Source organism: Budorcas taxicolor, chromosome 6 (genome assembly GCF_023091745.1).
Source record: "Budorcas taxicolor isolate Tak-1 chromosome 6, Takin1.1, whole genome shotgun sequence".
NCBI classification, from domain to species: Eukaryota; Metazoa; Chordata; class Mammalia; order Artiodactyla; family Bovidae; genus Budorcas; species Budorcas taxicolor.
Genome location: NC_068915.1, coordinates 30,942,821 through 31,086,999, shown reverse-complemented (window position 1 = coordinate 31,086,999; position 144,179 = coordinate 30,942,821). Strand labels below are relative to the sequence as shown.

The following is a 144,179-nucleotide window of genomic DNA, read 5'->3' as shown; positions in this document are numbered from 1 at the left end:
TTGCTTATTTTAATTACAAAATACTGCTGAATCATTCATCAAAGACTTAAAATTTTCTTCAGCGTGGACTCTAACCATTAACTTCAAAATGTCATTTGGAGAGATCATCTCTTTATTTCCTCAGGGCTTTTTACTACTACATCCTAGGGCTAAAACACGTTTCCAATCAACCTTATATTCTTTGTAACAGTCTCACGTTTTAATGCATTTATTCATTCATCAAATTTTTACTGAGCAGCTCTTATATGACAGGTGGTGAAAATATGCAACAGACACTACCTCTAGAAGGTAAGAGTCCAGGAAAAATGTATAACTTAATGAAGGCACTGTGGGAGCACATAGCAGGGAGACCTCAACAGAGAGAGGAGTCAGGCTAAGGCATTTTAAAGAAAGAGATCTCAAAGTTGAGGCTTGAATAATGAACAGAAATAGTGAAGCACTAAGTAGGGTAGTTCAAAGGAAAAAAGTGTATGAAAATGGTCAGAAATGAGGGATACCATCAAGCCTCTTAAAACCGAAAATTTCCAAAATCCTTATAATCATGATTCCTGCAAGCTTTAGCTATTATTTCCAAATTCTTGACATTTTTCTCTCTTGAAAAGTATCTATCTCAAAGCAATAATCAGATCTGTTATCTAGCAATCAGTATGCATGGGACTTCTCTTGGTCAAGAGCTTCTAGGTACAACTGGGTCAAGGCCAGAGGAGTAAGAGCAACACTTTTAAAAACTCATTTTGTGGGGAGTAGAGGCAAGCTGGTGGAGTACGGGAATGTAGAGCTTGTGTCTCCTTGCAGGTACATCAGGAGTACACAGGTGCAATTCTCTTAGAGTGCCTGTTGGACACTGGTGGAGGATCTCCAACACTCCAACACCTAGGGTGTATGGCAGGGATCCCTACAGAACCAGGCAGGATGTTGTGGGGAAAGGAAAGGGGGAAGGAGAGTGAAAGCAGGATAAAGCCAGCATCCCTGAGGGAGAGGTGGGGGAGGAGAAGTTCCCACACTTGGGGAGGGCAGGCCCACTCACAGTGAAGGTATCAACAGGGGCAGAGGGGAATCCTCAGAGGACCAGGGGATCAGAGGTGAGCACAGCAGCTGGTGTGTGAAGGGCAGAGTGGAGTGAGAGCTACATGCATGGTATGTGCCACAGCTTTGAGAGCCCCAGCCAGATTTGTGTGTTTCCTGGTGAGGAAGGAGGGTGGGTGCTGGAGAGTGGGGTTTGGAGGGTGGACCCAGGGAGGGAACAACTGTTATTGGTGGGGAAGGAGCCTGGGGCAGTGAGAAGGAGAGGCTCCACAGCTGGGAGGATTGGAGGGGGAGCCTGGGCCACCTTAGAGGCAAGGTCCATTGTCAAGTGGCAAGCAAGGGGCAGGGCCACCATTCCCCACTGGCCCAGCCTCCATGGGCAAAGGCAGGGGCACACCCCTAAGCAGGGTCAGCCGCCACTCAAACCAGGGTCTGCCTTACCTGCTCAGGCCCTAGGGAGCCTACTAGCATCCTGGGCCTGGGCCCGACTCCTGCCAAAGCCCCTTCTGACCACATGAGTCTCAGGCCTGAGCCCTGCCCCTGCCAGGGACTCCCAGGGCTGCACAGATCATGGTGGCCCACCTGCTGCCCCTGAGAGAGCCATGCCTCAGCCAAGGTCTCCTCTGCCCAGTGAACCCAAGCACTGACCCCTCCAAAGCCTCTTCCAATAAAGTCAGCTCCTGCAGACTTGCACATGGAAGCTTCTGCCCCAACTGGCCTGTGCAGTGACATGTGCTCTGGGGCAGCTTCAGCAACAGATGCTGGTGAAAGGAACACACTGCAGAAGCAGGGCTGACACAGGGTCCAGAACCAACCTCCAGGTCTTGGAAGGCCTCTTGAAGAGGTTGGAGTTGGGTGTAGCTCACTGTGGGGTCAAGGACATGGATAGTAAAGGTAACAAGGAATTTTGCTTTTATCTTTTATTTTTATTATTTATTCTTTTTTTAATTTTTGTGTTATTGCTGTTTCATTTTTATTTTTTCTATTATATTTTTAATTCTTTTTTAAATTTTTTAATTCTTGTTTGTTGTCTGTTTTTTTTTGTTGGTGGTGGTGGTGATGGTGGTGGTGACAGTTTACTCTTTTGATATTTTTGTGTTGTTTCTTTTTTTGCTTTTAATCTTTTTAAATTTTTTTAGTTTTGTTTTTATCATTTTTGTGTGCTTATCTTTTGTTCTCAGAGCTTGTCATTTAGATTGCTTTTTAGATTATGTTTTATTTTTTGTTTTCTGTTTTGGTTACATTTGTTTTTATTATTGGTTTTGGCATGCAGGCTCTCTTCTTTGGGTGGTGTCTTCTTTTTTTTTGTTTTGTTTTTCTTTCCTTGTTTGTTGCTTGTCTTTGCTTATTGGTTTATTTTTAGTGACTTGTACTTGTTTTTGCTATCTGTCCAGTTATATTTGTCTGGTTACATTTGTCTGTTGGTTTTCTTTTCTTTATTATGTGTTTGTTTTTGTTTGTGTAGCTTTATTTTTATTTGCCTTGGGCTTTGTTTGTCTCTTTTTAATTTTGCTTTTATTTTGTTTAAGAATTTTGTGGAAAATTCTTAAAGAGATGGTAATGCCAGACCACCTGAACTGCTTCCTGAGAAATCTGTATGCAGGTCAAGAAGAAACATCTAGAACTGGCCATGGAGCAACAGACTGGTTCCAAATAGGGAAAGGAGTACATCAAGGTTGTATATTTTCACCCTGCTTATTTAACTTATATGCAGAATACATTATGAGAAACGCTGCTGGAAGAAACACAAGCTGTAATCAAGATTTCCGGGAGAAATATCAGTAACCTCAGATGCACAGATGATACTGCCCTTATGGTAGAAAGTGAAGAGGAACTAAAGAGCCTCTTGATGAAAGTGAAAGAGGAGAATGAAAAAGCTGCTTAAAACTCAACATTCAGAAAACTAAGATCGTGGCATCTGGTCCCATCACTTCATGGCAAATAGAAGGGGAAACAGTGGAAACAGTGTCAGACTTTATTTTTTGGGGCTCCAAAATCACTGTAGATGGTGACTGCAGCCATGAAAAAGACACTTGCTCCTTGGAAGAAAAGCTATGACTAACCTAGATAGCATATTAAAAAGCAGAGATGTTAGTTTGCCAACAAAGGTCTAGTCAAAGTTATGGTTTTTCCAGTGGTCATGTATGGATGTGAGAGTTGGACTATAAAGAAAGCTGAGTGGCAAAGAATTGATGCTTTTGAACTGCAGTATTGGAGAAGACTCTTGAGAGTCCCTTGGACTGCAAAGCAATCAAGCCTGTCAATCCTAAAGGAAATCAGTCCTAAATATTCACTGGAAGGACTGATGTTGAAGCTGAAACTGCAATACTTTGGCCATCTGAAGCGAAGAACTGACTCATTTGAAAAGACCCTGATGCTGAGAAAGACTGAAGGCAGGAGAAGGGGATGACAGAAGATGATATGGTTGGATGGCATCACCAACTCGATGGACATGAGTTTCAGCAAGCTTCAGGAGTTGGTGATGGACAGGGAAGCCTGGTGTGCTGCAGTCCATGGGATCACAAAGAGCTGGACATGACTGAGTGACTGAACTGAACTGACTTTTGTTTTTGCCACACTAGGCAGCTTGCAAAGTCTTGGTTCCCAGGCCAGTGGCATGGCCTGAGCCGGTGGTGGGAGTGCCAAGTCCAAGACACCAGAGAACGTAAGGCCCCAAGGAATATCAATCAGTGTGAGTTCTGCCTGAGGTTCTCATCTCAGTACCAAAACCTAGCTCCATTCAACTGCCTGCAAGCTCCAGTGCTGGACACCTCTGGCCAAACAACCAGTAAGCCAGGAACAACAAAAATGAGATGACAGAAATATGTTGCAGGAGCAAGGTAAATATGTTAAAGGAGCAAGGTAAAAACCTATATGATCAAATAAATGGAGAGGAAGTAGGCAATGTACTTAAAAAGAATTCAGAGAAATTATAGTAAAGATGATCCAAAATCTTGAAACTAGAATGAATTGAGAAAATGCAAGAAATGTTTTAAAAGGATGTAGAACTAAAGAACAAGCAGTGATAACACCACAATAACTGAAAAGAAAAATTTACAAGGAGGAATTAATAGCAGAAAATCAAGGCAGAAGAATGAATAAGTGAGTTGGAAGATAGAATGGTGGAAATAACTGCCAAGGAGCAGAATAAAGAAAAAAGAATTAAAAGAAATGAGGACAGCTTCAGAGGCGTCTGAAAGTGAAAGTGGAAGTCACTCAGTTATGTCTGACTCTTTGCGACCCCATAGTCGCAATACAGTACATGGAATTCTCCAAACCAGAATACTGGAGTTGGTAGCCTTTCCCTTCTTCAGGGGATCTTCCCAACCCAGGAATCAAACTCAGGTCTCTCGCATTGCAGGCAGTTTCTTTACCAGCTGAGCCACAAGGGACGCCCCAAAGACAACATTAAATGCACCAACGTTTGAATTATAGGGGTCCTAGAAGAACAGAAAGAGAAAGGGTCTTGAGAAAACATTTGAAGAGATTACAGTTGCAAATTTCCCTAACATGGGAAACGAAATAGCCACCCAAGCCCAGGAAGTACAGAGTGTCCCATACAGGATAAATCCAAAGATAAACACACTGAGATACATATTCATCAAACTAACAATAACTAAATTCAAGGAAAAAATGTTAAAAGCAGCAAGGGAAAAGCACTAAAAAGCTCGGGAATCCCCATAAGGTTATTAAGTGATTTTTAAGCAGAAAGTACAGAGGCCAGAAGGGAGTGGCAGGGTATATTTAAAGTGATGAAAGAGAAAAACCTAAAACAAAGATTAATCTACCCAGCATGGATATCATTCAGATTCAATAGAGAAATCAGAAGATTTACACATAAACAAATGCTAAGACAATTCAACAGCACCAAAGCAGCTTTTTAACAAACGCTAAAGGGACTTTTGGGGACAAAAAGAAGAAAAAGACATACAAAAACAAATCCATATCAATTAAGAAAATGCTAATAGGAACGTATACGTCAATAATTACCTTGAATGTAAGTTAAATGCTCTAACCAAAAGACATAGACTAGTTAAACAGACACAAAAATAAGATCCATATGTATGCTGTTATTTAGGAGACCCACGTCAGACAGAGGAACACATGAAGATTAAAAATGCTGGGGTGGAAAAAGATATTCATGTAAATGGAAATCAAAAGAAAGCTAGAGTAGCAATACTCATATCAGATAAAATAAACTTAAAAATAAAGATTGTTACAAGAGACAAGGAAGTACACTACATAATGATCAAGAAATCAATCCAAGAAGATATGACATTATAAATACTATGTACCCAACATAGGAGCACCTCCTATACATAAATATAGGAGTACATAAGACATAATGTACATAAGACAAATGCTAACAGCCATAAAAGGGGAAATCAACAGTAACACAATAATAGTGGGAGACTTTAACATCCCACTTACACTAATAGACAGATCATTCAGACAGAAAATTAATAAGGAAACAAGAATTAAATGACACATTTGACTGGATAGACTTAATTGATGTTTATAGGACATTCCATCCAAAAGTAGCATAATACATTTTCTTCTCAATTTTACATGGAACATTCTCCAGGATAGATCACATCTTAGGTCACCAACCAAGCCTCAATAAATTTAAGAAGACTGAAATCTTATCAAGCTGCTTTTACAACCATAGCACTATGAGCTTAGAAATCAATCACATACCAAAAAAAAAAAAACCAAAAAAATCTGTAAAAAACACAAACACATGGAAACTAAACAATATGTTACTAAATAACCAAAAGATCACTGAAGAAATCAAAGAATACATAGAAACAAATGACAATGAAAATATGATGACCCCAAATCTATGTACAGCAAAAGCATTTCTAAAGGGAAAGTTATAGCAATACAATCCTACCTCAAGAGACAAGAAAAATCTCAAATAAGCAACCTAACCTTACACCTAAATCAACTGGAGAAAGAAGAACAAAACCTAAAGTTGGCAGAAGGAAATAAATCAGAAAAATCAGAGCAGAAATAAATGAAATAGAAATGAAGACACAATAGCTAAGGTCAATGAAACTAAAAGCTGATTCTTTCAGAAGATAAGCAAAATTGATAAAACTTTAGAGCAAGATTCATGAAGAAAAAAGGGAGAAGATTCAAACCAATAAAATTAGAAGTGAAAAAAGAGAATTTACAACTGACACTTCAGAAATATAGAGAATCATAAGAGACTACTACAAGCAAGTACATGCCAATTAAACGGACAATCTGGAAGAAATGGACACATTCCTAGAAAGGTACAACCTTCCACGACTGAACCAAGAAGAAATAGAAAATATGAGCAGACCAGTGACAAGTAATAAAATTGAAATTGTGATAAAAAATTTTTCAACAAACAAATTCAGAACCAGATGACTTCACAGGTAAATTCTATCAAACATTTAGAGAAGAGCTAACACTAAATCTTCTCAAACTCTTCCAAAAATTTGCAGAGGAAGGAACAAACCCAAGTCCATTCTACAAGGCCACCATCACCCTGACATCAAAACCAGATAAAGATATCACACACACAAAAAGAAAATTACAGACCAATATCATTGATGGACATACACACAAAAATCCTCAACAAAATACTAGCAAACAAAATCCAACAACACATTAAAAGGATCATACACCAAGATCAAGTGAAATATATCCCAGGGATGCAAAGACTCTTCAATATTTACAAATCAATCAATGCAATACACCATATTAACAAATTGAAGGGAAAAAAAATGTGATCATATCAATACATGCAGAAAAAGCTTTTGATAAAATTCAACACCCATTTATGATTAAAAACTCTAGAAAGTAGACATTGAGGGAACCTACTTTTTTTCACAGAATTATAACAAAAAATTTTACAGTTTGCATGGAAACACAAAAGACCACAAAGAGCCTCAACAATCTTGGGAATGAAAAATGGAGCTGGAAGGATCAAGCTGTCTGACTTCAGACTACATTATAAAGCTGCAGTAATCAAGACAATATGGTCCTGGTGCAAAAACAGAAATACAGATCAATGAAACAGGACAGAAAATCCAGAGATAAACCTATGCATCCCTGGACACCTAATCTATGACAAAGGAGGCAAAAATACATAGGGGAGAAAAGACAGTCTCTTCAATAAGTAGTGCTGGGAAAACTGGACTGCTGCTGCTGCTAAGTCACTTCAGTCGTGTCCAACTCTGTGCGACCCCATAGACGGCAGCCCATTAGGCTCCCCTGTCCCTGGGATTCTCCAGGCAAGAACACTGTAGTGGGTTGCCATTTCCTTCTCCAATACATGAAAGTGAAAAGTGAAAGTGAAGTTGCTCAGTCGTGTCTGACTCTTAGCGACCCCATGGACTGCAGCCTACCAGGCTCCTCTGCCCAAGGGATTTTCCAGGCAAGAGTACTGGAGTGGGGTCCCATTGCCTTCTCCGGAAAAACTGGACAGCTACATGCAAAAGAATAAAATTAGAACTCTCCCTCACACCATACACAAAAATAAACTCAAAATGGATTAAACATCTAAATGTAAGTCCAGACACTATACAACTCTTAGAGAAAAACGTAGGCAGAACACTCTGTGACATAAATCACAGCAAGATCTTTTCTGACCCAGCTCCCAGAGTGATGAAAATAAATACCAAAATATATAAATTGACTTAATTAAGCTTCAAAGCTTTTGCATAGCAAAGAGAACCATAAACAAGATGAAAAGACAAAAGAGAAAACAAGAATCGGAGAAAATATCTGCAAATAAAACAACTGACAAGGGATTCAACTCCAAAATGTACAAACAGCTCATGCAACTCCACCCTCGTCCAATCTAACATGTTTCCTAAATTACTGCAATGTCAGTAATGCACTGTAGGCCTCCTAAATGGTCTTCACGATTCTACCCTTCTGTTTATTCTCAATACTGCAGAGTGAGTGACACATATAAACACATAAGTCAGATCATATAACTTTTCTAACCAATTTCTCCTATACTTTTCCCTACAATTTCTCCCTATCAGACTCTTGTTTAAAAGCCAAAACTTTACAGTGGCCTACAAGGACATACATGACTTGATCTGGTTAGCTCTTTTAACTTTTCCAACTTTTTTTCTTGCCAACCATTCTGCTCCCATTACACTGGCCTCCTTACTCTTCCTTAAAAATATCAGTCATGTTTAAGGCTTTTCACTAGTTGTTCCCTCTACCTTTCCCTGATACTCTCATGATTTACCACTTTACCTTCATTTCTTTGATAAAATCTCATTTTAACAATCAGACCTTTATCCTAGCACTCCTTGTCCCCCTTAACTCCTCTATCTTATTTTCCATAAACTTATTGTCTTCTAATATGAAACAATTTATTTTTGTGTTTATTATTTTTTATATATTCCCACTAGAAGCCCCATGAGGACAGAGATCACTGTTTTGTTTATTGAAGCATCTCAAGTGCCTGGAACAGTGTCTTCCACATGAGAGGCATTAAATAAATATACCTACCAACCTATCCATCCATACATATATATGTCCAGCTTAAAAATAGTAAAAAAAGCAAATAACTACTAACCACTCAGGTCAAGAAACAGAGCATTATTTGCACTCCTGAAAATCCTTATGTGGCCGCCCAAACATGTCCTTCCCTGACATCACTCTTTTTTCCCACAATATAATTTTAATGCTTAGGATCTCTTAATAAAACATTGATGTATCTATAATCTTTAAAGCTTAGATAAATCATAGCTGAGAATTCACTTGGTCCAGGTGCCTTTTTTAATGTTAGAGTTTAAATCACCTTTCCAATCACCTTTATTGTTCTTTTAAGTGATTCCTGTATTTCAGCATGCTGTTAAAACACAGATTATGAGGCTTCCCTAGTGCTCCAGGGGTTAAGAATCTGCCTGCCAATGCAGGGGACACAGGTTCAATCCCTGGTCCAGGAAGATCCCACATGCTGTGGCAACTAAGCGCACGCACGACAACTACTGAAGCCCATGGTCTTGAACCCTTGCTCTGGAATGAAGGCTAGCACCCACTGTCTGCAACTAGAGAAAGCCTGCACACAGCAATGAAGACCTAGTGCAGCCAAAAATAAATAAATCCTAAACACACACACACACAGATTATGAAGTCTTATTTTCCGTTCAGTTCAGTCACTCAGTCGTGCTGACTCTCTGCAACCCCATGGACTGCAGCATGCCAGGCCTCCCCGTCCATTGCCAATTCCCAGAGTTTACTCAAACTCATGTCTATAGAGTTGGTGATGCCATCCATCCATCTCATCCTCTGTTGTCCCCTTCTCCTCCTGCCTTCAATCTTCCCCAGCATCAGGGTCTTTTCAAATGAGTCAGTTCTTTGCATCAGGTGGCCAAAGTATTGGAGTTTCAGCTTCAACATCAGTCCTTCCAATGAATATTCAGGGCTGACTTCCTTTAGGATGGACTGGTTGGATCTCCTTGCAGTCCAAGGGACTCTCAAGAGTCTTCTCCAACACCATGGTTCAAAAGCATCAGTTCTTCAGTGCTCAGCTTTCTTCACAGTCCAACTCTCACATCCATACATGCCTACTGGAAAAAACATAGCTTTGACTAGGCGGACCTTTTACTAGGCAAAATAATGTCTCTGCTTTTTAATATGCTACTCCCAGGGTTTCTGATTTAGGGCATCTAAGAATTTTACTTCTAACAAGTGTCTTAGTGATACTAATGCTGCTGAATGAAGAGTTATATTTTAGAACCACTGATCTCCATAAATAATCCATTTTTTTAACTTTTCAAATTTATAGTGATAAAGTTTCATGTAATGGTCTAATTTTTCCTTTTCTACCTCCTGATCTACAGCAATATCTCCTTTTCATGTCTAATTGTATATCTTTTCTTTTTTTCTTTTGCCATGGCCAAGATTTGTTTTCATGGCTCATCAAATAAAAGTTTGTGGGGTATTTTCCTATCAAATATGTTTTATTACTATTTAATATCAGCTTTTTATTTAATTTCTTTATAAAGTTTTTTCTAATAAGTTAATGATGAGTGTGTCAAAGTTGTGTTACAAACTTTCTGCAAGGGAAAAGCCAATTCTAACCTGGTCCCTTGGTAAAAAATGGCTAGAAGTAATTGCTTAAATAGTCCACCAAAAAAAATTTTTGGTATAAAGTCACTAGACTCAAAAGTGGCAGTCAGCTGAGTAGATTAAACTATTAACTATATTTAGAGAGAGAGAGAGAGAGAAAGAGAGAAAGAAAGAGAGAGAGAGAGATTGCGTGAGAGAGAGAGAGCTGACTCATTATGCTAAATGACTTGACTTTGTGTAGACCACAACCACAATTTTAAGAAGAGAAAATTCTTAAAGAGAAGGGAATACCAGACCAACTTGCCTGCCAAAGTGAAAGATGTATGCAGGTCAAGATGTAACAATTCGAACCAGACATGGAACAATGGACTGGTCCAAAATTGGAGAAGGAGTACATCAAGGCTGTATATTGTCACCTTGCTTATATAACTTATATGCAGAGTAACTCATGCAAAATGTCAGACTGGATAAAGCACAAGCTGGAATCAAGATTGTCAGGAGAAACATCAATAACCTCAAATATGCACATGATACCACTCTAATGGCAGAAAGGGGTGAGGAACTAAAGAGCCTTTTGATGAGGGTAAAAGAGGAGAATGAAAAAGCTGGCTTAAAACTCAACATTCAATAAAGGAAGATCATGACATCCAGTCCCATCACTTCACAGCAAATAGATGGGGAAACAAGGGAAACAGTGGCAGACTTGATTTTTTGGGCTCCAAAATTACTGTGGATGGTAACTGCAGCTATGAAATTAAAACACTTGCTTCCTGGAAGAAAAGTTATGACAAACCTAGACAGTGTATTAAAAACCTGAGACATTAACATTACTTTGCCTGCAAAGGTCTGTCTAGTCAAAGCTATGGTTTTTCCAGTAGTCATGTACAGGTGTGAGAGCTGGACAAAAAAACGGCTGAGCACTGAAGAATGTGGTACTGGAGAAGACTCTTGAGAGTCCCTTGAACTGCAAGGAGATCAAACAAGTCAATCCTAAAGGAAATCAGTCCTAAATATTCATTGGAAGGACTGATGCTGAAGCTGAAACTCCAATTCTTTGGCCACTTGATGCAAAGAGTCAACCCATTGGAAAAGACCTTGCTGATGGGAAAGATTGAAGGCAGGAGAAGAAGGGGACGACAGAGGACAATATGGTTAGATGGCATCACTGACTCAATGGGCAAGAGTTCAAGCAACCTTCGGGAGAGGATGAAGGACAGGAAGGCCAGGCATGTTGCGGTACATGGGGCCACAAAGAGTTGGACACAACTGAGTGACCCACTCACTCCTATGGATAGATCAACTAAACAGAAAATTAGCAAGGAAACACAAACTTTAAATGATACAATGGACCAGTTAGACATAATTGATATCTATAGGACATTTCACCCCAAATCAATGAATTTCATCTTTTTCTCATGTGCACATGGAAACTTCTCCAGGATAGATCACATCCTGGGCCATAAATCTAGCCTTGGTAAATTCAAAAAAAATTGAAATCATTTCAAGCATTTTTTCTGATCACAATGTAGTAAGATTAGATGTCAACTACAGGAAAAAAAAAACTATTAAAAATACAAACATATGGAGGCTAAACAACACACTTCTGAATAACCAGTAAATCACAGAAGAAATTTTAAAAATCAAAATATGCATAGAAACAAATGACAAAGAAAACACAATAACCCAAAACCTATGAGATTTAGTAAAAGCAGTGCTAAGGGCAAGATTCATAGCAATACAAGTTTACCTCAAGAAACAAGAGAAATATGAAATAAATAACCTAACTCTATACCTAAGACAGCTAGAAAAAGAAGAAGAACCCCAGGGTTAGTAGGAGGAAAGAAATCACAAAAATTAGAGCAGAAATAAATGCAAAAGAAACAAAGGAGACCATAGCAAAAATTAACAAAGCTAAAAGCTGGTTCTTTGAGAAGATAAATAAAATAGACAAACTATTAGCCAGACTCATAAAGAAAAAAAGGGAGAAGAATCAAATCAATAAAATTAGAAATGAAAATGAAGAAATCACAACAGACAGCACAGAAATACAAAGGATCATAAGAAACTACTATCAGCAATGATATGTCAATAAAATGGACAACTTGGAAGAAATGGACAAATTCTTAGAAAAGTACAACTTTACAAAACTGAACCAGGATGAAATAGAAAATCTTAATAGACCCATCACAAGCACAGAAATTGAAACTGTAATCAGAAATCTTCCAACAAACAAAAGCCCAGGACAGAATTCACAGCTGAATTCTACCAAAAATTTAGAGAAGAGCTAACCCCTATCCTACTCAAACTCTTCCAGAAAATTACAGAGGAAGGTAAACTTTCAAATTCATTCTATGAGGCCACCATCACCCTAATACCAAAACCAGACAAAGATGCCACAAAAAAAGAAAACTACAGGCCACTATCACTGATGAACATAGATGCAAAAATCCTTAACAAAATTCTAGCAATCAGAATCTAACAACATATTTAAAAGACCATACATCATGACAAGTGGGCTTTATTCCAGGGATGCAAGGATTCTTCAATATTCGCAAAACAATCAGTGTGATACACCACATTAACAAATTGAAAGATAAAAACCATATGATTATCTCAATAGATGCAGAGAAAGCCTTTGACAAAATTCAACATCCATTTGTGATAAAAACCCTCCAGAAAGCAGGCACAGAAGGAACATATCTCAACATAATAAAAGCCATATATGATAAACCCACAACAAACATTCTCCTCAATGGTGAAAAATTGAAAGCATTTCCCCTAAAGTCAGGAACAAGACAAGGGTGCCCACTCTCACCACTACTATTCAACATAGTTTTGGAAGTTTTGGCCACAGCAATTAGAGAAGAAAAATAAATAAAAGGAATCCAGATTGGAAAAGAAGTAAAACTCTCACTGTTTGCACTTGACATGATACTCTACATAGAAAACCCTAAAGACTCCACCAGAAAATTACTAGAGCTAATCAACGAATATAGTAAAGTTGCAGGATATAAAATTAATACACAGAAATCCCTTGCATTCCTATACACTAACAATGAGAAAATAGTAAGAGAAATTAAGGAAACAGTTCCATTCACCATTGCAATGAAAAGAATAAAATACTTAGGAATAAATCTACCTAAAGAAACAAAAGACCTATATATAGAAAACTGTAAAACACTGATGAAAGAAATCAAAGATGATACAAATAGATGGAGAAATATACCATGTTCATGGATCAGAAGAATCAATATAGTGAAAATAAGTATACTACCCAAAGCAATCTATAGATTCAATGCAATCCCTATCAAGCTACCAATGGTATTTTTCACAGAACTAGTACAAATAATTTCACAATTTGTATGGAAATACAAAAAACCTCGAATAGCCAAAGCAATTTTGCGAAAGAAGAATGGAACTGGAAGAATCAGCCTGCCTGACTTCAGGCTATACTACAAAGCTACAGTCAGCAAGACAGTACAGTACTGGGACAAAGACAGAAATATAGATCAATGGAAGAAAACAGAAGGCCCAGAGATAAATCCACGCACCTATGGACAACAAAGGAGGCAAGAATATACAATGGAGAAAAGACAATCTCTTTAACAAGTGGTGCTGGGAAAACTAGTCAACCACTTGTAAAGAATGAAACTAGAACACTTTCTAGCACCATACACAAGAAATAAACTAAAAATGGATTAGAGATCTAAATGTAAGACCAGAAACTATAAAACTCCTAGAGGAAAACATAGGCAAAACACTCTCTGACATAAATCACAGCAGGATCCTCTATGACCTACCTCCCAGAGTAATGGAAACAAAAGCAAAAATAAACAAATGGGACCTAATTAAACTTAAAAGCTTTTGCACAACAAAGGAAACTATAAGCAAGGTGAAAAGACAGCCTTCAGAATGGGAGACAATAATAGCAAACAAAGCAACTGATAAAGAATTAGTCTCAAAAATATACAAGCAGCTCCTGAAGCTCAATTCCAGAAAAATAAATGACCCAATCAAAAAATGGGCCAAAGAACTAAATAGACATTTCTCCAAAGAAGACATACAGATGGCTAACAAACACATGAAAAGATGCCTAATGTCACTCATTATCAGAGAAATGCAAATCAAAACCACAATGAGGTACTTTCTCATGCCGGTCAGAATGGCTGCTATCAAAAAGTCTACAAATAACAAATGCTGGAGAGGGTGTGGAGAAAAGGCAACCCTCTTACACTGTTGGTGGGAATGCAAACTAGTACAGCCACTATGGAGAACAGTGTGGAGATTCCTTAAAAAACTGGAAATAAAACAGCCATACAAATCAGTGTGTATACTGGGCATACACACCGAGGAAACCAGAATTGAAAGAGACACGTGTACCCCAATGTTCATCACAGCATTGTTTACAATAGCCAGGACATGGAAGCAACCTAGATGTCCATTGGTAGATGAATTGATAAGAAACCAGTGGTACATATATACAATGGAATATTACTCAGTTATTAAAAAGAATGCTTTTGAATCAGTTCTAATGAGGTGGATGAAACTGGAGCCTATTATACAGAGTGAAGTAAGTCAGAAAGAAAAACACTAATACAGTATATTAAAGCATATATATGGAATTTAGAAAGATGGTCACAATGACCCTATAAGCGAGACAGCAAAAGAGACACAGATGTAAAGAACAGACATTTGGACTTGGTGGGAGAAGGCAAGGGTGGGATGATTTGAGAGAATGGCATTGAAATATGTATGTTATCATATGTGAAATAGATCACCAGTCCAGATTCGATGCATGAGACAGGGCACTCAGGGCTGGTGTATTGGGATGACCCTGAGGGATGGGATGGGGAGGGAGGTGGGAGGGAGGTTCAGGATGGGGAACACATGTATACCCATGGCTGATTCATGTCAATGTATGACAAAAAACCACTACAATACTGTAAAGTAATAGCCTCTAATTAAAATAGTTAATTTAAAAAAAAAGAAGACCCTCCTCCAATCACCCCTGCCTCCTGGTTTTCATACCCTCAGTGTAAAAGGTTAGTCTGTGGGAGAAACAGAATACAGTAGAAGTGATGGCATGTCAGGAATGGTATAAGGTTATAAAAGACACTTCCATCATCCTCTTTTTAGATTACTTGCTCTGGCGGATGTTAACTCCCATGGTCAGGGTCATTAGTAAGTTCTTGAAGTCCCCAAATAACCACATTAGTGAGTTTGGAAGTGGATCCTCCAGTCTTACCTGAGTCATTCAATGACTGCAGCCCCAGATAGAAACCTGACTGCTATCTCATAACAAACACTGAGCCAGAATCATCGGCTAAAGTCACTTCCAGATTCCTGATCCTGAGAAACAATGTGAAAGGATAGATATTTGTTGTTTTAACCTACTATGTTTGGAGGATAATAGGTGCTATGTGGATAATAGTACAGATATTTAAATTATTGGAGTTTTTCTACCAAGGCTTTTGGAATGCATAAAAGTATAATTTGTACCAGGTAGAATAAATAGAAGAGGATGAAAAGTGGAAGATTATTAGAACATTAGAATATTTAGAACTATTGTACATTTTCCTTTGCTGGAATCTAGATACTTTTGCAAGCAAAGGAACAGTAAGATTGCTATAGAAATAACATATATCACCCTCTCTCAAGCCCTCTACTATAGATGGTTAAGCGGGTTTAAACATCTGAGGGCTTCTTTTTTTTTATTTCCTTCTTTCATTTTTTAAAAAAAATTATTATTCATGTAGAAACTCATCTGGGACTGACTTGGGTCTGGCGTACAATTTACAGAAATGCAGAACACTTACTTTTAATGATGTTCAACAATCTTTGGGGACAGGTCCTAACATATGTGCTACAAACGTTTCCAGGACAATAAAGATAACTATGTCAATTTCAAACAGGAATGTGTTAGAAGGAGGCTTTGTGCCAGTATTTGTTGAAAAACTTAAAACAATCATGAATCAATGACCAAAAATACAAGATTTAAGGAAAACTGGCCTGACAAAAAACTAGTATTTCATACATTTTTTTTCTTAATAAAGTCACTAAAATTTTTATTTTGAGTTTGTTTTAAACAAACCAGTGTATTTTAAAAATGAATTTGATAATCCCTACATTTTTAAGGTCATATTGTTTTAGAGAAATCACAAGGAAGACAAACACAAAAAACTCAAGCAACAAACAGATAAATAATAACTTTACAAAACCTCAGAAGTTCACAAAATCCTAAAATGGAACACAAATATTTTTCAAGCACTAGGAATCATTAGACCTAATGTTTTCATTTTCAGATAAGAACCAAAGTCATATTAATAGCTGGCAGGATTTTACTGAAGGCTCACACATGCCAGGGCTTCCCTTGTGGCTCAGCTGGTAAAGAATCCACCTGCAACGCGGGAGACCTGGGTTCAATCCCTGGGTTGGAAAGATCCCCTGGAGAAGGGAAAGGCTACCCACTCCAGTATTCTGGCCTTTCACTTTCACTTTCATATATGCCAAGCACAGTTAGTGAAAGTGTTAGTCGCTTAATCGTGTCCAACTCTTTGCGACCCCACGGACTGTAGCCTTGGAATTCAATAAAGTAGAAATAGATGTTTTTCTGGAACCCTCTTGCTTTTTCGATGATCCAGCAGATGTTGGCAATTTGATTTCTGGTTCCTCTGCCTTTTCTAAAACCAGCTTGAACATCTGGAAGTTCACGGTTCATGTATTGCTGAAGCCTGGCTTGGAGAATTTTGAGCATTACTTTACTAGCATGTGAGATGAGTGCAATTGTGTGGTAGCTTGAACATACTTTGGCATTGCCTTTCTTTGGGATTGGAATGAAAACTGACCTTTTCCAGTCCTGTGGCCACTGCTGAGTTTTCCAAATTTGCTGGCATACTGAGTGCAGCACTTTCACAGCATCATCTTTCAGGATTTGAAATAGCTCAACTGGAATTTCATCACCTCCACTAGCTTTGTTCATAGTGATGCTTCCTAAGGCCCACTTGACTTCACATTCCAGGATGTCTGGCTCTAGGCGAGTGTGAGTGATCACACCATTGTAATTATCTGGGTTGTGATTATCTTTTTTTACAGCTCTTCTGTGCACTTTTGCCACCTCTTCTTAATATCTTCTGCTTCTGTTATGTCCATACCATTTCTGTCCTTTATCAAGCCCATCTTTGCATGAAATGTCCCCTTGGTATCTCTAATTTTTCTTGAAGAGATCTCTAGTCTTTCCCATTCTATTGTTTTCCTCTATTTCTTTGCAGTGATTGCTGAGGAAGGCTTTCTTATCTCTCCTTGCTATTCTTTGGAACTCTGCATTCAGGTCCTTATATTTTTCCTTTTCTCCTTTGCTTTTTGCTTCTCTTCTTTTCATATATTTGTAAGGTCTCCTCAGACAGCCTTTTTGCTTTTTTGCATTTCTTTTTCTTGGGGATGGTCTTCATTCTTGTCTCCTGTACAATGTCACGAACCTCCGTCCATAGTTCATCAGTCATTCTGTCTATCAGATCTAGTCTCTTAAGTCTATTTGGCTTCCACTGTATAGTCATAAGGGATTTGATTTAGGTCATACCTGAATGGTCTAGTGGTTTTTCCCAACTTTTTTCATTGTTCCTTATCTTACAGGAAATATAAAATGTTTTAAACATGATTCTAAATTTTTTTATATTACTTAGAGCTTCTTTAGATATGAATACATATTGTGAATTAATCTGTTATTTTAACATATCTTTTATAAGCTGTGACTTTCCTAATTTATGGAAACGGATGAAACAAAATGTCCCTTGCAGAATCAGTTCTTTTATCTCAAAATGTTGTCACGTTCACAGTTAACTTCATGATTAGGAACTGGAATTCACATACAGTAAAGAACTGTTTAATTTGTGACTCACGCTATATAGATTTGGGGTGGCTTGGTGCCTCTGGCAGTTCAGACCTGTAATGACAAATCATTGCTGGAATAATGATTTTTCCGTTCACTTTTTAAATCCTTCATCAAATAAATAAGTACACTTAAATAGTTTCACTTAGGTAGGTTGAGTATGGCAAAAATAGATTTGGGATTATGCTGTTTAATATACCTTTCCCAGAATTTTTACTAAGAATTCACATTTAACCAATTACATTTTGATACCTATTTTCCCCCTATAATTTAATCACCAAACTCAACCATTAAATAATAAAGATGTTTGTATATCAAATTAAGAGTACATTTACATATTTTTAAATTATTTCTCATTTAACCCAGTTAAACTTCGTGAGTTTCAGCCTGAGCTCAAGTCCTTCATTCCTTTGTTCCCAAAATGTTTATAGAGCATCCATTTTGAAGAATGCTTCAATAGGCTCTGACATGCAGCTTATAATCTATGAACAGGGACAGAAAATTATATAAGCAATTATACTACAGTGTGATAATGACATCTGATAGGGAAACACTGTATAATTTAAGATCTGACAATGATTGCAGGAGGGCATCAAAGTCAGTTAGCTAAATAAAGTAGGTCAAGACATCACCAGAATGCAAGGAACAGTCTTTTAGGGTAAGAGAACCATTTGTGTAAAAACTGGAGGGAGAATGGTACACATGAGGAACTGAAAGTTCAGGATGACTACAATGAGGATAGGAGGGTCATGGCTAAAGATAAGTAGAGAGGAACTCAAAGGTCAAGGGGCAGAACACAGAACCTTGGAGTCATTGTTAAAGATGTGTACCTTTTTCCTGGAGCAATGGAGAGCCACATAAGTGTGTAAAACATTCCTATCTGCCCTTCCCCCCTTTCTTTGTCAGTTTCTACTACAAAGCTAGGACAACCAAGTTCTCATTTTCCAGGCTTCCCTTTTATCTAAAGGTAGATATGTGACCCAGTTCTGTTCAATGAACTGATAGGGGCAGTCTTCTGACTGGCTTTCTAATACGGAGATAAATGAAAAAAAGAGCTTATTGCTTCTCTTCTTGTGTTTAGAATTGTGCAGCCCTCTGACAACCAACCATAAGATGATAATATGTGGATGAAATGCTAGGAATGTTGAAGAAAAAGGAAATCTGGGTCCTTGATGAAATTTTGACCACTTCTGAGATCAACAGCCAGTAGCTTCTTGTAAGGAAAATAATAAAAGGGCTCACGATTGAAGCCATGTTAGTTTTTCTGCTTCTTACAACAAAAGCCTAACTTTTGAAACAGGAAATAAGTGTGTGGTGGGGAGGGGAACAGGACAGAATAAATTGGTTGTTACACAAAAGTGGTCTTTAGGCATGATTTTTATAGAAGCAAGAAAAGTTCTCCAACAAAAAAACTTGTCTCACATTCAAATATTTCAAATTCAATTAACCTCCTAACTGGTTTGCTGATGATTCAACCTCAAGTCTTTCACTAGGCAATGTAAAGTCAAATTTAAACTGCAACAATATATGGCAGAAATAACCACTGACAAAGTGTTTGTGATAGATTATTTCATTAATTGAGGGATCCAAGAAATGGATATGTAAAGTTGGGCTACAAATGCATGACAATTAGAATGCTGACCCTTACACATACCTTGACCAGATCTTTTTCAGCCACACTTATCTTCACGCCTTTGCGGAAGACACAGAAACATTCATAATTTAGTATATATCTGCAAATATTGTTTTCAGTCACAAAGTCTCATTCCATCTTCTTTGTTTGCCCTATTCAAACTCATCCTTTTAGGACCCAATTCAATCATCTAGCCCATAAAACCTAAAACTATTGAGGCAGAAATCAAGTCAGTGGCTGGCAAGGACTGGAGAAGGAGGATGAAGACTGATGACAGAAAGACAAGAAGGAACTTTTGCGGGGTGATGAAAATGTATATCTAAGTTTTGGTGCTGGTTATAGGACCACATATATTTGTCAAAACTCATCAAACAACACACCTAAAAGCGGTGAATTTTACCGGATGCAATTTATACCTCAATAAACATGCGCTTAAAAACACACACACACACACAGGAATAAGGGAGTGAAAATAAATGAATGACAAACAGGACACATTTACCTGAGACTTAATTTCTTTTCATGGAGTGCTTACTTTTTTAAAGAATCATCTTAAACCACAGCAATGATTAGCACAAATAAAACTTGAACGGTGGGCATTTCAGGTAAGTCAATGAACAAAGGTACTTCTGGGAATTCCTTAAGTTTTTTAATCTAATTTGCCTAAATAGAAAAGTGACTGGTCGATTCTATCATTCAGAAACAACTTTGACATGGATTCAAATGTAGTGCAAGTCATCTATAACTCATAAAAATGAAGTAATGCTTTCCAGTATACTAACTGAAAAGTGCTTTTCCAATCAGTCTCAGAGGTAACTTATATTAAGAGGAGAGACTAGGTGTGCTATACAAATTTCAAACGGAGTCAAACTCTGAACTTGTAAAACATGAAGTATTTGGTCTATACTGTATTTTACCACATTAGATTTCTGATCTTTTTATATGTGTTTTAGGATTAATTGTAATATCTAGGTAAAGAGTTATCATTAAATACCGTAAAATGGTGGTAATCTGGCAACAAATTAAACTGATTTTAAGTTACAGCTGTGATGGATTACTAACCTATCTTTCCCTCTCTAAAGACTTCAGTTTAAATGTGTCCTAGAACATAAATTTGAATGCTTATTACTTCCAATCACCACTGAACAAGGGTGTGTGTCTGTGCAAGGGTATATACACAGCACTTGTCTCACCTTTCATGAATTTCAGTCTCTGCTCAGAAAAGGCACAAGCCTAAAATTAAAAGCGAAACATTAAACCTGTGTAGAGTGTTACTCTACATCACCTGGGGCAATGTCTAAGATCATGTAAGATTCACAGTTTCATTTATTTTTGCTCAGATTTTTAACAGCATTTTCTACAGCACCTGTGGGGTAGTAGGAAACAGCCCGTTTTGTTTTTCAGTTTTAGTTCTGCCTCCTACCAGCAAAGACGGTCTAAGTCACTGACACTTAATCTTTCCCAGAGTCAATTTCTTCATTTACAACATGTAAAAATAACATCTTCATGAATATAGTCGATAAATGAATTGATTTATTTATAGACATAGTATAGTCTACAATCTTTATCCACAATTCTTGCTTTACAGCATGAAAAAAATCAATAACGTTATTGTAACTGGTCATAGCACAGGCTTGTCTACTGGTGGAATGAAGAGTGGAAAATTTCAGAGATGTATTCAACATATATTTATTAAATATTTATTATATACATGGCTATTATAGTATGCACCTGGGATACAGCACAATTTCTGTTTTCCTCAAGTTTATTATAACATGACCAAATCAGTGAGGAACTAAGGCTCAGAGAAAAAATATGCCAAATAATTATTTAATTGGTCTATGTGACAATTGCTACGTGTAATGATATGTGAGTGCCTTGCCCAGTTCTTGATTTGGAATCAGGAATTATGTAGTGAACTACATCAAAATGTCCTCTAGGGAAAAACGAGCGGCCTTTCAATCAATTCTACCTGATTGATGGTTGTCACTATCCAAAGTTGATGTCATCATTTCCCCCAAATGAGTTCTTCCTCCTCTTCCTTTTTTCCCTATTTCAGGGGGACCAACTTCTACATCATTGTTTATTCCAGAATTCTCCTCTCCACCCTCCTCCACCCTGCCAACAACCCCTACCACATCTCAAACTACCAGTTGCTGCTAAGTCACTTCAGCCGTGTCCAACTCTGTGCGACCCCATAGAGGGCAGCCCACCAGGCTGCCCCGTCCCTGGGATTCTCAAGGCAAGAACACTGGAGTGGGTTGCCATTTCCTTCTCCAGTGCATGAAAGTGAAAAGTCAAAGTGAAGTCACTCAGTCATGTCCGACTCTTAGCGACCCCATGGACTGCAGCCTACGAGGCTCCTCTGTCCATGGGATTTTCCAGGCAAGAGTACTGGAGTGGGGTGCCAGTCAATTCTACTTTATAATTTTGTTTCAAAATTCATCCTGTTTTCTCCATCTCTACTATTGCTGCCTGGTCTAGGGATCCACCCATATGACTTCATTTTAACTACTTTATAAGCCCCTATCTCCAAATACACAAATACCTGGATTTAAGATGTCAACCTATGAATTTCAGAGAGACGCAATTCAGCCCATGACAACTTCCTTTCGCATTACGTCAAGAGGCACATTGGAGAAGGCAATGGCACCCCACTCCAGCACTCTTGCCTGGAGAATCCCATAGACAGAGGAGCCTGGCAGGCTACAGTCCATGGGGTTTGAGCGATTATACCACCACCACCGAAGTAGTGGTTTAACAGTTTTATCATTCCTCTATATTTATTTGCTGTCATTATTTTTACAGAACTAGGCCTTCAGTTTTGCTGCACTCCAATTCAATGTTTATAAACACCAGAGTCAATTTTCTTAACTATAACTGTTTAAAACTTCCGATCTTTTCCTCTGCCCTGAGGATTAAGTACAACGACCTCTAAAGGACTTCAGCCTTTTCCCTCGTCACCACTTTATCTTCTTCACTGGTATATTTTTACTCACTTATTTGTAGCCATCCTTCAGGAATCTGCCATCACTTCTCCCCTAGTTATCTCCAACAAATCATAAGAGCCCCTCTAGTACCATATACTTTACTTTCACTATTATAGCATATTCGGTACTATTTTGCAATTTATGGTTAATTCCCTCACTGACAGAATTTAAGCTATCTGAAGAAATACAAGAATCACATCAGTCTTGTTCATTCTTATATTTCCCAGCACCTCTTATAGTTCTTTGGTACAGGGTAGTGGTTAATAATGATTAATTAAATAAAGTAATGGAAGTTATGTAATATATACAAATCTATATACATTATAATTTATGACTGACTTATATAATTTATATGGAGCAGGAAATGGCAACTCACTCCAGTGCTCTTGCCTGGAAAATTCCATGGACTGAGGAGCCTGGTAGGCTACAGTCCGTGGGGTCACAAAGAGTTGGGCATGACTGAGCGACTTTTTACTTTTACTGAATAGTAGAGTCCCTTGGACTGCAAGGAGATCCAACCAGTCCATTCTGAAGAAGATCAGCCCTGGGATTTCTTTGGAAGGAATGATGCTAAAGCTGAAGCTCCAGTACTTTGGCCACCTCATGCGAAGAGTTGACTCATTGGAAAAGACTCTGATGCTGGGAGGGATTGGGGGCAGGAGGAGAAGGGGACGACTGAGGATGAGATTGCTGGATGGCATCACGGACTCGATGGACGTGAGTCTGAGTGAACTCCAGGAGTTGGTGATGGACAGGGAGGCCTGGCGTGCTGCAGTTCATGGGGTCGCAAAGAGTCGGACACGACTGAGCGACTGAACTGAACTGAACTGTATCAGTGTGGAGAAGGAACTGGCAACCCACTCCACTATTCTTGCCTAGAGAATCCTGTGGATGGCTGAGCCTGGTGGGCTGCTGTCCATAGGGTCGCACAGAGTTGGACCCGACTGAAGTGACTTAGCGTGCGTATAGAATTTATAAGGATAATTTTAATTTAAAATGGTCTTTCACATAATTCGATTAATGAAAGCCTAAGCCATTGTGTAAGATGAATTCCACTCTAAAAATAATATTTACTTGACATTAACAATGGCCAAATCCTATCATAAGCATGAATTATTTTAAATTTAATCCATAGAAATCCTCTAGCATGAGTACTATTTTCTAGTATGGGTACTTATACAACATATATTTGAACACAAGTGTCTTTAGTTTCACAATGACTGTTAATTTTTATTACTTTCTTATGAAGAGTTCACCTTTCTCAATATAGCTGATTGTAAGTGTATAATCCATGACTATTTTTTGAAGTCATGTTTTTAGTTCAATAACACTTCTACTTTCAAGAATACAGACATGTGTAACAAAAGGCATTTGTAATATTATCAAATACCTAAGTAGGAACAGTCCACAGACAATATACAGTGCATAAAAATGTAAAATATTAACATGTAATCTATTCCTAGAATGATGTTTTGACTAAGATCTGGCGGTAAGAAGTCTCCTGAATTATGTTTAATGTTTATTTAATTTGAAACAGCTAAGGGAAAGAAGCCAATGGCACCCCACTCCCGTACTCTTGCCTGGAAAATCCCATGGACGGAGGAGCCTGGTGGTCTACAGTCCATGGGGTCGCTAAGAGTCGGACATGACTGAGTGACTTCACTTTGACTTTTCACTTTCATGCACTGGAGAAGGAAATGGCAACCCACTCCAGTGTTCTTGCCTTGAGAATCCCAGGGACGGGGCAGCCTGGTGGGCTGCCCTCTATGGGGTCGCACAGAGTCGGACACGACTGAAGCGACTTAGCAGCAGTAGCAGCAGCAAAGGAAAGAAATAATTTGTTTTCTTTTGATATCTCTTCATAAAGGCCAATTTAAGAAGAAAAAAATATATGTACAGGATTGATTACAATGATCCAGCCTGACTTAAATCTATTCTGAAGCATAACATCTGCAGAGTGTCAGATAAAAAGTACAACTTCAAGGTAAGAATCACTACAACAAAATGAGATACTGCAAGTACAAATATAGTAAAATGTGCACTCCGATGTACGATTTGAATGATTCAAAGTATCAAGCACCATTGTGCTTAATACTTTGCATTGTAGACAACAACAAACAGTGGTAACAAAGTGTTGTGAAGAAACTGAATTGCACCGGGACAGTGGCAGAAATAGCAAGGTCTTGTGTGTATAATATGAGTGAACTCGTTTCCGGCTGAAAGTATACTGACAATTGTAAGACATGAATAAATAGAGAAAAAAAAAAAATGGGAAAAAATTAGGTTGGAAATAAACAAGCAAGGAAAAGATACAACCTAAGATTTGCTCTTTAACAAGAAGTTACTAAAAACGTGCATTATTTAGAGTTCAAATCCTACCTTTTTCCAGAAAAGTAATTACAACAGTTAATAAAATATGGCAAGTAATCAACAAAAAGGTGAAAAATATTCATTATTTTTAATCCCTTAAATTGTTAACAGTAGTTAATAGAGGTTTCAAGTTCTAGAAGTCATATTCAAGGATAGTTTCCCCTGGATTTATCCAAAATTATTTGGATTGAGGATCTCTTTGTCAGAATTTCCTAATATGATATCCACAAAATACTTGGAGGTCCATGAACCTGAAATTATGTACAATCCATCATGTGCATATACAGTTTTCTGAAAGGCATTCCACAGCTTTTTAAAAATCAGGTTCTCAAAAGAGGTTCATTACCATCCCCTGCACTTCTCCAAATAAAGAATGATTAATCTGGGAAAATAAGTATTTGCTTACAAATTGATAATATTTGTCTGTTTCCTGTTACCAAGGAAGAAAAATCTATTCAGTTTTATGATTTGGCATCGTGTGTTTTCCATTTCATATTGTGTGTGGGAGGTAAGATTACACAAGTTTAAATTTCCATTACTAACCAGGTGTGGTTTACATTTTTAAGATATCAAGTTAAGGGATCCAAGTTTGCAAATCCCATTTTTAATCTCTGTTGCTCTTATTTTTACTTGGTTTCTTATTCAATTCAAATTTGGAAGGGTTTCTCCTTCCCCAAATTGCTTCATGGTTTTATTTTGGTGAATATAAGGCAAAAATAAATAAAAATTAACTTCCCACAAAGCCTTTCCTTCTATTTGATGAAGAAATTTGAAGATTCTAGCAAACATTTTCACTGAGACCATTTCAAAACTAACAAGTAATTAACAGGATTTTGGCAGCTATGGGTTCTATGGTGAAACAGAAACCATAGGATATATATGTGTACAGGAAGAGATTTACTATGAGGGATTGACTCATCTGATTTTTGAGGTTGAGTGGTCCCTCTGCAAGCTGGAGGTCCAGGAGAGTCAGTGGTGTTTTTCCAGTCCAAGACTCAAATTTGAAGACCTGAGAAGAGGTTTGAAGGAAAGAAACGATGGATGTACTAGTTGAAGCAGATTCAGCGAGTGGGACTTTCTTCCACCACTTTGTTCTATGCAGATCCTCAATGGACTGGGTGATACCCACCCATATTGGTCCAGGCAATCTTCATTAGTCAGTCTACCAATTCAAATGGTAAGTTCTTCCAGAAAGACCTTCACAGACACACCCAGAAATAATGTTTTACCAGCTATCTCAGCATCCTTAGCCCAGTGAAACTGATGCATAAAATTAACCATCACAACAGCACCCCTACATAAATATTTATTTTATTGTAAAAGGTGAATTCTATCTCCATAGGTACCCTTGATAGTAATTTATTTCTGACATCTTAGTCACTACATTTAAGTAATCCTACTGACGAAATTTTATTTTATGGCCTACATTTTAGACACTTTATCTTAACTACCATGTTGAATCATAAACAACACTTTAATACAAATTAGAAATGATAATGTCTTTCTGTGACTAACTGTATATTTCTAAAGAAGAGGTGCCTTAAACCTCCTTTACACTACTTAGAAAGAATCATATACACTATTGTGGAAAATAATTCTTCTGGCAAAGAAGGCAGAGAGAAAACATGACAACACATAAACAAAAGCTATCAAATGTTGACTTTTGGACTCAGTTACTCCAAACTTCAGGTGAACAGGAAATAAGCCTAAGATTTCTAGAGTTTCTGAACCTCAGTATTTTGCATGCTAAGTTGCTTCAGTCGTGTCCAATTCTTTGCAACCCTATGGACTGTAGCCAGCCAGGCTCCTGTCCATGGGGTTCTCCAGGCAAGAATACTGGAATGGGTTGCCATGCCCTCCTCCAGAGGCTCTTACTGGCCCAGGGATGGAAGCCATGTCTCTTAGGTCTCCTGCATTGGCAGGTGGATTCTTTACCACTAATGCCACCTGGAAAGCCCTCTCAGTATTTTAAGAAGGGAAAATAAGGACCATTTTAGTTACAACTGAGAGAATCAGTACATTTGGGACAAAAATGTTGGAAAAAGTTGGATATGTTCCAATTATCTATTTCTACATAACAAACCCACCCCCAAATTATTGGTTAGCCATTTTATTACAGATTACAATTTTGTAGGTCAGAAATTTGGGCCAGGTATACTCAGTAATTCAAATTTTATAACTTCTTTTGCATTTACTAGTTGAAACACTTTTATAAGTAGCCACTTCCCTTCATCCATTATTTGATTACTCAGTAGAGCCCGTTATAGACAAAGGGCAAGATAAAAGCGTGATTCTCTCCCCATAATTTTCACGGTAATTGTTTCCTTTCACTCTCTGAACAGTTGTTTTAACTATCAGAAAAAAACTCATATATTTAAACATATTTAATAGCTTTCAAATAACTGCAATTTTTAACCATATTGAAGTTCAAATTGTACCATCTTTGACCCTTGGTAAGAGCCTCTTCAAGTTGACTCGTGAAACTTTTTGACATGATGTTAGTGGTCTTTCATAATTTCTTTGCTTTTGCTTTATGAAATCATTCCAGGTTCATTCTGTACATTTCCTACGTTGACTGGAAAAAAGTCCTGGTTTTCTTTAGTGGTAAATGATATTTCAAGACCACAATCTTGGAGGTAGGGAATAATTTAAGCTTTTTTATGCCATTCCAGGGGACACAGATATTATATATTATGTATATCGAACCTCATAAGTTCCTGCAAATATTTTCAATTCAAATAAAGGACCATATCTACACTCTAGGATTTGCACTCTAAACTCCTCCTAACATGTCTACTTCTCCTTTCTTTAAAGTCTAAATTTTACTAGAATATGTCTTGGTGTTGGCCATCTGGGTTGATATTCTCAGGTAAATGATATATTCTTTCAATAAATAATTTCAAATCATTATGATTTTTAGGAAATGCTTTTTGAATTATAGCTATACTTACTTGTTCCACACCTTTGATTTGGTTTCCTTCTGTTCAGTTCAGTTCAGTTCAGTCGCTCAGTCGTGTCCGACTCTTTGCGACCCCATGAACTGCAGCACGCCAGGCCTCCCTGTCCATCACCAACTCCTGGAGTTCACTCAGACTCACGTCCATTAAGTCAGTGATGCATCCAGCCATTTCATCCTCTGTCGTCCCCTTCTCCTCCTGCCCCCAATCCCTCCCAGCATCAGAGTCTTTACCAATGAGTCAACTCTTTGCGTGAGGTGGCCAAAGTACTGGAGTTTCAGCTTCAGCATCATTCCTGCCAAAAAAATCCCAGGGCTGATCTCCTTCAGAATGGACTGGTTGGATCTCCTTGCAGTCCAAAGGACTCTCAAAGAGTCTTCTCCAACACCATGGTTCAAAAGCATCAATTCTTTGGCACTCAGCTTTCTGCACAGTCCAACTCTCACACCCATACATGACCACTGGAGAAACCATAGCCTTGACTAGACGGACCTTTGTTAGCAAAGTAACGTCTCTGCTTTTCAATATACTTATCTAGGTTGGTCATAACTTTTCTTCCAAGGAGTAAGCGTCTTTTAATTTCATGGCTGCAGTCACCATCTGCAGTGATTTTGGAGTCCCAAAAAATAAAGTCTGCCACTGTTTCCCCATCTATTTCCCATGAAGTGATGGAACCAGATGCCATGATCTTCGTTTTCTGAATGTTGAGCTTAAGCCAACTTTTCGCTCTCCTCTTTCACTTTCATCAAGAGGCTCTTCAGTTCTTCTTCACTTTCTGCCATAAGGGTGGTGTCATCTGCATATCTGAGGTGATTGATATTTCTCCCAGCAATCTTGATTCCAGCTTGTGCTTCTTCCAGTCCAGCGTTTCTCATGATGTACTCTGCATATAAGTTAAATAAGCAGGGTGACAATATACAGCCTTGATGTACTCCTTTTCCTATTTGGAAGCAGTCTGTTGTTCCATGTCCAGTTCTAACTGCCGCTTCCTGACCTTCATGTAGGTTTCTCAAGAGGCAGATCAGGTGGTCTGGTATTCCCATCTCTTTCAGAATTTTCCACAGTTTATTGTGATCCACAGTCAAAGGCTTTGGTATAGTCAACAAAGCAGAAATAGATGTTTTTCTGGAACTCTCTTGCTTTTTTGATGATCCAGCGGATGTTGGCAATTTGATCTCTGGTTCCTCTGCCTTTTCTAAAACCAGCTTGAACATCTGGAAGTTCACGATTCACATATTGCTGAAGCCTGGCTTGGAGAATTTTGAGCATTACTTTACTAGCGTGTGAGATGAGTGCAATTAAGTGACTTCAATTATAATTATGTTGGACCTTCTTTGCTTATCTTTAATATTTATTATTTTGTCTTGAAATATATTTAGCTTTATATTTTTAGTTTTCAAGTTTTAACATTCTTTTCCTCCTCTATTTCTCTTAAGGCATTATCTATTATGTTTGTTTACCTATGTTTTACGTCCAGTTTAATCCAAGATTTCTTTTTTCTTTTACTTCTCTTTCTTGAGGTGTGTCAACTCTTTCCTGAAATTTGTAAGCTCTGGTTTATGTTGTTCTTCCATAGCATGCATCATCTTGAAGATTCTCAGCTTATTCTAAAACTTATTTCTGTTTATCTATCTAATCTGAAATTTTGTCTTGTTATTACTACCATTCATTCACTCAACAAATATTGATGAGTATGTACATTGTGCAGACAGTCATTGTAATCTGAAGTTGACCTACACAAGACAAGCAAGCTTACTGTTTAATTCAACTAAAATTATATATTGATAATGCAACAAAAAGTTGACTAGTATGCCATATTTATAATTATTAAGATCTAACTGTGTTTAGTCTCAACAAAATACTTTTACACCATGAACTGGTCATTCTTGAAACCTTCATTTCTTTACTCCTGTAAGCTGGATTCATGTCTCTGGGAACATTTTAAAGAAGATGTATTCCCAAGATATAAAATTAAAAATTTTTTTTGCACAAATAAATAATATTGGGCTGTCCAAAATACTCATTTGGGTTTTTCTGTAAATTAATATCTTAACTTTTTGGCCAACCACACACACACACACACACACACACACACACAATCTAGAAAATTGCTGAGTCCCAATCCTTTCCTCCGCATTCCTCTAGATACTGCAGAAGTACCTTCAAGCATTTAGTTTAATGAACAAGTTTTTTACTTTTTTTTTTGTCCCTTTATAGGCTCTATAAAGGGGTTTTTTGGTGGGGGTTGGGAGGGAAGGCTTACAAGACTCTTTTTTTTGTAAATTCTTGAAATTAAAAAAAATTCTTTAGGATACTTTTAGGGGATAGTCTCCACATTATAAATCAACTATACTTCAATTATTTCTTTAAAAAAACTTAAAAGTAGAAAACAATAAAAAAAAAAATTAGTTGGTACCATAGTGAGAATGAGCCAAAAGTTTTAGCAAAATTTACAAATCTAATGAATATTTTATTCCTTAAAATAACCAAATAGGTTTGTTCAAATCATCAGGTGAGTTCTTGGAATAAGGTGGAATGCTTTTGAGGACTTGGTTCTCAAAATGCTCTGCTCACATGGCTCCAAAATGGCTAACAGTGACTTTTCCCCAGGTCTTTTCTGTTGAGGGCCAATTGTGTTTCTAGTATCTATACCCTTAGACCCAATGTGCAGCCAAAAAGTCCCTAGGTCAAAGAGGTGATAAAGTGGTAGGGTGAAAGTAACTTTGCCAAATACAATACAAGACACCATGTTAAATTTAAATTTCAGACGAACAACATATAACTGTTTAGTATGCACAAGTTCCAAATATTGCATAGGACATAATTATGCTAAAAAATACTCATTGCTTATCTAAAACTCAAACTTAACAGAGCATACTTTTTTAAAAATTATGCCAACTCCTAAGTAGTGTCAGACTTGGACATTTGAGGTGGGTGTCCATATGCATGAACACAAGCTGCTAATGTTAGCAAAGATGTCAATAGTATCATCAACCACAATTAAAAGATGAGGAAACTGAGATGTTATTTACAATATGACCAAAGTCATCAAGCTAATCAAATCCATTTTCAACGCTAGATCTTTCTGAATATAAAGCAAAGATTCATTTTTTCTATTACACATACAGCACAGTGACTACAGTTAATACTACTGTATTGCATATTTGAAAATTGCTAAGAGTAGATCTTAAAGCAAATATTTTTCATTAACAAAAAGAATTTACTATTTATAAGTTAATGCATAAATCTAGGGCATTTCATGGGATATCAAGGATAGGTACAATGGAAATCCCAATTGTTCAGTCATTGATCCTGAATCTTATGGACCCAGATAATTGACTACAAAATTAATTTTTGTAATTATGGGTTTACGTTACACAATTCAAATTGTGGGTTTATGTTACACAATTCAAAACACTGATTTAAAAATAGTGTTAATTTGTTTACAACGACCAATGTATTTGGCAGAAGAATGATTTACAGAAATTCTTCAAGGTAAATGCCAACCAGGGGATCAAATTACGATTCAAAAACTGTCTGTTTATTCTAATGTTGGAGTAAAGAGAGGAAATATTCTTCAGGTAATACTTCTATCAAGATACGTGAATTGTCATATTCCACTCTAGGAATAATTCCAACAACAGTGCAGAGGCAGTTAATACGCTTTTAAATTCAACATACCTCGATTTTCCCTCTTCACTACTTAACATCTGCAGGCCTCAGTTTCCTTTATAAAAACAGGCTTCTTAAAAGGGTTGCGATTATACGTAATGCCTTTAGAACAACGATGTTATACTGTTTATAGATTATATAAATGTATAGATTATGTCAGATATTATATTAAATATTCTTATTAGGCTATTTATTGTCATTGTGTTATTTATTATTGTTCTACTTAACAACTTTTCGGCTAACCTGGAGAAACAGGCCACAAGCGCGCTTCCAAGGGAAAGAGGCGGATACGGGTTACCATGACAACGGCGCGCGCCTAGACATTTTTCCCCTCGCACGTCGCTGGGGAAGAGAAAAGCCTAGGTTGCGTGTTGCGTCATCACTACGCGCTCATTGGGCTTCTCCGTGCTGTTTTAGAAGGTCCCGGCCCGGCTACCGTCGCTGCACGCCAAGAATTATTTTTGCTTTTCAGTCTTTGTTAAGCGCACCGAAGTTGCAAGACTGTAAGTACTAGGGGGAGAGTGATAGAGAGCAAGCAATCGTTGAAAGAGATGCCGCAGCAGTCTGCACTTCTGAATCTTCCCTGTGTTTTCTTGATCCTATCAGCTTCCTCTCAGCTGGGCTCGCGCCGCGTCAACTTCCGGGCGGGTGCCCGCCACCACGGCCTCCGCCGCTCCCCTGCTTTGGCCCCCTTTGTGTCCCTGCAGTGTCGAGGCACGGGCCCTGGCACGTCCTTTCTCGAGGCAGGGAGCATCTTAGTACAGGGAGTCTCTCACTGTGGGCGGGCGCGCGGCCCGCAGGGGAGTTAGCGTGGGAAACGTGCCCGCGCGTGCTGGGGTAAGAGGAGGTTGCGCGAGGGTCAGCGTGTGGTTCTAGGAAGGAAGGGCGGGGGTGGGGGAGAGAGGGAGTGAAAAAAAGCAATGGAAAATTTTGAAAGGATACCCCTGTCCACCTGATTGTTGTGGCCTAACAATGAAGCGCAGCCATAACAGTCATGCTGAGCCACTGGCATGTTTGCGGGCACTTAATTGCCTTGGGAATGAGCTGCTGTGGCTTTGTATTTTATATTGTTTTCATGGCCTCTTTTTCTCCTTTTAATTTCTCCCTGCAGATAGTTCATTTAAAGCTCAAACCCCACGAAGTGGTAGTTTATATCAATATGAATCTTTTCAACCTGGACCGTTTTCGCTTTGAGAAAAGAAATAAGATTGAGGAAGCGCCCGAAGCAAACCCTCAACCCTCCCAGCCTGGCCCTTCTTCACCAATTTCTCTTAGTGCTGAAGAGGAGAACGCTGAAGGGGAAGTTAGCAGGGCAGGCACCCCTGATTCAGATGTAACTGAAAAAACAGGTGAGTTACAATGTTGGAAATTGATACAGCATCAATAGAGTTTCCTGTTTTTGTTTTGTTTTGTTTTTTAAGAAGAAAAGCAGAAGAGATTCTGATTTTTGTTCTTGATGTTACACATACTGATGCATTGTCCTTCACCATGCCCTTTTACATACAGCTTTGGGACTGCCATAGGCACCATGTACCTCCAACTTATTATCCATCCACAGTTGTTTCACTTTTGGTTAAGTTCTTAAATACGGACCAATGATGACAGCTAAAATCAGAATTGAGGTCAGAATGGCAGCTATGGGAAAAAGAACTAGGTGATTCAGTCCTTTGATAGATTTTGAGGCTGTTATTGGCAAACGTTTAAATTCATTCCAGTATTTCTCCAAAACTAATTGATAACTTGCTGTGAGCTAAGACTTGATTCAGGGTGCCTGAAGAAAACGTCTGTGAACAGATGAAGAGCAGGTCACATTCAGATTTTGCCAACCACCTGACTTCCAAAGTGCATATGAATAATTTTTTTCCTTTGAGGTTTTTTTTTTAATATGGACCATTTTTTTTTTTTAAGTCTATTGAATTTGTTACCATATTGCTTCTATGTTTTGGTTTTTTGACCTTAAGGGATCTGGGATCTTAGCTCCCTGACCAGGGATCTGAACCCACACCTCTGCATTGGCATTTGAAATCTTAACCATTGGACAACAGGGAAGTCCCAATAATTGGTGTTCTTCATGGTGGTTCTTCATTTTTTTTAATCTCTTCAGCAAATTGTTACCAACAGTAGGGTTTGAGAAGGAGCCAAAAATTAGCATTCCCATCTTAATCTGTGTTCTTCTGACAGTTAACCATTAGTATTCATTTGAACTGCTGCTGAGTTTTAGTCATAAATGGTGAGTACTTCACATTCTCTTATTTAAAACAAGCCTGCAAGATATTATCCACATTTTGCAGAAATGAGACCTGGTGGGTAAAGTTGGGAAGTTGATAGAACCAGAGCTCAAATCCAAGCAATCTAATTCCTGAACTTAAACTTTTAATCATTTATGTCACTCAGTTTCTTATGAAGGATGAAAGGAATATTAGAAGTTATATTTTAATGTTTATTTCAGTAATACCCTTTTTAGTGTAAAGCTCAGTATTTCATAAGCCGCTTTTACATTACAGAATTGGTAATATATGTCTTTACCCTTGATAATCCCATTTTGTTTGCTGTTCTACTTAAATATAACATTGAAGACAGTCCCTACAAGTTATCATTAGAATAACAATTTAAATACTTAGGTGTAATTGGAACTTGATGGAACAGTTTGGTAGATTTGACTAACTGGTAATTAGGAGTCAAATTTTGAAAGGCTTTGTTTATCTGAAGAATTTTGAACTTACCTAAATTTAGATCACTGAAAGATTTAAAAACATCCCTGTGTGTATTCTTTCAGCAGATAATTTTGTTTGCATAACATGCTGTTGTTAAGGTCTAAACATCCAGGTACTTTAATATTTTAATCTGTTTATTCTGTAGGGAAGGAAAGGCCAGGGTTTAGGCATGGGATTTTGAGTCCTTGGAAGCCTCTGCTTCTTCATTTTAGTTAAATGGGACATTGGACAAGTCACTCAGATTATCTGAGATCCACAGTTTTATTTCATCTCTAAAATAAAAACACTTTGTAAATTGGAATTTAATGAAATGTTTCAGTTATTTATCAATATTAGTAATGTAAAATTTTTAGTTGCTTTTTCTAATCAGAAGGTGTTTTTTCTGCTTTCCTTTTTTTCCCTAAGGAGACTTCACTTCTTTTCTCTTTATTTGGGCTTTCCATATGTAAATTCCTTTTAAAACTGAGACTGCCTTTAGAAATTGTGGGCTGAGTCTTAATGACACTTGGGAATTACCCAAAAATCAAGTTTGTTCCAGGAATGGTGAGGGCTCATCCTACTCGGAAGAGAGAGCTTTGCTTACAGAAAAGATTATTGTAATTGATCCTGTAGATTTTTGAGAATCTTGAAAAGTAAGGCAAAGCTTAGATTTAATATTATAGGTACTCCAGAGGTACTTGTTTAGTTGCTAAGTCGTATTTGAATATTTGCAGCCTCAGGGACTGTAGCCCACCAGGCTCCCCTGTCTGTGAGATTTCCCAGGCAGGAGTGCTGGAGTGGGTTGTCATTTCATTCTCTAGGGGATCTTCCTGACCCAGGGATCGAACCCAAGTCTCCTGCATTGGCTTCCAGATTCTCTACCGCTGAGTCACCAGGGAAGCCCTAGGGTAAAATAATGAAAGAAACTTGTTTTGTAAAAAAAAGAAAAGAAAATCAGACTGACAGTCATGAAAGCTATGTATTGCTAGAGTGTAGTGTTTAAAGGGAGAGAAATCATTTGGGAAGTTCTTTTAATCCAAACAATGATGGCAGTACAAACAGAAGAACAAGGCTTAAGCGTTTCAGAGTAAGAAAGTGCAAGATTTTACATCTGGGTCCTTGTGTAGGAATGAGATAAAATGAATGTTAAGAATTTTAGTTTAAGTAATTGAGGGGAATAAAGGTAGTTCTGTACATTAGAATAGGTATGAAGTACCCACTGTAAGACCTTGGGTATGCCTTTAAAAATTCAAATGAGAATCAGAGGTCCTGCCCTGAGTTTGAAAGTGAAAATCGCTCCTGTCCAGTTCTCTGACCTCATGGACTATACAGTCCCTGGAATTCTCCAGGCCAAAATACTGGAGTAGGTAGCCTTTCTTTTCTCCAGGGGATCTTCCCAACCCAGGGATTGAACCCAGGTCTCCCACATGGCAGGCAGATTCTTAACTAGCTTAGCCACAAGGGGAGCCTGCCAGTTTAGCAGTAGCCCAAAAGCAGCTTAACTTAGCATGGGGGGAGAGGGGTGCTGAATTAAACATCAGGCCTTGGGCCCATGGCTTCCCACGTGGCGGTAGTGGTAAAGAACCCTGCCTGCCAGTGCAGGAGACATAAGAGACCCTGGTTCTATCTCTGAGTTGGGAAGATATCCTGGAGAAGGGAGGGGCAGCCCACTCCAGTATTCTTGCCTGGAGAATCCCAAGGACAGAGGAGCCTGGTCCATGGGGTCCTAAAGAATCAGATACAATCGAGCATGCATACACACGGTTCGGTGGAGGGGTCAACACACTAAAATTGGATTTAAGACTGAATATGGGCATTGGGAAATCAATGGACGTATCATCAGTGGGATATGAATATTGACCTTTCTTTATCATCAACCAGTAATTTACTCTTATTATATAGAATTATGCTACATTTGTTTATTTACATCAGTGTTAGGGTCTGAGTCCACTTACAGGATAGAAATTGTATGTGGTTAAAATTACTTGTTATCACGCTTTCTCAGATAATCCAATTATTTTACCTAAGAGTTAAGATTTTATTTTATACCACTCTCCTTCAGTTACTGTGCCACAGGGACACTGTTCCTTGAATATGCCGAACCCTGTTCAGTCTTTCCTTCTTCCTATATGCTTTTCCATCTGCCTCCGAGACACTTTCTGTTGTTATCTGCATGTGACTCTGCTGGTGCATTAGGACTTAGTGAAATGTTACCTTTTTTAAAGAAGGTCTTTCCTTGGTTACTCTCTAAAGTATCAACCCTCACCCCCTTTACTGTATTTTTCTGTATAGTATCCATCACTAACTTTGCATTATGTATTTATGTTCCACTTATTAGAATGTAAGATCTAAGCGCAAAGACCTGGTTTACCTATCTATCCATCCCCATTGCTCAGAACAGTGATTGGTGTATAGCAGGCCTTCAAAGTATGCGTTGAAAAAAGGAGTATTGAATGATGAATAGGTGATAATAGTGCTCTGTACATATTTTTAAATGTCCCTCTTTCTCTTTATGATCTTGAAACAGTGCCATAGCCATCAGTCATCTTTAGCCTTGGATACTTGAAACTACCTTTGATAGAGGACAGGCTCCCTTAATCCAGCATTTGGCTATGAGGGCATACACTTAACCTGTGGGTCGCCTCCCCCGACCTCGGTTTATTTTACTCTCATTAACACCTGGAGTTATCAATCGTTACTACTTACATTTTTTTTTTTATTTTACTTTTCTGGGAGCATAGCAGGTTTGGAGAGAATAAAGCAGTGACAAATGAGTGTGAGAGGAGAGACTCTACTGTTTAATGCATAAAGAATAAAACATTGAGCTAAGCATGATCCTCAAGGAGCACCAAGAGGAAAGAACACATAAATATATATGGTTAAAATAACACAATGTGGTAACTTGTAATAAGGGAAGATATTAAGCAGTGTAGGACCACAATCTAATTCACAGTGATAAAATTATTCCTCTTTCTGCAGAGAATCAAGAAAAATCATAAAGAAATGACTGAGTGAACACTAAACAATGATTCATTGCTTATTCAGTGAACAAGGGATAAAAGCATGTTGCCTTGGAATGTGGTATGCAAATGGAATAGGTGAAGTTATCTATGGTAGAGGAGGTGTAGGGCAGTATGCATGAAGCAGAAAAGATATAAAAACAAAAACTGGTGGGTTTTATGAGGCCTGTTTATATGCTCTCCCAGGGAGAATGGACTTTATTTGGTATACATTATAGAACATGGGAGAAACAGTAATGAAACCGTTGCAATAATTGAAGCCTAAATATAGGGAAATGACAGAGGCAGCAGTTTAGAGACATTTTATATGATATGTATATGATGATATTTGATGATCAGTTAAATGTGGAAGATTTAAAGGTAATGCAGATATTCCTTGCTTGGACAGCTGAGTGAGTAGCACTGAATTAGGCAGCAGGATTAAGAGGTAGATACCAAAACATGTTGAATTTGAGTTACCGCTTATGTTTTAGTAGCAAGGTCTAGTAGAGGGTTGAACATTGGAGTTTAGGGCTCAGAGAATGGTTGGAATATGAGAAATCAACTTTGGAGTCATCCTTGTGGTAGTTCAGTTCACTTCAGTCGCTCAGTCGTGTCCGACTCTTTGCGACCCCATGAATCAGCATGAATCATAGCACACCAGGCCTCCCTGTCCATCACCAACTCCCAGAGTTCACTCAGACGCACGTCCATCGAGTCAGTGATGCCATCCAGCCATCTCATCCTTGGTCGTCCCCTTCTCCTCCTGCCCCCAATCCCTCCCAGCATCAGAGTCTTCCAATGAGTCAACTCTTTGCATGAGGTGGCCAAAGTACTGTAGTTTCAGCTTTAGCATCATTCCTTCCAAAGAAACCCCAGGGCTGATGATCTTCAGAATGGACTGGTTGGATCTCCTTGCAGTCCCAGGGACTCTCAAGAGTCTTCTCCAACACCACGGTTCAAAAGCATCAATTCTTGGGTGCTCAGCTTTCTTTATAGTCCAATTCTCACATCCATACATGACCACTGGAAAAACCATAGCCTTGATTAGACGAACCTTAGTCGGCAAAGTAATGTCTCTGCTTTTGAATATGCTATCTAGGTTGGTCATAACTTTTCTTCCAGGGAATAAGCGTCTTTTAATTTCATATCTGCAGTGATTTTTTTCCCAAAAAAACAAAGTCTGACACTGTTTCCCCATCTATTTCCCATGAAGTGATGGGACCGGATGCCATGATCTTCGATTTCTGAATGTTGAGCTTTAAGCCAACTTTTTCGCTCTCCTTTCACTAGTCGAAAGGCTTTTTAGCTCCTCTTCACTTGCTGCCATAAGGGTGGTGTCATCTGCATATCTGAGGTGATTGAGATTTCTCCCAGCAATCTTGATTCCAGCTTGTGCTTCTTCCAGCCCAGCGTTTCTCATGATGTACTTTGCATATAAGTTAAGTAAGCAGGGTGACAATATACAGCCTTGATGTACTCCTTTTCCTATTTGGAACCAGTCTGTTGTTCCATGTCCAGTTCTAACTGCTGCTTCCTGACCTTCATGTAGGTTTCTCAAGAGGCAGATCAGGTGGTCTGGTATTCCCATCTCTTTCAGAATTTTCCACAGTTTATTGTGATCCACACAGTCAAAGGCTTTGGCATAGTCAACAGAGCAGAAATAGATGTTTTTCTGGAACTCTCTTGCTTTTTCCATGATCCAGCGGATGTTGGCAATTTGATCTCTGGTTCCTCTGCCTTTTCTAAAACCAGCTTGAACATCAGGAAGTTCACGATTCACGTATTGCTGAAGCCTGGCTTGGAGAATTTTGAGCATTTACTAGCGTGTGAGATGAGTGCAATTGTGCAGTAGTTTGAGCATTCTTTGGCATTGCCTTTCTTTGGGACTGGACTGAAAACTGACCTTTTCCAGTCCTGTGGCCACTGCTGAGTTTTCCAAATTTGCCCCCCCAAAAAATGTTCTAAACAAAATAGATAGTAAGAAGCATCAGTATTTAAAAATGGATAAAGGAAGGGAAACCAATGAAAGATATAAAGGATGACAGAATAGTAAGCAAATGGTAATGCCCTGAAAGCAAAAGAAAGGAGAGTTTCCACGTAGGTGTTGTATAGTGAACAGTATCAAATGTTGCAGAGAAATCAGTTTGAATGAGATCTGATCAGAGACCACTTTCCTTTGAAATTAAAGTTCCTGTTGGCCCATAGCAGTTTCAATAGAAAAGTAAGCAGGTGAAGACTCCTATTCCAACACGGGAAAGAGAGAAACAGCTTGATGAGGAAATAATGTCAAGAAAAGATGTCTGAGGAAATTGAAAACTGAGCATATATTTTAGCTGAGGGAAAGAAGCTAGTGGAGGGGGAAAGGATGAACGACAGGGGGTGGTATCTGATGAGAGGCATCAGGGAGGTAGGAGTGCAACCGTAACTGGACTGTTTAACTTTGAGAAAAAAATAAAGGCACATTTTACCCAGGAGGATGGGAGTGAAAGAGAAAAATACATGATTCATAGGTGGTTCTGAGGTTGGAATGGAGGAACGCTTTAGTGTATGCTTGATGGATTTCTTTCCTTAATGAAATAGTCAGTCTTCTACAGTGGTTGCCATTTTGGTGTGGTCATCATGTTGAAAGTAACTGTTGTTAATAAGTAAGAGGAAAAATTTTTTTAATTATACCAGTTCAAAAAAGATTTCCAAGGAGCAATGCTCTGCCCCTTATGGATTGTGCAATCTTAGTTATCACTTTTGGACTTCACTTCCTTTGTCTGTTCTCTGAAATCAAAATGAATAAGATCATTTGAATGATGAAGCTGCATGTATCATTTTAACCTCTGATTCTTTAACTATTGAGTGATACTTTAACTATTGAGTCCTCTTAAGTGTGTGTGGCCAAAATGTGAATCCTTATTTTATCTTTGGATAGAAATTCTGGTTTCCTAATGTCTGCTAGTATTAGTTGAAGAGTCGTATTTGTTAAAAAGATTAGTGCTCAGTTCTAAAAGTACTGTGAGTCTAAATGTTTTAAATTCATTTTAAATGTACATTTTTTTGTCTGTTGTCCTTTTCTACCTTTTTAGTTTTTGTGCTTTCTTCAAAATAAAGTGTTATATAAAAAATGATGATGACAGTTGTGTAATGGAGAGACTCTAATGTAGTATTTTCATTTAGCGTTGGTATTCTTTTCATTTTTTCATTTTTTTTCCCTACCTATATGTATTCCAGGTTGTTGGTTTTGTTTTTTTAGATAAAACAGTATTATGTATATTGTAATGCAGCCCACTATAGACTTTTTGGGGGGAGGTCCCCCGAATGCCATGCTGCATGTGCTTAGTTGCCCAGCTGGGTATTAACACATGCCTACTGCAATGGAAGTGCAGTCTCGTAACCACTGGACTGCCAGGGAAGTCCCCTCAAAGTAGATTTTTAAAAATATTTTCCATGTTCATATAGAACATGCTATACTTGAATAGGTTTTAGTGACTACAGTATGTCTTATACATTAATGTATTATAATTCATATAGTTCCCTGTTAATAGACATTGGTTGTTTAGGATTATTTCTTTTTCTTGTTTTAAAGAGTGCTGTAGTGACCATTCTTTTATATTGATGTTTTTGCCTGTGTACAGTCTGTGGAAAAATTCTGGGAAATGAAATTGTCACGTTAGAAGGAATATGAATTAATGTTTTAGTAATTGCCAAATAACCCATCATAATAGTTTTACCAGTTTGCACTAAACTACAGCCTGGTTTTCAGATGTCTGCTTTTTCATACCAGGCCAGAATATTGCAAACCTTTCTAATCTTTAAAAGGCTAATGAACAATTAAATTGCTTTGTTTAAGTTTTTTTTATTCCAGTCTTTTAGTTCTGTTTGTTGTTTACAACAGAGAAGTTTTCCATTTTTAAATGGTCAGTTTGTTCATCTTTTTCTTTAAGGCTTATGGTTTTAGGTCCCGATCAGAACTGATAAAAGAAAGCCATTCCCTACCACCACATTATAAATATATCCGTCCGTATTTTCTTGTTTCACATCTGTGGGATCTTAGTTCCCCATACAGAGATTGAATCAGGCCCTCACCAGTGAAAACCCAGAGTTCTAACCACTGGACCACTGGGGAATTCCCTGAGCAGTCATATTTTGAAAGCAGTCTTTTTTTTTTGAGCAGTAGGTGTAACAACAGTGGGTTTAAAATACTTAGTAAGCAATGTTATAAACAACTGTTCTGTCATCCAGGCTTTGTTCCATTTATTTATAGACCATAGGCAGAGTAGATTTAGCATAAATTAGCAGTCGTTTCAACTAAAGTCACCAGCTATATTAGCGGTTAACAGGAGACTCAGCCTATCCTTTTAAGCCAGACATTGACTTCTCCTCTCTAGCTCTGGAGGTCCTAGATGGAATCTTCTTCCATTAGAAGGTTGTTTGGTTGACACTGAAACTTTCTTGTTTAGTGTAGCCACTTTCCTTAATTATCTTAGCTAAACCTTCTGGATATCTTGCTGCAGTTTCTACATCAGCACTTCCTGCTTCATCATGCACTTTTATGTTATGGAGACAACTGCTTTCCTTCAGCCTTATGAACTAACTGCTTCAAGCTTCAAACTTTTTTCCTTGCAACTTCCTTACCTCTCTCAGCCTTCATAGAATGGAAGAGATAGGGTCTTGGTCTGGATTAGGCTTTGGCTTAAGGGAATGCTGAGGCTGGTTTTTAACCTTTTATCCAGACCACTAAAAGTTTCTCTGTATCAGCAATAAAGCTGTTTGGCTTCTAGTTTGTAGATTCACTAGAGTAGAATTTCTAATTTCCTCCCAGAACTTTGCCTTTGCATTCACGTCTTGGCTAACTGCTGCGAGAGGCCTAACTTTCAGCCTGTCTTTGCTTTTGACCTGCCTTCTCACTAACCTTAAACATTTCTGTCTTTTTATTTAGAGAGAGGAATGTGCAGCTATTCCTTTCTCTTGAATACTTAGAGGCCATTGGTTAGAGGCCATTGGAGGGTTAGTACCTGACCCAATTTATTGCTGTGTCTTAAGGAATAGAGAAGCTGGAAGAGGGGGAAAGTGATGAAGGAAGTGGCAGGTGGATGGAGCAGTCAAAACACATAAAACGTTTTATCAGTTAAGTTTGCCATTTTATATGGATGCTTTTGGGGCACCTAAAACAATTACCATTTCTGTCCTTTATCGAGCCCATCTTTGCATGAAATGTCCCCTTGGTATCTCTAATTTTCTTGAAGAGATCTCTAGTCTTTCCCATTCTGTTGTTTTCCTCTATTTCTTTGCATTGATCGCTGAGGAAGGCTTTCTTATCTCTTCTTGCTATTCTTTGGAATTCTGCATTCAGATGCTTATATCTTTCCTTTTTTCCTTTGCTTTTTGCTTCTCTTCTTTTCACAGCTATTTGTAAGCCCTGCCCAGACAGCCATTTTGCTTTTTTGCATTTCTTTTTCTTGGGGATGGTCTTGATTCCTGTCTCCTTTACAATGTCACAAACCTCTGTCCATAGTTCATCAGGCACTCTGTCTGTCAGATCTAGTCCCTTAAATCTGTTTTCATTTCCACTGTATAATCATAAGGGATTTGATTTAGGTCATACCTGAATGGTCTAGTGGTTTTCCTACTTTCTTCAATTTAAGTCTGCATTTGGCAATAAGGAGTTCATGATCTGAGCCACAGCAAGAGAGTTCCAGAAAAACATCTATTTCTGCTTTATTGACTATGCCAAAGCCTTTGACTGTGTGGATCACAATAAACTGTGGAAAATTCTGAAACAGATGGGAATACCAGACCACCTGACCTGCCTCTTGAGAAACCTACATGAAGGTCAGGAAGCAACAGTTAGAGCTGGACATGGAACAACAGACTGGTTCCAAATAGGAAAAGGAGTACGTCAAGGCTATATATTGTCACCCTGCTTATTTAATTTATATGCAAAGTACATCATGAGAAACGCTGGACTGGAAGAAGCACAAGGTGGAATCAAGATTGCCGGGAGAAATATCAATAACCTCAGATATGCAGGTGACACCACCCTTATGGCAGAAAGTGAAGAGGAACTAAAAAGCCTCTTGATGAAAGTAGAGAGTGAAAAAGTTGGCTTAAAGCTCAACATTCAGAAAACGAAGATCATGGCATCTGGTTCCATCACTTCATGGGAAATAAATGGGGAAACAGTGTGAGACTTTATTTTTTGGGACTCCAAAATCACTGCAGATGGTGACTGCAGCCATGAAATTAAAAGACACTTACTCCTTGGAAGGAAAGTTATGAACAAGCTAGATAGTATATTCAAAAGCAGAGACATTACTTTGCCGACTAAGGTCCGTCTAGTCAAGGCTATGGTTTTTCCTGTGGTCATGTATGGATGTGAGAGTTGGACTGTGAAGAAAGCTGAGTGCTGAAGAATTGATGCTTTTGAACTGTGGTGTTGGAGAAGACTCTTGGGAGTCCCTGGGACTGCAAGGAGATCCAACCAGTCCATTCTGAAGGAGATCAGCCCTGGGATTTCTTTGGAAGGAATGCTGCTGAAGCTGAAACTCCAGTACTTTGGCCACCTCATGCAAAGAGTTGACTCATTGGAAAAGACTCTGATGCTGACAGGGATTGTGGGCAGGAGGAGAAGGGGATGACAGGATGAGATGGCTGGATGGCATCACTGACTCGATGGACGTGAGTCTGAGTGAACTCTGGGAGTTGGTGATGGACAGGGAGGCCTGGCGTGCTGCGATTCATGGGGTCACAAAGAGTTGGACACGACTGAGTGACTGAACTGAACTGAACTGAAAACAATTACAACAATAATATCAAGGATCACTGATATCCAATCACCGTAAGAAATGTCACCATAAAATATTTGAGACATTACAAGAATTACTACCAAAATATAGCAGAGAGACATGAAGTGAGCAAATGCTGTTGGAAAAAATGTCAGTAACCTTTCTCAACATATGGTACCATCAACCTTCAATTTGTAAAAAAAAACCACTGTGAAATTCAAGAAAAGAGGTATTCCTGTACTATAGATTTTAATATGTTTTTGCTTTTTCTTCTTCTTGGACCTGAAAGTTTAAAGGAGTGGTTTGTTTTTTCTTATTTTTTTTTTTTTTAATTTCCAAGTAACTGAAATTTTGCTTCAACATTCTTATTAACATTTACTTCCAATTTTATGTTTTGTGACCAGAGAATGTAGTCTGTAATATTTCATCTTTGATGAATTTACTGAGATATTCTTTTTGGCCTACTAAAGAATTTCTAAAAAAGCTCTGAGTACTTGAAAACACATAATCTAATCACAGATTTATTTATATGTCAAAAATAATGAATTATTATTTACATCTTTTTTCAAGCTGGATTACAAACGTGTCATAAAGTCAGTTTCTTGGATCCTGGCTGAATGCATATAACTTATTTTTCAGAGTGCAATAAATAGAAAATTATCAAAGTGTAACAGTACAGCCTATGAGACCTTTGTTATATAACTCTATCTAGTGATCTGTATGTTTAGGGTCATAATCCATAATTTGTCTCTTACAGTGGGTACCAATCAAAATAGTTTAAAAAATATCTTTTTATATCTTAATTGTTTTGGTGCTGTCTTTTCTATTAAGAGTTTAGACAAGGCAATTAAAGCCTCATATTTGTTGACTTTTTGCTCTATATATCCTGCCATGTTTGTGCATTTCATTATTAGAATGCATTTGTACATGTCAGTTTTATTTTTAATGTAGATATAAATTCTGTTATTAAAAAGTACTTTTCAGGTTCAACACTTTGACCTTGTCCATTATAAATCAGATTACTCTTTCCTTTATATTTTTTCTATTTATCTTTACCTTTTCTTTTGGCTTAAGCCTGAAATGTTTCTTGTTTCTCATTTTAAGCTAGTGTATTAGAAACTGCTATTCAGTCTTTTAGTGTATTCTTTCTCTTTTTTGATAGCTTTCATCAGAGATAGTTTGATTTATCTAAGATGCTGAAGATCCCTATCTACTGTGGCATTCAAATTAAGACTGTCCAGATTGTATTTTCTTAATTTTTTAATATTTATTTTTGGCTGCACTTGGTCTTCCATTGCCATGCAGGCTTTCTTGTGGTGAGTTGTGGAGCACAGGCTTTTCATTGTGGTGGCTTCTCTTGTTGCAGAGTACGGGCTCTAAGAGCATGCAGGCCTGCAGGCTCTAGAGCACGGGCTCAGTAGTTGGGGCACGCAGGCTTAGTTGCTCCTCAGCAGGTGAGATCGAACCCAGGTCTCCTCCACTGGCACACAGATTCTTTTCCACTGAGCCACCAGGGAAGCCCAAGACTGTCCAGAACTTATAATCTGTGTTTTTGGTTAATAAACCTTTTAAAGGGGCAGTTGTGTGATGTGCTTCACTAGGAATGGCCTTGAAAGTCAGTTGCCATATTAGAGAATTGAATCATGTAGAGCAGTACACAGTTATGGCAAAAAGGCACACTTACATAAGTCTACGGAACAGAATCAAAGGTTTAAGTGTTTTCATTCTACTTTAGCCTCACCTTTATTTGTGGATTAACAAATTGATTTAGACTTTCCTGTGTGAATGCATAATCTCCCAGCAGTGATTTTTTTTTTTTTGAATAGTTTTTGATCTGGGATCTCTTGGAAAGGTAGAATCAGTGGCAGGTGTTTAAATCCTTTTGTGTTATGGTAGACTTAGATATCAAAATAAATAAATGTATACTGGAAAAATTTAGGATATAAGTTTGTCTTCTGTTTGCACACCACTAATGGAGAATTTCATTTGGACTTACTCCCTTGAATCTTGGAATCTTCTTGAATATGCTAATGATGTAGGTTCCCTTTGCCTTTGATAATGGGAAAATACCATCTTCTGTTCCTAAAACAGGATTTTAAAGTTATTTTTACATGAAAGGACAGGCTGTTTTCCCTTATGTTCCTTTAGCATTTTGTTGATTCCTCTCACATGGCACAAATTATGATTCATAACATAGCTATTTATGTACATGGCTCTTTAGCTCCTATTATTAGTTTCTTTAGGGCAAGTGGAACTGTAACTTGCCCTTTTTTTTTTTTTCTTTTATATCCCCCACCTCTTGGTACAGTGCCTTAAATACAGCAGGCATGCAATAAAGTCAGTTGAGTAGTAGCCAGTGTCTTATAATTGTTTCTAGTTTTCACATTGTTTCCCTCATTTCTATAGTTTTCTTTTTTGCTTCCTTCCTGTCTCCTTTGTGCTGCTGCTTAAAAGTGCTTCTTTGCCTGGGTCATAAAACATCATTACATCAGGAATATCTCTTTGGCCATTGGCTGTTAGCTATTTTTCCTGTTGTTTACTTCTGAAAATAGTCAAAACAAACAAATCTAATCAGTTGAGCACTATTCTAATTCCAGATTATTGATACTAGGAAGTTGATATTTTATATAAAGCTCTCACTGTATCCCTTTAGTCTTCAAAGTATGACCTGTGAATTTTTGAGGTCCCTCGGACCCAAAAGGGTTAAAACTATTTCATAATAATATTAAAACATTGTTCACCTTTTTCACTATATTGGTATTTGCACTCATGATGCAAAAGCAGTGGTAGGTAAAACTGCTAGTGCCCTAGCGTGAATTGAGGCCAAGATTCCAAGCTGTTCTAAATTGTCATTTTATCCTTAAAATTTTTAAATGTCAGTTTCACTTAAGAATGTTCTTGATGAAGCAGTAAAAATAGTTTTTAATAAATCAACCTTTATCAGTAGGCACCATTTTAATATTTTTTGAAACAAAATGTGAACTCCCCTTTGCTGCATGCTGGAGTGCAGTAGTTGTCTCAGGAGAAAGCATTTGAGTAGTTGCTTTGAGTTTGAGCTGAGCTTGTCATTCTTTAACAGAATACCATTGTTATTTAAAAGAATGACTGACAAACCACATTATGTAGACAGGTATTTAACAGACTTTTTTTTTTTTTTTTTTTTTCAAAAAATGAACTGATATCAAGGAAAACAACTGACAGTATTTATGCAAGTGATAAAATTCTAGTTTCAGAGGAAACTTTTGAGTTTTGAAAAACATATCTACAAATGTGATTTGACAATCTCCAGATATTTAGAGACCAGTGGTGAGATTAATGAATGTCATTTTTGTAAAAAAAAATATGACGTGTCTCAACATTTGGAAGATATGCATTAATCAGTGAGTGAACCAATATTTTGCAAAAGATAATGCACACAATGTTTTAAAAAAATAATGTGTGGGTTAAGGGGCTGTTAAAGTGCAAGATTGACTGGAGGGTTTTAATGTAACAGAATGAAAAGTTCGTTCTCATCATTTCAGACTCCACATTGCAACAACCTTTAGAAAAACTACCATCTGTCAAATTTGGGTTCAGTGTCAAAAAATACCCACAGTAAAGTAAAAAGGCTATTTTTTATTTTTGAAAAATATTCCTTCCTTAACTATATAACTGTAGTGAGGCATGATTTCCTTTGTAAACCAAACATAAACAATACACTTGAACAGATAATTGCACAAACAGATATGAGACTCTAGCTGTCTTTCTATTAAACCAGGAATCTTCACAGATTTAAAACAGTGCTACTTGTCTCACTGAATTTGAGGGATGAGGGGAGGAAGGAATATAGTTTTCTTCTTCTTATTTTTTTTTAAGAATTCCTTCCTTCCTCTTGTTCTTGTTTTCTTTATGGTTGTGCTGGGTCTTCGTTGCTGCACTCAAGCTTTCTCTAGTTGTGGTGCGCCGGCTGCTCATTGCAGCGGCTTCTCTTGTTGTGACACACGGGGTTAGTTGCCGTGCAGCATGTGGAATCTACCTGGACCAGGGATTGAACTGATGTCCCCAGCATTGACAGGAGGATTTTTTAACCACTGGACCTCCAGGGAAGTCCTAAATAAATTCTTAAACATTTTCTTAGTTACTGTTTTCTGATGAGGTAAATATTATAACCAGCATAAGCAAAGACTCTTATGGAGCCCTCATTTTCTTTAAAAGTGAGAAGTTTAAAAGAGGTCCTTAGTTTGAGAAATGCTTTTGTATTATAATCTTCCCTCATTCCTCCATATTATCAAACCATTTCCTCTGCTGTTAGTTACTTGCCAGTCAGGCTGTGAGGGTGCCACTTGGTTCAGGGTACTATACATGTTTAATGTGTATATGTACATACATATTTTTTTTTCCACAGTAATAAAAGATGCTTTTCACTTTTCACAACCAATAGCCAGACAAAAAAGAATTACAACTGCAAGCCATAATGGAAACATGATTAACCTAACAATATAAAATAATTACATACAATTTGAGGGGTTAAGTAGAGTGATGTGATAAGTGGAAGTGCATACATGCACGTTTTCATCCATTCAGCCAGTCTGTCTTTTGGTTGGTGCATTTAATGCATTTACGTTTAAGGTAATTATCAATATGTATGTCAAGTTCAGTCCCTGGGTTAGGAAGATCCCCTGTAGGAGGGCATGGCAACCCACTCCAGTATTCTTGCCTGGAGAATCCCATGGACAGAGGAGCCTGGTAAGCTCCAGTCAAAAAGGTCGCAAAGAGTTGGACAAGACTGAAGCAACTGAGCACATGCGTGCATGCACGCACATGACCCTATTACCATTTTCTTAATTGTTTTGGGTTTATTTTGTGTAGGTTTTTTTCCTTCTCGTGCATACTGCTTAGAGAAATTCCTATAGCGTTTGTTGTAAAGCTAGTTTGGTGGTGCTGAATTCTCTTAACTTTTGCTTGTTTGGAATGCTTTTGATTTTTCCACTGAATCTGAACAAGTGTCCTGCTGGGTAGAGTATTCTTGGTTGTAGTTTCTTCCCTTTCATCACTTTAAATATGTCGTGCCATTCCCTTCTGGGTTGTAAAGTTCCTGTTGAAATCAGCTAATATAGGCTAATGAGAGTTCCCTTGTATGTTGTCATTTTTCCCCTTGTTGCTTTTAATATTTTATCTTTCTCTTTAATTTTTGTCATTTGATTACTGTGTGTCTCAGTGTGTTCCTCCTTGAGTTTATTCTGCTTGGGATTCTCTGTGCTTCCTAGACTTGGTTGACTGTTTCCTTTTCCATGTTAGGGAAGTTTTCAGCTATTATCTCTTCAAATATTTCCTCAGGTCCTTTCTCCCTCTCTTCTCTTCCTGGGAACCCTGGAGAAGGCAATGGCACCCCACTCCAGTACTCTTGCCTGGAAAATCCCACGGACGGAGGACCCTGGAAGGCTGCAGTTCATGGGGTTGCTGAGGGTCAGACACGACTGAGCGACTTCACCTTCACTTTTCACTTTGAGGCATTGGAAAAGGAAATGGCAGCCCACTCCAGTGTTCTTGCCTGGAGAATCCCGGGGACGGGGGAGCCTGGTGGGCTGCTGTCTATGGGGTCGCACAGAGTCGGACACGACTGAAGTGACTTAGCAGCAGCAGAAGTCTTTTAGGCTGTCTTCATTCTTTTTCATTCTTTTTTCTATATTCTGTTCTGCAACAGTGACTCTCACCATTCTGTCTTCCAAGTCACTTAGCCATTCTTCTGCCTCAGTTATTTTGCTTTTGCTTCCTTCTAGTGTATTGTTCATCTTTGTTCTTTAGTTTTTCTGGGTCTTTGGTAAATATTTCTTGCATCTTCTCCATTCTTTTTCTGAGATCCTGGATCATCTTCACTATCATTATTCTGAATTCTTTTTCTGGAAGTTTGCCTATCCCCACTTCATTTAGTTGTTTTTCAGGGGGTTTTATCTAGTCCTTTCATCTGGGACATAACCCTCTGCTTTTCCTTCTGGTTAACTTTCTGTGATGTGGTTTTTGTTCTAGTGCTGCAGAATTGTGGTTCTTTTTGCTGCTTCTGTCTGCCTTCTGGTGCATGAGGCTGAGGCTTGTGTAAGCTTCTGATGGGAGGGACTGAGCATGGGAAAAACTGGGACTTACTGTGGTCGGCAGTAAAACTTTAATCCAATTATCTGCTGATGTGTGGGGTTTTGCTTCCTCCCTGTTAGTTATTTGGCCTGAGACAACTCAGCACTGGGGTCTGTGGGCTTTATGGTAGGGTTAATGGGAACCTCCAAGAGGGCTTATCCTAAGGGGCACCTTCCATGACTGCTACTGCCAGTGCCTTTGTCCCTGTGGCCATCCATTGCCAACCCACGCTTCCACAGGAGACCCTCCAACACTAGCAGGTAGGTCTAGTTCAGTCTCCTGTGGGACCACTGCTCCTTGCCCCTGGATCTTGATACTCTCAAGATTTTGTTTGTGCCCTCCAAGAGTGAAGTCTGTTACCCCTAGTCCTGTGGAAGTCCTATAATCAAATCCTGCTGGCCTTCAAAGTGAGAATTGCTGGGGACTCCCAGTCCCTTTACCAGATCCCCAGGTTGGGAAGCCTGACATGGGGCTCAGAACCTTCCCAATAGTGGGAGAACTTCTTTGGTATTATTGTTCTCCAGATTGTGGGTTACTCACCTGGTGAATATGGGATTGATTTTATTATGGTTGCACCCCTTCTACCATCTCCTTGCAGCTTCTTTGTCTTTGGTCTGGGGTGTCTTTTTTTTGGTGGGCTCCAGTGTCCTGTTAATGGCTGTTTAACAGCCAGTTGCAGTCTTGGTGCCCTTGCAGGAGGAGATGAACATGTACCCTTTTACTCTACTCTCTTGAACCAGTCTAATGTATATTTTTTGATGGTGAACATTGCATATCCAGTAAAAGCTCTTAGTAATTTAGTACCTATAAGAGAGTAAAGTGAAAGTCACTTAGTCATGTCTGACTCTTTGCAACCCCTGGAGTATATAGTCCATGGAATTCTCCAGGCCAGAATACTGGAGTGGGTAGCCTTTGCCCTCTCCAAGGGATCTTCCCAACTCAGGGACTGAACCCAGGTCTCCCGCATTGCAGGTGGATTCTTTACCAGCTAAGCCACAGGGGAAGCCTGTAAGAAAGCCCAACTTTTTTTTTCTATCTTATTAATGAAGCATATTAAATGTGAATTTTAAAATTATGTCCTCCCCATATATTTTGTATTATAATCTGTATATAATAAGTAGGGCTTCCCTGGTAGCTCAGCTGGTAATGGATCTGCATGCAATGCAGGAGGCCCTAGTTTGATTCCTGGATTGGGAAGTTCCCCTGGAAAAGGGATAGGCTACCCACTCCAGTATTCTTGGGCTTCCCTGGTGGCTCAGATGGGAAAGAATCTGCCTGCAATGTTAGAGACCTGGATTCGATCCCTGGATTGGTAAGATAAGAGGAGAAGATTAAAGAAAAGATGAATATATAATCAGTTCAAGAAACTCTAGTGCTCCTACTACTCACTAAAAGAATTTTTACCACCCGCCACTCCCCTGCCCCCAAACAGTAAGACTTCTTTGAAAAGCTTGTTCTTCACTTTGAAAAAAGCTTTTTAAAGAAAAGTGGACAGTCCAAATCATTTTGTCATAGCCCTTTTCAAAAAGCTGGACACCTGTTGAACTGTTAAAATTACATGCATTCAGTTCAGTTCAGTCACTCAGTTGTATCCAACTCTTTGCGACCCCATGAGCTGCAGCACGCCAGGCCTCTCTGTCCATCACCAACTCCCAGAGTTTGCTCAAACTCATGTCCGTTGAGTTGGTGATGCCATCTAACCATCAAATCCTCTGTTGTCCCCTTCTCCTCCCACCCTCAATCTTTCCCAGCATCAGGGTCTTTTCAAAGGAGTCAGCTCTTCGCATCAGGTGGCCAAAATATTGAAGTTTCAGCTTTAACATCAGTCCTTCCAATGAACACCCAAGACTGATCTCCTTTAGGATGGACTGGTTAGATCTCCTTGCAGTCCAAGGGACTCTCAAGAGTCTTCTCCAACACCACAGTTCAAAAACATCAATTCTTCAGTGCTCAGCTTTCTTTATAGTCCAACCCTCATATCCATACATGACTACTGGAAAAACCATAGCCTTGACTAGACGGACCTTTGTTGACAAAGTAATGTCTCTGCTTTTTAATATACTGTCTAGGTTGGTCATAAGTTTCCTTTTAAGGAGTAAGCGTCTTTTAATTTCATGGCTGCAATTACCACCTGCAGTGATTTTGGAGCCCTAAAATATAAAAGTCAGCCACTGTTTCTACTGTTTCCCCATCCATTTGCCATGAAGTGATGGGACCAGATGCCATGATCTTAGTTTTCTGAATTATATGCATTAAGTTTAGGTTAAATTTATGATGCAATAAAGGTCATTTTTAGTTTTATTTGTGGTTTGTGATATATCAGGACCACTGTGTAAAAGCAGAGTTCATAGTACCTTTAATACTTATTTGATAAGAATTAGACTATCATTTTATTACTTTACATAAAAATCAGAATTTGTAAGTATCTTCATACAAATGACAGTTAACATAGCTGTGATTTTTTTTTTTCCCCCAAAGTGGTTTTTCACCCCAGGCACATTAAACATTTATAAAATTGTTCTGTTTGAACAGTTTTGTGATTTGCTTTTCAGTAATGTTGCTAGGACTTCATTGCAGGAAGAAAAATGTTTTTTTTGTGTCCTCTAAGAGATTGGTTATGTAAGCCTTGATTAATGTTATTTACAAATATGACTCAGGAGCCTTATGATAGTGATTGCTATCAGTTTATGACAGTTAATTGTGGGAAGGTCAAGAGTTTTAGCGTACCAGGATTTAGACTCTGGGTCTTGGATTTTAGGTCTGATACTTTCCCTTGTATGACTTTGGACAAGTTGCTTCCTCTGAATCTTAGTTTGTCTATAAAATGAGGATATAATGTCCCCTTGGGGTTATTGTAAGTATTGAAAATGTGTGTCACTTCTGGACTTGATACTGAATAGTGGCTAATGGTAGCTTTTGTTTTCTAAATTGGTACTTTTTAATTAAAATTCATGTGATCATTCCTTTTTAAAATGTATCATTAATTGGCCCTCATATCTATGGGTTCTCATCTACAGATCAGCTACAATGGAAATATTCAGAAAGAAAAATTCCAGGAAGTTCTAAGTAGCAAAACAAATTTGCCACATACACACTGCAACCTTTTATGTAACTTTCACGTGTGTATTTACAACTCTTTACATAGAATTTACATGAATCAGGTATTATAAGTAATACAGCTGTGTGCATATGTTATATGAAAATACAGGACCATTTTATTTAAGGGACTTGAACATTCCCCCATTTTGGGAGTGGGCAGGGAAGTCCTGGAACCAGTCTCCCTAAACCTCACAGATAATGCAGGACAACCGTATTCACTAAACCAAGACACTGAACACTTTAATATGAATTCCTTAAATCAGGAATTCCTCCTCCTGTATATAAGGGAGAATAATTTTGAAACTCAGCCCTTGGAGAGAGGAGACTGCAATAGAATATTATACCTACCTGCTTTGGATAACAAGTGATGCTGACTTTATTAGTGCTGCTGCTGCTGCTGCTAAGTCGCTTCAGTCATGTCCGACTCTGTATGACCCCATAGACAGCAGACCTCCAGACCCCACCCCGTCCCTGGGATTCTCAAGGCAAGAACACTGGAGTGGGTTGCCATTGCCTTCTCCGGACTTTATTAGTGAGGGCTGCCATAACAAAATAACACAGACTGAGTGACATAAAAAGCGGACTTATTTTCTCCCATATCTAGAGGCTAGAAGTCCAAGATCAAGGTGTCGGGTTTGGTTTCTTGTGAAGGCCTTTCTCCTCAGCCTCCTCCTCCCTGTGTGCCCACGTTGCCTTTCCCCCATGCACACACATCCCTGGTTTCTCTCTAAGAACATCAAGTCATTTTGGATTAGGTTACTAACCTAACTGACTCATTTTAACTTGGTCACTTTTATGAAGGACCTGTCTCTAAATATGTTACATTTTGAGGTGATGGGGGTTGGAACTTTAGCATAGGAATTTTGGAGGGGACATAATTTTTGGACATAATATTCCCTGGTGGCTCAGATGGTAAAGCGTCTGCCTGCAATGCGGGAGACCTGGGTTCGATTCCTGGGTCAGGAAGATCCCCTGGAGAAGGAAATGGCAATTCACTCCAGCACTCTTGCCTGGAAAATCCCATGGACAGAGGAGCCTGATAGGCTACAGTCAGTGGGGTCTCAAAGAGTCAGACACGACTGAGCGACTTCACAGATATAATTTGGCCCATAACACCAATATTTGCATAAGAGCTAATGTATGTTGGATATTAACAGTGTGCCAATTTCTAAATTAAATTCTTAATATATATCTTCTAATTTTATGTGCACATTAATCCTGTGATTATTAGCATCTCTCTTTTATAGAGGACACTGAGACTTAGATTAAGTAACTTGACTGAGAGATGGGATTGAAATTCAAGTCTTTTGGGCCCTAGTGTCCATGTTCTCTTAGGTAAGAATTGAGTACTAGGAAACAAAATCACAGAGAAAAGAGGGTTGAAATATACAAACCGCTATTTTGCAGTGTCCACTAAGGTCTTGCTAGTAAGTAACCTCTGAAGTGCAAAATCATTTAACACCAGCCCTGGTTGACTATTAATTTTTTCTTTGAAAATGGGGAGGAGGTTTGGTTTAATATGGAACCATGAATGAAGCTAAAGATTTTTGGCACATGATTGTGTTAAGACAGATTTGCACAAACAAAATTTGTCTTATTTTCAGGTTGCTCAAAATGCTTTTCTGCTTTTTGTCTTTTGCAGAAGATTCTAGTGTTCCAGAAACTCCAGAAAATGACAGAAAAGCAAGTATATCATATTTCAAGAATCAAAGAGGGATTCAGTACATTGATTTGTCTTCTGATAGTGAAGATGTTGTTTCCCCAAATTGCTCCAGTTCAGTTCAAGAGAAAAAATTCAACAAAGACACAGTGATTATAGTGTAAGCAACTTAATAGGTTCATTATATTTGCATGTATAACCCCGCCTTTTTTTTTTGTAAAAGTTGACTTATGTTGAAAATTTTTGATAATTTCCACCCCACTTTTTTCCTTTTCCTGACTGCATCATAGTCATTTTTTCGTAACGTAGAGACATGTGTGTGTGTATGTATATGTTTATGTGTATGTGTGTGAGAGAGATTGATTCTGGACTGATTTTCTCTATTATTATTATTATTATTATTATTATTATTTTTAGTTTGACCTCACAAGTTGGCTTGTGGGTTCTTAGTTCCTGAACGAGGGATTGAGCCCAGGACACGGCAGTAAAAGCACTGAATCCTAACTAATGGACCACCAGGGAATTCCCTCGGTTCTGATTTTCAGGAAAAAAGTTCACTTTGAGTAAATATTTAATCTTTTCATTCTCCATAGATAGGGAATTTATTTTAACAAGTACCTTTGATCATTTGTAACTACTTCCTGATTTGTTCTTGAATCTGATTGACATTTTTGGACATTTTGGGGACACATTCAGTGAGCTAGTACAGTGCTTGTATGATAGATAGAAATGTAGTAAGTAAATAAAAAATGCAGTATGCCAAATAATAAATCTGATGGGAAAAGGCGAGGGAGAGGGGATACAGGATTTGGGGCCAGGGTTAAGGGCCAAGGGTAGAGTACATGGTTGGAGAAGACTTCATTAAGAAGATGTTGCTTGAGCAGAAATGTGAATATGCTGGGAGGGGCATTAGGAATATCCTGCTTAGTGACCTTTAGTGGTGTTATGCCTGTTTAGGGAGAAAGTAGTGGGTTCCATCATCATGGCAGATAGATGGGGAAACAGTGGAAACAGTGACAGACTTTATTTTCTTGGGCTCCAAAACCACTGCAGATGGTGACTGCAGCCATGAAATTTAAAAGACGCTTGCTTCTTGGAAGAAAAGCTATGACTAACCTAGACAGCATATTAAAAAACAGAAACATTGCTTTCCCAACAAAGGTCCAGCTAGTCAAAGCTGTGGTTTTTCCAGTAGTCATGTATGGATGTGAGAGTTGGGACTATAAAGAAAGCTGAGGGCTGAAGAATTGACGCTTTTGAACTGGTTTAGGAAAAGACTCTTGAGAGTCCCTTGGACTGCAGGGAGATCCAACTAGTCCATCCTAAAGGAGATCAGTCTTGGATGTTCATTGGAAGGACTGATGCTTAAGCTGAAACTCTAATACTTTGGCCACATGATGCGAAGAACTGACTCATTTGAAAAGACCCTGATGCTGGGAAAGATTAAGGGCAGGAGGAGAAGGGGTCGACAGAGGATGGGATGGTTGGATGACATCACTGACTCAATGAACATGAGTTTGAGTAGACTCCAGGAGTTGGTGATGGACAGGGAGGCCTGGCATGCTGCAGACCATAGGGTTGCAAAGAGTTGGACACAACTGAGTGAACTAAACTGACTGACTGGGGCTAATGCTAGAAAGTGAAGGACCTAAGGTCACAAGGTGAGGAGTAGAATAGGGAAAGGACTTTATCAAGTTAATAAGCCCATAGGCTATTTGGCTTTTATTCTGAATGAGAATAAAAGGAGCTAAAGGAGCTAAAGGATCATACTGAGCAGAGGAGTAAAATGACCTGATTAATATGTTTAAAAGTCTTTAAGGGTATAGGAAAGTGGTAGTAGAATCATGAATACTTTTGTAATAACCAAGGCAAAAAAAAAAAAAAAAAAAACGGATGGAAGCTTAGACCATTCTAGTACCTATGGGAGTGAATAAGAAGTAGTTAGATTCTGGATATACTCTTGAGGTAGAGCAGAGAGGCTTTATTGATGGATTGCAAATGGAATGGGAGAGAAGGAAATACGGATGACCCTAAGATAATTTGACCTGGGCAACTGGAAGGATGGAGTTAACAGTAACTGGGATAAGGAGGACTGTCTTGAGTATGATAGAGAACAGCGTTAGAAGGAAAGATTGGCAGTTAAGTCTTGGACATCTAAGTGGACGTGTCAGGTAGGCAATTTAGATTTGTATCATTAGGTTCTGGAGAGAGGTTTAGGTTCCACATCTAAATTTAGGTGTTGTCAGGATGAAAACTGCAGTGTTAGTCGCTCAGTTATATCTGACTCTTTGTGACCCCATGAACTACAGCCCGCCAGGCTCCTGTGTCCTTGAAATTCTCCAGGCAAGAATACCGGAGTGAGTTGTCATTCCTTTCTCCAGGGGATCTGCCTGACCCAGGGATAGAACCTGGGTCTCCTGCATTGCAGGTCCTTGATATTAAAAGATACATGATTAGATAAAATCACTAAGAGACACTGTAGTATAGCTGGAAAACAGACAATGCCTTCGTTGGAGGACTTAGGCCAGGGGAACTCTTGATTTTAGGAATGGAGCAACATGAGAAGAAACTTATAGAAGATTCTAAGAAGGAGCAGTCATTGAGGTAAAACTCTAAAGGTTGTGTGATGAGAGGCTAAGTGAAGAAAGTGTGATGCAAGAGATCAAGACTGTCCTCTGCTAAGATGAGGATTTCCCCTTAAAATGAATTTCCTTTTATACATAAGCTTAAGTGAACATGCCTTTGTCCTAAATTTTACTCTGAAATAAAAAACAATGATGATCCTATGTGGTAGATCCTGAGGAAATTTGCTACATTAGCACTCCAAATTTTACTTTTTATTTTGAAAAGAATTTAAATTTACAGAAAAGTTACAAGAAAAACCAGTTTCCACAATCCTTTTAAAAAGATTCATCCTTTGTTAACATTTTCCCACATTTGCTTGTCACCTTCATATAATAAGGGCTTCCCTGGTGGCTCAGAGGTTAAAGCGTCTGCCTTGCAATGCAGGAGAGCTGGGTTCGATCCCTGGGTCGGGAAGATCCCCTGGAGAAGGAAATGGCACCCCACTCCAGTATTCTTGCCCGGAGAATCCCATAAACAGAGGAGCCTGGTGGGCTACAGTCCACGGGGTCGCAAAGAGTCGGACATGATTGAGCGACTTCATTTTCATATAGTAACAATGAGAATTATTGTATTTTTATTTATTTTTTTATGACTGCACTGGACTTTCTCTAGTTACAATGAGTGGGGACTACTCCAGTTGCAGTGCTCAGGCTTCTCATTGCATTGATTTCTCTTGTTGCGAAACATGGGCTCTGGGCACTCAGGCTCCAGTGGTTGCAGCTCACAGGCTATAGAGCACAGGCTCAGTAGTTATGGTGCATGGGCTTAGCTGTCCTCTGTTACGTGGGTTCTTCCTGCACCAAGGATCAAACCTGTTTCCCCTTAAATGTAAATTGATGTACTTATTCCTCCACCAAGAATGTCTTATAATGAAAAAAAATAATCAGCTGAACGAAGCTTTGTACTTAGTAATGTAGTTGTTTCTCCCTCTGGTTTCAGTTCCTTATCTTTTGATGAACAGATAACAAACAGTTTGATTTCAAGGAAGGTGGTTAGTCCAGGGATCATATTTTGAGTGCTACTCTATAGTAAGATTTTCTTTAGCATCATGCACTGGGTTTAGTTCATCATGTGTCTTTAGTCTGGTTTAATCTGAAATTATCTCAGCCTTTTTTTTTTGATTCCCATAATTTTCGTTAATTGTGACAGTAATAAACCAGGTTTTTTAGGATGTCTGTCACTTTCTATATGGCTTCCCTGTGGCTCAGACAGGAAAGAATCTGCCTGCAATGCGAGAGACCCAGGTTCGATTCCTGGGTCCGTAAGATCCTCTGAAGCAGGAAATGGCACCCCACTCCAATATTCTTGTCTGGAGAATCCCATGGACAGAGGAGCCTGGCAAACTACAGTCCACTGGGGTTGCAAAGAGTCAAACATGACTGAGCGACTGACACTTTGATTTTTTCAATTTCTACACCCCTAATGCGCCCAAGAATTGATGCTTTTGAAGTGTGGTGTTGAGAAGACTCTTGAGACTCCCTTGGACTGCAAGAAGATCAAACCAGTCAATCCTAAAGGTAATGAGTCCTGAATATGCATTGGAAGGATTGATGCTGAAATTCCAGTACTTTGGCCGCCTGATGTGAAGAACTGATTCATTGGAAGAGACTCTGATGCTGGGAAAGATCGAAGGCAGGAGGAGAAAGGCATGACAGAGGATGAGATGGTTGGATGGCATCACTGACTTGATGGACATCACTTTGAGCAAGCTCCGGGAGTTGTTGATGGACAAGGAAGCCTGGTGTGCTGCAGTCCATGCGGTTACAAAGAGTTGGAAACGACTGAGCAACTAAACTGAACTGATACCATAGATCAGTTTATCAGTTTTTCAACAGTGCATAAGAGAGTTTACCCTTCTCTCTGTAGAGTTTTGTTTGTTCTTTTCATCTCTCCTAATGGATGGACTAAAGTTGAATTCTCAAGCCTGAAATTGGAATTCACCATTTCTTCAAGTAGCACCTTTTTAAAGGAATGGCATTTGGAAATCTGGGAATGAGGTGTGTTCTTTCTTTGCTGTTGGGTGAAACGGGATTGTCATTGCCCTTTGAGCAAGAATGGGTTAGGACATGAGAGAGAATGTTGTGGGGTTTTTGTTGTTGTTGCTTTTAAAATCGTAAGTTTGTGATAATATATTTTATTCTGACCTAATACTGTAAGACTCTTCCTTGCCTCTCATCTGTTATTTCCTTCTCTGATAGTGAGACCTCTGCTTCCACCAGTATCATTATATTTGCTAATTTGTTGTCACCCAGTGTACGTATAATAGTTTCAGAATTGCTGTTGTCATACTGCTTGACTGTAAAGCCCACTAAGAGTTTAAGATTTGTTCATAAGTTTTATGTTGTCTTTAGGTGAAGGATGGTTACAGTACTTGGATTATTTATTGAAAATTTTCTTTGTTATTCACTTCAAGTGTAGTTCATTATGTTAATTTTTGTTTGTATTCCTTTTAGGGGTTTTTTCCCTTGTCCCTTTTAAAAAAATTTTTTACCTTCAAATATTTAAAATATTGACATGGTTCCAAAAATCAAAACTCTATATAGAATGTGCTTAGAGAATAATTGAAGTAGGAAATGGCAACCCACTCCAGTATTCTTGCCTGGAAAATCCCACGGACAGAGGAGCCTGGCAGGCTGCAGTCTGTGGGTTTGCAAAAAGTTGGACTTTACTGAGTGTCTAAGCACAGAGAAGTAGTAACTTCCTGTCCCTTCTCCTACCAGCCTCTTCCTCCTCCCAGCTCAGAACTAACCAGGTAGTTTTTTGTCGTACTTTGTTTTTCTTTCGTGTATCTTTTTTTTCTTCTTTGCTGCACAGAAGTTAGCACTCTATATCTTGTGCTGTGTATGAATAAATAATGTGTATGTATGGGACTTCCCCTGGTGGTTCAGACGGTAAAGCGTCTGTCTGCAATGCAGGAGACCTGGGTTCAATCCCTGGATCGGGAAGATTCCCTGGAGAAGGAAACGGCAACCCACTCCAGTACTCTTGCCTAGAAAATCCCATGGATGGAGGAGCTTGGTGCAGGCTACTGTCCATGGGGTCGCAAAGAGTCAGGCACGACTGAGCCACTTCATTTCTTTCTTTCATTTCATAGATGTATGTGTACATTTATTCTTTGTTTTATTAATTTCAGTTCAGTCTCTCAGTCATGTTTGACTGTGATCCCATGGACTGCAGCACGCCAGGCTTCTCTGTCCACCAACTCCTGGACCTTGCTCAAACTCATGTCCATTGAGTCGGTGATGCCATCCAACCATCTCATCCTCTGTCATAGATGAGATTTATTAACTTAGCAGTATGTATATATATCCTGGAAATCATGTCAGCTCATAAAAATCCCTATTGTTTTCACAACACTGTTTTCCACTGTTTTATATAGTTACAATCAGTTACAATCAACGCATGGGCCTTTTTAATTATTAGGGTTTCTTAACCTTGACACTGCTGACATTTTGGGCCAGGTAGTTCTTTGTTATGAGCAGCTGCTCTGTATGTTGTAGAATGTTTAACAGAATCCCTGACCTCTACCAGTATTTGGAAAACTCAGCAGTGGCCACAGGACTGGAAAAGGTCAGTTTTCAGTCCAGTCCCAAAGAAAGGCAATGCCAAAGAATGCTCAAACTACTGCACAATTGCACTCATCTCACATGCTAGAAAAGTAATGCCCAAAATTCTCCAAGCCAGGCTTCAGCAATACGTGAACCTTGAACTTCCTGATGTTCAAGCTGGTTTTAGAAAAGGCAGAGGAACCAGAGATCAAATTGCCAACATCTGCTGGATCATGGAAAAAGCAAGAGAGTTCCAGAAAAACATCTACTTCTGCTTTATTGACTATGCCAAAGCCTTTGACTGTGTGGATCACAATAAACTGGAAAATTCTGAAAGAGATGGGAATACAAAACCGTCTGACCCGCCTCCTGAGAAATCTGTATGCACTTCAAGAAGCAACAGTTAGAACTGGACATGGAACAACAGACTGGTTCCAAATAGGAAAAGGAGTGTGTCAAGGCTGTATATTGTCACCCTGCTTATTTAACTTCTATGCAGAGTACATCATGAGAAATGCTGAACTGGAAGAAGCACAAGCTGGGATCAAGATTGCTGGGAGAAATCTCAATAACCTCAGATATGCAGATGACACCACCCTTATGGCAGAAAGTGAAGAGGAGCTAAAAAGCCTCTTGATGAAAGTGAAAGAGGAGAGCGAAAAAGTTGGCTTAAAGTTCAACATTCAGAAAACGAAGATCATGGCATCCGGTCCCATCACTTCATGGGAAATAAATGGGGAAACAGTGGAAACAGTGTCAGACCTTATTTTTTTGGGCTCCAAAATCACTGCAGATGGTGATTGCAGCCATGAAATTAAAAGACGCTTACTCCTTGGAAGAAAAGTTATGGCCAACCTAGATAGTATATTCAAAGGCAGAGACATTACTTTGCTGACTAAGGTCCGTCTAGTCAAGGCTATGGTTTTTCCAGTGGTCATGTATGGATGTGAGAGTTGGACTGTGAAGAAGGCTGAGTGCCGAAGAATTGATGCTTTTGAACTGTGGTGTTGGAGAAGACTCTTGAGGGTCCCTTGGACTGCAAGGAGATCCAACCAGTCCATTCTGAAGGAGATCAGCCCTGGGATTTCTTTGGAAGGAATGATGCTGAAGCTGAAATTCCAGTACTTTGGCCACCTCATGCAAAGAGTTGACTCATTGGAAAAGACTGATGCTGGGAAGGATTGTGGGCAGGAGGAGAAGGGGATGACAGAGGATGAGATGGCTAGATGGCATCACGGACTCGATGGACGTGAGTGAGTGAACTCTGGGAGATGGTGATGGACAGAGAGGCCTGGCGTGCTGCGATTCATGGGGTCGCAAAGAGTCGGACACGACTGATCGACTGAACTGAACTGAATTGAACTGAACCAGTTAAATGCCAGTAGCACCTCCCTAGGCAAGACAGTCAAAAATGTCTCCAGCCACTGCCACATGTCCTCTAAGGGCAAAATTGCCTCCCTTTTGAGAACCTCAGATAGAGATAATTTTATTTCTTGGAAATGGTCTTGCTCCCTGTCTCCTGTACAGTGTTGCTAACCTCTGTCCATAGTTCATCAGGCATTCTATCAGATCTAGTCCCTTAAATCTATTTCTCACTTCCACCGTGTAATCATAAGGGATGTGATTTAGGTTATATCTGAATGGTCTAGTGGTTTTCCTAGTTTATTCAATTTAAGTCTCATTTGGCAATAAGGAGTTCATGATCTGAGCAATAGTCAGCTCCCGGTCTTGCTTTTGCTGACTGTGTAGAGCTTCTCCATCTTTGGCTGCAAAGAGTATAATCAACCTGATTTCACTGTTGACCGTCTGGTGATGTCCATGTGTAGAGTCTTGTCTTGTGTTGTTGGAAGAGGGTGTTTGCTATGACTAGTGCATTCTCGGCAAAATTCTATTAGCCTTTGACCTGCTTCAGTCTGTACTCCAAGGCCAAATTTGCCTGGTGTTACTCCAGGTATTTCTTGACTTCCTACTTTTGCATAATGAAAAGGACATGTTTTGGGGGTGTTAGTTCTAGAAGGTCTTGAAGGTCTTCCTACAACCATTCAACTTTAGCTTCTTCAGCATTGCTGGTCTGGGCATAGACTTGGATTGCTGTGATACTGAATGGTTTGCCTTGGAAACGAACAGAGCTCATTCTGTTGTTTTTGAGATTGCATCCAAGTACTGCGTTTCAGATTCATTGACTATGATGGCTACTCCATTTCTTTTAAGGGATTCTTGCCCACAGTAGTAGATATAATGGTCATGAGTTAAATTTACCCATTCCAGTCCATTTTAGTTTGCTGATTCCTAAAATGTCAGTATTCACTCTTGCAATCTCCTGTTTGACCACTTCCAATTTGCCGTGATTCATGAACCTAACATTCCAGGTTCCTATGCAGTATTGCTCTTTACAGCATGGGACCTTGCTTCCATCACCAGTTACATCCACAACTGGGTATTGTTTTTGCTTTGGCTCTGTTTCTTCATTCGTTCTGGAGTTATTTCTTCACTGATATCTAGCAGCATGTTGGGCACCTACTGACCTGGGAAGTTCATCTTTCAGTGTCCTACCTTTTTGAGAACCCCCTGTTCATGGGGTTCTCAAGGCAAGAATACTGAAGTGGTTTGCCATTCCCTTCTCCTGTGGACCACATTTTATTAGAACTTTCCACCATGACCTGTCCGTCTTGGGTGGCATGGCTCATAGTTTCATTGAGTTAGACAAGGATGTGGTCCATGTGATTAGATTGGGTAGTTTTCTGTGATTGTGGTTTTCAGTCTTTCTGCCTTCTTCTGGAGAAGGATAAGAGGCTTATGGAAGCTTCCTGATGGGGGAGACTGACTGAGGAGGAAAATGGGTCTTTTTCTGATGGGTGGGGCCATGTTCTGTAAATCTTTAATGCAATTTTCTGTTTATGGGTGGACCTATGGGATTTAAGGGACTAGATATGATAGACAGAGTGCCTGATGAACTACAGTCGGAGGTTCCTTACATCGTACAGGAGACTGGGTTCAAGACCATCCCCAAGAAAAACAAATGCAAAAAAGTAAAATGGCTGTCTGAGGAGGCCTGTAAAAGAAGAGCTATAAAGGAAGAGAAGCGAAAAGCAAAGAGGAAAGGAAAGATATACCCATTTGAATGCAGAGTTCCAAAGAATAGTAAGGAGAGATAAGAAAGCCTTCCTTGGTGATCAGTGCAAATAAATGAACAATAAAATGGGAAAGATTAGAGATCTCTTCAAGAAAATTAGAGATACCAAGGGAAAATTTCATGCAAAGATGGGCTCGATAAAGGACAGAAATGGTCTGGACCTAACAGAAGCAGAAGATATTAAGAAGAGGTGGCAATAATACACAAAAGACGTGTACAAAAAAAGATCTTCACAACCCAGATAATGACGGTGGTGTGATCACTCACCTAGAGCCAGACATCCTGGAATTTGAAGTCAAGTGGGCCTTAGGAAGCATCACTATGAACAAAACTAGTGGCAGTGATGGAATTCCAGTTGAGCTATTTCATATCCTAAAAGATGATGCTGTGAGAGTGCTGCACTCAATATGCTAGCAAATTTGGAAAACTCAGCAGTGGCCACAGGACTGGAAAAGGTCAGTTTTCATTCCAATCCCAAAGAAAGGCAATGCCAAAGAATGCTCAAACTACTGCACAGTTGTACGCATCTCACATGTTAGTAACGTAATACTCAAAATTCTCCAAGCCAGGCTTCAGAAATACATGAACTGTGAAATTCCAGATGTTCAAGTTGGTTTTAGAAAATACAGAGGAACCAGAGATCAAATTGCCAACATCTGCTGGATCATCAAAAACACAAGAGAGTTCCAAGAAACATCTATTTCTGCTTTAATGACTATGCCAAAGCCTTTGACTGTGTGAATAACAATACACTGGAAAATTCTGAAAGAGATGGGAATACCAGACCACCTAACCTGCCTCTTGAGAAATCTGTATGCAGATCAAGAAGCAACAGTTAAAACTGAATATGGAACAATGGATTGGTTCCAAATTGGGAAAAAAGTACGTCAAGGCTGTATATTGTCACCCTGCTTATTTAAATTATATTCAGAGTACATAATGAGAAACACTAGGCTGGATGAAACACAAGCTGGAATCAAGATTGCCTGGAGAAATATCAGTAACCTCAGGTATGCAGATGACACCACCCTTATGGCAGAAAGCAAAGAACTAAAGAGCCTTTTGATAAAAGTGAAAGAGGAGAGTAAAAACGTTTGCTTAAAGCTCAACATTCAGAAAACTAAGATCATGGCATCCAGTCCCAACACTTCATGGCAAATAGATGGGGAAACAGTGGCAGACTTTATTATAGGGGGCTCCAAAATTACTGCAGATGATGACTGCCGCCATGAAATTAAAAGACTTACTCCTTGGAAGAAAAGTTAAGACCAACCTAGACAGCATACTAAAAGGCTGAGACATTACTTTGGTAACAAAAGTCCATCTAGTCAAGGCTGTGGTTTTTCCAGTAGTCATATATGGATGTGAGAGTTGGAATATAAAGAATGCTGAGTGCCAAAGAATTGATGCTTTTGAATTATGATATTGAAGAAGACTCTCTGAGATTTTCTTGCAATGCAAGGAGATCCAACCAGTCTGTCCTAAAGGAAATCAGTCGTGAATATTCTTTGGAAGGACTGATGTTGAAGCTGAGACTTCAATACTTTGGCCACCTGATGCAAAGAGCTGACCTATTTGAAAAGAGCCTGACGCTGGGAAAGATTTAAGGAGGGAGAAGGGGACGACAGAGCATGAGATGGCTGGATGGTGTCACCAATCAGTGGACATATGTTTGCATAAACTCCGGGAGTTGTTGATGGACAGGGATGCCAGGCGTGCTGTGGTTCATGGGGTCGCAAAGAGCTGGATACGACTGAGAAACTGAACTGAACTGATAGAGATAGTAGAAACTCTGACAATTGGTGGAAGTCTTTCAGGAAACATCAATAGATAATAAGGAGCTGAAGGTAGAATCCTAGGTAATCAGTCAGTTCCGTCTCTCAGTCGGATCTTTGCGACCCCATGAAGTGCAGCACACCAGGCCTCCCTGTCCATCACCAACTGCTGGAGTCAACCCAAACCCAAGTCCATTGAGTTGGTGGTGCCATCCCACCATCTCATCCTCTGTTGTCCCCTTCTCAATGCCCTCAATCTTTCCCAGCATCAGGGTCTTTTCTAATGAGTTAGCTCTTCGCATCAGGTGGCCAAAGTGTTGGAATTTCAGCTTCAACATCAGTCCTTCCGATGATCACTCAGGACTGATCTCCTTTAGGATGGACTGGTTGGATCTCCTTGCAGTCCAAGGGACTCTCAAGAGTTTTCTCCAACACCACAGTTCAAAAGAAACAATTCTTCGGCACTCAACTTTCTTTATAGTCCAATTCTCACATCATACATGACTACTGGAAAAACCATAGCTTTGACTGGACACACCTTTGTTGACAGAGTAATGTCTCTACTTTTTAATATGCTGTCTAGGTTGGTCATAACTTCTTTTCCAAGGAGTAAGCGTCTTTTAATTTCATGGCTGCAGTCACCATCTGCAGTGAGTTTGGAGCCTGAAAAAATAAACTCAGATGCTGTTTCCACTGTTTCCCCATTTATTTGCCATGAAGTGATGAGACTAGACGTCATGATCTTAGTTTTCTGAATGTTGAGCTTTAAGCCAACTTTTTCACTCTCCTCATTCACTTTCATCAAGAGGCTCTTTAGTTCTTATTCACTTTCTGCCATAAGGGTGGTGTCATCTGCATATCTGAGGTTGTTGACATTTCTCCCTACTCTCTTGATTCCACCTTGGAATCCTAGATAATACTGGAATTCAAAAAGGTAAAAAAAGAAAGCCTTCTATACAGATTGAAGGTGAAGGTGAAGTCGCTCAGTCGTGTCCGACTCTTTGCGACCCCGTGGACTGTAACCTACTAGGCTTCTCCATCCATGGGATTCTCCAGGCAAGAATACTGGAGTGGATTGCCATTTCCTTCTCCAGGGGGTCTTCCCGACGGGATCGAACCCGGGTCTCCCACATTGGAGGCAGACGCTTTAACCTCTGAGCCACCAGGGAAGCCCAGATTTAGGACAGGCTAAGAGGTAAAGGGAAAATCAGAAGTAATGATACTGCAGAACCCATGGGTGAGGGTTGGGGGTGGGCTGCATTTTCAAAGAACAACAGTGTTTGAGACCACAGAAGAACAGATAACTAATGAAAGACTTGGAGGTTTTGTTGTTTTAAATCACATTTGACTTTGTAGAGGATATTATTCCCCTTAGAACAGTTACCCTGAGGCGATGGGGCAGAAGATATATAACAGTAAGTTGAGAACCATAAAAGATACGAAGAAATAAAAATGCAATCTTGAACACATAGACTTGGAGGGAAGCAGTTAAAGAGAGAGATTCAGGAGAGAAGACAGTAGACAGTTAATTCTTGTAGGCATTAGGCCTGGAATCCCTTAGTCCTGAGTGTGTGTGGAAATGGAAGGGAATAAATAACTTGATTTGAGACCAGATAAAAGAACACAAAGTGGTCATTCTTGTTCTTGTAGATTTTTTCTTTTTTTTTTAAAGCTTTAGTCATATTGGAAAATAATAGATAATGAACATATATATGCCACCTACATTTAACAGTTGTTACTATTTTCCTGTTGCATTATTTTTTTATTATTATTATTAGCTGAAGTATTTTACAGTGAATAATAGATAACCTAACACTCATCCCCTTAGTACTTGTTCTATATCCCACTTACATAAATACTATCAGTGAGCAGTTCTCTAAATCGTGTAATTCCCAGTTTATATTTAGGTTTCTTGTGTTTTGTAGCTAGTTTTTCAAACCAGAATCCAAATAAGAAACATTTGAGTATCATGACTCTTAAGTAAGTATCCTTTGATCTTAAAATAGGACACTCCCCTCCTGTCTTTTTAAAGCATTTTAACTTACTGAAGAAATCAAGTCTTCTAGACAAAATAGACTTTTCTGGTTGCTTCTTCATGATTGTATTGAATTTATTCCTCTATCTTTTCTATCTCCTATAAATTGGACGTTAAATCGAAGGCTTAATAAGATTCACTGTCAGCATGAAAACTTCCTACATCAAGAGATACATGTTTGTCCCACAGAATGGTCATGAATCTGATCACTAATTTAAGGGTGTGATGGTCAGAAGAGTAAGGACATTTAAAGTGGTTATGCAGTGTGAAAATTGTAAAAGGATTCCAACGTGAAAGCTTCATTTTCTCAGTGAACTCAGAGGCAAAAACCACACTTCCAGGTTAGGAAGTGTGAATGTAGTAAGTCAGGGTGAACATTTAGAGTTGAATGTGTGAGGAATGAGAAATCTGGGTGTAATGGAAAGGGAGATATGTGTAATTGTCTTCATTAAAGGAAGAGATTTATTTAACCCTATTGCTTTAGAGCAGTTTTTCAGAGTAAGATTCAAGAAGTCAACCCAGAAGTTTGTTAAAATATATCCTTCTGGTCCTTCACAGTCCAGTTTATATGTTTCAGGAGATTCTTAGGCATAACTGGAACCCCACCAGGTGCAGCTGAACTAAGTAAAGAGAAAGTTACTAAAATACAGGTCCTGGATATGTGTCTAAAAGAGCTGTCCAAAAAACAAAATTAGTTGCATAGCAAAGTCTGCATTCTCTGGCACTAGGAATATACTTGACTGTTTCTTTCTCTGATCTCTGTAACTTCTACCCATTTGTTATACTTCTGCTTTCTGATCTTCAGAATGCTTACTGTGGTAGAAAATCAAAATTTCAAAATGAATTATATTGTTTGGGAGAAACACGAATGAAATTTGGCTCACAGTGTCTTTTATTTAAGATAAACATATGAACTGAAATGTAATGAGATTAAAGTTAGTCGCTGTTGGATGAAGCCTTGTGTAAAACAAATGCTCCCTGTCTGCTAAAGAAACATTTTGTTCTTGGTAGACAGTCTAATATTGAATGGACCAGTTTGATTTTAACACTCTGATTCTGATCACCTAGGTAGACTGTGAAAATCCTTTGATATTTTTATTAGTGTATGCATGATAATTTCTCAGGAACAACATGACAACACCCATCTTTTATTCAGGGCACAGGTGAAAAAGTAGGAAAGAGAAAGCAGGTATGCAATGGATGAGTATATTAACGAAATGGTTCAAGTTTTTGCTGTTCTTTTCTATCCTAGCCCAGAGAATTTGAAATATGTTCAAAGTATGCTGACTTTCAGAATGTAGATTTATATGCACAGTGTACTGAAATAGAAAAAACTAAAACAACTTGTTTTAATCTTTGACAGATAGAGATTACATTTATTATTGAAAAGAACTGCAAATGTATTGTATTATATATGTACAGTTATGTACAACTATAATGAGATAACATTAGTGATACATTAAAATGCTGTTTTCTCCCCTCTGAAAATACTTTTAGTTCTGAGCCATCTGAAGATGAAGAGTCCCAAGGCCTTCCTACCATGGCCACTAGAAACAACAATGATATTTCAGAACTGGAAGACCTTTCGGAATTGGAGGACCTTAAAGATGCTAAACTTCAGACCCTGAAGGAGCTTTTTCCACAAAGAAGTGACAGTGATTTACTCAAGGTTATACCCCTTTCTAGTAATTGGTTATTACAGCTGTAATGATGCTTAAAATGTCTCCTGTATCCAGTGCTGTATTCAGCAGATAGTCATTTTTCTAAAAATATCTTATATTTGAAGAAAATTAATTTAATAATAAAGGCAGATGCCAGAGATTTACTTGTTGAATCTTACAGTAGGTGAGGTTTATTCACCTATAAGTAATATAATAACTTGAGCGTATCTGTATCTTCTCTGTATCTCATGTGGGTTGTGAAGTTTTTTGAGTTTGAATGGTTCTGAAATGGGGATAACCCTCTTCTCACTAGAAACATAGAAATGTCCAGAGGCTTTTTTTCTTAGTTTGCCCATAATGACAAGGAGTTGCTTTTCGCATTTAGTGCCATGTGGCCAGGGATGCTAAACATACTACAATACCGAGAACACTCTCGTGTAACAGAAGAGGAGTCCTGCCAGTGGCACCCTTGCTGAGAAATATTGACTGAACGATAGAAACAAAACAAGTGGCTGTAGTTTTATTGCTACAGTTATCTAGCTCTCTTTTTATAAGAGGAAATAAAAACTTACCGTTCAATTAAGTTGTAGGTAGAGAATAAACCTCTGAAGATTAGTAAATAGTTTATCCCTAGCTCTTCCACTTAGTATTTGAATGAGCCTCGGGGAATCATTTAATTACAGGTTCATAGGTTTTTCACCTTTGTTTTTTATCATCACCATCCCTAGCATCACTCTCCCCAGCTAAGGCATGGACGGCACCATATCTCTGTGGTCTAGGCAGGTAACTTTGAAGTGGTGGATATTGGCACATACCCTTTTTAAGAGAGGTAGCTGCTGCTTCTTTGATAAGATATGACCATGTGAAATCAGTGACAGCCTATTTTTATCAGATAATTCAGATTTTCAAATAAAAGGCTGAATTTTTATTTGGTGTTGATCATCAGCTTAAGAGCTTTATTGAGATACAGTTTAAATCTGTAAAGATCACCTGATTTGGGGGATTTTAGCATATTTACAGAGTTGTACAATCATCTGCTAAGTCACTTCAGTCGTGTCCGACTCTGTGCGACCCCATAGATGGCAGCCCACCAGGCTCCCCCGTCCCTGGGATTCTCCAGGCAAGAGTACTGGAGTGGGTTGCCATTTCCTTCTCCAATGCATGAAAGTGAAGTCCCTCAGTCGTGTCTGACTCTTTGCAACCCCATGGACTGCAGCCTACCAGGCTCGTCTGTCCATGGGATTTTCCAGGCAAGAGTACTGGAGTGGGGTGCCATTGCCTTCTTCATGTACAACCATCACCATAATCTAATTTTAAAACATTTTAATCATTCCAGAAAGAAACCTTGTACCTATTACCAGTCACTCCCCATCTCCGTTCCCTAGCCAACCACTAATCTCTGTCTCTATAGATTGGCCTATTCTGGACATTTCATGTCAGTGGGAACATACCCCATATGTGTTTTTTTCTCTTATTTGATTGTACAGCATTTAGGACCTTTGTTTCCCCAAGGAGAGATTGAACCAGTGCCCCCTGCAATGGAAGCACAGTCTTAACCCCTGGACCACCAGGAAAATCCCAGTGTGATCTTTTATAACTGACTTCCTGCACTTAGTATACAGCTTTAAAGCTCATTCATGTTGTATCATATTTCATTCCTTTTTATAGTAACTAATTTAAAGAAAGACAAAACCAAAAATACCATTCAAGTCGAATGAAACATGTCTGAAACAGAAGTGATCTAGGCCTGCTAGTTTGAACTCTTTTAGGTTTATATTATTTCCTTTGTTCTCTGATATATTTAATATGAATCTTTCTTTTTTCCCAAATCATTCTGATAACCTTCCTATTGTTAGCTAAATGAAACTTGAATGGTATCGAGTCTACTTTTCCCCTGCAAGTAGTGTTACTTGCTTCCTGATGGTTTTTTTCCCCATAGGAAAAGAAGGAAAGAATGTAGCCACTAGTAGCAACACTGAAAGTATTGGAAAGAACTTTCAACTGAATAAACATGGTGGAGTATTAAAATAGTCAACATAAATCGCAGTTTAAAAATACTTTAGCTTGAGTGCCAATTTTTCATGTAGTTCAAGGGGGTTTATTCCCTATAGAAGCATTTATCTCTAATTTTATAATTACAGTGGTAAAGTTGAATTGCTACATGAACTTTGTGTGTCTGTTTCACTAGTATTTGAAATTTGGGGAATTTAGCATAACACTTGCTCCAAAGCAAAGCACTCCCTGGAAGTAGTCTGGATTTCAAGTGATCTCCCATTATTTTAAAAGATTTAAAGATAACATTTATAAATTACTCTTCAGAGGCTTTTAGACCCATATAAAATAATTCAAGGAGCTATGAAATATAAACTTAGTCCTACACTTGATAAGAATATGCTTTGTCTATTTTGAAAATGAGGAAAGGCTTACAAGATACCAGAGGCTCCAAGAGGAAGAAAACTAGTATAGAAAAGAGCATTATTTTTTTGTTTTGAGGCTTTTAATTTAATACAAAAATAGCTTATTTAAAAAATTAAGATCTTTTCAAAACAAATAACCCATTGGAAATACAGGAAACTATGGCAAGAGAAAAGTATGGGAGTTCTGAAATCTGCAAGTATGAATTATGTAAGCCATATATTAATATGTTCTTGAGTAAATTCAAGCAATTTAATTTTTAGCAATTTAGACATAGAGCATATTTCAAGAGTCCTTTATCCCACTCGAGAAGTACTAGATTTAAAAAATAATTCCAGAGTTTATTTTAAATGCCTATCAGAGCCTGTCTTTCCTTCCCCTCTCCCTCTCTTCCTTTCCCTCCCTTTCTCTCTCTCTCTCTCTCTCACACACACACCCCCACCCACCCAGTACCTGGACTCACTCATAGATAGGAAGTTTTTGAGACTTGAGGGCCCAGTCTTACAATTAAAATAACAAAAACCTTGAGTATAGTGTTCTATTTTTTCTTTTATAATGGTGATAAGTAAATCTATTAAATACATTTTAAGATAGACAAATTTAGACTTTTTAGACAAACCAGATATTCTGAAAATTTATCATCTGACTTACTGAACTTAAGCTATTATGTAGCTATTTCTCCACTTGTTGTCTATTTAATATATTGGTTTATATATTTAATATATTTAAATATTTGGTAAGTTTGTAAAATAATTCTTAAAGTATTATTTTTAAAACAATCTTTTCTCATTTTGTTAGTTGATTGACTCAACAAGCACTATGGATGGAGCAATTGCTGCTGCCTTGCTGATGTTCGGTGATGCAGGTATGCCTGACTTAGTTTCAAGCCATGCTGAAGATAATATCTTCTCATTTTTATTGCTCATCAGTTTACCAAGCTTCTTCATGAGTTCTTACAGGAACCTTAGGAAGTATTAATAGCTTCAGGGGTTTTAGATGAAAACAGTGAAGATTAAGAAGGTTTAAAAAAATAAGAAAGTTAAGGTTAACTGACTAACTTACCTGAGGTCTTACTTACCTGGAAACTGAACTTTCTAGGTTCCATTTTCTTTACCCCCTCCCAAAAAAGGGGAGGGGACAGTTTCATTGGTAATTTTGCTCGTCCTCTACAGATCAAATATCTTAACAGTGAAGTTTTGGGAGATATATGTTCTTTAATAAGTGTCCTTTCTAATTCATTGTAGTTTTACTTCTCTAAATGAGAGTCAGGAACTTAAGGAAATCCTAGCTTGTAATCAGCATTCCTTCGTGTACTATGCTATAGTCCAGTTTTAGAATACCAAATAAATACTTTTATATAAGCACCTCCAATTTTTTTCAGTAAATGTTGCCTAGAATTTTTTTTGTATGTACCAAGCAAGTAAAACTAACCTATAATCCCACTACTAAATAAACTACTTAAGAAATGAAAGCAAGCCTAAATATTATATATAATCATTTGAGTACAAAATATAGTATTGGTTTGCATTTATAAGAAAAGTCATTTGATCATTTATCTTGGATAACTTGCCATTACAATCAAAATTTATCTAATTACAAAATACCTCCATAATATTCCTCTGTGACACCAATAGGATTAATTTATTTTTTCTTTACACATAAACATCACCAGATGGTCAATACCAAAGTCAGATTGATTATATTCTTTTCAGCCAAAGGTGGAGAAACTCTACACAGTCAGCAAAAACAAGACCGGGAGCTGACTGTGGCTCAGATCATGAACTTCCTAATGCCAAATTCAGACTTAAATAAACTAGGGAAAACCACTGGCCCATTCAGGTATGATCTAAATCAAATCCCTTACAATTATACAGTGGAAGTGACAAATAGATTCAAGGGATTAGATCTGATAGAGTGCCTAAAGAACTATGGATTGGAGGTTCGTGACATTGTACAGGAGGCAGTGATCAAAACCATCCCCAAGAAAAAGAAGTGCAAAAGGCAAAATAGTTGTCTGAGGAGGACTTACAAATAGCTGAGAAAAGAAGAGAAGCAAAGGAGGAGAGGAAAGCTAAACCCATCTGAACGTGGAGTTCCAAAGAATAGCAGGGAGAGATAAGAAAGCTTTCCTAACTGATCAGTGCAAAGAAATAGAGAAAAAGAATAGAATGGAAAAAACTAGAGATCTCTTCAAGAAAATAGAGATTACCAAGGGGGCATGTTATGCAGAGATGGGCACAATAAAGGATAGAAACGATATGGACCTAACAGAAGTAGAAGATATTAAGAAAAGGTGGCAAGAATGCACAGAAGAACTGTACAAAAAAGATGTTCACTACCCAGATAATCAAGATGGTGTGATCACTCACCTAGAGCCAGATATCCTGGAGTCCAAAGTCAAGTGAGCTTTAGGTAGCTAGTGGAAGTGATGGAATTCCAGCTGAGCTATTTCAAATCCTAAAAGATGATGTTGTGAAAGTGCCACACTCAATATGGTAGCAAAATTGGAGAACTTATCAGTGGCCACAGAACTGGAAAAAGCCAGTTTTCATTCCAATACCAAAGAATGGCAATGCCAAAGATTGTTCAAACTGCTTCACAGTTGCATTCACCTCACATGATAGCAAGGTAATGCTCAAAATTCTCCAAGCGAGGCTTCAACAGTACATGAGCCAAGAACTTCCAGATGCTCAAGCTGGATTTAGAAAAGGCAGAGGATTCAGAGACCAAATTGCCAACATCTGTTGGATCATAGAGAAAGGAAAAGAATTCCAGTAAATATATACTTCTGTTTTATTGACTACGCTAAAGCCTTTGACTGTGTAGATCACAACAAACTGGAAAATTCTCAAAGAGATGGGAATCCCAAACCCCCTTACCTGCCTCCTGAGAAGTCTGTGTGCAAGTCAAGAAGCAACAGTTAAAACCGGATATGGAACAACAGACTGGTTCTGCATTAGGGAAGGAGTATGTCAGGGCTGTATATTGTCATCCTGCCTATTTAGCTTATATGCAGAGTGTATCATGCAAAATGCTGGGCTGGATGAAGCACAAGCTGAAATCAAGATTGTGGGAAATATCAATAACCTCAGATATGCAGATGACACCACCCTTATGGCAGAAGGCAAAGAGGAACTAAGGAGCCTCCTGATGAAAGTGAAAGAGTAGAGCGAAAATGCTGGCTTAAAACTCAGCATTCAGAAAACTAAAATCATGGCATTCCGTCCCATCACTTCTTGGCAAATAGATGGGGAAACAGTGGAAACAGTAAGACTTCTATTTTCCTGGGCTCCAAAATCACTGCAGATGGTGACTGCAGCCATGAAATTAAAAGACGCTTGCTCCTTGGAAGAAAAGCTATGACCAACCTAGATAGCATATTAAAAAGCAGAGATGTTACTTTTGTCAACAAAGATCCATCTGATTAAAGCTATGATTTTTCCATTAGTCATGTAAAGATGTGAGAGTTAGATCATAAAGCTGAGCACCAAAGAATTGATGCTTTTGAACCGTGGTGTTGGAGAAGACTCTTGAGAGTCCATTGGACTGCAAGGAGATCCAACCAGTCCATCCTAAAGGAAACCAGTCCTGAATATTCATTGCTAAGAATGATGCTGAAGCTCCAATACTTTGGCCACCTGATGCAAAGAACTGACTCATTAGAAAGACCCTGATGCTGGGAAAGATTGAAGGCAGAAGGAGAAGGGAACGACAGAGGATGAGATGGTTGAGTGGCATCACTGACTTGATGTACATGAGTTTGAGCAAGCTCTGTGAGTTGGTGATGGACAGGGAGGCCTGGTGTACTGCAGTCCATGTGATTGCAAAGAGTCAGACATGACTGAGTGACTGATCTGACTATTAATTAGCATTGATGTTTATATTATTTCATTACTACAATACAAAAGAAAGTAGCTTTACAATTAAACCTTTATGGTTTTATTTCTGTAGCCTAAACTTCAAACCAGGATGCTGAGTCAAAGGGTATGCACGTTTTGAAATGTAATATGTAATTCAGTGTTAATTTTAAAGGTTATGCCAATTTATGATTTCATTAGCAGTGTGAATATGTACCCATATTCCTAAGTGGATTTTTTAAAAATTATATACAAAAATAGAAAATACCATTATGTGTTTTCATGGGTCTGTTATCTTTCTTCTGCAATTATCTACCTCAGCTTAACCCCCTGCTTGGATTCCATAGATGATATTACTTTATCGACATGAAATTTTTTTTTCTTTTATTGAAGGATGATTGCTTTACAGAATTTTGTTGTTTTCTGCCAAACCACAACATGAATCTGCCATAGGTATACGTATATCCCCTCCCTTTTGAACTTCCTTCCCATCCCACCCCATTGGTACAGAGCCCCTGTTTGAGTTTCTTAGCCATACAGCAAATTCTCGTTGGCTATCTGTTTTACATATGGTAATGTAAGTTTCCATGTTACTCTTTCCATACATCTCACCCTCTTCTTCCCTTTCCCCATGTCCATAAGTCTGTTCTCTGACTGTTTCTCCATTCCTGCCCTGTAAGTAAATTCTTCAGTACCATTTTTCTAGATTGCATATATATATGTGTTAGAATATGATACTTACCTTTCTCTTTCTGCCTTACTTCATTCTGTATAATCGGTTCTAGGTTCATCCACCTCATTAGAAATAACTCAAAGGCATTCCTTTTATGGCAGAGTAGTACTCTGTTTTCCACATGAAATATTTTAAATCTCTCTTTTTCACCAGTTTGAGCAAGGGAAGGATATTGTGTGGTGTGTGGCTGCTACCCACAGTGAATATTAAGATTCTTCCTTTTCTTTTGCTTACTGGCTGTGTAACCTTGGGCAGTGTTGCCTACGTTTTCTCTTTCTGTAGTAAAATAGTATAATAATAGTGGGAAATTCTTAGGTTGTTCTGAAACAATGATAGTTATTGCAGATTTCTTATTATAGTGAGCGGTGGATAGTAAGTACATAGTCCATATTAACATTTCTGTGCTTAAGGGCCGTCTGATACTAAAAATGGTACAAGAGAGTGTTGTGCCGTCATTACTGTATCCTACTGTAAAAATTCTGAAAAATTGTAGGCCCTGTTAACATGTTGAGTTGCTAAATGGGTTGGGGAAATTTTATATATTCTTTCTTGTCCTCATAATATCTCATATTTCAGAATCTTTCCAATGAAAACTTTGTTAAATAACTATTCCACAGCAATGCGTCTTTTTTGTCTTGAGCAATTTGTATTATTCAGCTTTATTTATTACACAAATACTTAGTATGTATCTACTGCTGGATGCCAGATGCTATTTTAGGCACGGAGGGTACGTGCTGGAACAAAATGGACACAACCTCTGCCCGCATGCAGTTTACAGTACTTACTAAAGTTGAACTTCAGCAGAGTTTTTTACTTGTCATTGTTGTACTAAACTTTGATTTTATTTCCTTTTTTGGACGATATTGTCAAATGGCAAATTATAAGGAAAGGAGAAATTAAGGTTTTCTTAAGGTTTTTTTAAGTAAACTTCCGTGCTTCTTCTTAGAATGGATAGTATAGTCATATCAATCATCTTCAGTATAGTACACTTGAGGTAATGTATAGAGTGACAGCTTTGTCTCACTAACAGAGGGTCTTTTTAAATGCCTTGGACAGTTCTCAAAGAGTCTCCAAATTCTGATGTTGGACATTGGTTTTACCACAAATTACAGTCTTTTATATGCAGTATCATCCTGCATATTAAACAATAAAGGTATGTTTTTTACATTGCCTTCCGAATGTTTTCATTTATGAATACTAAGTTATAAAGACAAAAATAGGTATCCAAAGTTTTTACCCTACTTTAAATGGTAAAAATATGAGTTTACTGATGTCGTCCGGAATCTAGCTGGTTCTTCCACCTCTGTATGTGTGTGCTTAGTCGCTCAGTCGTGTCCAACTCTTTGCAACCCCGTGGACTGGGGCTCCCCGGGCTCCTCTGTCCATGGGATTTCCCCAGGCAAGAATACTGGAATAGGTTGCCATTCCCTTCTCCAGTGTATTTTCCCAACCCCAGATTCTTTACCATCTGAGCTACTAGGGAATCCCTAGTTCTCTATATATGTGTCAGTATAAGAGTAGGTAAAAACATTTTTATGTGACTGTGATTCTGGTTTTTGTGTGTTTTTTGTTGTTGTTTTGTAACCATATTTATTTCTAAAAGTCTACTCAGTTCTTTATAACGGTGTATTCTGACTTGTCTAATAGCTTATTGACAGGCACTTAAATGCTTAGGTAAAATTTTTATGTATGCCTAAGGAATCATTCTCCCTCAGTTTTTTTTAAGTAAATTCCTGGAAAAAGAATTGTTGAACTGAAAGACACACACATCTAAAATTGTGAGGTGTATTATTTAGATTGCCTTCCAGATAGGCTATAACAATTTATAATGTTTTAACGTGACTGCCCACAGTATGCCATGACTTCCTTTTACTACTCCTTTTAATCTTAGGATGGACAAAAGGGTACTGTGTTTTCTCTGTCTTTAGATATTAATGATGTTGATCATCTTTTCTCTTTCTTTTTCCCTTAGTGTTCTTTGTTCATATTTTCTTTTTTGCAGTTTCATGTTTTACTTTTTATGTTTTAAATATGCTTTTCTTTATTTTAAGAAAGGATTAAACATATCTAGGTGACGTGGTGTAATCACCTAGTTTGAAAGTCTTTTCAGACTTTGAGTAATAGAATATTACTAATGGTAGTTATTAGTAATATGCCTAATTACTGGACATGACTGAGCTACCAGACTGAATTGAATGGTAGTCACTTAACCCCAGCAAATATGTGGGTGATGATAGAGTGGATGCCAGCAATTAGTTGGTGTATGCAGAATGCACATTTACTTTATGAAATAAAGGGGGAAAAATTTAAGCATGCATACTTAAAGCATGTAATTATTATACATTGAAATGTTGATTGCATTCAATTTGGTTATAGCCGTATTATGACATTTTCATGCTTACAGCTTAAAAGCTGTTGTGTCTGTACATATTTTGAATATTCCTACAACTTTTATTTTTAACTGCATAGGTAGGGTACTGATACAGTTAATACTGAAAACTTAAACCTTTGTAAGCTTTCAGCAAATACTTTCTTACAAGCACTGCAGTATGTCTCTGGAATTTGCTCTCTGAAAGTGAAGGTGCTGAAGAAGTATATGAATGTATACAAAGTAAAACATAAGTAACATAGCTTTTCCAAATCATGTAGATCGAGTTTTTCTATGTGACAGAATGTGCACATTTCCTGTTACTGTCGTACAGCACTCTCTCGTGCTGTGCTCTCTTGTTTTTAGGTTAGAAGCATTCATCTCTTGATTTCTCTGTTTCTCTGTTCCTCCTAATTGGTAAAATGAGTATATATTTACTTGGTAGATTTGTTGTGGAAAGTAAATGAAACAGCAGTTTATAAAAGCCCACTGCACAGCCTGGTACATAGTAGGTACTTAATTATTGACAGTTATTTGATGCTATTCAGATAAGCTGATGGGCTCAATTTTTTTCACTACTGAACATTCAGTCATTGAGGAGAACCTCTTCTTTCTACTATAGAATTACTTGTCAATTCAAAGATATACATTATTAGCATTAAATAATGTGATAGTTTATAAATATGTATAGTCACAGTGATTTCTACTTTTGAAAGTCTGAAAAGGATCTCTCTTTATTTTTCCTTCAGTGCTGTTAACATGTATTGAATGTAGTCATATGTAGAAGAAATAATATTGTCCTGATATCAAGAGAACTGTCTGTTAAGTGTAGTTTGCCCTTTTTTTTTTTTACAGTAATGATTCTTACACTGTATCAGTGTGAACTTTGCATGTCCTTGTCTGTTTTAGAAGGTGGTGGACCCAGGAAAAGAAAATTATCTTCTTCTTCAGAGCCATTTGAGGAAGATGAATTTAATGATGATCAATCTATGAAAAAGAAGAGATTGGATCATGTGAGTTACATTTGAATTGCAGCGTCAAAATTAGCTACTTAAGCACAGACTGTGTTGAATCGGAATTTACAAAAATACACCTCAATGAATCAGTCTTCTCTCACACAGCAGTATTAACTGCTTATCTCTGAATTATAAAACTGATTTAAAAAATATTCCAGTGGTGTAGTAAAGTGACTTTTGGGGAAAATATACTTTAAATTTTATCTTGTAAACTGTATATGTATATACATATAGTTGTACAACGTTTACATCAAACAGCTGTTACTACCACCAGCACCATTTCAAACTCCTCAGTGACAACTACTTATAATTCCTATAGATGACGCCTTTGATATTTAACTGCTTATCTAAAAATAATATTAGTTATGCTTTGACTGGGTTATTGTGGTTTTCTGTTAACTTTGAAATAGATCTACTAAGAGCCATCCCAGTGAGTCTAGACATAGTCTTCCGTGTCTGCATTCATGACAGCACAGTTTCTTTTGGTGATCAAAGTCAGTCACCCCAGTTAGCACAGTAACCCCTTTCTTTGCCTGATTTAGTCTCCACCCTAGTTTAATGGGACAGCTGTCGTATCCCTCCGTAGAAGTATTCTTCCCTTGGTAGGAAGTAAAAATTCTGAGTTTTAGGTTTGAATAACCACTAGTATAAGAGAGTAGGCCCACATTTTAGTTCATAAACCTGTGTATAATGGCCATGGAAGAAATAGCATAATATTTACTGATGGCTGATTCAAAGCATTCACTTTGCTTTTACGTCTGTTGAATAGCATGTTAGCTTTGTGGGGTGTTATCAACAAATGCACATTCTAAATTTTCATTAAGTGATACCACTGCTCTGTAAGCCAGCTGCATCTAGGCATTGAGACACATGGTAAGATCAGTGAATTCCATTGGGCATGAATCCCTTGATGTACTTTTCTTGCAGTGAAATTGGCTCCCCTGGTCAGAAACATTGATTGCTGTGTCACAGCAATCGATTAAAGCTTTTTATATATCTGTATGTGATGCCTTTGGGTTCCTAGGGGCACTGTAACAAAGGACCACAAACTGAGTGGCTTAAACAACAGAAATATATTATCTCACAGTTCTGGAAATTAGAAGTCCAAGATCAAGATATCAGAAGGGTTGCTTCCTTCTAAAGGCTGTTACATCCCTCTGTGACTAGCTTCTGGTGGTTTGCTGGCAGTCTTTGGTGTTCCTTGACCTATAGACCTCTGCCTTATCTTTACAGTGTATGCTCCCCGTGTGCTTGTCTGTCTCCACATTTCCTCTTCTTCATTGGATTAGGGTCCACCCTAATGACCTCATTTTAGCTTGATTACCTCAGTAATAATTACTTAGAGCCAGTCTTCAGTTGAGGTCGTATTCTGAAGAACTGGGGATAATTCAGCAGAAGACTTTGGAGGGACATAGTTCAATCCATAACTGCTGTTGCCAAATCCAGGTGGGTAGGAAAGGCTAATCCATACTCAAAGTAAATTTCTTATTAGTGTTCCTTTCATGATGAAAGGGATTAAATGTCATCAACTTGCCACCAGACAGTTGACTGAATCTCTCAAGGAATGGGTCTCACTGTCATGGGAATTCATTGATGGCCTCTGCTCTTGGCAGGTCAAATACTCAGCAGTAGCCATAGCCGGGTAAATCTTGTTTTAAGAAAGTCCTGTTGATGTGCCTGCGCAGACTCAGTCCGTGTTGCCATGGTTGCTTGTGTATAGGCACATTGAGCATGCATCCAAGTGGCTGGGATCTTATTTTGGTTCCCAGGATGAAGCATCTTGTCCCCATGATTATTAAAAGCTCCTTCCTATGCATTAGACATCCTTTGCTGAGCATTCATATGGGATGCTCTTATCCTTATATTTTGTTCTCAGAAAAACTTCTATAGTGCACCTCCTCCCCAGACTTCTGGTCACTGATCTTCCACTCTCGTTCTTCTGCTGAGCTACTGTCCATGATATATCCATTTATCTGTACTCTGGCCATCTCTTTCTATATAAAATGGACACTAAGTTTTACTACCCAAAGTTGTGTACAGCACTGCTGTTGTAAGTAGAATTTTGTTACATTGTTCACTTTCAGCTGGTTCTAACTAAGAGTTATGTAAACTCTTTGTAAAATAATTTCAAGATTTTTCTCCCACTTTATCTGAACATCAAGAATTTCCCATAGAGCAATAGATGTTGTTGATGGAGGGGCAACAGTAAAGCAGAATTAGACACCTGTACATGCAGCTTATTTGTGCTTCCTGAACCTGCTTAAGTACAGTCTCAAATACACCATCACCTTTTCTGCTTGAGGATGGGATGCTGCTGCTCATGCTCAGATACAGTCTTGGTAGATCACACAAGAGGTCACATAACAGCTCCCATCTCATGATCACTTGATACTCCATGTCAGCCATTTGGTCTTGTCAAGACCCCCCCCCCTTTCAAGCCAAGAATTGTTTCACAAAGATCAGTTTACAAGTTTGTGTTTTTCTCTTCTTTCACATTTGTGAAGTATTCTATTTGAAGAAAGCACTCATTCAACATCTCAAACATACTTAAACATTGTGGTTCTGAAATACCAAGCAGGGACTTCCCTGGTTGTCCAGTGGTTAAGACTGCACACTCCCCAAGTCAGGGGACACAGGTGCATTCCCTAATCAGGAAACTAAGATCCCACATGCTGTGGGATGTGGCCCCAAAAAGAGAAATAAATACCAGGCAATGTATAAGAAAAGCGAAGGTATTGAGGAGAGGCTTGAAACAAATGTTTGGAAAGAAATGAGAACATGTGGTAGATACAGGCATAAAGGAATCCACATTGTGGACCATCAGAGTGCCACAAATAATGAAAGTTATGTGGCTGGGCCACCTTAAAATGCTATGAAGTCAGTAAAAAGAAGCATGAAGAAATGAAAGGGAAAATGATTCAACATCTGGATTAAAAACCAAAGGATGAAAAAATCTAAAACAGCCATTTTCATGTGTACCTTTATATGTGCATATAAAGATCTTAAATAGGAAATCACCATATGCTCCCTTCTCTTAGTGTCAGTAGTGGTTGCTGTAGTATTTTTAAATGATGTTACAAATTCTGAGACCATCAGCTGTCACACCAAGTGATGAATGCAGATGAGGAAACTACAAAATAATTTTATAACAGTGGTGCAGCAGTAAACTGGCAAGGCAGCTGTATATTGAATTAAATTCTTAATTTTGATGAAACGGGTATCTGTTAATGAACACATGCATCAAAAGACTCAAATGTGAAAGATAGAAAATGTACTCTAGAATTTAAAGCTTTGAAAGTACCAGTATTGTAATGTTCAGCACCAACTCCAGGTAGAGATTTGGAGCTGAAGACAGTGGCAGTTTTGTTATTGGTGTTTAGCTGCCAGTTGTGTCAACTCTTTTGCAACCCTGTGGACTGGAGCCCACCAGGCTCTTCTGTCCATAGGATTTCCCAGGCAAGAATAGTAGACTGGGTTGCCAGGTCCTCCAGGGAATCGTCCCAACCGAGGGATCTAACCCAAGTCTCTTGCGTTGGCAGGCAAATTCTTTACCACTGAGCCACCAGGGAAGCCCAGGGTAGTTTATCACTTAACAAACAGAACCTCTGAAGAGAACTGTTCAAGTTAGTCTTGGAGTTCACTATGCTGCTGCTAAGTCATTTCAGTCGTGTCTGACTCTGTGTGACCCCATAGATGGCAGCCCACCAGGCTCCCCCATCTCTGGGATTCTCCAGCCAAGAACACTGGAGTGGATTGCCATTTCCTTCTCCAGTGCATGGAAGTGAAAAGTGAAAATGAAGTTGCTCAGTTGTATCCAACTCTTAAAGACCCATGGACTAGTTGTAGCAAAAATGGATGGACTGGCCAAATCTGCATTGATATATTTACTTAATTCTTCTCTGCTATAGAGAATTATTGCAAAAATAGGACCCAAATGAAAACACTTAGCTTTTAAAATTTTTATAATTCATCAAGCCTGTCCCTCTACAGAAGCTGAACTCAACCCCAGTTTTTTTTTCGTTTGCCTCCAAACACCATTCTCTGATACAGTCTTTTAGTAAAAATGTGTTAGCAGCATTTATGACTTACTATTTAAAGTGAGCATTTAAGGTACTAATTACTGTAATTGAAGGTGAGGATGCAAATATGGTTTTAGAAGTTTGAGAAGCTTAACTTTGGAGTAGTCAGTGCCACCATTTTTAGAAGCCTAGACTGATGACAGAAGAGTGTTTGCATTATGTATTGTGGAAAATTTTTCTTCACAGTGACTTGTGATTTTGAAGAGCTTGAACCCTCAGAGAAATGTTTTAAATTCACAAGTGTTAGTTTAGGAAAACAGATTGGATTTGAGGAGATAGAAAATGAGGATATTGAGGAGCTAGGGTCCCAACCTTTTTATCTCACCAAAAACCTGCTGATGCCATGTGGATGTAGATGATGTTGAGGACAGTGACAGTGAAATTCAACAAGCTGTATCGTGACAGATTAGCAGTGTTAACTGGCATTTTAAACGTCACTGAAAACAATTGTACTGATGTGAAGATACAAATTTGGTTTTAATGCTGAACATAGTAGGAGAGTTGTACATGGAATGCAGTTGAATCTTCAACCTTCCAGGCACTTTTAATATGAGAACAGGAGGCTAGTAAAGTAGCTGACATTTATTGATTTTATTTATTTGCTTATTTTTAACATAATGTTTATATTTTCAGCCATACACTAGAGATGACACAAGGACAGTGACGCATATCTTTCCATTGCTGCCCATTTTCATATAACTCTTCATTTACTATTTCATAGTAACTCATAAGCTATAGCCGTTCCAATGCTCACATTCCAAGCAGACTTGAGTTCATATTTATTGGAGTATTTATGCATTTCTTAATCATTTAATGTGTAAAAATGCACTATCCTTCTTTTAAGATTTCCTTCTGTTTTTTTAATGGGTCACTAATACCAGACCACCTGACCTGCCTCTTGAGAAATCTGTATGCAGATCAGGAAGCAACACTTAGAACTGGACATGGAACAACAGACTGGTTTCAAATAGGAAAAGGAGTACGTCAAGGCTGTATATTGTCACCCTGCTTATTTAACTTCTATGCAGAGTACATCATGAGAAACACTGGACTGGAAGAAACACAAGCTGGAATCAAGATTACTGGGAGAAATATCAATCACCTCAGATATGCAGATGACACCACCCTTATGGCAGAGAAGCCTTATGATGAAAGTGAAAGTGGAGAGTGAAGAAGTTGGCTTAAAGCTCAACATTCAAAAAATGAAGATCATGGCATCCGGTCCCATCACTTCATGGGAAATAGATGGGGAAACAGTCTCAGACTTTATTTTTTGGGGCTCCAAAATCACTGCAGATGGTGACTGCAGTCTGGAAGAAAAGTTATGACCAACCTAGATAGCATATGCAAAAGCAGAGACATTACTTTGCCAACTAAGGTCCGTCTAGTCAAGGCTTTGGTTTTTCAGTGGTCATGTATGGATGTGAGAGTTGGACTGTAAAGAAGGCTGAGCGCTGAAGAATTGATGCTTTTGAACTGTGGTGTTGGAGAAGACTCTTGAGAGTCCCTTGGACTGCAAGGAGATCCAACCAGTCCATTCTGAAGGAGATCAGCCCTGGGATTTCTTTGGAAGGAATGATGCTAAAGCTGAAACTCCAGTACTTTGGCCACCTCATGCGAAGAGTTGACTCATTGGAAAAGACTCTGATGCTGGGAGGGATTGGGGGCAGGAGGAGAAGGGGACGACAGAGGATGAGATGGCTGGATGGCATCACGGACTCGATGGACGTGAGTCTGCGAGAACTCCAGGAGTTGGTGATGGACAGGGAGGCCTGGCGTGCTGTGATTCATGGGGTCCCAAAGAGTTGGACACGACTGAGCAACTGAACTGAACTAATGAAGTTCTTGAACGTGATACCTGTAACACAATTTTCCTCAGCCCAGTGGCTTTTTATTTTCATGATTTTGCATGGTGCAATAATTTTTGAAAATGGATGTGTCATGTTATAGTGGAACAGACTGTAGTTGTCAGCAGAAGAGGACATGACCTTTCTTTGAAGCCACATGGGTCTCTGCTGTGATTTTCCTGTTGGGGATTGCCAGAGACTTTATGCAGCGTCCTCATGAGCCACAGATTCTTTGATAAGCAATGCGTCTACTCGCTGGTCACAAAACCTAAGTGGCAAAGCACTTGCATTGCATCCTGGACCTACTCCAAAGCCTCCTCTTGATCTAGGCCCCATTCCTAACAGTCTTACGGATTCTTCATCAACAGATCAGAGTAGCATACACTGAACTGAAGTATACCTTGCCTCCAGCATCCCAAGAGGTCGACTAAAGTGTTGTACCTCTCTATCAGAGGCAGCAATGTCCAGCCATTTGTCTTTTGTTTTTTCTTTTCAGAGTAAAATTTGCAGCATGCTTCACGTTGGACCTTCATATAATTCATGAAAGTGGTGGACCCCAGAATTTGAGGGTGGTAGGCTTCCCAGGTGGCGCAATGGTAACAGATCCACCTAGCAGTTCTGGGAGATGCAAGAGACATGGGTTCAGTACCTGGGTTGGGAAGATCCCCTGGAGTAGGACTTGACAACCTGCTCAGTATTCTTGCCTGAAAAATTCAGAGGAGCCTGGACTGGCTGTAGTCTATGGAGTTGCAAAGAGTCAGACATAACTGAGAGACTGAGCATTTAGCATATTTGCCGCTGTAGCATGTGTATATCTTACTAAGGCCATGTAAAAACCACCACTGCCTCCTCCTTGTTAAGTCCAACTTACGTGATGTCTTCAGTGTAGAGGACCAAAGTGATACACTGTGGACTCTGCAAAACTATCAAAGTCCTTAGGTAATAATTTTTGAAAGAGAGTTGAGACTTATAGCCCTGAAAGCATGAAGGTGTATTCATCACTTACCCTGCTCCTTCATCACTTAACCCTGCCCAGGTGAAAATAGCTTCTTCTTGTCTTCCTTAATTACTGCTAGACTAATAATTGTGTAGTAACATTGATTTTCTCCAGTAAAAATACATATGGTATAGGAGCTACATGTGGGGTCATCATCTGTTGTTTGCGTATGATAATCTAAAATAATTCTCTAAGACCCATTTGCTTTGGTATAGGCCAAGGAGGCACATTACATTGGGATCTGGGATGGTGGTGCCAATCCCTGCAATTCCTTCAGTGATATGGTGTGGCTACTTTGTCAGAGGGACAGTTCTAGGGCCTTAGATTTGGTATTTTCTACAGCTATGGCCCTTACTCCATGGGTCAAGGAGCTGATGTGGAATTTCTGCCAGTGCCAAATATGTCAGTTCCGACTCTGCATTCTGAAACTAGAAGTGTAACTGCAGGATTGATTCATAACTCTTGGGCCCACTGATACGATTTGAGCACAGAGTTCATGTATCACCTGGCTTCTGTGAAGTTCCAGAATAACCACTGAACTGCATAGGTATTTTCAGTCATCAGGGATTAGCAGAGCTGACAGAAGTGTGGGGTCCAAGATAAAGAGCAAGTGATAGACAACCTGCTGAATGTTTAATACGTGCTTTAATATATTTAATTCCCAAAAGATAGTTTAGTTCAGTCGCTCAGTTGTGTCCGACTCTTTGCCACCCCATGGACTGCTGTATGCCAGGCTTCTCTGTCCATCACCAAGTCCCGGAGCTTATTTGAAACTCATGTCCATTGAGTCAGCGATGCCATCCACCATCTCATCCTCTGTCGTCCCCTTCTCCTCCCGCCTTCAATCATTCCCAGCATCAGGGTCTTTTCAGATGAGTCAGTTCTTTGCATCAGGTGGCCAAAGTATTGGGAGTTTCAGCTTCAGCATCAGTCCTTCCAATGAATATTCAGGACTGATTTCCTCTAGGATCGACTGGTTAACTATTTTCCAAATAACTTTTTTCTTTAGATGAGATTCACGTAGCATAAAATTAACCTTTAAGAGTTCAGTGGCATTTAGTACATTCCCCATGTTTTGCAAATATAAGTTCTATCTAGTTCCAAAATCTTTTATCACCCAGTAATATCATGCTATATATCTTAAGCAGTTTCTCCCCATTCTCTTCTCCCCCTAGCCTCTGGCAACCACCAGTTGGCTTTTTGTCTTAGGATTTCATATAAATGTAATCATATGTGACCTTTTGTGTCTGGCTTCTTTTACTTAGGTTAATATTTTTGAGGTTCATCTATGTTGTAGCATGTATAAGTACTTCATTTCCCCCCTCCCTTTTTTTAGGACAGAGTTATATTCTATTTTATATGCATATTACGATTTGTTTATCCTTCATCCTTTGATGACATTTGACTTATTTAAAATCATGAGTGTTCTGTGGGAATAACTAAAGTTTAGGAAACACTTAGGTAATGGAAAAACACTGATCTAAATACCTAAGTTTCTGTTTGTACCCCAGCTGGTCATTGTCCATCTGTGACATTTAAAAGGATTGTTCTTGGAGTTTCAGTGTCTTCATCTGTAAAGCAAGGATGGCAGAATGAATTTTGGATAGCTTTTCAGTGCTTTCTCCAAATATTGGTGTTTCATTATTCCCCTTCTCAAAAATCTCATTGCTTTCTGAATGAAGACTGACCTCAGTTTGGCATTCTAGGCCTTAAGCAGTATGAGCTCTGGTTTAATTTTTCAACCTTATAGCCTTTCCGTAGTCTCTGTGCTCCAGCCCAAACAGGCCTATTACTATTACAAAAAACAAGTCCAGTTTTCTTCCTACTCCTAACTTCCTTAGCAATTTATATCTCTAGCTAGTGGAACTTCCTCTTATTCCTGTTTGTGAGGGAGGTATTGCTCACAATTTAGATATTTCTCTGTTAGGTAATGAAAGAAAAAATAGCAGTGTTGTTGGACAAGAAAGGAGGTAGAAGAGAAAGTGTGAAGCTACTTTTTTCTCTTTTGTGTGTAGAGCATGTGGTACAGTTCTTAGCAACGTAAATAGATGCTTTTAGATTGACCAAAATACGAGATTTCTCCTATATGTGAACCCAAGAGATCTTGTTTGTTTGTTTGTTTGTTTGTTTTTTATTTAAATGTGGAACCAGTTTCTTCAAATGAAGTTAAGTGACAGAGGAAAGAGATAGTGTATGAGTAGCCAGTTACTCCCAAATTAATGTTTAATTTATATATTATTTAGTTACATACAAGTTTCTTTGTTAACTGTGTCGCTTTTATGTTGTGACTCAGCAGTTAATATTTATACCTGAATTATTTCAAGTTAGTTTTAGTATCATTCTAGTTGTTTTACCAAATATCTCTCATTTTGAGCATTGTATCAATATGAGTGAAGTATGAGTTACTGGATATGTAGTCAGGGTCTTTGAGTGATCTTAAACCAGTTATATTTTTATTCTTAAGATGTAAATTTGTCAACTTTCACATGAACAAAAAAAAGCATTTTTGAATTCTTAATGGAATGTGAAAGCTTTCAAATCAAGTCAAAATATAAATGTGACTGTGTTAAGACTGTTTTTCCTGATGATCTCTTAAATTGGTTCTCTTTTCTTTTGTCCCCATTAGGGAGAAGAGTCAAATGAATCTGCAGAGTCTAGCACTAACTGGGAAAAGCAGGAAAGTATTGTGTTGAAATTACAAAAGGAATTTCCCAATTTTGATAAAGAGGTGAGTACTCATATATAGGTATTTAATCAGTGTGTGCTGTTTGTATTACAAAATAGATAGTCTTTGAGGTCAACTGCATGAAAAGCTTAGAGTGATTTTTGTATTTTTCTAATTATATTTAATTTAACTCTTGTTTATCAATATTATAAAACATATTTGTATAACTTGTTTACCATGTTTATTTGCCTTAGTTGATACTATAATATCAACATTATAATGATAACATCATGTAAGCTTAATAAATATAATTGTAGTAATAGTTGTCAACTCATATATAAATGCAAAGTCATCTATAATCCCAAGTAACTTCTTTTAGTTTTCTTCATATTCTCAACCTTTGATTTTTTTGTAAAGAATTTTAAAGTGTAATATCCACTTTAGTGCCTTTATATTCCATAATCTTTAGTTTATTTGCTAGGTAGTAAAAATACTTTCAGAGTCAGTAAAGACCCATGGTGAGCATGCCATTACTAAAAGAGCCTCTGTTTTATCATATTGTGCTTGGAAACACATTATTTGTTTCACATTGGGAATACATTTATACCAGTATTGATTTATTCAGGTATACACACATCTGCTGAATTCTGATGAGCTAAAGGCAAAGTCTTGTTGCTATACTGGTTCTTTACATATGTTCAAATTACATTTTGAAGTTATCAGTTTATGAAAAAGCTTAACTGCATGTTGAAGTTAAACTGAGCAAACATTTTTTGATATTCTGGTGTTCAGAGTACTCCACAGCAAGAGTAGAAATGCAAAAACTGTCAAGCTTCCTGCCCTTTGAAGAAAGACTGTTGTATATTTATGGAAGTGAAATTGTATATACAGAAAGCATTTGTAAAGAGCAACATAAAAGCAAGTGTGAAATCATCAGATATGAATTCTTTTAAGTTTTTAAGTGATTTATTTTTTAAAGTATAAAACTTTTCAACAAGTCATTAATTCTAGATTTTTAATAAAAAGATCAATGACTTATTTCTAGGAATTAAGGGAAGTACTCAAGGAACATGAATGGATGTACACAGAGGCTTTAGAATCTTTAAAAGTATTTGCAGAAGACCAAGGTAATTATCTGTTCTATATTATTATAGAAAATTCATATTTCCCAATTTATTATATTGTAGTATGTAAGAAAATAGTAAACCTATTAGTTAATAACCAGAGAATGGGATTGCAAGAGATATTAGAAACCAGTTCCCTGTATTCCTTGTAATCATTGTAAGATAGATGTCCTCACCTACACTATATGCATATCAAAAGCATCAGTATCAGTATAAGGTGAGTGTCGCTGGCATGGAAGAAACTCACTGATCCCATAGTGGAATATTTTTAACTTTAGAAACATAAGGGTAGAGAAATAGTGGGGAGAAGTTGAACAACACATGTTTAGTAACATTCTTAAGTAGGAATCAAGTAGACTAGCTCTTCTTAATTACAAAGCCAGTTTTTTAAAATCCCAACACAATAGCTGCAGGTTTTTTGTTGTTTTTATTAGTGAATTATTTTAGGTAATGCTGTACAACAAGTGCTCTTGATGGCACAGAGAATGGTATTGTGTGGAGAAAAGAAAGCCACCAGTATCATCAGTTCTGAGTCTGAAATAATATTCAGAAGAGAAGGATTACGAATGTGAAGAAATTCAGTTTATTTTTCTTATTTTTTAATACATGTACAAAAATGAATGTATGAAAATGTGCAAGTCTCAAATCTCTTTGAATAAGTAAAGCATTCTAGATAATAAAATAATGATTATAGATTAATTGTTCATATTTCTTACTAGTATGTAAAATAAATGTACCTTCAATCACAGACATCTTAGAAATCCATGGAATATAACAGATTAATCAGTGATAAAGTAGTGGTGCTTTTTAATAATATATGTAAATCACGTTTAGTAAAGATGAACCTATCTTTAGTAAAGAACCATCTTTAGTAAAGATGAATAGTGGAGATAGGTAATGGGAAAATTAATTATAAAACGGATAGTTTTAATTTATGATGAGCATTGTTTTTCTAACAACCATCAGTTTTGGCCTGGGGATGGAGCTGCTAAATACCATCATGGGTGTCTTATGTATATGCAGCTGCCATTTACATTCTCAGGATCTTTGATAGAAAATGAGGATTTATATTTAATTCATTTTAAGAAAGAAGTTATCACCTGTTTTTGAAACTAATAATTCATTGTATAATTTCATACTCTACTTCAGTATTTCTCTTTAAGGCAAATCAAGATGTAACAATAAATTGTAATTGAATTCTGCATTGAAAAACACATGAATACTGTTTTAAATATTTTTCTTATATGAAATCTTATATCTTATATGAAGTCTTATATCTTTATATTTAATTTATATCTTTCTAATATAGTTATTTTTGTCTTTCTTTGTACTCAGATATGCAATATGCTTCACCGAGTGAGTTTCCAAATGGAAAAGAGGTTTCTTCAAGAAGTCAAAATTATCCTAAAAATGCAACTAAAACAAAACTGAAACAGAAATGTTCCATGAAACCACAAAATGGTTTTAACAAGAAACGTAAAAAAAATGTATTTAATCCTAAAAGAGTTATTGAAGACTCTGAATATGATTCAGGTTCTGATGTTGGTAGTTCGCTAGACGAGGACTATAGTAGTGGTGAAGAAGTGATGGAGGATGGCTATAAAGGTAAAATCCTCCACTTCCTTCAAGATGCTTCAATTGGTGAACTTACTTTGATTCCTCAGTGTTCTCAGAAAAAGGCTCAGAAGATAACAGAACTCCGGCCCTTTAATAGTTGGGAAGCTCTGGTAAGGCTACATTTTTTTTCCCCCTCTGTGAGTGTGTGTGTGTTTTCACTGTACCGTTCATAGTCAAGGTGTCTTCAGCCTAGGGAAGCATAGATGGGTGGCCTTATCCTGTGTAGAGTCAAACATTACTTACCATTCTAAGCCAATAGTATTTCAAACAGTGTCATATGACCTAATTTTGAATGAATTAGGGGGTGATTTTCCTGGAAAACCCTAAGCTGATTGGCTGGGCATACTGTCACTCATTTTTTTGCATAGAAACTTGGTTCATTTCACTGCAGAAGAAGAAATTAGAGCTTACCATTAAGGAAGGAGTTGTTTGCTAGCCTGTTCTGATCTGTTACTGCTGAGACACCATGCAGAAAGCAAGAATGTGGCAGAAATTTTACAACAACTACTTGAAGAGCAATAGCAACATCCAGGGGAGCTCCATGATTCAAAATGCCAGCCTAAGTGTTTTATGCTTCACCACAAAAGAAGTAGTTGTTTATTTTCTTTTTCTTTTTGAAAGTGACAGCTCAATCTCTAACATGCTTTTCTTGGTTAAACAACGCGGCCATTTTATGGAGTGTAGCAGGCTGCAGCGTTTTTAAGTGGAAAGATAGAAAAGTGTGTGGAAGCCTAGAATTCAAGCGTTAGGTGAAGGGAAGGCATAAGCATTGGTAAGTACACTTTGCATGATCATTCTCTGGAATTTCATTTCCTGTGAACAAGTTTTATCTAAAATACCTGTATTTTGAGTTTTATAAATGTCAACACTCAGCAAATCTTATTCATAGAGAAAAAAATAAGAACTCTTGTCTTTTAAATTTTGCTTTATCTTTTATGAAAATGTGGGCTTTTCGAGCATGAATTCTAAACAAGCCCTGCTGTGAAAGCAATATAGATGATTTTTTATAGCTTTAGAATATGAAGTAACTCTTGATGCTTTATAAAGTTTTAAGTTTTATTCTCTAACTTAAGGAGTAAAGTTGCTTTGTGATTAATTTTGTGCTTTGCCAAATCTGTGTGAACCTGAGTTCCCTTGATGAGTATCTTGAAGTGTCAGTGGGGGGAGGTCCCTGAACAGTGGCTTGTAAATAGCAATTTTTTAAAAATTAAATTATTTGGAAAATAAAGACACAACATTACTGATATTCTGTGGGTTTGAAAATAAATAAATAAAGATATTCATTTTGCCTAAAGCTTTTGCTTTTACAGAGAACATCTGTCAAAGCAGGCCCTTTCAAAACTTGTTTGGCTTTGCCTAAGTGATTTATTTGTTAAAGTATTTGCTGAAGGGCTTTCTTGTTCTTATTTTCTTCCTTTTCTTCTTTCTTTTAATCTTGAATGGTCTCCTGTGTTGTTGCAGAGTTGGGTTGCTCAGGCTTGTTGAGATTCTGATTTATTTAATAAGGAATGCAGTTATCTGCGCCAGTGTGTTTAGTCACTGTAACCACTTGCCCACATATCTTACAGTAAAAGTAAATTATACCAGAGCGATATGTCCCAGATGCTTTGAAAAATATTCAACAACTTAGCATGTAGAAAGCATATTTCCCCTACTAATTAATTGGCATAGTTTAAATTAGTCTTGACATGAATTTGGAGATTATCTACTTAAACCTCCTAAAGCATCTTGCCCCCTTTCTTAAAGTTGAATACAGAGACTGTTTTCACTAGCCATTCATATTATGTTGATTATTTTATATAGCAGTTAAAAAGCAAACTTGGCCACTTGAGTTTAGCATATACAGTGCTTTAGTAAAAAAGTAAATGTAACTTTTGGGAAAATTAGTAAATGTTAGTAAAAGTTAGTAAATGTAACTTTTGGAAAATGAACAGTTAAAATTAGCAGGTCAGTGTGTATGAGCTTTACGTTTTAATTTGTTTAGGACTTTAAACTTCTCCTTTCAGTTACTTTAGAATTTTGAATAAGACTAGTTTAAAGAGCAATTTAACGTCTTAAAAGTTACTAAAGGAAAGTCAGTATTATGTACATTTTGGTAAAAAAAAAAGAAAATGCATGTTATAGTTTACTTCTTCCCTATTAATCAGAGAGGCTTGCTAACACACCTGTGAGCTACTTCAAACAGAAACAAATAGCATTTACCTTTGTTTTCATAACTACTATTTTTAGAAATTCCTATGAGAATTAGTTGAAATTTTAATTACGTCCCTCAGTCATACTCAAGTGAAAATTACAAGGCATATTAAGAGCAGTGTACCAATGTCTAGTAAACTAGATATTATTATTGAGGCTTATTTTAGTCTTAAGGATTGGAGAATTTGGCAGAGCTTTAAAAACTCATTAGATATTTCATTACAGTGAAAACTGAGCCAATAAATCAAGTATACACATCTATTTTAATTATGATTTTTGCCCAGATGACAGTCTCCATGACGTTGATGGGTTAAATGTAATCATTAGTATTTCATTGTCTTATTTTATTATAAAATTAATTTGAATGTGAAAATTATCTTAGTGTCTTTTAAACAAAAGTTAAGTTGAACAATATGATTATGACTTTGTCAGAGAAGTACATTTTTAAAAAATACTCTGAGATATTCTAGTCACCTTTACATGAGGAAAATTATGTTTTTTTTTAACAAAATAAGTGCATTATGTGAGGGTATTTGTTTGCAGCTTTATATCCTTTTTAAAAATGAAAATCTAAAGATTGTCCAATTTTCCTCATAATTTTTCCATTTCTCTTATTTTTCTGCTTAATAGCAGTAAAGTATGTGCTTATGGTGAGAAGCCACATTGTTAAATCATGTACTTTGGAAATATAGCCAGCCAAAATGTTATTAGTTTAAAAACATGTACTGTTAATGTGGTATTGGCGTTTTTATTGCCAGATTTCACACATTTGATGGCACCAGTTCATCCACCGCTTACTGAATTTTTATTTAGCTTTGTGCAAAGTAAGGTGGAGATACTATTATGTCTGTGATCTTATATGTTGCACCTTTATACTTTAATCAGAACAGTAGTGTATACTGATCAACTGAAGATTCATGAGTAGCTAACTCTTTGTAAATAATTCAACCTAAAATGTTTTCATGTATGCATTTACTTCCATAACATTTAGATCAGTATAAATGCAGTTTTCTTTGACTATTAACCAAGCAAACAAGGTTTAGCTCACATGGAAACACTAAGCGCCTTGTTGTGCTGCTCCCATCCTCTAGTAACTTATACTGCAAGTTTTCTTTCGCTTTGTTTTCCTGGTGGTTATTGTAAAATGTCTGTGAATTTGTTACTTGATGCATTGTGATGTGTACTACTTCCTGATAGGGTGGCTTCAGTAAAATGAAGAAGATTGCTGTATTCAGGCTTTGTTTTCACTTTTGTAAGTTTGATAAATATTTATTTTGAAATCACATATGCATTTGAGTACTTTGTAAGCTGCTGTGCCACTTTTTATTTAGGTGGGGAATTAAGTCTGCTTTTAAACAATTTTCCCCTTCCTGTAGAAATTCAGTTACTTGTGCTGTAAGAGCGACACATGGTGGCAGGAGATAGGTACTTCAGTTTGTGACTTTTAAAAACATTAATACTTTTTAATCAAAGAGATGGTAATCAGGGCCATGTTGATGTTCTTTTTTTCATGAAATTATCCAGTTACTATCAATTACTTTTTCTTTCCCTCTGAAAGAAATAGCTTTATCATTTTTTTAAAGAATTTGTTTTGTCTAAAGTTGAAACAGTTCATGTAAGAAGAAAAAAAAAAGTCAAGTTTAGCCAAAATTCTACCAAGGATAGTTACCACTTAAGATTTATTGAGCATTCATCTGTTTATGTGTATGTTTGTATATTTCACATTATGTAATTAGGGTCATATTTTTATGCTCATCAATAACTTTAGATTTCTTAGTAGATTCTGCTTTTACAGAGTACTTTGTATTTCTTAAGTCTTGTTTTAGTGAAGCTAAGTAACTTACAGGATTGTTAAATGCTTTTTGTCTTCAGAGCAGTGACATAACAGTAGTTTTCTTACACCTTTTCTTAAGGGGGAGATGCCCATTTCCCCTACCTCCACACACACTTGATGAAAATATTTTGAAGTTAAATGTTGGATTTTTTAATGTTTATTATTTATGCATATATTTAGATAAAAAGGTTAAATAATTCTACAGTCTTGTTCTCCCTGAAAATCCATAGGAATCCATCTGCTTCCTAGCCCATTTCTTGAACTGCAAATAATTGCTTCCATATCTTGTCTGATTCTTATTGCTTTTGTACCTCTAGGTAATATAAACATAATGCTTTTCCATCAGTTGCAGGGCTTATTTGTTGACATGACACAAGACATTATAGCATTGGGGTAGGATTAGCTCTCTTCTCACTGTCTGTCTCACGTGCCCATTTCCCAGGCCTAGCAATATGTTAATAATGTGATAATTTTGAAAATCTGTTTTTTAGTATCTACTTTGTTAGACTATGCAAATACCTTTCATAACTGAACCTTGTAATATGCAACATGATTGCTTTTTTCCCCTTGCTCAGCATTTTGTTTTCCCTAATTATTAGCTGTCTTGATTCTTGTCTTAGTTTTTGTATATATACTTGTTACTTCAATTCTAGACTCTTCCCTAGTTGTCTAAATTTCCCCTCAGTTATTAAACACTTCAGATATTTTATCAGTTTCATCTTCTTGAAAAAGTCTTCTGGAGTCTTAAGACCTGCTCTGGTTTGGACTGGTTGTTCATAGGTCAAATGATCAGTTGTGACATTGGGGTCTGATTTCCCTGACATCCTGAGGAACCTTGTTTTTCTCTCTTTGTGTTTCGTGCCTCTTTATTTAGTCCCTTGGTTTCATAAATACCTACTAGGAAGTGATTGAATAATAGAGTGGAGCTAAATGGCCTCGTTTTAAATCCCAGTTCTGACATTTTCTAGCAACTTACATGACCTTAAGCAAGTTTTCTCTCTGTTCCTCTATTTCTTCATCTGTAAATGGGCTGTAATTATGGTACTGACCAGTCTAAGGATTGGAAAGTAAGTGCCTGTTAGTTGTCTGTCTCTTGAAAAATGTTAGCTGCAGATACCCACAATATATTATTAGTGAAATGTTAAGAAACCATTGTAGTTTTCTACTCATTCATCAGTGTCATTTCTAGACATACTGAGTCAAACTTTTTTGGATCAAATCGTTTTTCTGTCTTTTTAACCCACTCAGTGCTTTAAAACAGGTTTATGACAGGTGACATTACCCACAGTATGTTTAAGACTACTTTTTTTAGCCTGCCTTCGGTAATTTGACAAATTCCTGTCCAGTGAGATATAACAGAAGTATACTGTGATTTTTGGAAGAGTCCTTAAAGGATCTCTTCTTCCTGTTAGGTGTGATGTTGGGAACCACATGCAAGGATATTGAAGCAACAAAGTAGAAGTTTTGGTTTTTGGAACCACTCTACCAGTTCTGAACTGCTCCCTAGAGTCTTCATTTACATGAGAGAGATGTTTTGCATTTACTATTACTTATTACTAAAGCTAATATTAGGAAATTTATCAAACAGTGAAACTTTTTTCTCTTTCTGATGAGAAATGAAACTGATGTCTTACATTCATTGACAATGTATCACTACTTAGTACATTCATTGACAGTGTATCACTACTTAGATCTAAATTCTAAACTAACAGCAATAATTTGGATCATCTCTAATGTTGGCTGTCTTGTATGGAAAGAGGGGTAAAGAGTGTGAGACGCTCAGGGAGTTAAGTTTTGAAACTTTGACTTCAAAAATATCCAAAATGTCAAGTTCACTAAGTCTCAGTCAGACTGTTACAGCATTGTAAAATGAGTTGTGTCTTGCACACCCCATCGTTGCCGCTACAAGAATATTAGACAGAAAAATTAGAATAATGTAGCAGTGGCACCCCACTCCAGTACTCTTGCCTGGAAAATCCCATGGATGGACGAGCCTGGTAGGCTGCAGTCCATGAGGTCGCTGAGAGTCGGACACGACTGAGCGACTTCACGTTGACTTTTCACCTTATACACTGGAGGAGGAAATGGCAACCCACTCCAGTATTCTTGCCTGGAGAATCCCAGAGATGGGGGAGCCTGGTGGGCTGCCTTCTGTGGGGTTGCACAAAGTTGGACACGACTGAAGCGACCTAGCAGCAGCAGCAAACCTTTGTGTACTCATCACCAGCTTCAGTTACCCGCTTGAATCTTGTTTCATCTGTCCTCCCTGCTACTCCTCCATTCCCTGTCTCCCCCAACCTTTCTCTGCCTCTCTCCCTCCCTCCTGCCCCAACCCTTCCTATAATCTTTGGGGAAGAAACTGGATCGTTTGTTCTATAGCTTCCCAGTTTGGGCTTTTCAGGTTATATTTTCTGTGGAATTAGAAGTAACAAAATTGGAATTAGATGTTCCCACCAGTACTATTAAATGGTTGGTGATGTGTTCTTTCATCAGGAAGTGGTAATGTTTGGTTAGTTGTTTGTTTAATGTATGTTTATATCCTACTTCTCTAAGTTCTGACATTTTAAATTGATCATTTTTGAGTCAAAATTGTTCTTTGCGATTTCTGGCCTTATTACTCTGAAAGGACTCCCTCGATTATATTATACACATGCACTTCTGTTTTTTTTTTCCTTGTGAGAGTCAGACATGACTTAGCAACTGAACAACAACTTGTAATACCAGTTGTTAACGCTTAAAATTGTATGTGTGTGTCTTTCCCAGTGACTGTAAACCACATGAGAACAGGGAATATGTCTGTATACCAGGTATGTTTACCAGCCAGGGTAGTGATAAATAAAATTGTTATTTTATTTAAAAATAAAACACAATAAATGGCAGTTATTTGCAGAAAAACGGGGGTTTTGCTTTATAACTTTCACAGTTTTATTTTATTTGGGGAGTTACTAGTTTTTAGTGAAAAGAGCATTGACTGGAGTCTTTTTATCCTGCTTTGTAACCTTGGGAATTGAGCCTTGATTATTCATCCGGAACTGGTGGACTGATCTTGCAGTTGTGGGGACTGAATGAGTCTTACCTAGCAGTCTCTGGCACATACAAAGCACACACTGTATGTTCCTTTTTTTTTTTCCTGGCTATTCTTGTTGGTTCTCTCTCACACATACATATCACAAACACATGCCCCATAATAGACATGAGATTATTTTGGGGGGTTCCATTTAAAAATAAAAATACTGTAATTAAAGTTCTAGTAGAACCTCCTTAAAATCTTCAAGGCACTGATTCCTACATATCCCCTTCTTTATCTGTAAATCTTTTCCCTGAAAGTACCAAATGGAAGGTTACATTGTGATTATGAATGTATTTTGTCCTTGTGAAAATACAAAGTAGTGTGCAAATAACTTCGTATTTCATAGTGCCATTTTTTGGCATGCTGCAGCTTTGTTTTGTTATGTTTTTTATTCCTGCAGTGCAGTAATAATATGGCTTTGGGACAGATTAAAAATTTCGTTTCTTACCAACTTACTCTAAGTTAGATATAAAAAAAAAGTATTAATATAAACTTTTTTTATGAAATTTTCTCAGTATATCCACTACTAAATTTCTATTGCTTGAGCTTTTCTGTGAACTTAGAAATATTGTGATAACAGGGATTATTTAGAGTTGTTAATGAGATTCTTGTTACAACTTGAAAAAATATGCCAAGTAAGATGTCATGAGTCAAAATCGTGTGGTTCTTATCTTGATAAGATGGTTTTAGTTTAGTTAGCTTTATTCTGTTCTGAATTTTGTTTATTTTTCTTTTTGTCCAACAAACAGCTTTCAGATAGCTACTGGGATTTTTTCTAATCGTTTACACAAAAAATATTTTTTGTACAGTATTTCAGGGTATATTATTTTTCAGTTCTGTGGAAAAATTCTAATTCTGTTAAAACTTCTACACTGTGAAGTAGTCAATATCTCCTTTAGAAAAATAAATACGAATATATTTTGAAAGAAATTCTGAGTTTTCACACAAAACCATTTATCCAAGTCTTGTATTGAAATTGATATTATTTTTAAGTTTAATCAAGCTATCAAATTGGTCACAGTTAACTTTTGATTCAGGCAGTATCTTTCCAAGTATTAGTCTCAGGTTAGGGTAAAATATCAGGGGACAATATCAATACTTGGAGTTTTGAAAGCTTGAGGGGTTGTACTTTGATGCTAGATAGGGAAAAGTATGTTTCCGAAAAATTAATCTTATAGTCATATGACTGTATGTCATATTCATAGGAAGTGACAAAAATAAGAGATCTGGTCTCCAGTTATTACATTTGGCATTGTTACCTTTGGTGATAGACATGAATCGAGTTTTAAAGGCAAAAAAATGACTGATAGGAGACATTAACAATTACATTAGAGTTTCTCCCATAAGAGAACAGCTACTAGAATCAAAGTAACAAGCTTGAGATTGTGTATTTTGAAGAGAAAGATGTATTTTATTTCAACATGATGAGTTTAAGATGGCAGTGAGATTTATCAAAGAGAAATATGATAATGAAAATGCCGGTTGTCTTTGCACTTGATTAAGGAAGGTCATTAATAAAAGTTTATGAAACTTTTTTCCATCACAAAGAAAGAAATTGAGATTGACTCTCCGTTTGACTCTAGATCTGAACTGTTAAATTATTTTTCTTTTCATGCCATAGTTCACAAAGATGTCCAAAACGAATGGCTTATCAGAAGATTTGATATGGCACTGTAAAACACTGATTCAAGAAAGGGATGTAGTTATAAGGCTTATGAACAAATGTGAAGACATTTCAAATAAACTGACAAAACAAGTTACCATGCTCACTGGAAATGGAGGTGGATGGAACACAGAGCAACCCTCCATTCTAAACCAAAGGTAACACTTGTATGCACCTATTTATTGTTTTATCTCAGTTGTGTAAGGTTTTTTTTTTTATTTCTATATTGTGCCTTGGAAACTTAACCATGGAAATGATAGGAAAACTAATGTCAAAAGGGAAAACCAGGATTTCCTAAAGTGGTCCATAAGTGGTGTGTGAATTCTTTTCCATTGATCTCCTCTCCCCTTCTCCTCAGTCAGGATATTTTCCTCCATTATCACATCGTAAGTTAGAGGGAAAAAATATTATGGTCTTACATAACCTACGTTTTCCTTGTGATGACAGATAATTTCTTACACAGTCACAGAACCTGAAAAGGTGGTTTTAGCTACCTCTTTACTTAATTTAGGGCTTCGAAGAGTCAGCTGCTCAATAGTATCAACGTAAGAATTTGTCTTAGTTCAATTTCTTTTTAATCATGAATATCCTATATATGTGATTAAATGTTTTAAATGCTTTCAGAAGCCCAAATTTTAAATCTTTTTGAGATAAAAACACATAAAAAGTGAAAAGGACACTTCTATTAAATAGATTATGTAAGGAAAACTGATTTTTTTTAAAAATACATGAAGTATATTCCCCCACCTGTTGCTGTCAGTAAAATACCTTGTCAGAATTCTTGCAAAAAATAAGCACTAACGTATTTTCACTAAAAAAAAAAATTGTCCAACAACCAGAACATAACGAACACAGCATTTTGTGATTGTGAACATCCCTACTTTGCATGATGTTGGGATATGGTGGGTGGACGGTTGTTTTGAACTTCTTTTAAAAGTTTATTTTTAAGTTGTCTGGAAACCTAGAACTGTTCAGAATGCTTCCATTTTAAAAAAGGTATAAAATTGTTTACTGTGATAGTACATACAGGCAGAAACATGGAAACAATTGAGGTTTCTAAGATCAGAGCCTCGTTAGAATTACTTACGGTATATCCATACTCTGCAGTGTTATGTAATTTTTTAAATGAATTATTTCTGTTCAGAATATTTCTGGTAGGTATATAATAAGATTAGCACCAGGGCCTCATTAAAATTAATTACCTTCATTGGTGATTTTTTATACTTCGGATATTTTACTAAGTTAATGATCAAAGCATATTTGCTGATCATTGGTTAATTTAAAAAATCAAGATTAAAAAAAAAAAATCAGGATATGGTTACTGGCCTTTAATAGTAAGCTACAATCTTTTCTGTGCCCTTCTAGGGTGCTATGGGATGGTGTAGGGAAACGTGATGCAGTTCCCACAAAGAAGCTCTTTTCTCTGTTGCATAGAAAGAACTATGACCATGTCAGCAAATTCATCTCCTAAAAGTGTAGTTGGAGCTGCTCCTTCTTGTTCTACAGCATTGGATATGGGGAGTTCTTCACTCTACAAGGCTTACCCAGTTGAGTCTACTTTATCGTGATTTGGATTTTAAAAAATCAAGTGCTTTATTGCATCACTTAAAAAATTTCTCTCTTAAACCCACATCCACAAAGTCCTGTCACTTGTAAATAGTATGATCAGGTAATAAAGGTATTCTTTCCATTAGACTGAAGACTTTTTTATGAAATATTGAACAGATGAGAAAAATAGGTGGTTTTTTTTTTTTAGGTGCTTATTGGATCTTGTCCAAAGTACAGCTTCTGAAGCCCTATACAGATAGTCTAGAGTTTATTTAGATACACTTTTAGGGGGTGAAATTTGTTGTCTTGGCTTTTGTTTTAGCCAGTGTAAGTTGCACAAGCAACTTGCAGATTTTCACTTGGTATACTGGCCAAGCATAATGGCCAGTAGAGACATTTAAAGTACTTCCTTGCCTTGGGAAAGGGTTTATTAGTACTGAAGAAAATATTACGCAATCCTGATGAATAACCTGTTATGCTTTTACTTAACAGAATGAATTCTTTGTAGTAAAGTTTATTTTGAAGCAAAATTTTGTTAACTATTTTCCTATTATGAATTTATAAGAATTCTAACAGAAAAATAACCTTTTAGAGATAAAAGAAAATACAGACATAGTGTAACTATGACATATTTTTAACTGTGTAACCTGTTAAAGTCCTGGCAAAAGAAAAAATTCTCATATGTATCTCAAAACCATTAACATTCATAATCATTATTTTAAAACATCAGAATTAAAATTGCCTTAAGTTAAAATATAATAATACAGCGAGGGAAAAGTTAAAAAAACGAACCTTAGCATTACTCCTATTTTATTTCTATCATAAATGTAGCCATCTCTCAAGCTTTAGCTTTAATCAGCATTTTATCAGGTTTATACTTTTCTAACTGAAAAGATAGCTCACGTGTTCAGTGTAAAATAATATCTATTTATGTGTGTCCTGTCTTTTTCTGTGCTAAATCTACTAAGGTTCTTCTGATCTTGTTCAACCTCAGCTTGACAGGATGATTCCATATCCTTGTTCCTAAACAGTTGCTGTGAAACCATTTGACACTGACATCAAATACAGAGCTATACTGCAGACGTAATCCAACTAACTCAGAGTTCTATGATATAAATATTTTAGTAGCTTGGATACTGCTATTAGTACAAACTATTATTGTAGTAGTATTTTCAGCATTCATGTTATACTTAAGGAATATAAATTTTTGATCAACTAGCATCCCTAATCTGTTTCATATGAACTACTGCAAAAAGTTTAGCCTTCTACTTCTGCATTTTACACTTAAATTTAGCACGTTGTATATACTCCAGTTTTCTATTTCAGGCCTTTCTCACCTTTCAAAATAATTTTGAAGCTAGTGTTCTCTGACAGGAAATTTAAGCCCAATTTAATTTCCCTCTGAAAAGAAATCAGAGTAACTTATATCTGAAAGGATTTTACCCCCTTACAAAACAAGTAACTTTAAACATGCTGCCTTATTTTCTTTCATGACCTCAGAAAATCTTAAAATCACTCTTTTTCTCATTGGGAGGTAAGAAAATCTACAATGTCGGATAGTTATGGTCCCTCACTGAGAAGAGATCACTTACCCACCTCACAAGGTCCTGGCTATACTTCATACCATTCGGATAACCCTGAGCAGTTTATATTCTTACCTGTAAACTTACGGTTGGGGTTCATATGCAGTCAAAAGTTTTTAGAAAATGTTGAAATGTCAAAATTAATGGGAGGTGTAATTGTATAGCAACTAAATATTAGTGACTGACAAAGACTATAGCTGCCCTGTTTTAAAACTTGTCTTAACAAGTGAATTGGGAAAATGTTTGCCAAAACTGCATTTCCAGTGATCCTTCTGCTTTCTGAAAAGATTTGTGTTATGGGCACCAGTGCTGCAACAGACAGTTGCTTATAATTTAGATAATTTAGTTACTTGTAATTTAGATAAATCGAGCAGAAGAGCAAATAGACACATACATGTACTCAGTAAAGGTATTTAATGTCCTGATCAGAACAACTACTATAGCTGCTTTATGAGTGTGAATGAAACAATTGTATTTGAATAGAAAATTCAATGTAGAAGGTGGTTTTCAAAATCTCATCACTTTGTAAAATTTTATGTATAGTTAAGAATATTTTAATAGACTCATTTCTTAACATGTGTTAGTGATGCATAGATTCAGTCATTTTTGTTTGTTAAAATATTTTTTGCTTATTTGTGATTAGTTTACATTGAGATAGCATATTGGCTCTTGGCATATGTTTGTAAGTGATGTAATGTGCCTACCTTATTGAGTTTTTCATCATTTTCACGGAATGTGAACCTTAATCTGTAGGGGATGACTAAGACGTTAGGAATGACTCAGAAAAATAATAGAAAGTTCAATTTAAAAATAGAAAGTCGTGACTGTAGAGTAGGTGGGTCAGAGAGAGAAAACTTGCATGTTTGCTGTTTAGTGATTGAAGGCAGAGCTCTGGAACAGACCTGGATTGAATGCCAGCTCTACTCTACCACTGTAGACACAGATTTGGATAACTGTGACCTTAGGCAAGTTACTTAACTTCTTTGAATTCCAGGAAGGATTTCTCATCTATAAATGGAGATGATTATAGTAATAGTACCTACTTTATAATGTAGGTTAAATAAAGGAATAATGCATGTAAAGCCCATAGTAGAGTGTCTTGAGTCCAGTTATCAGCATTTGTTTTGACTACCAGTATAGTAGAATTTATCTGGATCTGAAAAATTGAAATACCTTCGATAGTATATTCTACTTAATATTGCTTTTCTAATGGCATAGAAATAGTACTGTCCAAGAAGACCAAAGACATTTTAAGAAATGAACTGTAAAGGCTTCAGCAACACTGCTGTCTTTTTTCTACCTCTACTTTTAATTTTTTCAGATGAGAAATGTTTTGCAGATTGCACACCCCACAGTTGAAGAATAGTTCTGATTTAAGATGGATACCTTTCTACCTTACCTGTTTGACCACTGTTCTAGTTAAAGTGTCTCGACTTCAGAATTTGACCCATTAACCATTTATCATACCCATGGCTGTGTCTAGACACGTTCCCTATGTGCAGATAGGATATGTGTAGCAGAAAGTAAAGGAACAGAATAAAAGCTGTAGAATGAGGAGCATGGCCTTGTCTTAAGTTTTTACGTTAACGTGGGGTTTAAGGCAATGGCACCCCACTCCAGTACTCTTGCCTGGCAAATCCCATGGACAGAGGAGCCTGGTGGGCTGCAGTCCACGGGGTCGCTAGGAGTCGGACACAACTGAGCGACTTCACTTTCACTTCTCACTTTCATGCATTGGAGAAGGAAATGGCAACCCACTCACCCACTCCAGTGTTCTTACCTGGAGAATCCCAGAGACAGGGGAACCTGGTGGGCTGCCGTCTGTGGGGTTGCAGAGAGTCAGACACTAGACTGAAGCTACTTAGCAGCAGCAGCAGCGAGTATAAGAATATGCTTTTGAGTGAGAGAGACTTTCTGAGTTAAAATTTTATCCATAAGATTTTGCTTTGTAGTTATGCAGCCTCAGGCAATTTGCTGAGCCTCAGGTTTTTTCATCTGTTAAAATGATAATAGCCTAACTCTGTGGAATACTAAAAGATTGAATGAGGTAATACCTGAAAATGATATTTTTGTGTATCTGTGTATATAATAGATGTTCAGTAAATACTAGTTTTTAACAACTTGAACTTTCAGAAAAAAACTATTGTTTTCGTCCACTGTAACGCTTCCATTTTACCTTTCAAGAAAGTTAATCCCAGGGATTAATCTGTTACGTGTTCACAAATTAAATCACATTTTGACACTTGCCTGCTGTTTTCTATTCATTGGTATTTATTGACGCCTAGCAAGTTTACATTTATACATAGTTCAAACATAAATACACAATGCATACATGCTCTGTAATTATATATACCAGCGACATTAAAGGTGATTGGCATTCATTCAGAAAGTGTTTATTAAATCAGCCTGGCAAAGTAGCAAATTATGCTTATGTTTTTGTTCTGATACTTTTAAGTTCCTCAGTATGCTAATACTCATTCATATGAATGCATTTTTCTAATATAAATGTTAGCTTTGTAATATGTTACCATAGTTAATAGTCTGATTGTTTATGTAATTAATTTCATAGCATTACATTTTAACTGAATATGATAATACCTTTTGTAATTCTTATTGCCAGAAGAAGTAAATCAACAAATACAGAATGCAATTTGAGAGACTTTTTAAAACGTGTTATGTTTTGGGTTCATTTTCTTAAGTGTAAATAGCTTTTATTAATAACAATAAGTTAAAAGGTAAGACCACATCTAGATACTTTCCTTTTTGTGTGCATTGTAAACCTAGAGAAAGTTAATAGAATTATAAATCTGTAACATTCGGTAACTTTCTCTTTACCAGTTTGTCACTCAAGCCCTATCAGAAGGTTGGTTTGAATTGGCTGGCATTGGTACATAAACATGGACTTAATGGCATTTTGGCAGACGAAATGGTAAGTAGTACTCCATTTCTAGGATATATTATTGGTAGGCATCCTTGCTGTCATTTAAAAAGTGAAAATTTCCCTTGACCCTGTTAGTTTACTGCTCTTACCAAAGTATAAGCCCTCTTACCCTTCTCAGTTTTCTATTGCTTATGTGAGTTTTAGCCTCCTTACTTCCTCTCAGAAATGAAAATAGTTTTTTTTGTCTTTCTCATCAAATTAATAAATATATATTTTTAAAATTAGGTGTTACATAAAAATACGTAGGGAAAAAAACAATATCACACATAATCCTATCACCTTAAAATAAGTATTTATTTTGCTGTATCTTTCCAAATTATTCTGCAGATGTGTTTGAACGCACCATACATATATACACATGTACTTACATATATATTATACTAAAAGAGATGTTACTGCATGTGCTTTTCTATAGCTGCCTTTAAAACTGATCATAGATACTTGTCCTTGTCAGTAAGTAAATCTACACATTTATCATCACCGTCATCTCAGCCATTTTAATTTTATTAGAGATCTCTGAGTTTCTGTTCTTTTCCCAATCACATTTTACTTGAAAGTAAGCTTAGGAAGTTCATTACAGCCAATAGTCCAAGTATTGTCATGTAGAAACTTGACCTTTAATCTAACTTGTACCTTCCTTCCACCAGCTATACTTTTTAAAAAGTGTTTATTAGAAATGAATCATGCTCAGTGGAGAAAATGTTTATTGAATATATATGCATTAGGCTGTGGTGGGGGCGGTGCTCACTCTCTTAAATCATGTCCGACTGTTTGTGACACCATGGACTGCAACATGCAGGCTTCCCTGTCCTTCACTGTTTCCTGGAATTTGCTCAAACTCATGTCTGTTGAGTCAACGATGCCATCGTCCAACCATCTGATCCTCTGTCTTCAGTCTTTCCTAGCATCAGGGTCTTTTCCTGTGAGTCAGCTCTTTTACACTGTATAGAGTTTCAAAGTAAAAATTGACAAGTGAAGATAATAATCCTTGTCCTCTGTTTTGCTTCTAGTAAAATAATCGTCAGTATTTTAAGACAATTCCTACATGTACCTCATACTTTTGTTAAAACATACAAGTGATTTAGAAAAGTGAATAATATATGCGGGATTTAAAAATAATTAGAAGTTATATATAGAATATAGAATAGTATAATTGTGGAAACTGGACTTGGAAATCAAATCTGGGTTCTGGGTCTACATTTGTCTTTCATGGGCCGCCTAACCTTTACCAAATGACCTAATCTCTCAAGGCTAAAGTTAGTAAAGCATAGGTAATTCCTATATCATATTTGGTATCAATGAGATATGTTATGTGGAACTGTTTTTGTATCCTGTAAAGTACAATATTTATGATAAGGTAGTGTCTGTTAGGGCTTCCCTAACAAAATATTAAAGACAGGGAGACTTAAACAACAGAAATTTCTCTTAGTTCTGGAGACTGGAAGTCTAAAATTGAAGTATTGGCAGGTTTGGTTTCACCAGAGGCTCCTGTCTGGTTTGTAGATAGACACATTGCTGTGTCCTCACATGGCTTTTCCTGTGGGCACATTCAGTCTTTCTTCTTAAAGATAAGGGTTGGGCCCTTACCCTTATGACTCTATATTTAACTTATCTCTTTAAAAGCTTAATCTCCAAAAAATCTTAACATTTGGAGTTAGGACTTCAACATGTAAATTTGAGGTTGAGAGCAATTCAGTTCCTAACAGTTGGCAATGTTTAGCTCTCCTGAGGAGCTATTCTTCCTCTCTAGCCTTTTTTGAAGAAGGAAATGGCAACCCACTCCAGTACTCTTGCCTGGAAATCCCACAACCGGATGAGCCTGGTAGGCTACAGTCCATGGGGTCATGAAGAGTTGGACACGACTGAGCAACTTCACTTCACTTTTCACTTTCATGCATCGGAGAAGGAAATGGCAACCCACTCCAGTGTTCTTGCCTGGAGAATCCCAGGGACAGGGGAGCCTGGTGGGCTGCCATCTGTGGGGTCACACAGAGTCAGACACAACTAAAGCGACTTAGCAGCAGCAGCAGCCTTTTTTTAATATAATACTTTATTGATGTGCATACAAATTTCCAGCTTAGTGACTTTTTACATGTATGCACACCCATGTGACTGCCTCTCAGTCAACATTTCCATCATCCCAGAAAATTGCCTTATGCTCCTTTTCAGTCATAAACATCACCACTATTCTGACACCTATCACAGTACAATAATTCTTTCTGATTTCTGAACTTGATATGAATAGATCCATACAGTATATACTGTTTAAATAGTTTCTGGTTCATTTGGTACATAATAAAATTACTAAGATTAAGCCATGCTCTTCCATGTATCAGTGGGTGGTGGTGGTGGTTGCTTTTTATCCACTTTTCTGGCAGTTTAGATTATTGATGACAGTTTAGATTATTTCCAGTGTGTGGTTATTATAATAAAAGTGCATCAATATTCTTACCCAAGATTTTTCATGGACATATGCTGTCATATCTCTTGAATATATTCTTAGGAGTAAAATTGCTGAGTAATAGGATGGGTATATATTCAACTCCAGTTGGTCAATGGAACGCTGTTTTCTATCAATCCAATATGTATTAAATGGTTGCTTTATATTAACAATTACCAAAATTATATCCTTTATATGCAAGCAGAGGTCTTTCATTTTAGTGTGTATCACATACTAACTAGCAGTTAAAATACATCCCACTCTTTACGTTGTAGTATCACTTGGAGATTATGATCTGTTTTATGGTTATTGAGAACTAAGAATTTAGTAGAGTTGCATTGTGGGGAATCATAAATAAATAAAACCAGAAATATTCTTTTTTCTTTCCTTTTCCCGTATTTATTTGGGTCTTTGGTTTGTTTTTATATTTAATATGTTTTCTTTTAAACTTTTATTTTAGGGCCTGGGAAAAACTATTCAAGCCATTGCATTTCTGGCGTACCTCTATCAGGAGGGTAATAAAGGTCCTCATTTGATTGTTGTTCCAGCATCAACTATAGGTTTGTTATTACTGTGGACAATTTTACTCGACTAAATAGTGTTTTATATGAAGGGAAGAAAAAGTGTGTGTGTGTGATTTCTTAGTTTGTGGAGGTGGATGTTCATTTTTGTGATTTCCTCATAACTTTTCTCCCTTTGCGTATGTGTGTTATTATACTGGAAGTCTTTTTAAAGAAAATAACTCCAGTATAAGTAAGTTATTCATCTTATAAATTATTACAGATCAAGTATCATTTGAAAAGATTATTTGTTTTTGTAATACTTTTAAATTGTTTCATGAGTAACTAATTTAAGGGAAGCTAGGTGATTTAAACTTATAACTAAACATTTATTAAGTGAGAAATATGCAGTTCATCCCAATTCAAATTACTGTTTCATTCTTTTTCAACTGATTGTAGACTGGAGTCAGAGAATATATGTATGAACGTAACACCACCCCTAAAAAAAAGAAACGTCAAAATTAGAAATTAATAATCATCTGTAAATATAATGATTGGCCTTCCGCTCTTTATTTTGGTGCCACCTGAAAATCTCAGGGATAACATTGTGAAGTCTGTGATTTTTCACAATCATCTTCTGTTAACTTTTTAAAAGAAGAATTTCCCGGTAGAACTTGTTAGACTTTAGTGTTCATTTCATTGCACACATATATACTTTGTAGCAGATGCTACAAGTAATATCTCTTTTGTCCCATAGATAACTGGTTAAGAGAAGTTAATTTATGGTGCCCCACTTTAAAGGTGCTCTGTTACTATGGTAAGAATTTGTCATTATTCTCTTAGCTTTGGAAACGTCTTTAAAATCTTAACATACAGTTAAGTACAATAAATACAATCAATTTGTATGTTTCATCTTTAAATTCTAGGTTCTCAAGAAGAACGTAAACAGATTAGATACAACATTCATAGTAGATATGAAGAATACAATGTAATCGTGACCACGTAAGTATTGAGAAAAAAAAAATTGGAAGAGAAAAAATTGTTTTACAGCCACCAAATCTTTTTTAAAAAATGTTTTAAAAATAGTAGTAGTAAAATGAAATAAAATTTATGCTAAGGACTATGCAACAAAAGTAATAGAATGAGTTATGTTGAAGATTTACGCATTTTTCAGTTTGGTGGATAGTACCATAAAAGAGAGTGAAAAAGTTGGCTTCAAGCTCAACATTCAGAAAACGAAGATCATGGCATCTGGTCCCATCACTTCATGGGAAATAGATGGGGAAACAGTGGAAACAGTGTCAGACTTTATTTTGGGGGGCTCCAGAATCACTGCAGATGGTGACTTGCAGCCATGAAGTTAAAGACGCTTAACTCCTTGGAAGAAAAGTTATGACCAACGTAGATAGCATATTCAAAAGCAGAGACATTACTTTACCAATTAAGGTCCGTCTAGTCAAGGCTATGGTTTTTCCTGTGGTCATGTATGGATGTGAGAGTTGGACTGTGAAGAAAGCTGAGCGCCAGAGAATTGATGCTTTTGAACTGTGGTGTTGAAAAAGACTCTTGAGAGTCCCTTGGACTGCAAGGAGATCCAACCAGTCCATTCTGAAGGAGATCAGCCCTGGGATTTCTTTGGAAGGAATGATGCTAAAGCTGATGCTCCAGTACTTTGGCCACCTCATGCAAAGAGTTGACTCATTGGAAAAGACTCTGATGCTGGGAGGGATTGGGGGCAGGAGGAAAAGGGGATGACAGAGGATGAGATGGTTGGATGGCATCACTGACTCGATGGACATGAGTCTGAGTGAACTCCGGGAGTTGGTGATGGACAGGGAGGCCTGGCGTGCTGCGATTCATGGGGTCGCAAAGAGTCGGACACAACTGAGCAACTGAACTGAACCATAATAACGCTTTTTAATTAATTCTGTAGGAGACCATGATTAAAAGAATTCATCCAGAATTCATCTTTTCTTAATAAAAGAGACTCCATTTTCATATATAGTCTTGTACTGCTAGCTGCTGTTAACTGTTATTTCTTGGATTCACTCTGCCAGTTTAATACAATGAACAACTAAGCACAGCACATTATATTCTTAACAGAAATGTCTTAGCTTCATGTTTTTTTTTTCCTTACTGCTTCTTAAAATATAATAGTTCATAAAGCAAAGTATGTGATAATTGCAGATCACATAAATTGTACCCAAATTGGCCTCTTCCTAGATGTGTAGAGATTGTCTAATTGCAACACATAAATCGTCTTTTATATTGCAGCTTTTGTAACTTGGTTACATGCACATCCTCCTCCTGGTAGCTCAGATGGTAAAGTATCCACCTGCAGTGCAGGGTACCTGGACTGGATCCCTAAATCAAGAAGATCCACTGGAAGAGGGAATAGCTACCCACTCTAGTATTCTTGCTTGGAGAATTCCATGGACAGAGGAGGCTATAGTCCATTAGATTGCAAAGAGTCAGACACAACTGAGTGACTAACACATACACACTTACATGTACATCAGTAATTATTGGATATAACTGCATCAGTACTTACTTGAGTACCAGCTGTGTTAGGTACTAGCTATTAAAAATATATAAAAATAATTTTTTAAAACATTAATCTCACGAGTCCACGCTTTTAAAGGTTTATTCTTAGAGACTGATTTTTTATTTTGGTGACAGGTATAACTGTGCCATCAGCAGTTCTGATGATCGTAGTTTGTTTCGTCGGCTGAAACTGAATTATGCAATTTTTGATGAGGGCCATATGCTGAAGAATATGGGCTCCATCCGCTACCAGCACCTTATGACAATTAATGTAAGAGAATGTTCTCTGAATTTTTCCAAGTATGATAAAATTTCAGATTGTGTGTGTGTGTGTGTGTGTGTGTATGGTATCTTATATTAGGCACCAGTAAACTTTTTCTGTATAGGACCAGATAAGTAACTTTTCATGGCTCCATGAGCCATAGATAGGTACTATCACTTGTTTTTTGCTTTTTCTTTTTTTTAAACCCTTTAAAAATGTAGAAACCATTCTTAGCTCATGAGCTTCAGTTTGCCAACCTTTGTACTATAGGATAAACTGTATGGATATCAGAGGTAATCTATCTTCTTTCATTGCTTCATAGAAAAGTAATGTGGGAACATGAGTTACCCACTTATAAACTGACTTTTATACATTCAATATTTTATTACTAATAATGATTTTAATTTTTTTCTCCTCCACTGAGGGAGATAACCAAAAAGTATATAGATATTTTTTTCTTTTAAGGCAACACTAATCTAAACTTATCTTTGTTCATAGGCAAATAACCGTCTGCTGCTCACAGGCACACCTGTGCAAAATAACCTGTTAGAACTCATGTCACTGTTGAATTTTGTTATGCCGCATATGTTCAGTAGTAGCACCAGTGAAATACGAAGAATGTTTTCTTCTAAGACAGTAAGCATAAATTCATATTTTTTTCTCAAATGTCTTACTTTGTGTTTTATCTGGATCATTTTTTAATTTTGTCTTTTTTCTTGTTTTCGTCGGACTTGTGTCCTTATGAAATAAGTTTGAGTGGTTGATATCCCTGTATTTGGATGAGTTGGGAAGTCAGCCAAAATACAACGGGAAATAAACTGGAGGCTTCTATAATCATTGTGTGAAAGTTTTGGTTTTTAATATCCTGATTTTCTGAATCATCGTTTCAAATCAATGGATAGCTCAGATATTTAATATGTGGAGAAAGTTTGATCATATCATTTTCTTTTTTAAAATTAGATATATGAGCATTTTTTTTAATAGGTAAACTATAAAGCCAGGCAAAGATAGAATATCCCAAAAATTCATATACTGGGAGATATGTTTTGCATTAACACTCCATAAATTAAAAGTCACAATAAAGAAATCTTATTTAGAAGAAAATATGGTTAATTTTTTCCCTGTTACTTAGAAAAAGTGAGAGTGTAGTTTTCAGGAACTCTGATTTTCCAGCACAACAATGTTTATATAGGTTCTTGACACTCTCCCAAATCACATGTATTTTGTGAGAATTTTCTGATAATCTTCTACTGCCAGCTGCCTTTCTAATTTCACTAATATATTCCCTCCCACTTGGTGGCCTTAGCAGATCAGAGGATATGGAGGATTCCTTTAAAATCTTAGAATAAAATTCCTCTTCTCCAAAATTAACAGGTTTTGGCTAGGAACTACCCTATTTCTGTAGACTAATGATTTGCATCACCTGTACTAGCTTTCTTTGGGGGCCATTTTCCACAAATAGATACAAGTTTCTACTTCTCTCTCTCTTTACCTCCACCCAAACTCCCTTAAATACACACATATCTTTTTAAGAGAGTTATCTGTGTAATCAGTAATGACTCATCAGTTAGTTACTTCTGAACAGTATCCTAGTGCAGTTCAATTTCATTACCCCCGGAGAGTACATGATTTGTCACAAAACCTGAAAGTACATGTGGAGTCTTAAGAACTATATGTCAGCCCAGAATTCAAGTTCCATCTAGAATGAACTGAATTTCTATGGGAAACAACTCAGAATGTAGTGAGGGAGAGTTTCATGTTGTGTAATAACATTAAAATGTCATGTTCTTACTTTACTTAGAAATCAGCAGATGAGCAAAGTATATATGAAAAGGAGAGAATAGCACATGCAAAACAAATTATAAAGCCATTTATTCTCAGAAGAGTAAAAGAAGAGGTAACTCTTATCTGTGTATTTTTATTATGATTGGTTTTAAAATCTTTTTTACTCTTTATTTGAATGATCTGCTTAAACTGTTTTCCTTTCACAGGTTCTCAAGCAGCTACCCCCCAAAAAAGATCGAATTGAGTTATGTGCAATGTCAGAGAAGCAGGAACAACTGTATATGAATCTCTTCAACAGATTGAAAAAGTCTATCAATAACCTGGGTATATATAACCTTATTTTCACAATTTTATGTAAAGAATAATCCTGTACTGGGACTACTTTTTTGTTTAATCATATGATAGTGGGATTTGCTTTTTTTTTTTTTTTTAAGTTGGAATTTGAAGAAATAGTTTTAAAACCTTTTGTTTGCATTGAGATGTATTTCAGCAAGTGGCCATCAACTTTTTTTTTTTTTATGTGTACTTTTTGGATCACAGAAAAAAATACAGAAATGTGCAATGTCATGATGCAATTGAGAAAAATGGCCAATCATCCTTTATTACATCGCCAATATTACACAGCTGAAAAACTCAAGGAAATGTCTCAGCTTATGCTAAAGGTAAGGATATTCTATGCTAACAATAAGCTTTATTAGCACTATTAAGCTTGAGATTCATTGTTAGTCTAAAAGTCAGACCACTGAACCTAATAAAGATATTAACCCTTTAACCAAATATTTAAGAAAAACATTTTTAAGACAAAGTTGAAAACAATTAGGAGACATAAGAGCCAAGAAGGACTGACAGTCTACATCAAGAGTCAGCCAACTGTGACCGTGAGGCCAAATATGACAGTAGCTAAGTTTACAAATAAAGCTTTGTTCTAACACAGCCATAAGCTTTTGTTTCCGTGTTTTCTGTAACTGTTTTATATTAAACTCATGGGAAATTTTAGACATGTAAAAGTGGAGAGAATTGTATAATGAAAGTTTCTACCTGTGTAAACTTCGCCCATATTCTACAGTTATCATCTGGAATGAGACTGCTATCTCTTGTTTCACCTAGAATCTTCCCCAGGATTATTTTGAACCAAATTCTAGACATTATTTCAACTGTAAATATATCAGTATGTTATCTCTAAAACAGTAAGAACTTATCTGTATTATAGCCAAAAAAATAATTATTAATTTCCTTTGCCAAATCTGTTGCACTGAAAGATCTGAACAATTTTATTAGATTGTTCTAATCATATTATAAATTATCTTCATTTTGAGGTGTATATTGTTTTGTTTTATTTTGAGGAACCTACACATTGTGAGGCTAACCCTGACCTGATCTTTGAAGATATGGAAGTTATGACAGATTTTGAATTACATGTACTTTGTAAACAGTATCGACATATTAATAACTTCCAGTTAGACATGGACTTGATTTTAGATTCTGGAAAATTTCGAGTTTTAGGATGCATCTTGTCTGAATTGAAGCAGAAGGTACTAAAGAATAATATTTCTCCCTTATATGTTTTCCCAATTAGTTCAGCTACTTTAAAAGTAGTTCTGGCATGATTTGACTTTCTTGAAGTTTTAGCCTGTGTTCTACAGTCTTCTAGAAATTAATGTTTTGAGCATTTTTTGGATATATTTGGGCATGTTTTCCTGATTACTTTTCCTCCATCTAATAGAAGTTAATAGAATATATATTTTTAAAATAATCTTAATTGTCATTATTTCATAGGTGGCATTCTATATAATTACTTCAAAATTAGTATTTTGAAGATACAATGGTAACATAAATTAATCCTTATATGTGAGCATTAACATAAATTAATGCATAATGTTTACATGTGAAATAGATTTGTAAGATCACAATCTAATTAGTATTTTTTGTAGCTATTCCTATTAATTAGTCTTAAAAATCAATTTTAGGTCCAAAGTTTAGATAATTTATATATAATCTAAAATAAGAAATTTATCTTCGCTGTGATTACTTGATTATTATTATTATTAAAGAGGCAGTTTTTCATTAGATACTTATCATTTTATCTTTTATGTATCTAACTAATATATGTATTTCCACAGGGTGATAGAGTTGTATTATTTAGCCAATTTACCATGATGCTGGATATTTTAGAGGTTCTCTTAAAGCATCATCAGCATAGGTACCTCAGATTAGATGGGAAGACTCAGATTTCTGAAAGGTTGGTATACTTTGGTTTCAGAAAATATCTCTACCTTACTCTCAAATAAGAGTAAATGTTAGAATTTTAAATGTCTAGAGCTTTTCATGGAATTGTATATTGCTTTGAATCTTATGTTTGTTCATTACCCTAAGACGAGGAAAATTTAATTTTTGTTCTGAATCATATTCAGATATATTTTGAAACAGCTAGTAGAGTTATATGTATGTCAGTGCTTTTCTCTTTGAAAATCATTCCGAGCCTAAAGCACATTATCTTTAAACCAAGATTACCTTAAAATCTTGGACTTTTCTTATTTTGAGGGTAGTTGAGTAAGTTTGGGGTTTTCGTTGTCTTAAAAGCAGTGCTTTTTCTAGTGTGTTTAAACTGCGTTATATCTTTGGTTTATTTTTTTATCAGCTAGAGTAAGTTTTTTTTTCCTGCGTTGAATAGGAAGAGAAGTAATGCCAAAGAGAATGAACATTATAGTTTAATCTTGAAATGCATAGTTCATCAGGGATATTGTCTGTGAGTCATAGCTGACTGACTCTAAGAAGGTTAACGATCACAAAGCCATATCAAAATTTAGAAAAGCCAAGAGTCTTTTAACAAAAGACAAAATTAATTAGGAATTAATCAAATCTGCATAGTTGTGGCACCCCACTCCAGTACTCTTGCCTGGAAAATCCCATGGACAGAGGAGCCTGGTAGGCTGCAGTCCATGGGGTCGCGAAGAGTCGGACACGACTGAGTGACTTCACTTTCCACTTTCATGCAATGAAGAAGGAAATGGCAACCCACTCCAGTGTTCTTCCCAGGGACAGGTAGCCTGGTGGGCTGCTGTCTGGGGTTGCACAGAGTCGGACATGACTGAAGTGACTTAGCAGTAGCAGCAGGGAGATAAATGGTATAGAAAAGGAAAATAACTAGAGTGCCAAGAGCATATATTTACATCTTGAAGTTTATTTTTCATGTGATGTGATTGCTTTCAGTTTTCACTATAAACCTTTTTGTGAGATTTAACCTAATATATTTATCTTCTAGGATTCATCTAATTGATGAGTTTAATACCGATATGGATATCTTCGTCTTTCTGCTGTCAACAAAAGCTGGTGGCTTAGGAATAAACCTGACTTCAGCAAATGTTGTCATCCTTCATGATATTGACTGTAATCCTTACAATGACAAACAAGCAGAAGATAGATGTCATAGAGTAGGCCAGACAAAGTGAGTGTTTGCAGTTGAAACTTATTTTTAATTAAATGGCAGTTTAATTTCTATAGAATATTAGAATATGATCTGTCAGATGTCCTCTCTTAGCTTTTTGTTTTTGTATTTTCAGCAAAGCAAGGCTCCTGTGGTATTTTATACCAACAGTGTTGGATATGAACTCCACTATATAACCTATTCATATTCTAGTAATTAAAGCAGGGAATTCCCTGGAGGTCCAGCGGTTAGGACTAAGCACTTTCACTGCCAGGAGAGCGGGTTCAATCCCTGGTTGGGAAACTAGGATCCCGCAAGCTACATGGTGTAGCCTTAAAAATAAAACAGAATAACCTCCCACCCTCAGTCCATATCGGTCTGCAACTAATGAAAACGAAGTCCTGCCAATGGCCCAGCCCCTTTGAAAAAGATTAGTAATTGAAATAACTTCTTGTTAAGCCATGTAAGAGCCAGACAGATTTGATAATGTGATACAGTTGCTACCTTCTTACCTCATAGGAAGTAGGTTATGTGAGCTGTAGGTATTTTAGGTGAAAGTTAAATTAGACATTGCTCACAGGACATAAAGAGGTGAAAATACCTATAATTCAGCTCTGTTCTCAATGTAAACAGCAAACAATCAGTCTTTGTGGGGTATTTTACTGTATTTCCAAAAGACATTGATAAGTTCAGTTATGAACCAAATATTTATTAGTCCTTATTATAGAACTAAAACCTCCTATGTAATCTTTGTACTTTACAACACTTCCATGCTTTTTGTACTAAATTATATCTCTTGGAACCTGATAAGCAAAGCATGTTCTTTGTTAAAATGAAATACCTACCTGAACCCAAAATTGTTTGTTGTAATTCAGTTATACCAGCAATTTTTATAGATACCTTTTTCTTGTCTCTTGAATCAATAAGTGACATGCTCAGAAAATGTCAGTCTTAAGTAGTGTGAATAAAAGAACTTAAATTTATGGATGTATTCATTAAAACAATTTTCTAATTATTCTTAAGGCATTCTTAAGTGATTTATGTATTTCATAGTTTATATATATCAAATAATTTTATATTAAGTAACCAGTGGACATATCTTGTGTTTTCTTTAGAGAAGTACTAGTTATAAAATTAATAGGCCAAGGGACAATTGAAGAATCCATGCTAAAAATTAATCAACAGAAATTGAAACTAGAACAAGATATGACCACAGTAGATGAAGGTAAGTTTTTTGTCAGCATAAAATATGGAAGGGCATCAATTTAGCAGTAGCAGGGAGTAACAAAGATGGTCTGAGTCCTTGATTGGTATGCAGATTATGGATAGCACAGGAGAAGATAAGCATAGTTGTGTCAAAAGTACTGCAATAACTAAGATCATTTTGCCAGAACTGATAAAACCACTTTGATTTTGAAAAATCCTGTCTCTTCCATTCTCAGTCTCTGACACAAAAATATCCCAGAAATAAAATTGGGTCCATAATTTTATCTGCAGTTTTATAATTTACTTACTATATTAGAAATATCTATGAATCCAGAGCACATGGCACAATATTAAGTTCTTAAGAACTCTAACATTTATATTAATTTCATTTTGACTAGCAAAATACTCATTACTCTAGAGTACAACACAATGCACTTATTAAAAAATTGAATAATTTTAAAGAGCAATTGGATATTAGAAACAGTCATCAAATAGAACTGTCTCCATTTCCTCCATCTTTTTGAAGAGAATGATTTTTAAAGTTTTAATTTTATTAAAAAGGTAGATAAGGCCACATAGTTCAAGATTCCTAAGATATAAAAAGGCAAATAAAAGCCTCCTTCCCACCCTATCACCCAGCTTCCTCATAAAGTTTATTTTTTATTGTATGACCAATTATTTCTGCATCTTATTTTTTTATGTGATGTTAAATTTGGATTTCATGGACTGTTTTCAAGTCTTTGGACAAGCTCAGAGGCAAGCATGTCAGTGAATTTCCTGAGAGTTTATACAGTGGTTTGTCATCTTATGCATTTTTTTGCTGAAAGGAGAAGAGTAGATAAAAGTTTTGTTTAGACTATAGCTGGGGTCTGTATGAGCGACAGAGAAAGAGAGACACCTGGATAAGTGGGGTCTTGTTTAATTGAAATTTTCTTTAAGTCAATGATGGTATCTTTGGACTGAAAATAAGTTTAGAGGAAATTATTTCTGTTTGGATTTGTGAGTTTTGTCTTTATTTTCACATTCAGATTGTTATATAGATGCTTTTATTTAGTGAACCTGAGGAGTAAATACTATGTGGTCTATAAATAGGATATGATCCAGGCTATCTGTATCTGTCTCTTTATATCTTTATCAAATCAGAAAGAGAAGCTGTAGACTGCTCTGCTGGCAATGTGAACATGAGCACAGGGGAAGTAGCCCTAATATTATTTGTAGGAATTTGAGAAGATTTTTAACAGGGAGTAACACTGAATCAAACTGGGCTTTGAAAGGTGATTAAGAATTCACCAAAAGTAGAGAAAATTGGAAAGAAGTATGCTTCATAAAACATTTTTATCAAACTTGTAACACCAGTTTCTGACCTGCAGGTGACGAAGGAAGTATGCCAGCAGATATAGCCACGTTACTAAAAACATCAATGGGCCTGTGAAATGAGAATTGTTCATTCCTAACTGATGAGGAAGTATCAACTTGGTGCACTCAAGGACATTTACATTATGATGACCATGGGGTTTATGAACATTTATAACTTTTTATAATTTCCATATTACATTTCTCATAGTATGGACAACTTTTTTGCCACTAACTGAATTCTCCAGATGCTCACATGTGAAATTTCAAAAAAAGCCACGAATATGTAGTCTTGAAGATGTTAAATAATCATTTTACAAAACAGTTTTCTGAATGGGGATTAGTTGGTGATTGTTTGTAACAAATACGCTAATGCTTTAGAAATGTCAGTATTTTTGTAATTATTTCTACCTCCAAATATATATATATATTGTCTTTCACTGGATAATGTGTGTAGATTTTTACATGTGCCTTATTTGACAATGCTTATGTCTTGTTTTTGCTCGTCTCATTTGAAGGTTCTTTTTTTATTATGTTAAAGAATGCAGCTGTATAGATTATATAGCTTTCATTTTATTGCTATTTGAAACAGATGTTCACCACTGTCAACAAGAACTCAACCTGAATTTAAAGGTGGCATTCCATATACTAACCCCCAGCCCAGGTCCTCCCAAGTACTTCTGTTAACACAAATTTGTTTGGCTAGGCACTAAGTTGTTTTCCAGTGAATAGTAACTGAAGAACCCTTTATCTTACTCCACGAAGTAAATCCTCCTGTTCATTTCCCAACTGCACTAACTGTGCTTACTATTCTACCTATTCTTGTGCATGTTTTCATTATTTTCCCTCTCCTGGCTTTTGCTTCTATTGAAACTGTTGCCCAGTCATTTCTGCTCCACTTCTCTTTACTCTAAGTAGTAGTTTATACCTGCCACATCTCCACATATCAGCAAAATGTTGGTGACATTTTTCTAGTCTGGCAGAACTAATCTGATTCACTTCAAAGCAGACTGAATGTGACTTCATTTTAAAGCAGCATTAGGTACTGCATGGAAATAGGTCATTAACTTTGAATTCTTATCAAAATATAATTTACCACTTTGCAGAATTTCCAGTACAGGACCTCCTGAAGAGAGAGCCATTCTTCAATTCCAATTCAGTGTGGGTGACAAAGTGAAATTTAGAAGTAAAGTTGTCTACTTGATATTTAAGTCTTTATTAAATCTTTCTTTAAATTTTTGCCTGTTGGTCTATATTGCTGTTTTTATTATGCATCAGTTTCTTTGTATAACTTGTGAGTTTCATGTGTTTTGTTTTATTATGTAAATATCATTATAAATAAACTTATTTATAAATCAAAGATTTGTTCATTATTGAAGATTATACTTTAACGACATCCTGACTTTCTAAGTTTCTAGAGTAATAGAACTCTTCAGTTGAAGGCTAATGAAGCTCTTATAGTGATTCTTCAGATATTTTAGACCCTGAAAACCCATGACTCAGTAGACTTATCCAGTCTTGAAAGTGAAAGATTGAAAGGACTCTGCAAATAGTATTACTACCTCCTTCTACATCATGGTACCCAAATCACTTAATATTGTTGAGAATGTTACCTTCTAAAAATCTTAAATGGGTTCCTTGTAACTTTCTTGTATTAATGTGTCTTCAGTGATAGGCTGTTTCTTTTGTTGTTGTTTAATCCATATTTTTATGTTTAATTAAATGTAGTTGGGTTCTCCTTGTAAAGCTCTGTTATGTTTTTGGCTTAATAAAAATAATTATGATCATAAGTTGTATTATCATACATTTTGTAGTAGTTTCTGTATTGAGCACGGATGGTATTATGTGCTTAATATTGTCTCTTTCTCAGTAAACTGGAATCATTACTTTGGATGTATTCTCATTAGTCCTTTTATTGAACTAATAGCAATAAAATTCGAAATCCATCATCAGTAAAGAGCATGTGAAGCCACAGTTGTTGGAGTAATGTTTAGCCAACTGAAGCACTGTATGTGTTTTTAATACAGGTCACACAGGGATAAAAGACATAAAGTGAAGTCACTCAGTCATGTCCGACTCTTTGCGACCCCATGGACTGTAGTCTATCAGGCTCCTCTGTCCATGGGATTTTCCAGGCAAGAGTGCTGGAGTGGATTGCCATTTCCTTCTCCAGGGGACCTTCCCGACCCAGGAATTGAACCCAGGTCTCCTGCATTGCAGGCAGACGCTTTACCGTCTGAGCCACCAGGGAAGCCTTAAAAGACATAATGTGTTTTCATAACTCTTAGTCCTGACCCCACAGTCTTGTAACTTTATACCAATAGATAATGTATGTTGAAATATTAATATTGTTCCTCATTGTTGGTGTTATTGTATAATGATGATTAGATAAGACTATCAGGAGATTTGGTTTCCATTTGTATGACCTTAAGATATTTAAATGGTCTATAAGGAATTGTTTGTTTTAACTTCCCAAAAGGTATGGTTTCTTACTAATTATAAATACAACATGCAATTCATTTCTGCTGTGATTAATTCATGTACTTTCACCCTTGCTTACTTGCTCAGTGAGGATATGTTTAAATACAGGATGGGATAATGGAATATGTTGTTCTTTTCAGTGAAGACTACCTAAAGGTTATGATGATGCTATGATTGAAATATTTCCTTTTAAAATCTGCTGTGGTTGCATTTTATGTTGAATCATGATATGTGTTAACAGTGGGACTATATTATAGAGTTTTCATAATTTATATAAATATATTTATCACTCAGTTCTATTTTCATTAAAGCTTGTTAGAATGTAATTATGTGGAGGAAAATCAATATACATAAGAGGGAAGAAAAGTTTCTACCTTTATTATCTAGAGTATTATTTGAATTTCTTCTGTGAAGGACAATTTTTTTTCCCTCTAGACTGCCCTGATGACATACATGAGGACTTTGCAATGAGAAGTTGCTTACAACCTATTATCATTTCTTAACAGCTACTAACCGTAAGAAAAGTAATCTGAAGAAGCAAGGTACTTGAGAAATACACTTTGTTTTTCAGTGTAATTGTTTGTTTTTAATTTTTTATTGAAGGATAATAGCTTTACAGAATTTTGTTGTTTTCTGTCAAACCTCAACATAATCAGCCATAGGTATACATATATCCCCTCCCTTTTGAACTTCCCTCCTATCTCCCTCCGATCCCATCCCTCTAGGTTGAGACAGAGCCCTGTTTTGAGTTTCCTGAGCCATACAGCAAATTCCCGTTGGCTGTCTGTTTTACTATCTATTTTCCCATTTACTGTCTATTTTATTTTTTTATTTAATAAGTTTCCATGTTACTCTTTCCAGACATCTCACCCTCTCCTCCCCTCTCCCCATGTCTATAAGTCTATGTCTGCTTCTGCATTGTTGCCCTGTAAGTAAATACTTCAGTCCCATTTTCCTAGATTCCGTATATATGTGTTAGAATAGGATATTTATCTTTCTGACTCAGTGTAATTCTTAATAATGTGTACAGTAATTTTTTTCCTCAGATTTCATAGAACATTGTTATAAAGAAAGAAGCACCTTAAACAAGATCACAATTAGATGGACTTTCCTTTTCTTTCTTCTTTTCCCACACCCTGTCCCCACTTTTTGCTTCTCAACTATATTTTCTTTCCTCTGCCATTCATTTCATGGATAAGGCTATCTGTTTTGTTAATCTGTTTCCTGATATGACATACTAAGATTAGACAACTCAATAATATTAACATGTATATTGAACTAAAATGTTATTTTTCAATATAATTATGGTTTAAAATAGATTGCGATAATACAGTTAATGGAAAGATTTCTATGTAAATGGCTTGTTTATATGGGTAGTTCTTATACAGTCATATAGAACTATAAAAATGATTCAAGTTGAAAGTGTAAAATAATCCTCAGGAAAAATGATTGTTCCATGACCTTTAAAAATTTTGTCAGCATAAGATAAATGTATAAGGAAATGAATGAAATAGGAAAACTAATATTTAGTGCTCTGTAAAATATTAGAAATGTTGAGAAAATTTAATTTTTGTAAAAAATTTATCAAAGTAATTTGAACATTACCTTCCTGTAAAACTTGGAGGCAAGAATTTTTTTTTTTAACCTTGGCAAATAGTCATAATCCTAGATTTCAATCAGCTTCCAACATTTCATTGCTTTTTCAGTGTTATGAAATAATGCCCCTCACCCCCGTTGTTTTTTCTTTTTTAATAGACTTTAGTAGAGGAGATTTAGGTTCATAGCAAATTAAGCAGGAAGTACGGAGGGTTCCCATGTACCCTTGTCCCCACACAACACAACTTCCCTCCCTATGAACATCTTACACCAAAATGATACATTTGTTACAATCAGTGAACCTACATTAAGACATAATCACCAAAAGTCCACGGATTCCATTAAGGTTCAGTCTTAATGTTATACAGTCTATGGGTTTGACAAATGAACCTATTACAGTATCTTGCAGAATAGTCTTACTGCTTTAAAAATCCATTAAGTCCTCCATGTCTTTTCATGGCTTGATAGCTCATTTCTTTTTAGCAATGAAAAATGTTCTCTTATTGGGTATACCACAGTTTTCTTATCCATTAACCTACTAATGGATATTTTGGTTGTTTCCAAGTTTTGGCAATTATTGATGAAGCTACCAACAACATCAGTGTGCTGGTTTTCTTGTGGACCTGTTTTCAACTCCCTTGGGCAAATACCAAAGAGTGTGATTGCTGAATTATATGGTAAGAGTATGTTTAATTTTGTAACAAATTGCCAAACTCTCTTCCAAGGTATATGTACTATTTTGCATTTATATCAGAAATGAATAAAAGTTCCTGTGGCCCCACATCCTTGCCAGCACTTGGTGTTATATTTTGAATTTTTACCTTTATAATAGGTGTGTAACAGAATCTTATTGTTTACAGTTCCCTAGTAACATATAATGTTGAGCATCTTTTCGTATGCTTATTTGCCATCTGTGTGACTTTGATGAGGTGTGTATCCAGGTGTTTTCATCCATGTTGTAATCAGGTTGCTTATTTTATCGTTGATGTTTAAGAGTTCTTTATGTATTTTGGATAAAGTCCTTTTGCAGGTATTTTGTTCCTGTCTGTGGCTTGGCTTCTCATTCTTTTCATCCTCTGTCCTTTTAATGTGAAGGATTTTTCACCAGTCTCACTTCCTCCAGGGCATCTTCATCTTTGTCACAGCCACTTTCCTCATTTATGTCAGTAAGTTTGCCTTCACCGAGTTCTTCAGACTGCGTGTGAAGACCGTCTTTCTGTTGATGTTAGTTTGAGTTTCACTCCAGCGTTACCACTTTTCTTTACTACACTTTCATCTTTGTTGGCGAGTTCTCTTTTTCTTTTTTTTTTAATACTTTTAATTTTATTGGAGTAGAATTGACTTACAGTGTTGTTTCAGCTGTACATCTAGGTGATTCAGTTATACATAGATTCCTTGGTCATATAAGTAATTACAGTACTGAATAGAGTTCCCTGTGCTATACCATAGGGGGTCCTTGTTGGTTATCTGTCATATATAGTAGTATATGTATGTTCATCCCAAACTCCTAGTTTATTCCCCACTACACACACTTTAACCTTTGGTAACCATGAATTTGTTTTCAATTTCTCTAAGTCTGTTTCTGTTTTGTAAATAAATCCATTTGTATCTTTTTTAGATCCCACATATGTCTAGGTCCATCCATGTAGCTGCAAATGGCATCATTTCATTCTGTTACGGCTGAATAGTATTCTATTACGTGTATGTTCCACCTCTTAGCCCTCTTCTGTTGACGGGCATTTAGGTTGCTTCAGTGCCCTGGCTATTGTAAATAGTGCTGCGATGAACATCAGGGTGCATGTGTCTTTTCAGATTATTGTTTCCTCTGGAAATATGCCCAGGTGCATGATTGCTGGATCATATGATAGTTCTAGTTTTAGTTTCTTAAGGAACTTGCACACTGTCCTCCGTAGTGATTATAACAGTTTACATCCCCACCAACAGTGTAAGAGGGTTCTCTTTTCTCCATACCCTTTCCAGTATTTATTATTTATAGGCTTGCTTTTTGGTGATGGCCATTTTGACTACTGTGAGGTGATACCTCATCGAAGCAACAGCTTTGATTTGCATTTCTCTGATAATTAGTGACAGCACCTTTTCATGTGTTTTTTGGCCATTTCATGTTTTCTTTGGAGAAATGTTTCTTTAGATCTTTTGCCCGTTTTTGATTAAGTTGTCAGTTTTTTTGACAGAGTTGCCTGACCTTTTTGTATATTTTGAAGATTTAATCCCTTATCTGTCACTTCATTTGTAAGTATTTTCTCCTGAGGGTTGTCTTTTCATTTTGTTAATGGTTTTCTCTGCTGTGGGTGAGTTCCTTTTTTCAGTTATCCATTTTTGGAAAATGTCAAGTGGGTTTATCACTGAGAAACGAGCAGGCAGCACAACGACACGCTTTGCTGTCCGTGCGTAAATGACAGGTGTGCAGTGGCCAGTCACCCACAGACTGAAAAAAGTGGCACCATTGCTCGTCTGTTATTTACATAGTGACTTGTGGACTGAAGCGCGAGCAGCAAAGTGTATGCTTTATATAGTTACTCAGGAATACAGCATGGAAACTGAAATCCAGACCATTTCTTTTTTTGGAAAATACATGACTAAACCACTGTGACTGAAATTCATGCATGTCAGAACTAGTGCAAAGCATGGCCTGCCTGCATTGTAGACTATTTTACCTGGTTATAGGTAATGTGAAGCTCCTCTGGAGAAAAAAAGATACTGGAAAAAAGTCTTTTTTTTTTTTAATCCCCTTTCCTCCTCTTGTTTCTTTTAATAAGCAGGATATGGCAGAAGTGATGGTGTTGGCGGAGCTGAGGGGGTGGTGTATGCGCATGATGCAGCGTGTCGATGTAACTTCTTATCTGGTGAGAGTGATGCTGTGAAGAAGAGTAAAGGTTGGAGGCGGCCACCATTACCTAGAGTTTGGTCTGGGGCCTTCGCAGTATCCAGTCAGCGATGGCAGGAATGCTTTGGACTTTCTTCCGTAATGTCACCAGCCTGGGGTGGATGTCCAACAAATCAGGTTTAAAGACCAAAAGTGTGGTACTGCAAATTTCCCAGTAGAAGTCTGCCCAAGTTACCTAGTTCAAAGGAAACAAATTTTCATTGGAATATAAAAGGCCTAATTTCTTAATGTAAAAAAAACATTGTTTTTTTAAATTCAGAATAGTCTGTAATTACAAAAGCAGAATGTGTATATGATAGAAAATTATAGATAACACCATACTCCCAAGCCCAGAGGTTACTCATATTAACACTTCGGTATAAGGTTGTTTTTCTGTGCATATGTGTGTATTTTTACTAAAATGAGATATTACAGTACATACTCATTTGTAACTTGATTCAATCTCCACCTTTCTGTGACAATACATTTTTATGTTATCTAATACCCTATCAATGTTTTTCCATTTGTTTCTCAAATGTCTTTTATAGGACAAACCAGTATCCATTCTGGGACCATGCGTTTCACTTGGTTATATCCTTTAACTCTCAGTTCAGAACAGTACCTCCCGTTTTTTATTCCATATCATTGAATTATTGAAGATTCCACACTAGTTCTGCACAATGTCCTGCCTTCAGGATTTTTATAATTATTTCATCTTTACCTTGTTCCTTTATATGGCAGAGTAAAAAGGAATAGAGTACAAGTTATCTTTAGAGAGTACATGGCTTTAAATTAAACACTTTAAATTAAATACCTTAAATGGCTAACATAACATTATATTGGATCACATCAGAAGACATATGTCTGACCACTACTATAACTGGCCACTGTGCAACAGGATAATGACAGCCTAGTCCTACTCTTGTATACCTTTTTTGTTTGTTTGCTTTGTTTTTAATTTGTACACTTGTTTTGTTCCTTTATGACTAGAAACTAATCTGGATGATGTTATTTTGGCTCCATATAAATGTCAGTCAAAGAGCGAAGTTTAAATATAGACTGTTCTTAGTTTTGCTTTTGTGTGGGATTTAATAATGCAGATTGCTAGTGTTTTATGAACTTGCTCAATAAACATCTGTCAACATTAATAGGACAGTTTATTGGTTAGAGGATTCAGAATTCAGTCAGCAAATATTTATGAAGTACCTACTATGTGCCCTGTACAGGTTAAGTGCTGGGATTGATTAGAGAGCAAGATGTGATGCAAGTCCCTTCTCTGATGAAGTTCTCACTTTAGAAGCAGGAAGACAATCAAACATGGAAAGTGTGGTGCAGGGGATCGGCCAAGATTGTGGAGTAGAGAGCTCGCCTCCCTCATCTCACCTTCTCTTACAAGCACACCAAAAATCACAAGTGTCTGCAGAACAACCATCGACGAAAAAGACCAGAATCTACCAGAAAAGATCTACAACTAAACACATAAAGAAGGAGCTACATACAGTGAGACAGGTAAGAGGGGCAGATTCATAATATAATTAATCCAGTCCCTTATCCTGCTGGGGACAGTTGACAAATTACAGAATAAACATGCTGCAGAGGCTTTCCCACTGGAGTGACTTCTGAGCCCCAAGTCAGGGCCCCTAGCCCAGGGGTCCTGCAGCAGGAAGACAAGACCCCAAAGTATTTGGCTTTGAAGACCAGCAGGATTTGATTTTGGAAGTTTTCAAACAACTGGGGGAAATAGAAACTTTACTCTTAAGGGGGCACACAAGACCTCACACCAGGATCCAGGGCAAAATCAGCACATTGATAGGCGCCTGGGCTAGATCTATCTACCGGTCTTGAAAAGTCTTCCAGAGAGGCAAGAGGGAAGTTGTGGCTCATGCTTATTCTCTGTGTTCATGCTAGAAACAGAGAAGCTGGCAGCAGCCATATATGGGAGCTTTCTACCACATGGACACTGGTAGAAAGTGTTCCCTACTCCTATTCCTACATATTGGAGAGGATATTAAGACATACAGACCATTATGTATAAAATAAGCTATAAAGAAATAGTGTACAACACAGGGAATATAACCAATATTATGTAATAATTATAAATAGAGTGTAAGTTTTAAATTGTGAATCACTATGTTATATACCAGTAACATATAATGTTGCACATCAACTGTACTTCAGTTAAGAAACAGAAAACAAAATCCACGTGAAGTGATAAGGGTAATGAAGACAGAGTGATGAGAGAGGTTCTCAGGCAGATACAGAGAGAAGTCCTTTAAGAGGTGACGTTTAAGCTAAGGCTTGAATGATAAAAAGATCCAGACGTGCAGTGATTTGGGAATTAAACATTTCAGGCAGAAGGAAGAGTGAGTGTAAAGGCTTTCAGGCAGGAGTATGACTTGTATCTAAGGGAAAAGCAAAACACCAGAGGAAGGGAGGAAGGGATAAAATGCTGAGAGATGGAGTCAGGAGGTCAGGAGATAGATTACAAAGAAATTTTAATAAAAAGCAGAAGAAAAAATATTTTAAGCCATTCGAAATTGTTCAGTCAATAGGGCAGAGAAAGGAACAAAAGACATGGCAAGTTTGCTTCTCTGTCTCCTCAGGACTCAGCAGGTAGTAATGAGAGTAAGTCCCAAAGTGTGGCAGAAAGCAGTATCTTCTCTCCTAGAATGGTGTCTCATTGAAGGCAGCCGCCCCAATTTAACACAGCTTCTCAGTCAGGTTTAGATTTGAACTTTTTCTTGGCAAGACTACTTCATAGGTGACGGTGTGCTCCTCTATTAGCTGGCCCATAATACCTGGTTTTCTCCCTTTTGTGATATTAACAGTTATTGATAATCAGTGCTTAGATCCATTCATTCATCATGGGCTGGAAGATAGCGGTGGTTTATTTTAATCCTTCCTTACTTATTAACTAAAAGCATTTATGAAGACAAACTTCATCCTATCTTTTTTTTTTTTATCTTGAGGTTTAATTGGCATAAGAATGGCCAGATAAATGCTTTATTCAACACCCCCCCCCCCCAACACACACACACACTTTTTGGTTTTCAGTTTTCTAAATATAGACAGTCTGTCTCTGGCTTAACAGTGGTTCAGCTTTACAATTTTTTGACTATACCATGGTGCAAAAATGGTTTCTTTAGAAACCACACTTTGAATTTTCATCTTTTCCCAGGCTAGTGATAGGCTGCCTAGAACTCTCCTGTGATGCTGGGCCGTGGCAGTGAACCATGTGATCAGGAGGGTAAACAACTGATTTACTTAACAACCATTCTGTTTTTCACTTTTACTACAGTGTTCAATACTTACATGAGACATTCAGCACTTTATTATAAAGGTTTTGTGTTTGACAGTTTTGCTCATCTTTGGCCAGTGAGAGTGTCTACAAGTTGACTGCTAGGTCCTTGACACAACTCCAATTTGGGGTTGTTTTTTTTTAATAATTAATTTGGTTCTGGTATAACAAAGTATTCCCAGGTCATGTTTTACATTTCCTGTCCCAAACTGAGAATGAGCTGTTTCTCCAAGAAACTAGTTACTTTTAGAATTTGGAGACAAGGATCTGGGTCCTAGGGTTACCCAGGACAAGTAAGTTGGTCATTTTTTCAAGAAAAAGACACACAGTGGTTTTTTCTTTACCCTGAAATAAAGTACATTGTGAACTGAAACTGTTGTATGATTAATATTGTTTGCCCTGAGAAAATATTCCTACTGAGATGTGTATAGTCAAATCACTGTGTTTTACCACTAATGATGATTCTTGAAATAGTTTTTTACTGATAAGAGTACAGAGGTATTTCTCCACATACTCTATTCACCAGTTTGACACAAGTTCATTTGTTTCACTTTGCTCTAGTTTGTCAGTGATAGCTTTTTAAAATGTTTTTCTTAATTGTTATATACTTTAGTATGTTCTCCCAAAGTTAACATCACCAAGAAAGGTTTATTCAAAGAAGTCTAGCTTTTGTTCCTCTAACCTACTTCCTACTTCTCTAACCTACTTCTTCCCTATGGGTAACACTTTTTTCAATACATTTTATATAGTTTTTGATTTATCCATGTATAGATACATGCATTTTTTAAGATGTAAAACATACTCACAGAGTCACCAATAAACCACTCGTTTTCCCCTAAGTATGTGTCCAAACTTTGCAGAAGAGGAGGTGCATCACAGGTAAGTAGCTCCTTAAATATCTGATTCTAGGGGAGAGAGGAAAGATCACTCTAAGGATAATAGGAAGAAAAAGAGCTGAAGAGGAAATAGATCACATTTTTGTCATCAGTTCTTATAGTTTTTTTCATTTATCATGACTAAATCATTCATCAGTAAAATCTTTTCATAGTTTTTAATCCTGATTTTTGTTAGTGAAAATTATTCCATTATGTTTTTACATTTCTAAAATCCCCCCACCTTTTTGGGCTCACTCCCTTTAAAGTTAACTAGTGTAACTAAAGGTAAAGAAATTAACTTTATTTTCTTGGGCTAGATTCCTCCAGTTTGGCAGTCTTATACTTAACAGAAGTAGTATGCTTTGGGGCCTTTATGAATTTCCTCTCTTTGACTTAACATTGTACCTTAGAGTGAGATCCTCTGCCTTGAATATTATCTATAAAATCCATCATTAATGTGTCCCCTTTTGATATAATATGTAAGATATTATTACAAAGCAAATAATATCCTTGGGGAAAAAAATGAACAAATATACCCACTTAAATAATTATCTTTGTTTTTACTTAAATCTCTGAAGAACAAATAATTTATTCATGGTGTCTTTCTTGGTAAGAATTGTTTATTTGTTTATGAAAGCTGGGATGGTTTGTATTGTGGATATGAAATATAAACTAAACTCAAAAATACTATAAAATATGCATATACCATCAATATTCATAAATGACCATAATAAAATTCAGCCTTTATTAATGTCAGATAGTGGATAATTCCTTCATCGATTCACTGAGTTACTATTATGACTTAGCTAGGTAGTACAGATTATTATAATATAATGCCTTATATTGAGGAATACAGTTTATAAAAGCTTCATTACACCTTTACATATGTTTGTCACATATCACAAACAGAAGGTTGGGAAGCTTGTCATTATTTTGATTTTATATGCTTTCTGCAGCTCTGTACCACCTTTGTATATATGGTTCTCTCTTTATGGTAAATATATTCATGGTTCTAAAAATAGTGGGAGTCCTTTAGCCCCTTATACAAAATTTGTGAGCTGAGAGGCAATAGGCCCAGAAACTTGACATTTCCCACAACTTAGCTCAGCATCAGTTGGGGAGGCAATAGCCAGCTTGGCTGTCCTAGAATAGCTGGAAACAGGAGAGAGTTCAATGGAACAGGATGTAGATGCTGTACAGCTTTCCAAAAACGCCTGTGTGCTCACTTAGGTAATTCTACTTTTCCTGCTGTGCATTTCCACAGTGTAAGAGGCACCAGTGCTTTGCATATGCAGTGCCAGATGAAAATCTTATCTCTTCACTCTTGACTTCTCCTTTAGGCTAGGTTCTGTTATTGTCTGGTGAGAATCATCTCAGTCTAATGAAATGTAGATTGCTAAACAGCATAACCATTTGTGTTTTGAGTCATTTTAAATATTCACCAGAATAAGCTAAAGAAAAAGTGTTTTCATGTGCTGTGCTTAGTCATGCAGTCGCGTCCAACTCTTTGTGAGCCGTGGACTATAGCCCACCAGGCACCTCTCTGCATGGGGATCCTCCAGGCAAGAATACCTGGGGTGGGTTGCCATGCCCTCCTTCAGGGGATCTTCACGACCCAGGGATCAAACCCAGGTCTCCCACATTGCAGGCAGCTTCTTTACCATCTGAGCCACCAGGGAAGCCCCAAAACGTTATTATACATCCTTTTTAAAACATATTTTCTGATAAACCCTCGATAGCCGTTCTTATACTTCACGGATTCAGAAATTTCCTACCTCCTTCTCCGGAGTTATAAGGCAGTAGATTTGTGCACACTGAAAAGTTATTGCAATAGTTTTCTATCAAACAACCTTTACAGGATTTAAGGAGGTTTGTATATTTCTCCAAAGAACCATTTTAAAATCCACACTTAACCAAAATCATTTAGTATTGGAAATGGGCCACTGATGTTCCTTCAGTCCTGCTTACCCTTCATCCCCCACCCACAAACCCCTGCCTTGTTCTTCAGATGAGAAAACTGAAACAAATGCATTGTATAAGCACAGAAATTCTAGTTGATATATTCAAGGATTTTCAATGTGACCAATGCTCAGAGACAAGTTTTGCCTGTAAGTTTAACTTTCTTAAATTAGAAATGGAATTTTTATCACTGATACATTGATAATTAAATAAATTTGATAGATTTTGTTTTAAGCACATATAGTAAGAGGACTATTTTCACTATCTTGACTGTTTTTCGTCTTTGAAAATTTTACCTGACCACAAGGTGGCAGCAATGCAACCACTACAGAGAGACTAAGTGACAAGATACGAAAGAACTGTGGTGTTTTTCATTGTATTCTGGTAGGTCCTACTTTCTAAGCAGATAATCCGATAGCCTGGCTATTTGCAATAATTCTGCAACACAAATGTCCCTTCATATGATTTATTCATAAACTTGGATTATATCCTGTGAATGTTGGGTTTTATTTTGTTTTGTGGTAGGTAGTATGTAAAAGCATTGTTATTCTAACACAAAGGTAAAGTTACTCTCATCATAAATGTTCAAAGACATTTTCCTTTGGGAGATTGCTTCTGTTTTTGAGCCTCAATCACAGAAAGGTACAAAGTAGAAAAATAGAGAAAAGCAAGCCAACATGGGACAAAAACCTTTAAATACTTTTTTTTTCTGAAATGAGGATTATATATCTGCTTGTTTCTACATTTATAAGGATATGTGAAATGTAGATGTCATGTCTGACAAATAAAAGGAAAAATGATGAGCACTGAAGTGTATAATACTACTATTAATAACTAATATTTAGTAAACGCTTTCCACCTAGCCATGGATACTTATTCTACTATTTAATCCTCCCAACATACTTCAAGTGAGCTTCCCTGGTGTCTCAAAGGGTAAAGCGTCTGCCTGCAATGTGGGAGACCCGGGTTCAGTCTCTGGGTTTGGAAGATCCCCTGGAGAAGGAAATGGCAACCCACTCCAGTATTCTTGCCTGGAGAATCCCATGGATGGAGGAGCCTGGTGGGCTACAGTTCACAGGGTTGCAAAGAGTTGGACATGACTGAGCAACTAATACTTTAAAGTAGATTGTATGCTATCCCTACTTTATAGACATTGACTATGAAAATTCATAGGGAGTTAAGTGACAACTGGTGAAAAGAGAATCAGGGTTCAAGACTGGCAGTCTGACTCCAGAGCCCAAATGTGTTTCTATCATCAAAGCTGAGCCTTTATTTAAGACTTTGCTCTGGTTAATCAAGTATGTGTGTACATATATACATGTGTGGGTGTCTCCCCACACGCCTTATATTTATATCAAGGAACCAGTAAATGTGAATACTTTTATGTTCCAAATATCTCTGTTTAAATCAGAGGGTCCTAATCAAACAAATGGTATTTAGAATAAATGATGGTGGTGGTGGTTTAGTTGCCAAGTCGTGTCCGACTCTTGTGACCCCATGGATTGTAGCCCACCAGGCTCCTCTGTCCATGGGATTGTCCAGGCAAGAATACTGGAGTGGGTTGCCATTTCCTTCTCCAAGTAAATATGCTTAAGTAAACTGATAGGACTGCCATTTGTTCTGTGCTGTAGCTTTTCTTTGGTGGCTCAGATGGTAAAGAATCTGCCTGCATTGCAGGAGACATGGGTTTTATCCCTGGGTGGGGAAGATCCCCTGGAGAAGGGAATGGCTACCCACTCCAGTATCCTTGCCTGGAGAATTCCATGGACAGAGGAGCCTGGTGGGCTACAGTCCATGGGGTCACAAATGGTCACAGCTGAGCAGCTAACCCTTTTACTTCACTTAAGCTATAACATATACATAATAAATACTCCTGCACAGCTGATTTGAATGACTGCTGGCCCTGTGACATTACACTCAGTGGTTAAGAATGTGGAGTCTGAGCCACAGTGTCTGGGATTTGAATTCTACATGTACCACTTAACAGCTAAATAACCTTAGGCAAGTTATTTACACTTCTACTTGAACCTCCATTTCTTCATCTGGAAAATGAGGATAACAGTTTCCAATATTTAAAATGAAGTAGCCTTGATGATAAAAGATATGAATACTGGGAATGTGCCTCAAGTAAACAAAGGAATAAATAAAAATAGAGGAAAGCATCCAGGAAACAGAACTCCAGCTCAAGAGAAAGATATTCCTGGGATGGCAGTGAAGGGAAGTCCAATGGTAAAAGCTGTGCAAAAACCTAGACAGCTCTACAAAGGAGAATGGCAATCTCTGGCTGGATATCTCCAAGGAAATAATGGAAACAACAGATTATCTGATATCATTGACTTTGTGGAATACATTATTGGCAGGCTATTGGGTAATGTGGGAAAGTTCAGCAATAAAAGTGGAAAAGAAGCAAATGAAAAAAAGGCAATTACTCCTTTGAGGAAAGTGAGAAAGGAAATATAATCAAAGTATACCACAGTGCACAGTTCTGCACACTAATTTCATAGGCATTCTAATGTAATGACTCGATTTCACCACAAAATTTTAATATTAGGAGTTTGGGAGAAGGGAATCAGAATGACTGTGTAGGCGATAGATGGTCATTAGTCTCATAAGTATAACAAAACTATCTAAAATTTGTGACTCAGAGAAAGCCATATTTACATATCCTATATGGAGATGTCTAAATCCTAAAGAAAGAGCTAAAAGTGTTAAAACGAGGGCTGCACCTGAGGAAGGGTTAATACAAAGAGGTAGGGCGGGAATCACTGTAGTACTTGGTTTTAAACTTTTTACTATAACTTGATATTTTAAAACTAGAGGTATGTTTTATTTTGATAAAAAGGAACTTTTAAAAGCACCTAAAATAACATTTGGCAGACGGATATGATTAATAGCAAACTGATCACATTACTTTTATATCTTGTCTTTTCTCTGCCCAAGGAAAACGAGACATGAAATCATCCAGTGTGTCCACAATTGCATCCACTTGACATTGTTCAAGTTCTGTTTTTCCAGCCAAATCTATGGAATAGAGAGAGGACAGTTTATGCCCAAGAATATACTCAATTTAATTTACCATTGTAAAGCTTTTTTGTAAAAGGCAGCATATTCATATGGTTCAAAAATTTTGAACAGTATACAGTAAAACAGTATCCAGTGAAAAGTAACTTCCACCTCTGCTCCCATTCACTTCATTTTGTTCCCTACCTACCTATCATATTGGTAACCATTTTCATTCATTTATCTTATATTTTTCTGTTGTTTCTTAATGAAAATAAGAATACGTATCCCACTCAACATGCACCTCTCCCCATATATCCTAGTTTTTCCTACAAGTTCTTTAAGGGCATCCTTGCCCTTTTTTCAGGCACATAGGATTCCTTTACGTGGAAGTGCCACTATTTACTTAACTAGCCTCAACTGATTAGGTTTGTTTCCAGTCTTTTGCTAGTAGAAGCAATACTGCAATAAACAACCTATACATATATTATCATTTATCTTGTGGAAAGAATTACTGCTACTTGTACAGATAGTTTTTTGTCAAGAGCATGTGTTTGCTTTCTAGAAACTGCAAGTTTAAAATAATAGAGATAGTTTTTTTTTTCCTGCCATTTGATCAACATTTTGCTAAGGAATCATTCGTTTTCCTAAATATATTCTCATTGGTGTCAATTTAAAATGCTTCTGTGTAGAAGCATGCTGAATTGGTTGCATTTCTGCAAAGGAAACATTAACAAAATGAAAAGAACCCACTGAATGGGAGAAAATATTTTCAAATGATATGATCTATAAGGGGTTAATACCCAACATATATAAACAGTTCATACAATTCAACATCAAAAAGGCAATGCAATTAAAGAATGGGCAGAAGAACTGAATAGACATTTTTCCAAAGACGAAATGCAGATGACCAACAGGCACATGAGATGATGCTCAGCGTCACTAAGCATCAGGGAAATGCAAATCAAAACCATGATGAGGTATCACGTCACTCCTGTTAGGATGGCTGTCATCAAAAAGAACATAAATAACAAATATTGGCAAGGATACGGAGAAAAGGGAACCCTCCTACACTGTTGGTAGAAATAGGTGTGGTCATTATGATATGCACGCTAGCAAAAGTTTGGGTTCAGATACATCTGTCTAATTTTTCAGCTACATTCCAAGAAGGGATTGAGAACAAAGAGGTGTGGGGCAGGAGAGACTGGGCAATATAAGATAAAATTAATTGTCTAGGGAACTCAGGGAAAATTAAACTGATAGAGATGGTATATTTATACTAACTTGGCATTTAATCCCGTTATCCCTTGCACTGTATAGTTTAATCTTATTCAGTAATAGAGCTGCTAAATGAATAGTAAATATATGCCATGCATTTTTTCAGTTATCAAGAACCTTAAACATAAAGAATATATTACCTGTGTTTCTGGTCAAGTATCTTGCTATTGCTAGACTCTGGTGAAGGTTAAGTCCGTCAACTTCCAAAATGGGGATTTTGCCAAACGGAAGAGCTTAAAATAAAATAAGCAAATAATCAACTTCCAGAACAAAATCAAGTCATAATACTTTTGTTTTACTGATAATTGTGGAAACAAAGCGTGAGAGTAACATTACAGAATTCGTGAATATTTATTCTGTAAAGGATATTGTCAGTTACTCAGTCATGCCCTACTCTTTGGGACCCCATGGACTGAGCCCGGTGCCAGGCTCCTCTGTCCATGGAATTCTCTAGGCAAGAATACTAGAGTGGGTTGCATTTCCTTCTCCACGGGATTGTCCCAACCCAGGGATCAAACCCAGGTCTCCTACATTGCAGGCAAATTCCTTACCCTCTGAGCTACCAGGGAGCCTATCTAGGGCAGGGGTCCCCAGCCTCTGGGATCTAATCCTGGTGACCTGAGCTGATGTAATAATAACAGAAGTAAAGTGCACAATAAATGTAATGCACTCAAAGCACCCCAAAACCATCACCACCCCCACCTTGGTCTATAGAAAAATTATCTTTTCGAATCTAGTCCCTGGTGCCAAAATCTAGTCCCTGGTTGGGGGCTGCTGCTCTAGTGGAATCTGTACATTTCACAAGTTAAAAAAAAAAAAAAAAACTTGTTAGAAAAAGAAGCTGGCTAACAGATACAGAGGACAGACAAGTGGTTACCAGTGGAGAAAGGAAAGGGGACAGGCAATATAGGGGTGGAGAAGTAACAAGGACTAAGTATTATGTATAAGATGAGCTACAAGGATATATTGAACAACGTGGGGAATATAGCCAATATTTTATAACAACCATAAATGGACTATAACATTTAAAAATTGTGAATCACTATATTGTACATCTGCAACTTATATTGTATGGCAGCTGTACTTCAAATTTTTTTTAGAAGGGGGAAAATGAGTTGTTAGAAGAACTGCTACAGAATTAGTGACAGAACTGTGTCTAAAATCCAGGTTTACATCAATGCTTAGATATACTATCTCACATACTGTGTTTTAAAAACTTCTCTTTTAAGGTCTCATTAATTTTTCAGTCTTCTGAGATTAAATTATTCTTTAAAACCATAGTCTGAGGAATATGGAGTTTTGATAATTGAGTTATGGTAAGGAATTTAGCCAAACGCTGATTCTGATGAGGGACTTTGAAGTATATAGTAAGGCAACAAGCATATTTGTACAAATATACAACAGACTCAGAGAAGGTGTATTAATATTTCTCTGTAAATCCTACTTTGTTTTCTTATCAAAACCTATTATATTTTTGTCAGAAAGTAATTTTTATTCTTTATTACAGAAACATTCTAAGTTGAAGATAAATACAAATTCTACCACATAATTTTAACCATTTTAATATTTTAATTGCTTTCCCATATACATGTAAATTGGAGTAGGAAATGGCAACCCACTCCAGTATTCTTGCCTGGAAAATTCCATGGACAGAGGAGACTGGCAGGCTGCAGTTAGTGTGTTGCAGAGTCAGAAATGACTGAGCAGCTAAGCACACATGCATACATATAAATATAGAATCATAATGTATATAATGTTTGTAAACCACTTTTTTTTTTTAATTTGATGATACCTTTCCTTTTTTCTTGTTTTTACTTCTGTTTTTCCCTGCTTGTCTGCACCGTGCAGCCTGGGGGAATCTTAGTTCACCAACCAGGGATCACACCTGTATCCCCTGCCACGGAAGCGCCAAGTCTTAACCACTGGACTGCCAGGGAGGTCCCTGATAATACCTTTTTAAACGTTTCTAAATCAATAAAACACCATCTTTTGAACAGCATGCACTCTGCCATATGAATTAATCACGATTTTCCCTACCTGTGCCTTGCTTGCTCAGTTGCTTCAGTCATGTCTGATTCTACAACCCTAAGGACTGTAGCCTGCCAGGTTTCTCTGTCCATGGCAAGAATACAGGCAGGGGGATGCCATTTCCTCCTGCAGGGGATCTTCTCGACCCAGGGAGTGAACCATCATCTCCTGTATTGCAGCTGGATTGTTTACCACTGAGCCACCTTAGGTTTGGACATAAAATTATTTTGGAACGAGGGAAAAGAATAAAGTGCCACTTATAATCCCATGACCCTAATTCAACTGCCAGCATCAGCCTTCAAGTATCTTTCATATGCACTGAATAGTGCAAGATGAACTATAGTTCACACCAAGAATAAAAACCTCTTTGAATACTCACCTAATTAAGCATGCCTCTTACTGTTCTAGGTGTTTGAGAGACTCGGTGAGCAAAACAAAGTCCCAAATAAAGCTGACACAAGTTGTGATGCCTTAGTGAAGCATACTGTGTGATGAAGAGTAAATAACATGCCTAGCATTTGGGGGGTTGCTTCCCTTGTGCTAGTCATTGTACTAAATATTGAACATGCCCATTAGGTCTTCAGGTACTTAGAACAGCTCTATAAAGTAGGTATTAACTACCATCTCATTTTATAAATGAGGAAAAGTTATATAAAAAGCCCAGATCACACACCTGGTAAAGGTGAGATCCAAACTGAGGTCAGTTGGAACTCTTGCTCAGCTGTTTTTAGTTCTAAGAGCCATGTTTTGAGAAAGATATTAAAACTCAGAGCAAACCCAGAGGATAGTATCCCAAGTTAGAAAGGAGTCTGAAAATCACATTATATGAAGATTGGTTGAAGAACTTCACACTGTTCACTGAAGGAGGCAGAACAAACTAAGTGGAACATAAAAGCCATCTCCAATATGGCACAACTATCAAATGGAAATAAAAATCTTACTTATTCTAACCATCTCTAAAATGCAAAACCAGAACCAAAAAAAAATTGTTTTTCCAAAAAGAAATTTTTAAAGAGCAGATTTTTAACTCAAGATCAAGAATAATTATTTTACCGTTGGAACTGTTAACAGTGGAATGTGTTTTCTTATGAGATGGTAAGCATTCAGCTACTGGAAGCCTTTGAGCCAAGCTTGGGATGACTGCCAACAGTTGGAATACAGGGCTGCATCTAACAAGAAGAAATTTAAGAAGACAAATACGAAGTCCTTTATTTGGTTCCAGAAAAAAATAATTTCAGAGTGTTGGAGTTGTAACTTAACAGGAACACCTGTCAAAAAGCTTTAAGAGATTTAGTGATGCTGAACGTAAAGCCTCAGTATGCTATAGCTGCCAAAATAGCTACTGTGATCTTGGTAAAATGTCTTAGAAAAATGTCTCAACTTGTGCCAGGAGTGATGGTCCCAGTCTGCTGTGTGCTGTTCTTATGCCTGGAACATTGTGTTTCCCCATAGGTGCCACACGTAAAATAGCAGAGTCTAGCAGGGGCCTGTTCTACTTGGGTGTTGAGGAAACCTAAGCCAGGGGAAATAAATAAATAAATCTCCTCTTCAGAAAGAGGAAACAACTGTCCCTTGAACCTACATGTGATTGCATATCTCAGTCTATAGGAATCAGTGTCTAAAGTCAAGGCAGGGAAGGTTAGACTTAATTTCACAATGATCAGAGAAACAATCAAGGAAGTTCCAAAAAGTCGATATCTAAATAGAGATACACGTGCATGAGTTACCTAGGGACTCAGTTCTGGATTCAGCCAAAGACTGTCTTTATCTTCAGAGCATTTTCATTGACTACACAACAATGGCTTTTTCTCTATGATATTTTAAAGATTCTAAATTTCTTCAAATAATTGGATGTGAGAGAAAAAAAAAATTTGTTCTTCCCTTATTAAAATGGTAATTCCAAGACCAATATGTGAAAGCCATATGGAGATAATTTCAGTTTTGTATAAGGAAGTTTCTTTTAAAAGTTTTCCTCCCCTCTACTTTCTGTTCTTCCTTCCCAGAATTTCACGGAAATGTTGCACCTCCTGAACTGACTGATTCTCAACTGTCCTTATCTTTTTTCTCTTATTTTTCATTTTTTCCCTATTTTGTTTTCTGGAGGATTTACTTATTTTTCATCATTTTATTTGTCTGTTTGTATCGACATTAGCTGAAGAAAATTTTGTCTCTGAGCATTCCTTTTAGATTGTATAGAGTATCTTCTCTTTTCTCTGAGGATGGTATATATAGTTTTTTTAATTTTAATTTTATTTTACTTTACAATACTGTATTGGTTTTGCCATACATTGACATGAATCCACCACGGGTGTACATGCGTTCCCAAACATGAACCCCCCTCCCACCTCCCACCCCATATCATCTCTCTGGATCATCCCCGTGCACCAGCCCAGAGCATGCTGTATCCTGCATCAGACATAGACTGGCGATTCGTTTCTTACATGATAATATACATGTTTCAATGCCATTCTCCCAAATCATCCCACCCTCTCCCTCTCCCTCTGAGTCCAAAAGTCTGTTATACACATCTATGTCTTTTTTGCTGTCTTGCATACAAGGTCGTCATTGCCATCTTTCTAAATTCCATATATATGTGTTAGTATACTGTATTGGTGTTTTTCTTTCTGGCTTTATTTTTTTAAGTTGTTTTCTTTCTACACTATCTTGACATCTTCAGAGATGAAAACGGTTTCCATCCCCTACTTCAGAGATGGACTCGATAGTTCTAAGGTTCTTCCTACCCCCTTTGCCAGTGATTGGTTCAGAAATGGGCACATGGACCAGCCTGAGCCAGTGAGACATGAGAGGTTTGCTGAGGTCTCCTGGGAAAGCTTTTCTTCCTTCTGGGAACACTTAAGGGAGCAGTGTTAAGTTTTCTCCTATAACCTCTCAAAATTGCTGCTCAACACTGCCAGGCTGGAATTTCAGCAAATATATTGCTACCAGCTTCTTGATTCAGCCAACACAGTGAGGGGGAAAACTGAATAAAGCCATCCTTGGAAACCTGGCCTTCTGGATTTTCAGTTATATGATACAATTTATGTCCTTGTTATTTAAGCCATTTGGTTTTCTGTTAAAGCAGCTTATCTGATCCATTGTCCAAATGCTATTGATAGCTGAGCAAGCCCAGTCAATTCCAATGGTCAAAAGTTTAACTTCTGTATTCCTCCATTTCAGCTCTTCTGATAGAGCTTTATGTTCAGTTATTTTGATATGCTCCCTCTGTCAAGTGTGTTTTTTTACCGCAAGTAGGAAATTTCTGGGTCACATAGCATTTATTTAACTTGCCTGAACTGCTGTTTCTTAATGTAAAGCTACATAAGCTCTAAAAACCTTTATATTTTCTTTTCCCCCGAGAAGAGACAAAAGGTTCTAGAAACATTTCCTCTTCATACATTTCCATCAACAATGTTTATGCTACTTACTTGACTTGATTTCAGGCCAATCAGCTTGGTCTATTCTGTGGTCTTCATATTTTATGTCCAAATAGGCAAATATATAACGAATAATTTCTGCTCTCCCCCTCATATTAAAATAAATGAGTTTGTAGTTTGGCATGGTGTGATTCTGGAAAGAGTGAAATAGAGGAATTATTTTAACAGCTCTAGAGATGTTTCAACATTTTTCTTGAAGGACTTTATGAAAAATTTATGGCATTGTCTGAGATAACCGGAGACATTAGAGGATATTTCAAAACCAGAATTATAAATCATTATCTTAATAACATATGGGGAAGATTTGATAGAAATAAGATCCTGACTCTTTAAGAACTAGCTGGAACATTTCAGTGAAATAACCAAATCCAGGTTTTATTTATAAAAAGATATCAGAGTACCTATACATCCAACTTTGGAGAATGGTGTTAAAAGCTTTGCATTTTAGGATTTTTTTTTCTTCTGCCTTTAGACACTTGTAATGAATGGTGTTTGACATCTGCTTTGTTGTTTGCTTTGGTGACACAGCTGAGTTTGTGGGGACAGCTGGGTAAGGATTGCAAGGGCA

The 144,179-nt window shown here is 37.2% G+C and overlaps 2 protein-coding genes across 2 annotated transcripts; one reads left to right on the top strand and one right to left on the bottom strand.

Moving 5' to 3' along the window:
• The first annotated feature begins 32,761 nt into the window (after positions 1-32,761).
• Positions 32,762-120,857, top strand: SMARCAD1 (SWI/SNF-related, matrix-associated actin-dependent regulator of chromatin, subfamily a, containing DEAD/H box 1). The gene is made up of 23 exons (XM_052642000.1): positions 32,762-32,951; positions 54,920-55,097; positions 69,551-69,722; positions 72,928-72,994; positions 79,997-80,100; positions 89,653-89,754; positions 90,737-90,818; positions 92,151-92,542; positions 101,151-101,350; positions 107,162-107,252; positions 110,165-110,264; positions 110,962-111,021; positions 111,131-111,206; positions 112,884-113,019; positions 113,509-113,646; positions 114,812-114,907; positions 115,002-115,119; positions 115,336-115,457; positions 116,139-116,327; positions 116,916-117,034; positions 118,058-118,240; positions 119,335-119,444; positions 120,796-120,857. The coding sequence occupies exons 1-23, from the start codon at positions 32,762-32,764 to the stop codon at positions 120,855-120,857; spliced, it is 3,087 nt and encodes a 1,028-aa protein (XP_052497960.1).
• A 6,913-nt stretch (positions 120,858-127,770) lies between these two features.
• On the bottom strand, positions 127,771-143,735 carry HPGDS (hematopoietic prostaglandin D synthase). Its single transcript, XM_052642332.1, has 5 exons — positions 143,603-143,735; positions 138,290-138,382; positions 136,783-136,892; positions 131,844-131,942; positions 127,771-127,935 (listed from the first exon to the last, which is right to left on the bottom strand). Exons 1-5 carry the CDS (start codon positions 143,733-143,735, stop codon positions 127,771-127,773), a joined length of 600 nt encoding a protein of 199 aa, XP_052498292.1.
• Positions 143,736-144,179: the final 444 nt, after the last annotated feature.

Coding starts and splice junctions, on each gene's coding strand:
- SMARCAD1 (XM_052642000.1), top strand. CDS start 32,762: ATGAATCTTTTCAACCTGGACCGTTTTCGCTTTGAGAAAAGAAATAAG. Junction 72,995..79,996: donor GCTGATGTTCGGTGATGCAG/GTATGCCTGACT, acceptor TGTCTGTTTTAG/AAGGTGGTGGACCCAGGAAA. Junction 111,207..112,883: donor TACAATGTAATCGTGACCAC/GTAAGTATTGAG, acceptor TTTTGGTGACAG/GTATAACTGTGCCATCAGCA.
- HPGDS (XM_052642332.1), bottom strand. CDS start 143,735: ATGCCAAACTACAAACTCATTTATTTTAATATGAGGGGGAGAGCAGAA. Junction 138,383..143,602: donor TTGGCCTGAAATCAAGTCAA/GTAAGTAGCATA, acceptor TTTTATTTTAAG/CTCTTCCGTTTGGCAAAATC. Junction 136,893..138,289: donor ATACTTGACCAGAAACACAG/GTAATATATTCT, acceptor TCTATTCCATAG/ATTTGGCTGGAAAAACAGAA.